Here is a 137,786-nt window from a genome sequence, read left to right on the forward strand (position 1 = left end):
GTTTCAGCGCCCACAAGCTCATCGCTGGACTTGGTATTCCAACGCTGGCGGTGTGGCAAAGGAGATTGACCATGTCCTCATTGACGGTCGTTGGAGGATGATCCAGAACTGCAGGGTCTACCGGAGTGCTCAGTTCCTCAATACTGTCCACAGGCTTGTTGTAGCAACTCTAAAGCTGCACCTTAAATCCTGGAGAATGGTACCATCCCAGCCTAGGCTGGATGTTGCCAAGCTCAGGGATGAGAGAGTAGCCTAGGAGTTTGCGAACAGGCTGAGTGGACACTTGGGGGGTCTGGGTGCTTTGGGGGGTCCTGAAGAGTTGTGGAGCGCCTTCAAGACCACCGTCCTTGATGTTGCCGGTGGATGTCTTGGAACTCACCGCAGGGCAAAGAAGAATTTTGTCTCTCAAGGGACACTGGATACCATTGACCAGAGTCGCAGGGCCAGGCTGAATGACAGAGCTGAGCTGTTCAGGGAGCTGAGGCATGAAACTGTACGTGCACTGAGGGTGGACAAGGAGGCCTATGTGCGAGGAATCTGTGAAGGGGTAGAGCATCACCTGTGGACAGGTGATTCTCGTCCCGCTTACAGGGGAATTCGCGCATTACGTTCATCCAAGCCCATCCCTCGGAGCACTGCAGTCCGATCAGAGAGTGGTAGGCTCTTGACAGAGGTGTCTGAAGTGAAGGCCCGCTGGGCCGGTTACTTTGAGCGGTTGTACCAGGCTGATCCCCCAGCTGTCGAGTTGGACGTCAAGGGTGTTACAATCCCTGTTGCTGACCCACGAATCAACTGTGGTCCACCTTCGCTTGTGGAAACACGGGCTGCGGTGAACCAGTTGAAACGGGGCAAAGCTCCAGGGATTTGTGGCATCCATGCCGAACTTCTCAAGGCTGGTGGAAATGCTGCACTCGTGTCATTGCATGCAGTTTTGTGCTCTGCCTGGAACACAGGCATCATCCCAACTGACTGGAAGAGGGGCCTTGTTGTCCCTCTCTGGAAAGGGAAGGGTGATCGCCAAGACTGCAACAACTACCGAGGGGTGACGCTGCTCTCAGTGCCGGGCAAGGTCTTTGCTCGGATAATTCTTGATAGGGTTCGCCACCATCTGCTTGAGCACCAGCGTCCAGAGCAGTCACGCTTTACACCAAAGAGGTCAACGATTGACCGTATCCTTGCCCTTCGTGTCCTCACCGAACGCAGACGAGAGTTTCGGCAGGGGCTGCTTGCAGCCTATGTTGATCTCTGTAAAGCGTTCGATTCAGTGAATCGGGATGTCCTCTGGAGGATTCTTGGTCTTCGTGGGGTGCCACCAAAACTGAACGATCTGATGTCTGAACTCTACTCTGGTTCTGAGAGTGCTGTGAAGTGTGGTGGTACCACCTCTGACTTATTTCCAGTTGTTACTGGAGTTCGTCAGGGATGTGTACTTGCCCCCACACTTTTCAGCACTTGTATGGACTGGATTTTAGGGAGGATGTCGTGTCGAAGAGATCAAGTTGCGGTGCATCGTTTGGGAATGTCAAGATCTCGGACCTTGATTTTGCAGACGATGCAGTCATCTTTGCGGAGACTTTAGACATCCTTTTGGAGGCCCTCGAAGTGCTGAATGAGGAGTCGGAGCCGCTGGGATTACGGGTTTCTTGGGTCAAAACTAAGATCCAGGCTTTCGGTGACATCTTGGATGCTGCTGTCCTGTCTGTGTCTGTTTGTGGTGAGGATGTTGAGGTCGTGGAGAGATTCACTTACCTTGGCAGTGATATTCATGTCTCTGCTGGCTGCGAGTCAGAGGTCAATAGACGTCTGGGTCGGGCCTGGGGAGTCATGGATTCACTGGATCATGGGGTGTGGCGCTGCCGGTACCTGTGCGGGAGGATTAAAGTCCGAGTCTTCGGGTCCTTGGTACTTCCAGTCTTGCTCTATGGGTGCGAGACTTGGACTCTGACCAAGGATCTGAGACGGAGACTTAATTCCTTTGGTACCAGGTCTCTTCGAAGAATCCTTGGCTATCGCTGGTCGGATTTTGTGTCCAACGAGCGGTTGCTGAGAGAGACTCGGACGAGATTTGTTACCTGCATCGTCCGTGAGCGTCAGCTGCGGCTGTATGGACATGTGGCTCGTTTTCCTGATGCTGATCCTGCTCACCAGATTCTCTCAGCGAGGGAGTCTCATGAGTGGAGGAGGCCAGTGGGCCGACCACGTGCCTCATGGTTGCAGCAGGTTGACCATCATCTCAAGGAGATGGGGATGGGCCTGGCATCTGCCTGGGGGATGGCCAGACTGAGGCCCCTGGAGTACCGGCGGAAAGTGGACGCAGCGACGCGCTGTTCTGGCACATGCTCCCATACCTGACCTGACCTGTCCATCAGGGACGGTCTTTCTCTTCGTTTCCCACTTACCTGGTAAGACTTCCTTATAGTCCAGACTCCTGGACGCACTTGCAGGTGCGACGGAAACATATCCTCTTGAAATTCTTTGAAAAAACTCAAGAGCACAACAAGGTACGACCACATCGTAGCAGCGAATGTGGCAGAATGGTCGAAATGTTCAAAAAGGTGAACACACAATGCATCCCACCGATTGTCTTTGTGACGCTGCAAGCATTGTTGTCATGGTCACCCCATTCGGTTCCAAACGAACCCATTTCGGCTTTCATTGTATCATCATCCCATGTATAATATGTAATGATATCATGGTTTGTAATATTTGTGTACAGGTTGGCCTGAAAGTCGTTTTACCCCTCACCAGTAAAGCATTCATTCTTAAACTCTTAAAATACAGGTTTATTGTTCTGTTCTGTACAAACAATATAAAATAATCACTTATTGTATTTGTATGTGCTCCATCACTATTGAGATGATCAACATCAATATCTTGAATGCATCCACATTATAATGTTCAGCACTGTTTGCAATCTCAATCAAATGCTGTCCAATAGCAGATGCACACGATGTTGGAATTGATGCTGGGACCTTTCTACAAGTAGGGACCGGCTGTATTCGTGTACCAATAGTGTATTTCCTGATGGACAAAGGGACGTGCTGTTTGATTTTCTCAGTCAGAGTCTGTGCAGTTCTGCCAACATAGCGAGCATCACACCAGCACTAGGAACTCACAGGGAGAAAAAGAGGGGGGAAGATGGAGAGAGGGTGGAGGAGAGAGAGAAGGAGAGAGAGAGAGAAAAAGAGAGAGAGGAAAGAGAGGAGGGATGAGAGTGAGGAGGGATTGGGAAGGGAAGACAGTGTGAGGTGAGAGGAAGGAAAGGCAGACGTGCGGTGGAGCAATAATTATCACCCAGAAGCGTCCATAGAAAAACTCCAGATATTTCTGGAGCCGAGCTGATAGAGACAAACACTGCTTGGACATGAATGGAGACATACACTGCCCAGACACTTCCGGATACAAACACCCCCCCCCCCCCACACACACGTCCGGAGACAAACAACGCTTGAACACATCCGGAGAAAACCCCTCCAGACAAAACCACCATCCAGATATGTCCAGAGACAGACAGAAAGTGAGAGAAGGAAGGGGGAGAGTGAGAGAGATGTGGGAGGAGGTTAGGGTGCAGCACTGTATTGGGAGGGATTCGAGCAATTACGGGACAGAGAAAGAGAGAGAGAGAGAGAGCGATGCTTTATGAAGAAACACACACACACACACACACACACACACACACACACACACACACACACGCACGCACGCACGCACGCACACACACACTCACACACACACACACACACACACACACACACACACACACACACACACACACACACACACACACACACACACACACTCACGGCTGATTTTGGCAACATCACAAAAACCTCGAGAAGCTTTCACCGAAAAACAATGTTGCATTTATATGAACTTCATATAGATGTTTCAGGGATATGTTCACAAACATTAATCTCTTGAAATAGCGGCGTGTTACATGTGGAAAAAAACTTGGCTCGTTAATTTGGAAAACAGGTCAATACGGAAAACGGCTCGGAAATCGGGTGTTATTTCACAACTCGCTCAGGGTTACGGTGCACGAACCACTCAATTATGGTGTCAGAGCAGGAACCACTCGTTCAGGGCGTCACAGCATGAACCACTCGTTCAGGGCGGCACAGCATGAACCACTCACTCTGAATGACGTGGCGGGAAAAGGTGAAAACAAGAATACTTGCAAAAGCGATGTACACTGTGATTCGTACCTGTGATGAACAGGTATTCGATAATATGAGTGAGGAAAGTGAAAGAAAAATCTTTATCGTAAAGAAATCGTTGCGGGTTGTTCCAAGTCAGGGCATGGTTGAGCAGGCCAAAAAACATGGCGGGTTCAGACCCCAGCGCGGTGAGCCAGGAAACGTCTTGATACCCCAGAGTGAGGTGGCCGAGGATCGCCTGATGAAAGATATCATTTTAAAAGGTCGTTAATTAATTTTCTTCAAAAGGGGTGTTAAAACACACACACACGCACGCACGCACGCACGCACGCATGCACGCACGCACGCACGCACGCACGCACGCACACACACACACACACACGAAAAGTTGCATGAGCATTTAACATTTACTTTGCTGTTCTCACACGAATCTGAATATCTCTCAAAATATTCGTTCGAAGATTGAGTATCTCACCGAGCAGGTAGTTTTCTAAGCCTCATGGGTCGTGCTGGACTTGCAAGCATTTCATTCCTTTCATTTACCCCGCAACAAAAGGCTGAGGAGGTTTTGTTTTCACCTCGTTTTGCTGTTTGTTTTCACCTCTTTCTGTCTGTTTGGTTGTTACGTGCAAAATCAAAGATTTTTCAAGTAATTTGGTTTGTCAATATTTTTATTCTGTCTGTTTTTTGTTTATCGCCAACAGGTCACAATTTGAAGCCAATCTTCAGGAAGCTTCATCACTTGGTAGAGATTGTCATTCAGATGAAGCCCATTGTTTTTGAGGTTAAAAGGTCAAAAGGTAAACATAGGGCAAAGATCAACAACTTTGGTGAGATTTCGAAAATTCGCAATTTTCATCTGATTGACTTCAAACTTGAAGAAGATATATATTTCAGGTCACTGAATTCAAACTGTGAATTATTTTTGAAGTCACCATGAACCAAAAGTTCAGCATAAGCAAAGGTCAACAACTTGGGTGAGATTTCTAAAATCCGCGAACGACCCCCGAAACTCGTTCGTTCCGCGCATGCACGAATGACCCTCGAAACTCGTTCCTTCCGCGCATGCGCGAACGTCCCCCGAAACTCGTTGGTTCCGCGCATGCGTGAACCTCCCCCAAAACTCGTTGGTTCCGCGCATGCACGAACGACCCCCGAAACTCGTTCGTTCCGCGCAGGCGCGAACGACTCAGAAACTTGTTCGTTCCGTGCATGCGCGAACGTCCCCCGAAACTCGTTGGTTCCGCGCATGCGCGAACGTCCCCCAAAACTCGTTGGTTCCGCGCATGCGCGAACGACCCCCGAAACTCGTTCGTTCCGCGCATGCGCGAACGACCCCCGAAACTCGTTGGTTCCGCGCATGCGCGAACGTCCCCCGAAACTCGTTGGTTCCGAGCATGCGCGAACGACCCCCGAAACTCGTTCGTTCCGCGCATGCGCGAACGACCCCCGAAACTCGTTCGTTCCACGCACGCGCAAACGACCCCCGAAACTCGTTCGTTCCGCGCATGCGCGAACGACCCCCGAAACTCGTTCGTTCCGCACATACGCTAACGACCCCGGAAACTCGTTCGTTCCGCGCATGCGCGAACGACCCCCGAAACTCGTTCGTTCCGTGCATGCGCGAACGACCCCCGAAACTCGTTCGTTCCGCGCATGCGCGAACGACCCCCGAAACTCGTTCGTTCCGCGCATGCGCGAACGACCCCCGAAACTCGTTCGTTACACGCATGCGCGAACGACCCCCGAAACTCGTTCTTTCTGCGCATGCGCGAACGACCCCCGAAACTCGTTCGTTCCGCGCATGTGCGAACGAACCAATAAACTCGTTCGTTCCGCGCAGGCGCGAACGTACCCCGAAACTCGTTCGTTCCGCGCATGCGCGAACGTACCCCGAAACTCGTTCGTTCCGCGCATGCGCGAACGACCCCCGAAACTCGTTCGTTCCGCGCATGCGCGAACGACCCCCGAAACTCGTTCGTTCCGCGCATGCGCGAACGACCCCCGAAACTCGTTCGTTCCGCGCATGCGCGAACGACCCCGGAAACTCGTTCGTTCCGCGCATGCGCGAACGACCCCCGAAACTCGTTCGTTCCGCGCATGCGCGAACGACCCCCGAAACTCGTTCGTTCCGCGCATGCGCGAACGACCCCCGGAACTCGTTCTTTCTGCGCATGCGCGAACGACCCCCGAAACTCGTTCGTTCCGCGCATGTGCGAACGAACCAATAAACTCGTTCGTTCCGCTCATGCGCGAACGTACCCCGAAACTCGTTGGTTCCGCGCATGCGCGAACGTCCCCCGAAACTCGTTGGTTCCGAGCATGCGCGAACGACCCCCGAAACTCGTTCGTTCCGCGCATGTGCGAACGAACCAATAAACTCGTTCGTTCCGCTCATGCGCGAACGTACCCCGAAACTCGTTGGTTCCGCGCATGCGCGAACGTCCCCCGAAACTCGTTGGTTCCGAGCATGCGCGAACGACCCCCGAAACTCGTTCGTTCCGCGCATGCGCGAACGACCCCCGAAACTCGTTCATTCCGCGCATGCGCGAACGACCCCCGAAACTCGTTCGTTCCGCGCATGCGCGAACGACCCCCGAAACTCGTTCGTTCCGCGCATGCGAGAACGACCCCCGAAACTCGTTCGTTCCGCGCATGCGCGAACGAACCCCGAAACTTGTTCTTTCTGCGCATGCGCGAACGAGCCCCAAAACTCGTTCGTTCCGCGCATGTGCGAACGAACCAATAAACTCGTTCGTTCCGCGCATGCGCGAACGTACCCCGAAACTCGTTCGTTCCGCGCATGCACGAACGACCCCCGAAACTCGTTCGTTCCGCGCATGCGCGAACGACCCCCGAAACTCGTTCGATCCGCGCATGCGCAAAGGACCCCCGAAACTCGTTCGTTCCGCGCATGCGCGAACGACCCCGTAAACTCGTTCGTTCCGCGCATGCGCGAACGACCCCCGAAACGCGTCCGTTCCGCGCATGCGCGAACGACCCCCAAAACTCTTTCGTTCCACGCATGTGCGAACGAACCAATAAACTCGTTCGTTCCGTGCATGCGCGAACGTACCCCGAAACTCGTTCGTTCCGCACATGCACGAACGACCCCTGAAACGCGTTCGTTCCGCGCATGCGCGAACGACCCCCGAAACTCGTTCGATCCGCGCATGCGCAAAGGACCCCCGAAACTCGTTCGTTCCGCGCATGCGCGAACGACCACCGAAACTCGTTCGTTCCACGCATGTGTGAACGACCCCCGAAACTCGTTCGTTCCGCGCATGCGCGAACGTCCCCCGAAACTCGTTGGTTCCGCGCATGCGCGAACCTCCCCCAAAACTCCTTGGTTCCGCGCATGCACGAACGACCCCCGAAACTCGTTCGTTCCGCGCAGGCGCGAACGACTCAGAAACTTGTTCGTTCCGTGCATGCGCGAACGTCCCCCGAAACTCGTTGGTTCCGCGCATGCGCGAACGTCCCCCAAAACTCGTTGGTTCCGCGCATGCGCGAACGACCCCCGAAACTCGTTCGTTCCGCGCATGCGCGAACGACCCCCGAAACTCGTTCGTTCCGCACATGCGCTAACGACCCCGGAAACTCGTTCGTTCCGCGCATGCGCGAACGACCCCCGAAACTAGTTCGTTCCGTGCATGCGCGAACGACCCCCGAAACTCGTTCGTTCCGCGCATGCGCGAACGACCCCCGAAACTCGTTCGTTCCGCGCATGCGCGAACGACCCCCGAAACTCGTTCGTTCCGCACATGCGCGAACGACCCCCGAAACTCGTTCGTTCCGCGCATGCGCGAACGACCCCCGAAACTCGTTCTTTCTGCGCATGCGCGAACGACCCCCGAAACTCGTTCGTTCCGCGCATGTGCGAACGAACCAATAAACTCGTTCGTTCCGCTCATGCGCGAACGTACCCGGAAACTCGTTGGTTCCGCGCATGCGCGAACGTCCCCCGAAACTCGTTGGTTCCGAGCATGCGCGAACGACCCCCGAAACTCGTTCGTTCCGCGCATGCGCGAACGAACCCCTAAACTCGTTCGTTCCGCGCATGCGCGAACGACCCCGAAACTCGTTGGTTCCGCGCATGCGCGAACGTCCCCCGAAACTCGTTGGTTCCGAGCATGCGCGAACGACCCCCGAAACTCGTTCGTTCCGCGCATGCGCGAACGACCCCCGAAACTCGTTCGTTCCGCGCATGCGCGAACGACCCCCGAAACTCGTTCGTTCCGCGCATGCGCGAACGACCCCCGAAACTCGTTCGTTCCGCGCATGCGCGAACGACCCCCGAAACTCGTTCGTTCCGCGCATGCGCGAACGAACCCCGAAACTTGTTCTTTCTGCGCATGCGCGAACGAGCCCCAAAACTCGTTCGTTCCGTGCATGTGCGAACGAACCAATAAACTCGTTCGTTCCGCGCATGCGCGAACGTACCCCGAAACTCGTTCGTTCCGCGCATGCACGAACGACCCCCGAAACTCGTTCGTTCCGCGCATGCGCGAACGACCCCCGAAACTCGTTCGATCCGCGCATGCGCAAAGGACCCCCGAAACTCGTTCGTTCCGCGCATGCGCGAACGACCCCCGAAACTCGTTCGTTCCGCGCATGCGCGAACGACCCCCGAAACTCGTTCTTTCTGCGCTTGCGCGAACGACCCCCGAAACTCGTTCGTTCCGTGCGTGTGCGAACGAACCAATAAACTCGTTCGTTCCGTGCATGCGCGAACGTACCCCGAAACTCGTTCGTTCCGCGCATGCACGAACGACCCCTGAAACTCGTTCGTTCCGCGCATGCGCGAACGACCCCCGAAACTCGTTCGATCCGCGCATGCGCAAAGGACCCCCGAAACTCGTTCGTTCCGCGCATGCGCGAACGACCACCGAAACTCGTTGGTTCCGCGCATGCACGAACGACCCCTGAAACTCGTTCGTTCCGCGCATGCGCGAACGACCCCCGAAACTCGTTGGTTCCGCGCATGCGCGAACGTCCCCCAAAACTCGTTGGTTCCGCGCATGCACGAACGACCCCTGAAACTCGTTCGTTCCGCGCATGCGCGAACGACTCAGAAACTTGTTCGTTCCGTGCATGCGCGAACGTCCCCCGAAACTCGTTGGTTCCGCGCATGCGCGAACGTCCCCCAAAACTCGTTGGTTCCGCGCATGCGCGAACGACCCCCGAAACTCGTTCGTTCCGCGCATGCGCGAACGACCCCCGAAACTCGTTCGTTCCGCGCATGCGCGAACGACCCCGGAAACTCGTTCGTTCCGCGCATGCGCGAACGACCCCCGAAACTCGTTCGTTCCGTGCATGCGCGAACGACCCCCGAAACTCGTTCGTTCCGCGCATGCGCGAACGACCCCCGAAACTCGTTCGTTCCGCGCATGCGCGAACGACCCCCGAAACTCGTTCGTTCCGCGCATGCGCGAACGACCCCCGAAACTCGTTCGTTCCGCGCATGCGCGAACGACCCCCGAAACTCGTTCTTTCTGCGCATGCGCGAACGACCCCCGAAACTCGTTCGTTCCGCGCATGTGCGAACGAACCAATAAACTCGTTCGTTCCGCGCAGGCGCGAACGTACCCCGAAACTCGTTCGTTCCGCGCATGCGCGAACGACCCCCGAAACTCGTTCGTTCCGCGCATGCGCGAACGACCCCCGGAACTCGTTCGATCCGCGCATGCGCAAAGGACCCCCAAAACTCGTTCGTTCCGCGCATGCGCGAACGACCACCGAAACTCGTTCGTTCCGCGCATGCGCGAACGTCCCTCGAAACTCGTTCGTTCCGCGCATGTGCGAACGACCCCCGAAACTCGTTCGTTCTGCGCATGCGCGAACGACCCCGAAACTCTTTGGTTCCGCGCATGCGCGAACGACCCCCGAAACTCGTTTGTTCCGCGCATGCGCGAACGTCCCCCGAAACTCGTTGGTTCCGCGCATGCGCGAACGTCCCCCGAAACTCGTTGGTTCCGCGCATGCACGAACGACCCCCGAAACTCGTTCGTTCCGCGTATGCGCGAACGACTCAGAAACTCGTTCGTTCCACGCATGCGCGAACGACCACCGAAACTCGTTCGTTCCGCGCATGCGCGAACGTCCCTCGAAACTCGTTCGTTCCGCGCATGCGCGAACGTCCCGCAAAACTCGTTGGTTCCGCGCATGCGCGAACGACCCCCGAAACTCGTTCGTTCCGCACATGCGCGAACGTCCCCCGAAACTCGTTGGTTCCGAGCATGCACGAACGACCCCCGAAACTCGTTCGTTCCGCGCATGCGCGAACGACCCCCGAAACTCGTTGGTTCCGCGCATGCGCGAACGACCCCCGAAACTCGTTGGTTCCGCGCATGCGCGAACGACCCCCGAAACTCGTTCGTTCCGCGCATGTGCGAACGAACCAATAAACTCGTTCGTTCCGCGCATGCGCGAACGACCCCCGAAACTCGTTGGTTCCGCGCATGCGCGAACGTCCCCCGAAACTCGTTGGTTCCGAGCATGCGCGAACGACCCCCGAAACTCGTTCGTTCCGCGCATGCGCGAACGACCCCCGAAACTCGTTCGTTCCGCGCATGCGCGAACGACCCCCGAAACTCGTTCGTTCCGCGCATGCGCGAACGACCCCCGAAACTCGTTCGTTCCGCGCATGCGCGAACGACCCCCGGAACTCGTTCTTTCTGCGCATGCGCGAACGACCCCCGAAACTCGTTCGTTCCGCGCATGTGCGAACGAACCAATAAACTCGTTCGTTCCGCTCATGCGCGAACGTACCCCGAAACTCGTTGGTTCCGCGCATGCGCGAACGTCCCCCGAAACTCGTTGGTTCCGAGCATGCGCGAACGACCCCCGAAACTCGTTCGTTCCGCGCATGTGCGAACGAACCAATAAACTCGTTCGTTCCGCTCATGCGCGAACGTACCCCGAAACTCGTTGGTTCCGCGCATGCGCGAACGTCCCCCGAAACTCGTTGGTTCCGAGCATGCGCGAACGACCCCCGAAACTCGTTCGTTCCGCGCATGCGCGAACGACCCCCGAAACTCGTTCGTTCCGCGCATGCGCGAACGACCCCCGAAACTCGTTCGTTCCGCGCATGCGCGAACGACCCCCGAAACTCGTTCGTTCCGCGCATGCGCGAACGACCCCGTAATCTCGTTCGTTCCGCGCATGCGCGAACGACCCCCGAAACTCGTTCGTTCCGCGCATGCAGGAACGACCCCCGAAACTCGTTCGTTCCGCGCATGCGCGAACGACCCCCGAAACTCGTTCTTTCTGCGCATGCGCGAACGAGCCCCGAAACTCGTTCGTTCCACGCATGTGCGAACGAACCAATAAACTCGTTCGTTCCGCGCATGCGCGAACGTCCCCCGAAACTCGTTGGTTCCGAGCATGCGCGAACGACCCCCGAAACTCGTTCGTTCCGCGCATGCGCGAACGACCCCTGAAACTCATTCATTCCGCGCATGCGAGAACGACCCCCGAAACTCGTTGGTTCCGCGCATGCGCGAACGACCCCCGAAACTCGTTCGTTCCGCGCATGCGCGAACGACCCCGTAATCTCGTTCGTTCCGCGCATGCGCGAACGACCCCCGAAACTCGTTCGTTCCGCGCATGCGCGAACGACCCCCGAAACTCGTTCGTTCCGCGCATGCGCGAACGACCCCCGAAACTCGTTCTTTCTGCGCATGCGCGAACGAGCCCCGAAACTCGTTCGTTCCACGCATGTGCGAACGAACCAATAAACTCGTTCGTTCCGCGCATGCGCGAACGTACCCCGAAACTCGTTCGTTCCGCGCATGCACGAACGACCCCCGAAACTCGTTCGTTCCGCGCATGCGCGAACGACCCCCGGAACTCGTTCGATCCGCGCATGCGCAAAGGACCCCCAAAACTCGTTCGTTCCGCGCATGCGCGAACGACCACCGAAACTCGTTCGTTCCGCGCATGCGCGAACGTCCCTCGAAACTCGTTCGTTCCGCGCATGTGCGAACGACCCCCGAAACTCGTTCGTTCTGCGCATGCGCGAACGACCCCGAAACTCTTTGGTTCCGCGCATGCGCGAACGACCCCCGAAACTCGTTTGTTCCGCGCATGCGCGAACGTCCCCCGAAACTCGTTGGTTCCGCGCATGCGCGAACGTCCCCCGAAACTCGTTGGTTCCGCGCATGCACGAACGACCCCCGAAACTCGTTCGTTCCGCGTATGCGCGAACGACTCAGAAACTCGTTCGTTCCACGCATGCGCGAACGACCACCGAAACTCGTTCGTTCCGCGCATGCGCGAACGTCCCTCGAAACTCGTTCGTTCCGCGCATGCGCGAACGTCCCGCAAAACTCGTTGGTTCCGCGCATGCGCGAACGACCCCCGAAACTCGTTCGTTCCGCGCATGCGCGGACGTCCCCCGAAACTCGTTGGTTCCGAGCATGCACGAACGACCCCCGAAACTCGTTCGTTCCGCGCATGCGCGAACGACCCCCGAAACTCGTTGGTTCCGCGCATGCGCGAACGACCCCCGAAACTCGTTGGTTCCGCGCATGCGCGAACGTCCCCCGAAACTCGTTGGTTCCGAGCATGCGCGAACGACCCCCGAAACTCGTTCGTTCCGCGCATGCGCGAACGTCCCCCGAAACTCGTTCGTTCCGCGCATGCGCAAACGACCCCCGAAACTCGTTCGTTCCGCGCATGCGCGAACGACCCCCGAAACTCGTTCGTTCCGCGCATGCGCGAACGACCCCCGAAACTCGTTGGTTCCGCGCATGCGCGAACGACCCCCGAAACTCGTTCGTTCCGCGCATGTGCGAACGAACCAATAAACTCGTTCGTTCCGCTCATGCGCGAACGTACCCCGAAACTCGTTGGTTCCGCGCATGCGCGAACGTCCCCCGAAACTCGTTGGTTCCGAGCATGCGCGAACGACCCCCGAAACTCGTTCGTTCCGCGCATGCGCGAACGACCCCCGAAACTCGTTCGTTCCGCGCATGCGCAAACGACCCCCGAAACTCGTTCGTTCCGCGCATGCGCGAACGACCCCCGAAACTCGTTCGTTCCGCGCATGCGCGAACGACCCCCGAAACTCGTTCGTTCCGCGCATGCGCGAACGACCCCCGAAACGCGTTCGTTCCGCGCATGTGCGAACGAACCAATAAACTCGTTCGTTCCGCGCATGCGCGAACGTACCCCGAAACTCGTTCGTTCCACGCATGCGCGAACGACCCCCGAAACTCGTTCGTTCCGCGCATGCGCGAACGACCCCCGAAACTCGTTCGTTCCGCGCATGTGCGAACGAACCAATAAACTCGTTCGTTCCGCTCATGCGCGAACGTACCCCGAAACTCGTTGGTTCCGCGCATGCGCGAACGTCCCCCGAAACTCGTTGGTTCCGAGCATGCGCGAACGACCCCCGAAACTCGTTCGTTCCGCGCATGCGCGAACGACCCCCGAAACTCGTTCGTTCCGCGCATGCGCGAACGACCCCCGAAACTCGTTCGTTCCGCGCATGCGCGAACGACCCCGTAATCTCGTTCGTTCCGCGCATGCGCGAACGACCCCGTAATCTCGTTCGTTCCGCGCATGCGCGAACGACCCCCGAAACTCGTTCGTTCCGCGCATGCAGGAACGACCCCCGAAACTCGTTCGTTCCGCGCATGCGCGAACGACCCCCGAAACTCGTTCTTTCTGCGCATGCGCGAACGAGCCCCGAAACTCGTTCGTTCCACGCATGTGCGAACGAACCAATAAACTCGTTCGTTCCGCGCATGCGCGAACGTCCCCCGAAACTCGTTGGTTCCGAGCATGCGCGAACGACCCCCGAAACTCGTTCGTTCCGCGCATGCGCGAACGACCCCCGAAACTCGTTCGTTCCGCGCATGCGCGAACGACCCCCGAAACTCGTTCGTTCCGCGCATGCGCGAACGACCCCCGAAACTCGTTCGTTCCGCGCATGCGCGAACGACCCCCGAAACTCGTTCGTTCTTGCATGCGCGAACGACCCCCGAAACTCGTTCGTTCCGCGCATGCGCGAACGACCCCCGAAACTCGTTCGTTCCGCGCATGCGCGAACGACCCCCGAAACTCGTTCTTTCTGCGCATGCGCGAACGAGCCCCGAAACTCGTTCGTTCCGCGCATGTGCGAACGAACCAATAAACTCGTTCGTTCCGCGCATGCGCGAACGACCCCCGAAACTCGTTCGTTCCGCGAATGCGCGAACGACCCCCGAAACTCGTTGGTTCTGCGCATGCGCGAACGACCCCGGAACTCGTTCGATCCGCGCATGCGCAAAGGACCCCCAAAACTCGTTCGTTCCGCGCATGCGCGAACGACCACCGAAACTCGTTCGTTCCGTGCATGCGCGAACGTCCCCGAAACTCGTTCGTTCCGCGCATGCGCGAACGACCCCGAAACTCGTTCGTTCTGCGCATGCGAACGACCCCGAAACTCGTTGGTTCCGCGCATGCGCGAACGACCCCGAAACTTCGTTCGTTCCGCGCATGCGCGAACGTCCCCGAAACTCGTTGGTTCCGCGCATGCGCGAACGTCCCCGAAACTTCGTTGGTTCCGCGCATGCGCGAACGACCCCGAAACTCGTTCGTTCCGCGCGTATGCGCGAACGACTCCGAAACTCGTTCGTTCCGCGCATGCGCGAACGACCCCGAAACTCGTTCGTTCCGCGCATGCGCGAACGTCCCTCGAAACTCGTTCGTTCCGCGCATGCGCGAACGTCCCGCAAAACTTCGTTGGTTCGCGCATGCGCGAACGACCCCGAAACTTCGTTCGTTCCGCGCATGCGCGGACGTCCCCCGAAACTCGTTGGTTCCGAGCATGCACGAACGACCCCCGAAACTCGTTCGTTCCGCGCATGCGCGAACGACCCCCGAAACTCGTTGGTTCCGCGCATGCGCGAACGACCCCCGAAACTCGTTGGTTCCGCGCATGCGCGAACGTCCCCCGAAACTCGTTGGTTCCGAGCATGCGCGAACGACCCCGAAACTTCGTTCGTTCCGCGCATGCGCGAACGACCCCGAAACTTCGTTCGTTCCGCGCATGCGCGAACGACCCCGAAACTTCGTTCGTTCCGCGCATGCGCGAACGACCCCGAAGCTCGTTCGTTCCGCGCATGCGCGAACGACCTCCGAAACTCGTTCGTTCCGCGCATGCGCGAACGACCCCGAAACTCGTTCGTTCCGGCGCATGCGCGAACGACCCCGAAACTCGTTCGTTCCGCGCATGCGCGAAGCGACCCCGAAACTCGTTCGTTCCGCGCATGCGGCGACCCCGAAACTCGTTCGTTCCGCGCATGCGCGCGAACGACCCCGAAAACTCGTTCGTTCCGCGCATGCGCGAGCGACCCCGAAAACTTCGTTCGTTCCGCGCATGCGCGAGCGACCCCGAAACTCGTTCTTTCTGCGCGTAAGCGAACGACCCCGAAACTCGTTCGTTCCGGCGCGCATGTGCGAGCGAACCCCAATAAACTCGTTCGTTCCGCGCATGCGCGCGAACGTACCCCGAAACTCGTTCGTTCCGCGCATGCGCGAACGACCCCGAAACTTCGTTCGTTCCGGCATGCGCGAACGACCCCAGAAACTCGTTCGTTCCGCGCATGCGCGAACGACCACCGAAACTCGTTCGTTCCGCGCATGCGCGAACGACCACCGAAACTCGTTCGTTCCGCGCATGCGCGAACGTCCCTCGAAACTCGTTCGTTCCGCGCATGTGCGAACGACCCCCGAAACTCGGTCGTTCCGCGAATGCGCGAACGACCCCCGAAACTCGTTGGTTCTGCGCATGCGCGAACGACCCCGAAACTCTTTGGTTCCGCGCATGCGCGAACGACCCCCGAAACTCGTTCGTTCCGTGCATGCGCGAACGTCCCCCGAAACTCGTTGGTTCCGCGCATGCGCGAACGTCCCCCGAAACTTGTTGGTTCCGCGCATGCGCGAACGACTCAGAAACTTGTTCGTTCCGTGCATGCGCGAACGACCCCCGTAACTCATTCGTTCCGCGCATGCGCGAACGACCCCCGTAACTCATTCGTTCCGCGCATGCGCGAACGTCCCCCGAAACTCGTTGGTTCCGCGCATGCGCGAACGACCCCCGAAACTCGTTCGTTCCGCGCATGCGCGAACGACCCCCGAAACTCGTTCGTTCCGCGCATGCGCGAACGACCCCGGAAACTCGTTCGTTCCGCGCATGCGCGAACGACCCCCGAAACTCGTTCGTTCCGCGCATGCGCGAACGACCCCCGAAACTTGTTCGTCCCGCGCATGCGCGAACGACCCCCGAAACTCGTTCTTTCTGCGCATGCGCGAACGACCCCCGAAACTCGTTCTTTCTGCGCATGCGCGAACGACCCCCGAAACTCGTTCGTTCCGCGCATGTGCGAACGAACCAATAAACTCGTTCGTTCCGCGCATGCGCGAACGTACCCCGAAACTCGTTCGTTCCGCGCATGCACGAACGACCCCCGAAACTCGTTCGTTCCGCGCATGCGCGAACGACCCACGAAACACGTTCGATCCGCGCATGCGCAAAGGACCCCCGAAACTCGTTCGTTCCGCGCATGCGCGAACGTCCCCCGAAACTCGTTGGTTCCGCGCATGCGCGAACGACCCCCGAAACTCGTTCGTTCCGCGCATGCGCGAACGACCCCCGAAACTCGTTCGTTCCGCGCATGCGCGAACGACCCCCGAAACTCGTTCGTTCCGCGCATGCGCGAACGACCCCCGAAACTCGTTCGTTCCGCGCATGCGCGAACGACCCCCGAAACTTGTTCGTCCCGCGCATGCGCGAACGACCCCCGAAACTCGTTCTTTCTGCGCATGCGCGAACGACCCCCGAAACTCGTTCGTTCCGCGCATGCGCGAACGACCCCCGAAACTCGTTCGTTCCGCGCATGCGCGAACGACCCCCGAAACTCGTTCTTTCTGCGCATGCGCAAACGAGCCCCGAAACTCGTTCGTTCCGCGCATGTGCGAACGAACCAATAAACTCGTTCGTTCCGCGCATGCGCGAACGTACCCCGAAACTCGTTCGTTCCGCGCATGCACGAACGACCCCCGAAACTCGTTCGTTCCGCGCATGCACGAACGACCCCCGAAACTCGTTCGTTCCGCGCATGCGCGAACGACCCCCGAAACTCGTTCGATCCGCGCATGCGCAAAGGACCCCCGAAACTCGTTCGTTCCGCGCATGCGCGAACGACCACCGAAACTCGTTCGTTCCGCGCATGCGCGAACGTCCCTCGAAACTCGTTCGTTCCGCGCATGTGCGAACGACCCCCGAAACTCGGTCGTTCCGCGAATGCGCGAACGACCCCCGAAACTCGTTGGTTCTGCGCATGCGCGAACGACCCCGAAACTCTTTGGTTCCGCGCATGCGCGAACGACCCCCGAAACTCGTTCGTTCCGCGCATGCGCGAACGTCCCCCGAAACTCGTTGGTTCCGCGCATGCGCGAACGTCCCCCGAAACTCGTTGGTTCCGCGCATGCGCGAACGACCCCCGAAACTCGTTGGTTCCGCGCATTCACGAACGACCCCCGAAACTCATTCGTTCCGCGCATGCGCGAACGACTCAGAAACTTGTTCGTTCCGTGCATGCGCGAACGACCCCCGTAACTCATTCGTTCCGCGCATGCGTGAACGACCCCCGAAACTCGTGCGTTCCGCGCATGCGCGAACGTCCCCCGAAACTCGTTGGTTCCGAGAATGCGCGAGCGACCCCCGAAACTCGTTCGTTCCGCGTATGCACGAACGACCCCCGAAACTCGTTGGTTCCGCGCATGCGCGAACGTCCCCCGAAACTCGTTGGTTCCGAGCATGCGCGAACGACCCCCGAAACTCGTTCGTTCCGCGCATGCGCGAACGACCCCCGAAACTCGTTCGTTCCGCGCATGCGCGAACGACCCCCGAAACTCGTTCGTTCCGCGCATGCGCGAACGACCCCCGAAACTCGTTCGTTCCGCGCATGCGCGAACGACCCCCGAAACTCGTTCGTTCCGCGCATGCGCGAACGACCCCGAAAACTCGTTCGTTCCGCGCATGCGCGAACGACCCCCGAAACTCGTTCGTTCCGCGCATGCGCGAACGACCCCCGAAACTCGTTCGTTCCGCGCATGCGCGAACGACCCCCGAAACTCGTTCTTTCTGCGCATGCGCGAACGACCCCCGAAACTCGTTCGTTCCGCGCATGTGCGAACGACCCCCGAAACTCGTTCGTTCCGCGCGCATGCGCCGAACGACCCCGAAAACTCGTTCGTTCCAGCGCATGCGCCGAACGACCCCGGAACTCGTTCGTTCCGCATGCGCGGTGAACGACCCCGAAAACTTCGTTCGTTCGCGCATGCGCGAATGACCCCGAAACTCCGTTCGTTCCGCGCATGCGCGAACGACCCCGAAACTTCGTTCGTTCCGCGCATGCGCCGAACGACCCCGAAACTCGTTACGTTCAGCGCGCGCGCGAACGACCCCGAAACTCGTTCTGGTTCTGCGCATGCGCGAACGTCCCCAGCTTCGTTGGTTCCGCGCATGCGCGAACGACCCCGAAACTTCGTTCGTTCCGCGCATGCGCGGAACGACCCGAAAGCTTCGTTCCGCGGCGCGTAAACGCGTCCCTCGAAAGCTTCGTTACGTTCACGCGCATGTCGCGGCGACCCCTGAAACTCGTTGCGTTCTGCGAATGCCGAACGACCCCGAAACTCGTTGGTTCTGCGCGTCTCGACCCGAAACTCTTGGTTCGGCATGCGCGAGCGAACCCCGAACTACTCGTTCTGTTCAGCGCGCATCGCGACGGACCCCGAAACTCGTTGGTTCCGGCGCATGCGCGAAGCGTCCCCAGCTTCGTTGGTTCTGCGCCAGACGAACGACTCAAACTCGTTCGTTCCGCGCATGCGCGACGACCCCGAAACTCGTTCGTTCCGGCATCGCGCGAGCGACCCCGTAACCGTTCGTTAGCATGCGCGAAGCGTCCCGAAACTCGTTCGTTCCGGCGCGTAGCGAACGACCCCGAAACTCGTTTCGTTCACTTCGCGCATGACGACCCAACGTTCGTTCGCGCATCGCGAGCGTCCCCGAAACTCGTTCGTTCGCGCGCTGCGCGAGCGACCCCGAAACTCGTTCGTTCCGCGCATGCGCGACGACCCCGAACTCGTTCGTTCGCGCATGCGCGAACGACCCCGAAACTCGTTCGTTCGCGCATGCGCGAGCGACCCCGAAAAGCTTCGTTAGATCCGCGCATGCGCGAACGACCCCGAAACTCGTTCTTTCTGCGCATGCGCGCTGACCCCGAAACTCGTTCGTTCCGCGCACATGCGCGAACGACCCCGAAACTCGTTCTTTCCGCGCATGCGCGAACGACCCCACTCGTTCGTTCCGGCGCGAACGTCGAACCACTTCGTTGGTTCCGCGCATCTTGCGCCGGAACGTACCCCGAAACTCGTTCGTTCCGCGCATGCGCGAACGAACCCCAAACTCGTTCGTTCGGCGCTGCGCAGCGAGCGACCCCGAAACTCGTTCGTTCGGCGCATGCGCGAATGACCCCGAAACTCGTTCGTTCGCGCATGCGCGAACGACCCCGAAAACTCGTTCGTTCCGCGTAGCGGCGACCCCGAACTTCGTTCGTTCGTTCGCATGCGCGAAGCGAACCCGAAACTCGTTCGTTCCGCGCATGCGCGAACGACCCAGCTTCGTTCGTTCGCGCATGCGCGAAGCGACCCCGAAACTCGTCCCTCGCGCCGCATGCCGAATCCACCCCCGAAACTCGTTCGTTCCGCGCATCGCGAACCCCCGAAACTCGTTGGTTCCGCGCATGCGCGAGCGACCCCGAAACTCGTTCGTTCGGCGCGCATGCGCGAACAGCCCCGAAACTCGTTCGTTCCGCGCATGCGCGAACGACCCCGAAACTCGTTCGTTCGCGCATCGCGAACGACCCCAGCTTCGTTGGTTCCGCGCATGCGCGAACGTCCCCTGAAACTCGTTCGTTCCGCGCATGCGCGAACGACCCCCAAAACTCGTTCGTTCGTTCCGCGCATGCGCGAACGAACCCCTAAACTCGTTCGTTCCGCGCATGCGCGAACGACCCCGAAACTCGTTGGTTCCGCGCATGCGCGAACGTCCCTCGAAACTCGTTCGTTCCGCGCATGTGCGAACGACCCCCGAAACTCGTTCGTTCCGCGCATGCGCGAACGACCCCCGAAACTCGTTCTTTCTGCGCATGCGCGAACGACCCCCGAAACTCGTTCGTTCCGCGCATGCGCGAACGACCCCCGAAACTCGTTCGTTCCGCGCATGCGCGAACGACCCCCGAAACTCGTTCTTTCTGCGCATGCGCGAACGACCCCCGAAACTCGTTCGTTCCGCGCATGTGCGAACGAACCAATAAACTCGTTCGTTCCGCGCATGCGCGAACGTACCCCGAAACTCGTTCGTTCCGCGCATGCGCGAACGACCCCCGAAACTCGTTCGTTCCGCGCATGCGCGAACGACCCCCGAAACTCGTTCGTTCCGCGCATGCGCGAACGACCCCCGAAACTCGTTCGATCCGCGCATGCGCAAAGGACCCCCGAAACTCGTTCGTTCCGCGCATGCGCGAACGACCACCGAAACTCGTTCGTTCCGCGCATGCGCGAACGTCCCCCGAAACTCGTTGGTTCCGCGCATGCGCGAACGACCCCCGAAACTCGTTCGTTCCGCGCATGCGCGAACGTCCCCCGAAACTCGTTGGTTCCGCGCATGCGCGAACGACCCCCGAAACTCGTTCGTTTCGCGCATGCGCGAACGAACCCCTGAACTCGTTCGTTCCGCGCATGCGCGAACGACCCCGAAACGCGTTGGTTCCGCGCATGCGCGAACGTCCCCCGAAACTCGTTGGTTCCGCGCATGCGCGAACGACCCCCGAAACTCGTTCGTTCCGCGCATGCGCGAACGACCCCCGAAACTCGTTCGTTCCGCGCATGCGCGAACGAGCCCTGAAACTCGTTCGTTCCGTGCATGCGCGAACGACCCCCGAAACTCGTTCGTTCCGCGCATGCGCGAATGACCCCCGAAACTCGTTCGTTCCGCGCATGCGCGAAAGACCCCCGAAACACGTTCGTTCCGCGCATGCGCGAAAGATCCCCGAAACTCGTTTGTTCTGCGCATGCGCGAACGACCCCCGAAACTCGTTCGTTCCGCGCATGCGCGAACGACCCAATAAACTCGTTCGTTCCGCGCATGCGCGAAAGACCCCCGAAACACGTTCGTTCCGCGCATGCGCGAAAGATCCCCGAAACTCGTTTGTTCCGCGCATGCGCGAACGACCCTCAAAACTCGTTCGTTCCGCGCATGCGCGAACGACCCCCGAAACTCGTTCGTTCCGCGCATGCGCGAACGACCCCGAAACTCGTTGGTTCCGCGCATGCGCGAACGTCCCCCGAAACTCGTTGGTTCCGAGCATGCGCGAACGACCCCCGAAACTCGTTCGTTCCGAGCATGCGCGAACCAATAAACTCGTTCGTTCGCGCATGCGTGAACGACCCCGAAACTCGTTGGTTCCGCGCATGCGCGAACGTCCCCCGAAACTCGTTGGTTCCGCGCATGCGCGAACGACCCCCGAAACTCGTTCGTTCCGCGCATGCGCGAACGACCCCCGAAACTCGTTCATTCCGCGCATGCGTAAACGACCCCAGAAACTCGTTCGTTCCGCGCATGCACGAACGATCCGCGAAACACGTTCGTTCCGCGCATGCGCGAAAGACCCCCAAAACTCGTTCGTTCCGCGCATGCGCGCGCGAACGACCCCGAAACTCGTTCGTTCCGCGCATGCGCGAACGACCCCGAAACTCGTTCGTTCCGCGCATGATCGAACGACCCCGAAACTTCGTTCGTTCCGCGCATGCGCGAACGACCCGAAACTCGTTCGTTCCGCGCATGCGCGAACGACCCCGAAACTTCGTTCGTTCGCGCATGCGCGAACGACCCCCGGAACTCGTTCGTTCCGCGCATGCGCGAACGACCCCTGAAACTCGTTCGTTCCGCGCATGCGCGAACGACCCACGAAACACGTTCGATCCGCGCATGCGCAAAGGACCCCCGAAACTCGTTCGTTCCGCGCATGCGCGAACGAGCCCTGAAACTCGTTCGTTCCGCGCATGCGTGAACGACCCCGAAACTCGTTGGTTCCGCGCATGCGCGAACGTCCCCCGAAACTCGTTGGTTCCGCGCATGCGCGAACGACCCCCGAAACTCGTTCGTTCCGCGCATGCGCGAACGACCCCCGAAACTCGTTCGTTCCGCGCATGCGCGAACGACCCCGGAAACTCGTTCGTACCGCACCTGCGCGGACGACCCCGAAACTCGTTCGTTCCGCGCATGCGCGAACGACCCCCGAAACTCGTTCGTTCCGCGCATGCGCGAACGACCCCCGAAACTCGTTCGTTCCGCGCATGCGCGAACGACCCCCGAAACTCGTTCGTTCCGCGCATGCGCGAACGACCCCCGAAACTCGTTCGTTCCGCGCATGCGCGAACGACCCCCGAAACTCGTTCTTTCTGCGCATGCGCGAACGACCCCCGAAACTCGTTCGTTCCGCGCATGTGCGAACGAACCAATAAACTCGTTCGTTCCGCGCATGCGCGAACGTACCCCGAAACTCGTTCGTTCCGCGCATGCGCGAACGTACCCCGAAACTCGTTCGTTCCGCGCATGCGCGAACGACCCCCGAAACTCGTTCGTTCCGCGCATGCGCGAACGACCCCCGAAACTCGTTCGTTCCGCGCATGCGCGAACGACCCCCGAAACTCGTTCGTTCCGCGCATGCGCGAACGACCACCGAAACTCGTTCGTTCCGCGCATGCGCGAACGTTCCTCGAAACTCGTTGGTTCTGCGCATGCGCGAACGACCCCCGAAACTCGTTCGTTCCGCGCATGCGCGAACGACCCCCGAAACTCGTTGGTTCTGCGCATGCGCGAACGACCCCGAAACTCTTTGGTTCCGCGCATGCGCGAACGACCCCCGAAACTCGTTCGTTCCGCGCATGCGCGAACGTCCCCCGAAACTCGTTGGTTCCGCGCATGCGCGAACGTCCCCCGAAACTCGTTGGTTCCGCGCATGCGCGAACGACCCCCGTAACTCATTCGTTCCGCGCATGCGCGAACGACCCCCGAAACTCGTTCGTTACGCGCAATGCGCGAACGACCCCGAAACTCGTTCGTTCCGCGCAAGCGCGAACGACCCCGAAACTCATTCGTTCCGCGCAAGCGCGAACGACCCCCGAAACTTGTTCGTTCTGCGCATGCGCGAACGACCCACGAAACACGTTCGATCCGCGCATGCGCAAAGGACCCCCGAAACTCGTTCGTTCCGCGCATGCGCGAACGAGCCCTGAAACTCGTTCGTTCCGTGCATGCGCGAACGACCCCCAAAACTCGTTCGTTCCGCGCATGCGCGAACGAACCCCTGAACTCGTTCGTTCCGCGCATGCGTGAACGACCCCGAAACTCGTTGGTTCCGCGCATGCGCGAACGTCCCCCGAAACTCGTTGGTTCCGCGCATGCGCGAACGACCCCCGAAACTCGTTCGTTCCGCGCATGCGCGAACGACCCCCGAAACTCGTTCGTTCCGCGCATGCGCGAACGACCCCGGAAACTCGTTCGTTCCGCGCATGCGCGAACGACCCCCGAAACTCGTTCGTTCCGCGCATGCGCGAACGACCCCCGAAACTCGTTCGTTCCGCGCATGCGCGAACGACCCCGAAACTCGTTCGTTCCGCGCATGCGCGAACAATCCCCGAAACTCGTTCGTTCCGCGCATGCGCGAACGACCCCCGAAACTCGTTCGTTCCGCGCATGCGCGAACGACCCCCATACTCGTTCGTTCCGCGCATGCGCGAACGTACCCCGAAACTCGTTCGTTCCGCGCATGCGCGAACGACCCCCGAAACTCGTTCGTTCCGCGCATGCGCGAACGACCCCGGAAACTCGTTCGTTCCGCGCATGCGCGAACGACCCCCGAAACTCGTTCGTTCCGCGCATGCGCGAACGACCCCCGAAACTCGTTCGTTCCGCGCATGCGCGAACGACCCCCGAAACTCGTTCGTTCCGCGCATGCGCGAACGACCCCCGAAACTCGTTCGTTCCGCGCATGCGCGAACGACCCCCGAAACTCGTTCTTTCTGCGCTTGCGCGAACGACCCCCGAAACTCGTTCGTTCCGCGCATGTGCGAACGAACCAATAAACTCGTTCGTTCCGTGCATGCGCGAACGTACCCCGAAACTCGTTCGTTCCGCGCATGCGCGAACGACCCCCGAAACTCGTTCGATCCGCGCATGCGCAAAGGACCCCCGAAACTCGTTCGTTCCGCGCATGCGCGAACGACCACCGAAACTCGTTCGTTCCGCGCATGCGCGAACGTCCCTCGAAACTCGTTCGTTCCGCGCATGTGCGAACGACCCCCGAAACTCGTTCGTTCTGCGCATGCGCGAACGACCCCCGAAACTCGTTGGTTCTGCGCATGCGCGAACGACCCCGAAACTCTTTGGTTCCGCGCATGCACGAACGACCCCCGAAACTCGTTCGTTCCGCGCATGCGCGAACGTCCCCCGAAACTCGTTGGTTCCGCGCATGCGCGAACGTCCCCCGAAACTCGTTGGTTCCGCGCATGCGCGAACGTCCCCCGAAACTCGTTGGTTCCGCGCATGCGCGAACGTCCCCCAAAACTCGTTCGTTGCGCGCATGCGCGAACGACTCAGAAACTTGTTCGTTCCGTGCATGCGCGAACGACCCCCGTTACTCATTCGTTCCGCGCATGCGTGAACGACCCCCGTAACTCATTCGTTCCGCGCATGCGCGAACGTCCCCCGAAACTCGTTGGTTCCGCGCATGCGCGAACGACCCCCGAAACTCGTTCGTTTCGCGCATGCGCGAACGACCCCCGAAACTCGTTCGTTCCGCGCATGCGCGAACGACCCCCGAAACTCGTTCGTTCCGCGCATGCGCGAACGACCCCCGAAACTCGTTCGTTCCGCGCATGCGCGAACGACCCCCGAAACTCGTTCGTTCCGCGCATGCGCGAACGACCCCGGAAACTCGTTCGTTCCGCGCATGCGCGAACGACCCCCGAAACTCGTTCGTTCCGCGCATGCGCGAACGACCCCCGAAACTTGTTCGTCCCGCGCATGCGCGAACGACCCCCGAAACTCGTTCTTTCTGCGCATGCGCGAACGACCCCCGAAACTCGTTCGTTCCGCGCATGTGCGAACGAACCAATAAACTCGTTCGTTCCGCGCATGCGCGAACGTACCCCGAAACTCGTTCGTTCCGCGCATGCACGAACGACCCCCGAAACTCGTTCGTTCCGCGCATGCGCGAACGACCCCCGAAACTCGTTCGTTCCGCGCATGCGCGAACGACCCCCGAAACTCGTTCGTTCTGTGCATGCGTGAACGACCCCCGAAACTCATTCGTTCCGCGCATGCGCGAACGACCCCCGACACTCGTTCGTTCCGCGCATGCGCGAACGACCCCCGAAACTCGTTCGTTCCGCGCATGCGCGAACGACCCCCGAAACTCGTTCGTTCCGCGCATGCGCGAACGACCCCCGAAACTCGTTCGTTCCGCGCATGCGCGAACGACCCCCGAATCTCAGTTTTCCTTCCAGGCTGAGGGAGCTGGTTCCACAGGTGAAAGAAAGGAGGAAGAAATGTGTCGGTCAGCAGTGGCTCTGGAACTTCATCATGAAAACAAAAGAATGATAAGATATGACATGCAAAAATAAGGAATATGATGAGAAAACTGGGGAAACTTTCATCATTCTCTTCACCTTCAATATAACTGTGACAAAATAAATGCTGTGTGCCTTTTTATGTAATAAATTATTGTTTCAATAAAATCAATAAAACAAAGTAATTCTGTGCAAATATATATTTTAAAATGGAAGAATAAAAATCGCAAGCCTGAACTATTAAATAAAGTACACAAGAATAATACACAATGCAAACTCGCCGCCACATCTTGAGAAGAATTGTAACGTTATTTACAAAATAAGGAGCCAAAGTCCCAGTGATTTCATACAACGAGAACAACACATTTAATGTCCATACATGTGGTAAAACCTTTGACCCGCACACCACACTTTCACTCATTTTCAGAGCTCTGCTGGAATAAACTAACACAATTTGAGCACAATCAAATGGATAACATATGTATATATATATATATATATATATATATATATATATATATATATATATATATATATATATATATATATATATATATATACATATATATATATATATATATACATATACAGTTGTTCTTCTTTCGGCTGCTCCCGTGAGGGGTCGCCACAGCGGTTCATCCGTTATGATCCGCATACTGATTTGGCACAAGTTTTATGCCGGATGCCCTTCCTGACGCAACCCTGGTCGCCTCTGACGACACAGGGATAAGGATTGGGTTTCGCCATGATTCCGGGCTGCCACCCACCCTCTCATATATATATATATATATATATATATATATATATATATATATATATATATATATATATATATATATATATATATATATATATATATATATATATATATATATATATATATATATATATATATATATATATATATATATATATGTATATATATATATATATATATATATATATATATGTATATATATATATCTATATATATATATATATATATATATATATATATATATATGTATATATATATATATGTATATATATATATATATATATATATATATATATATATATATATATATATATATATATATATATATATATATATATATATATATATATATATATATATATATATATATATATATATATATATATATATATATATATATATATATATATATATATGTATATATATATGTATATATATATATATATATATATATATATATATGTATATATATATATATATATATATATATATATATGTATATATATATATATATATATATATATATATATATATATATATATATATATATATATATATATATATATATATATATATATATATATATATATATATATATATATATATATATATATATATATATATATATATATATATATATATATATACAGTGGGGAGAACAAGTATTTGATACACTGCAGATTTTGCAGGTTTTCCCACTTACAAAGCACATATAGGTCTGTAATTTTTATCATCGGTACACTTCAACTGTGAAAGACGGAATCTAAAAGAAAAATCCTGAAAATCACATTGTATGATTTTTAAATAATTAATTCGCATTTTATTGCATGAAATAAGTATTTGAACACCTCCCAACCAGTAAGAATTCCGGCTCTCACAGACCTGTTAGTTTTGTCTTTAAGAAGCCCTCCCATTCTCCACTCATTACCTGTATTAACTGCACCTGTTTGAACTCATTATCTGCATAAAAGTCAGCTGTCCACACTCAATCAATCAGACTCCAACCTCTCCACAATGGGCAAGACCAGAGAGCTATCTTCGGACATCAGGGACAAAATTGTAGACTTGCACAAGGCTGGGATGGGCTACAGGACAATAGGCAAGCAGCTTAGTGAGAAGGCAACAACTGTTGGCACAATTATTAGAAAATGGAAGAAGTTCAAGATAACAGTCAATCTCCCTCGGTCTGGGGCTCCATGCAAGATCTCACCTCGTGGAGCCTCAATGATCATGAGAAAGGTGAGGGATCAGCGCAGAACTACACGGCAGGACCTGGTCAATGACCTGAAGAGAGTTGGGACCACAGTATCAAAGAAAACCATAAGTAACACACTACGCCGTCATGGATTAAAATCCTGCAGCACATGCAAGGTCCCTCTGTTCAAGCCAGCGCATGTCCAGGCCCGTCTGAAGTTTGCCAATGACCATCTGGATGATCCAGAGGAGGAATGGGAGAAGGTCATGTGGTCTGATGAGACCAAAATAGAGCTGTTTGGTTTAAACTCCACTCGCCGTGTTTGGAGGAAGAAGAAGGATGAGTACAACCCCAAGAACACCATCCCAACCGTGAAGCATAGAGGTGGAAACATCATTCTTTGGGGATGCTTTTCTGCAAAGGGGACAGGACGACTGCACCGTATTGAGGGGACGATGGATGGGGCCATGTATCGTGAGATCTTGGCCAACAACCTCCTTCCCTCAACAAGAGCATTGAAGATGAGGCGTGGCTGGGTCTTCCAGCATGACAACGACCCGAAACACACAGCCAGGGCAACTAAGGAGTGGCTCCGTAAGAAGCATCTCAAGGTCCTGGAGTGGCCTAGCCAGTCTCCAGACCTGAACCCAATAGAAAATCTTTGGAGGGAGCTGAAAGTCTGCATTGCCCAGCAACAGCCCCGAAACCTGAAGGATCTGGAGAAGATCTGTATGGAGGAGTGGGCCAAAATCCCTGCTGCAGTCTGTGCAAACCTGGTTAAGAACTATAGGAAACATCTGATCTCTGTAATTGCAAACAAAGGTTTCTGTACCAAATATTAAGTTCTGTTTTTCTGATGTATCAAATACTTATTTCATGCAATAAAATGCAAATTAATTATTTAAAAATCATACAATGTAATTTTCAGGATTTTTGTTTCACATTCTGTCTTTCACAGTTGAAGTGTACCTATGATAAAAATTACAGACCTCTATGTGCTTTGTAAGTGAGAAAACCTGCAAAATCGGCAGTGTATCAAATACTTGTTCTCCCCACTGTATATATATATATATATATATATATATATATATATATATATATATATATATATATATATATATATATATATATATATATATATATATATATACATACATATATATATACAGATATTTATATATATTAGTATCTGGGAGCATGTCCTTTGGTATCACAGAGTGCTTGAACCCATGAAGGCATCAAATCAACTTCGCTGAGGTCGGCCTTGCCGCAGCTCCCACTCCATGTATTCCCAGACATGATCGATAATGTTCAACTCAGAACTCTGTGGTGCCCAGACAAGAAGTGACAGGCTATTCCCAAATGTTTTCACAAAGTCTCTTTGACAGGATGTTATGAGGCATGGCGAAATGGACATTTGCAGGCATGATGGTTAACTTGATGTGAACTCGTCTGTTGGACATTCTTCTTCTCTTCCTGCACCTGAGTGCGCAGCAATGATTGAATCTTTATTTCAATCAATTCCAGGTCGAGTTGCAAGTTCTAGAAACAAGTGAAACAAAAGTCAAAACAAGCTCTGAATTCGAAAGCATGAAAGTGAACAAGCAAGTTGCTGAAATGAATCAAATCTTTAGAAACCACAACCACAACTGGGGAAACTTATCGATGAAAGAGAGAGGAAACAAAAACTCCTGCATACTTATGAATTCAATGTTGATATTAACTTTGCATTCGAGAGAATCAAACATAAATAGGAGTTTGATTTAACATCATTTTGCAAGGTATTCTCCTGATATTGACAGCGAAGAGGTCGGACATTTTATTTTTTTGTGCACAGGGTAGAACACAGAACATTCCAGACATGAACAGAATGAACAAGAAGGGCAGTTGTTGGAGTGCCTAACTCCGCCATGCACTGCCTGATCCACAAGAACATTTCCAGCCCAATGCATTTTTCAAATATCTTACATATAGTTTTTGGCCCGATCTCTCAATGGTGAAGAATCACTTTATAAATTAAATAATTATTGTGTCCGGATCCAGATTGGGATCTTCACCAAAATGAAAGAAATTTGTCCTTGTGACACCCCCAACATGTCCACCAAGTTTCGTTCGAATCCGTCCACAACTTTTTGAGATATCATGGTATATATCGATTAAATCCGATCTCTCAATGATGAAGAATCACTAACAATTATTATCAGATCCAGATGCGAATTCAGATCTTCACCAAAATGGAATAAATAAAGAAAAGTTGGAGGTCAATCTTTGACTGCTTCTTTACCGGTCTTGCATGCTCTGCCCTTTCCATGCTCTTCCCTCCCCCTTCGCACTCCAGGTTTCTGTGCATCACAGGTGGTCTGCCGGTATCCCATTTGTGGTGAAACTCACAACATCCAGATTCATTGCTCATCTCCACTCGTTTTTTCAAATCTTATCTCACCTGTGGAACCACTTCCTTTGTCTGTTCCATTGAGTTCTTCCCTCCAGTACTTTGAGACAGATGTTCACCACCATCTCAGGTCATCACTTATGTGGCATTCACATACATTTTTGATGTGACCTCAATTGGAAAGGTCATGAACTAATGAGACATTTTAACCCTGTGAACCCTCATGGCAATTTTACCAGCCACTTCAAACTTCCATATTCCAGGGAGGGCCAGGGTGGGGGAACAAAGTCCAAGAAGATCAAGGTTCAAATGGTTAACATTTTTCACCATCACTCGACTCAGTCTTGTCTGATCAGAATGAAATTGGCCTCCCTGGATAGCTGAGAGAAAGCCATATTTACTCCTTGATTGACATCATTCCCCTCCAAGTTGAAGGTCAAAGTTTTACACCACTTGGACTCCCAAACTACCATTTTGGTTTTTCTCCCATTTTTCTGTGAATGTGTGAGCTGTGTCTTGGATTCAGCTGTGACTTTTGGAATGAAATTTAGCATTGATAATGGGAGTAAAAAGTATGTAGGGTTGACATTGTTTTTGACCTTTGACTAATTTTAAGGTCATGATCTAATTATAGGCATTTTCACATTTTCCCACCAGAACTCATCTTTGGTTTGTCTGATCAACACAAACGTGCCCTCTCCAGATAGCCTGGAGTAAGCTGCATTTCCGCTTAATTTAAATCATACCCCTTCGAGTTTCATGTCAAGGTCAAATGGTGGTCTGAAAATAATGCTTTCTTTGTCATTGCTCAATCTTGCCAATGTGGAATCTCAAATAATGTTTGTCTCACATCATCGTAGAGGATCTGCATCGACGTTTTGCACCTGATATTGATGAGTGTTCTTCACCGACATTTTTCCGATTGTGACGTGATTCACAAATAACACATTTTTGATCAGAACTTGAATAATTTTCCTCTGATTTTCATGATGTTGAGTTTTTTTTTTTTTGATAGATTCGAGATGGAGACACATTTTCTTAATTTACACTCTATCCAGAAATGTTGACGGTGAAGGTCACGTGGTGGTCCGAAAAGAATATTACATCATTGGATTGCAGGTGCCGGGTCAAGGCTTTCCCTTGGTGATGGCTTTGTTGTTGCAGATATCTTGTTCTTTCTGCCCTCATTAACCCTCTCCAAGTTCACCACTCTCCGTGTTTCCAGGTTCTAAGATTTTCCCCTCTCCCTCTCCCTCGCCCTCCTTCTTTTTAAAAAATTTGTTTGTTTCATGATTGCTTCCACAGTTTTCCTGTCCACTTTGAGAGTTTGCATGCATAACCACCTTGATCACCCCATGCATCCCCCCCCCCACCCACGTCCTTAATCTCATTCTTCCCACATCTCCTTTATTATTACCACCACCAAAGGTGAAGAAGGTTATGTTTTCACCCCTTTCTGTCTGTTTGTCTGTGTGCAGGATATCTCAAAAAGTTGTGGACGGATCCGGATGAAATTTTGTGGACAGATTCGGTGTGTGAAAGGAAGAAATATTTCGATTTTGGTGAAGATCCAGATCCGGATCCGGCGACTAGAATTTTTTAAATGATTCGTCACCATTGAGAAACCGTGCCAATAATGATAGAAAGCATATCTCAAAAAGTTTTGGACGAATTCGGACGAAACTTTGTGGACTTGTTGGGTGTGTGGCGAGGAAGAATTTATTCCATTTTGGTGAAGATCTGAATTGGCATCCGGATCTGATAATAATTGTTACTGATTCTTCATCATTGAGAGATCGTATTTAATCGATATATACCACGATATCTCAAAAAGTTGTGGACGGATTCGAACGAAACTTGGTGGACAGGTTGGGGGTGTCACAAGGACAATTTTTTTTTTTGATTTTGGTGAAGATCCGAATCTGGATCTGGGCACAATAATTATTTAATTTATAAAGTGATTCTTCACCATTGAGAGATCGGGCCAAAAACTATATGTAAGATATTTGAAAAATGCATTGGGCTGGAAATGTTCTTGTGGATCAGGCAGTGCATGGCGGAGTTATGCGCTCCAACAAGTGCGCTTCTTGTTCATTCTGTTCATGTCTGGACTGTTCTGTGTTCTACCATGTCCATGAGTCTCCACCCTGTACACAAAAAAATAAAATGTACGACCTCTTCGCTGTCAATATCAGGAGAATACCTTGCAAAATGATGTTAAATCAAACTCCTATTAATGTTTGATTCTCTCGAATGCAAAGTTAATATCAACATTGAATTACCTTCATAAGTATGCAGGAGTTTTTGTTTCCTCTGTCTTTCATCGATAAGTTTCCCCAGTTGTAGTTGTCGTTTCTAAAGAGTGGATTCATTTCAGCAACTTGCTTGTTCACTTTAATGCTTTCGAATTAAGAGTTTGTTTTTGACTTTTGTTTCACTTGTTTCTCGAACTTGCAACTCAACCTGGAATTGATTGAAATAAAGATTCAATCATTGCTGCACACTCAGGTGCAGGAAGAGAAGAAGAATGTCCAACCGACGAGTTCACATCAAGTTAACCATCATGCCTGCAAATGTCCATTTCGCCAGACATTTCAATGCCAGACATTAGATCAGAACCATCTCCCAAGACATATCGCGTGCTATCGATACGGTCTGGCACGCCGCCCTGCTCACCACTCTTCCTATGGTATCCAAGACAATCTTCACTCTTGGCTCGCAGACTTCCTCTCCTGTCGCAGTCAGCATGTGGCCCTAAATAGAATTCTCTCATCCCCTCTTCCTGTCCAGGCTGGAGTTCCTCAAGGCAGTGTTATGGGTCCAGTGCTTTTTCTCGTTTTCATCAATGATCTCTCTGACTCTCTGGAAACTCCTTTTATCTCTTTGCTGATGACTCCACTCTTTGCCATACCATCTGTCATCCCTCAGATCAGCAAGCAGCAACCTCTTCACTCTCTGCAAATCTGAGTACAATCACATGCTGGTCCAACACGTGGAACATGTCTTTCAATCCTGACAAATCCCACTCTCTCACTATGTCTCCACAAAAAGGTGATCAGGAACACCCCCCCCACCCCTCCCGCCCCCAATCTACTTTTCAACAATCCTCTTCAAGAAGTCCTCTCATTCAATCTTTTGGACCTCACTATCTGCCATGATCTTTCCTGGGAAAGCCACATTTCCAAGCTGGCCTCCAAAGCCAGTCGCCAATTTGGCGTCCTCCATCGCGCAAAGTCCTTCCTTGGCACACCTGAACTCCTGACCACATACAAAGCTTTCATCCACAGCTTGATGAAGTACTGCTCTCCCCTCTGGATTGGTGCTTTCCCCTCTCACGTTTCTTGGCTTCATGCTGTGGAAACCAAGGCATTTAAGATCATTGGTAGCTCATATGATGAGGCTGAGTCTTTGGGACTCTCACTCTCTCACCGCAGGCAGGTCAGTGGTCTTTCTGTCTTCTACCGTCTCCTCTACAGCCTCCCCACCCCCCCCCCTCTCTGTCTGCTATCTGTCCCTCTCATATTTCCGCAGGGCGCTCAAGGTCAGCCAGCAACCCCCTTCTGGTTAAACTACCAAAACAAAGAATCACTACTCACCTTCATTCATTCATTCCTCCCCCCCCCCCTTTGGAACAAACTCGCACTTGCTCTTCAATTCCACTCTTCCCTCCAGGTCTTCAAAACAGCTGTTCACCACCATCTCTTATCTTCCCCCTTCCAAAATCATGATCTTTTCTACCCCTGTTACTCCACCCCAAACCCACCTCCTTCAAATTCCCTGCTTCCCTTCGTGAAATTCCCTGTGATGTCCATCTTGTAAACTCCGTGTTCCCTGCCCCATTTCTTTCCCTTCCACAGATCTCCTAATGTCTCTGTTCCCCACTGTCTTGTCCTTCCCTCTCCCGCCACTCTTGTCTCATGCCCCCCTTGCTGTGTTGTGTGTTAGCTCTCATACGAGCCTCGACAATGTATTTAAGAAAATAAATAAAGGAACACCTTTTTTTTAGCAGTCAGAGCTGCTGCAAAGGTCAAGTCCGCAGTTTAAATTTTGAAATTTGGCTCAGGTGAAGAGATTCTCAAGCTTATCACATGTTGTTGTTGTTCGTCTTTCGGCTGCTCCCGTTAGGGGTCGCCACAGCGGATCATCCGTTATGATCCGCATACTGATTTGGCACAGGTTTTACGCTGGATGCCCTTCCTGACGCAACCCTGGTCGCCTCTTACGACACAGGGATAAGGATTGGGTTTCGCCATGATTCCGGTCTGCCCTACACCCTCTCATAACGCAGCCCAGCGCAGAGCTCCCATCCTCAAGCGATCCTCCAACCCAAGCCTCCAAGTAGCCGGATTACAGGCGCACGCCACTACGCCCGGTCAAGCTTATCACATGTGTGGAAGAAAAATAAAAGCACAAACAGAGACACTCAGAGTGTAAAACAATGTCCAAATTGGAGAAATTTACACTTTGTTTTAGCAGTCAAATGCTGCTTAGGTCAATTCCGCAGTTTAAATTTTGAAATTCGGCTGTGGTAAAGAGATTCTAGAACTTTCTCACATGTGCGGAAATGAAATAAAGCCATGAACAATGGTGTCTGTGGAAATTCATAAGCACCATGAGGTACACAGCGATTTGTAGGTATGAAGATCAGGCATTCAATGATATGAGTGGGGAAATTGAAAAGAAAACAAAATTTGAATACTTTATTGTTAAGAAAGTATTGCGGCCTGTTCCAAGGCAAGGCATTGGTGAGCAGGCCAAAAGAAATGGCAAATGAAGACCACAGTGAGCACAGAGGACTGACAAAGGGGTTGACCAAGGATGAAGCCTTCATAAAGGATAAGTAAATATAGCTGTTAATTATCTTCAAAGTGGGTGTTTAAGTTAACCCAAACACTCATGGCCCACTCGCTCAGGGTGACGGAGCACGAACCACTCGCTCAGGGTGATGGAGCATGAACCATTCGGTCACGGTGACGGAGCATGGACCACTCGTTAAGGATGACGGAGTACGAACCACTCGCTCAGGGTGATGGAGCATGAACCACTCGCTCAGGGTGATGGAGCACGAACCACTCACTCATGGTAATGGGGCATGAACCACTCGCTCAGGGTGATGTTGCGCGAACCACTCGCTCAGGGTGACGGAGCACGAACCACTCACTCAGTGTGATGGAGCACAAACCACTCACTCAGGGTGACGAAGCACAAGCCACTCGCTCTGAATGACCACATCCCCCCCAACCCTAACCCTCCCCCAACCACCCACCTTTATATCTCCTTTATTCTTTTCTTGTAATTCAAAATCAGATAATTATAAGGAAAGCATATATAATAAAACAAGATTACAAACATTGAACAAAATCTTCTTTCGCAGCAGTCTGATGGTTTGTGATTTTGAAACTCAGTCAACATATTTTATTCAAAACAAAGAGGGAAGAGCAATTAGAGTATATAGAGATGATTATATTATGATATTAATAAAATAATAAATATAACATTTACCTCCAGAAGATTGAGTGTCATGTCAGATTCCTCCAGAAGATTAAGTTGTGTGTTTGGTTCATCCAGACAGGTGTTTAAACTGAAAATAATAACAATAATAATAATAATAATAATGAGTCAACACTCAAGAGAGATATTGACAGAGACATAGAAACAGAGGGAGAGAGAGACAGAGAGAGACAAAGACAGAGACAGAGACACACACAGACACAGAGACACACACATACAAACACAAACACACACGCACACACACATACACATATAAACACACATATACACACAAATACACACGCATACACACACAAACACACATGTGCACACACATACACACACATGCAAGCACACAGACACACACACACACAGAGACAGAGGGATAATTTCTCATCTTCAACTCAACTCATTCAAGGTCAGAAGACGTGAGAGAACTTCTTTCCAGCCAACAACAAGATCAAATGAGCTAAGATCCTCATCCTCTTAATGATGACGTCATAAAAACGAATATGCCGTCATTGTGATGTATCAGGTTTGTGATAAATTATCTGTGCTAATGCCCGGCTTGATTCCCGCAAACAAAATTCAAACAGCTTGTCTAGTTTCGGAGATAATGGTATAGGCGATTTCCATTAGCGGCGATATTATGACATCAACTTTTTTTCGAGGAAGAATTTCCAAAATCAGAGATGGTTACTACCTGTGCGTGGGCTTTCTGCATACACCTGGCAAGGTTCACGAAGATCCGATGAAAACTCTGGGTTGTGAAACAAAAAAATTTCAAAAAATAGGAATGACGTCAAAAAAAAATGATATGACGTCATAGTGATGTATCCCGTGTGCAGTAATTCATCTCTGCTAATGCCCTGTTCGATTCCCGTAAACAGAATTCAAAAATCTTGCCTGGTTTCGGAGATAATTTTTTAGGTGATTTCCATTAGCGGAGATATTTTGACGTCATAACTTTTTTTCTAGGAGGAATTTTCAAAATCGGAGATGGTTACTGTCTGCGCAGGGTATTTTTACATATATATTCCAAGTTTCAGGAAGTTTTGATGAAAACTGTAGGCTGTGAAACAAAAAAGTCCACAAGAAGAAGATAAAGAACAACAACGTGAGTAAGACTTAGAGATCCTCCACAAGGATCTAAATATGTCATTCGATTCTCTTCTGAACGATTGAATGTCTTTAAGGAAGTCATTCATTTTTTGCCACTCGTCGTGATATGCAAACGCCTCGTGTTCCAGATCAGTTATCAATGATGTTCTTATTGGGAACAACCGATTAGAAAAAGACATACAATAAGTATTGGTTGTGTCGTGATTTAATTCTGTATAAAACAACAAATAATGAATATATAAAATTCAATATAAAACAAGGATCTCACCTTTCATCTTGTGAAAACGATTGATCTGCAAGGTTGTAGTAATAATCTGAACACTCCATATTCGAAATAAAACACACTCGGCAAGTTGGTTTCAATAGACAAGTTGATGACGTCAATGAAATAGGAAAACAATGGGGTTTTTTTTGGGGTGTGTCTCACATAGGAAATGAGTCGCATTTTTGCTTCGGGCGAGGGAACTTGGCTGACTCCAGACTGACTCAAATTAAAACAGCTTGCTTTGAATGATTTTGAGCATTTCTGCAAAACAAAGACACTTGAACCAAGTTCCAAGTTATTCTTTGTGAATATACTCGATGAAAATGAATGTTATAAGAAAATTAAGTTATTCCTTAAGGTCGAACATGGACAAATATTCGTTGGTTCGCTCTTTGAGTGGAATGAAAATAATAAAGGAAAGAAGTGCTTTAATCAGTAAGCCTCAATCTTTCATTGCCTCAATTTTACATTTGCTTGTTTGGGAGGGTGAGGAAAGGAGTCTCAATTTTACATTTGCTTGTATGGGAGGGAAGGGGATAGGTGGAGCGAAAATGAGTCTCCTATTTTGGGCTTTTGGGGCTTCGATCAGAAGGTTTTTCCCTTTTCCCCATTCATTTGAATGGGCATCCCAGAAACCCCATTTATCATCTATTCACGTTTTGAGACAAAGAAATAAATCAATACATAATAGTATAAACAAAAAGTGTAATCCTTTTCACTTTATTTTAAATAAAATGAAATAGCACTTGGGAATAAAAATACATCCAAGAACACCAAAACCCATGGAAACAATAGCAAAAATCTCCGTAGCAACAGCAAACATCCCTTGAGTGCTACTGTAAGCAGGAACAAAAGCCATGCCAACCAGAAAGCAAAATAAAAGGCTGTAAGAGATGAACTTGAGCTCCTCATTTTGTGTTTGTTTTTGGGCTTTGATAGCCAGGACAAGGGAAATGATTGCTAAAAGTATCAGATAAACAATTGCACATACTGCCCATGCTCTTGATTGCGCAATGCATTCCCAAACAATGACTCCAATTCGAACCTCAAAATTCTTATTCACCCGAATATTTCCCAAAACTGCCCAAGCCACACAGAAAGCAAATTGTGGCACAGGTGAAAGGGCAATCAAGGTGTGCAAAGTTTTCATCCATGCTGTTGTAAATCTGTATTGTAATCCATCTGTGGTGCAAGAAACCTTCATAGTAGTGATTTTTCTTTATAAACAAGCAGTTAATAATAAATACTGAACTTGCTGCTACATTGCAGTTTTGATTTATGAAGTTGGAAATAAATAATGTAGACTACAAAACTTTAAAATTTGCACACAACATTCCTTCAAAATTAATTACATGTTAATAAAACTTTATCTACAAATGGTGCATGAAAGGATAACACTGAACAACAAAAATTTTTTACTGGAGATGTGTAAAGTGATTTAGACTAATTTGGGTACGCTGATTTCAAAAATCATAACCGTTTTGCTGTATCACGTCAGGATTTTCAGTAACAGAAATATTCCCATTGCCGAGAAGTCAGGATTTCAATGAAATTTACAAAAATTCATTTATTCATTTATTTCATCATGAATGCTTCAAAATTATAGAAATTACAGAAAAACTCCACTAGAATGTAATTAAAAATGCTTTAGGCATTTGGCTTTGCGTTTGTGCTGCTCTGTGTCAGTTTCACGATGCAGGAACCAGCAGAAATCGCCCATCATGTTCGGGTTGTGCCGCCCTTGGTAACGCGTCTCCATGAGTGAAATTGCTCGCCGTGCTCGTCCGAGACTGCTCCCAAGTTGTCAGGGAAGAAGTTCAGGTGCTGGTGTAGGAAATGGATTTTCAGGGACATCCTGGAGCCAAGTTTCCTGAAGGACTCCAGCAGCTGCTGCACTATTTCTTCATAGTTGTCCGCGCGCTCGTTCCCCAAGAACTTGTCCGTCACAGATTTGAAGCTCCTCCACGCTGCCAGCTCTTTGGGGTTTAGAGTTGTTGGAAAAGTTTCGTCCTTCATAATCTGTCGGATTTGCGGTCCAACAAAGACACCAGCCTTGATCTTGGCCTCCGACAAGGTGTTGCCAAACTTTTCCTTGAGGTATAAAAACCCACGCCCATTCAGATCCATTGCCCGTACAAAACTTTTCATCAAGCCGAGCTTTATGTGGAGTGGTGGAAGGAAAACCTTGGCTGGGTCGACAAGGGCGACATGCTTCACGTTGTGTCGACCAGGTACATGCTCTTTTTGCTCTTCCCAATCTTTCTTCGTCCAGTGATTCTTGTCGTCTCTGCTATCCCAGAGACAAAGGAAGCACATGTATTTCATGTAGCCTGACTGCAGCCCTAACAACAGCGCCACCACTTTCAAGTCTCCGCAGATGTGCCAGTTGAAGTCATTGTACTTGATGGAATCAAGCAGCTGCCGCATAGTCTCATAGGTCTCTGTCATGCCGAACGCGTGAGCCAGTGGGACTGATGGTTTCTCGTTGCCATTGTGGAGCAAAACAGCCTTCAAGCTGTTCTTCCCCGAGTCGATGAAGAGGCGCCAGTCTGCAGGATCGTGATCACACCCAAGTTCTTTCAACAGACCGTTGATGTCACTGCAGAATGTCATCGTGTCTTCCATCTCAAAGAACTCAGCCATGTCTCTGTGACGTGCTCTGAACAAGGATATCTTGGTGTTAGGATCAAGTAGATTCCACTGCTGCAGCCTTGATCCAAGCAGCTCTGCCTTCGCCTTTGACAGCGAGAGATCTCTTACAAGATCATTTAAGTCTCCCTGGTTCAGAAGGTGTGATTCTTGAGTGTCGGGTTCAAAAGGTTCATCATCACCATCCTCTTCACCACTGCTTACAGCTATGTTCTGATCAGCTGGAGGTGTTGGAACGGGCTTCTCGTCATCATGAGGCACAGGTTTACGAGCAGAGACGCAGTCAGCGTACTTGATGTGACCTTTAGTCTTCTTGTTGAAGCCGGCGATGCTTGTGCAGCAGAAATAACAATCATCATGATGATTCTGCGGCTCACGCCATATCATGGGCACCGCAAATGGCATGCTCGCGCGCTTGCCCACCAACCACTGAGTCAAGGTTGTGTGACAGCTTGTGCAGCAGATGTGTGGTGCCCAGCTCTGTTCTTGGTCCCCCACCTTACACCCGAAGTAGTGAAAGTAGGCGGCCTTCATTTTCACTGCTGTAGATATACTTCGCTGTTGATCTTTTTTGGTATACCGACCACAGACATAACAGAAGTTGTCAGGATGATTGGTACAGGAACGCCTACACATCTTTATCTGAAAGAAAGAAATATAACACAAGTTAACAACAATTGTACGAAATAGACATGTTAAAGACATATGTAAATTTCATTGAAATCCTGACTTCTAGGCAATGGGAATATTTCTGTTCCTGAAAATCCTGACGTGATACAGCAAAACGGTTATGATTTTTGAAATCAGCGTCCCCAAATTAGTCTTAATCACTTTACACATCTCCAGTAAAAAAATTTTTTTGAAATTTGTTGTTCAGTGTAATTCATCAAGTTTACAGTGCCTTCAGAAAGTATTGACACCCCTCAACTTTTGTCACATTTTGTCTGAATTTACCTGAATTCTGAAGCCTGAATTTACAATGGATTAAATTTAAATTGTTACCAATCTACGCAAAATATCCCAGAATGACAGAGAAAAGATATTTTTAGAATTTTTTACAAATTAATTAAATACGAAAATCTGACATGCCTTGTGTCAATAAGTATTTAACCCCCTGAGTCAATACTTTGAAGAAGCACCTTTGGCAGCAATTACAGCTTCAAGTCTTCTTGGATATGTCTGTATCAGCTTTGCACATCTGGATTTGAGGATTTTCTCCCATTCTTCCTTGCAGATTTCCTCAAGCTCTGTCAAGTTGGATAGGGATCGTCAGTGAACAGCAATCTTCAAGTCTTTCCACAGATTCTCAATTGGATTCAAGTCTGGGCTTTGACTGAGCCACTCAAGGACTTTCACATTCTTGTTCTGAAGGCATTCCAGTGTTGCTTTGGTTGTATGGTTGGGTTATTGTCGTTTTGGAACATAAATCTTTGCCGCAGTCTGAGGTCTTTTGCACTCTGAAGCAGGTTCTCCTCAAGGATTTGTCTGAATTTGGCTCCATTTATTGTTCCCTCTTCTATCCTTACAAGTCTCCCTATCCCTGCTGCTGAAAATCATCCCCTTAGCATGATGCTGCCCACCACCATGCTTCAGGGGTAGGGTCTTTAGGAAAACAGCTTCAGGAAGATTCTGGGTAGTTCCATATTCTTTCCATTTCCTTGTGATGGAGCTCACTGTGCTCTTGGGAACTTCCAACACTCTAGAAATTTTTAATACCCTTCCCCAGATCTATGCCTCCTCACAATTCGATCTCAAAATTCTACGGACAGTTAAGTGGACTTCATGGTCAAGCTTCTGCTGTGGCATACACTGTAAACTGTGGCCCTTTTATAGAAAGGTGTGTTTCTTTCTAAATCATCTCCAATCAATTGAATGGGCCACAGGTTGACTCCAATGAAGTTGTAGAGACATCTCAAGGATGACAAAAGAAAATTGGATGCACCTGAGCTCAATTTTGAGTGTCATAGCAAAGGGGTTGAATACTTATTGACATAAGACATATCAGCTTTTCATTTTTCATGATTTTTTAATAATTTCCAAAAACATGTTTTCACTTTGTCATTATGGGGTATTTCATGTAGATCAGTGACAAAAATGTTTTAATCCATCTTAAATTCAGGCTGCAACACAACAAAATATGATAAAAGTCAAGGGGTGTGAATACATTCTCAAGGCACTGTATAATCCATACAGTTCAATCAAATTTTTGGGATGCAACATAAATGCCATCTTTCAAAATACATCTTTCAACCTGATTTTCCAACTTGTTGAAAACATTCTACCGTTGCTGCCGAGTAATTTCATGAATTGCATTTGTAATTGGAGCCATAAGTTCATCCAAAGAATGTGGTTTTGAGAAATAAACAACAGTTTTACATACCACCATAAAAATGTAGTCCAATGGGGACCGGTGAGGTGAACAAGTTGGCCAAACAATTAGTCCACATCTACTCACCCACTTCTCCGGGAGGACATCATTCAAGAACATAGTGAGTTGTGTCAAAAGGGAGGGTTTGACGCAGTAATGTGTCCCATTTCTCAAAGTTGCAATATTCACTCGCTTAAGCAAACTCATGTTTCTCCTTTTCAAACTGGAACACATTACTTTGTCAAACACCTCCCTTTAGACCCTACTACCCTGTGGACTTTTGACACAACTAACCTGCCTCCGAGATGGAGACACAGAATTTACCCAATGTTTCAACGTTCTTTGAAGATTTACATGAAAGGTACTATAAATAATAAAATACTGTTACGGGCCGGTGCGTCGGCCGCCAACCGACTGCGCTGAATGGAGCCACCAGTCGAGTCGGCCCAACCGATCGCCCGAAATATAGATCGCCGCCCGGAAAACTCCGAGCGACGGGTCCTTGTACAAGAACCGAAATACGCCAATTGGCAGATCACGTGGGGTAGGGTCGATTGCCAATCTTCAATGTACCTAAATACCCACATGATCCAACTACCGGGGTATTCCACACTCGACAGATCTCGGACGGAACAAACCGCCGAGGCGAGCATGTCCCATGCGCGATTCCGAATGGCTTAATCGCCGAGAACCGTCGGTCCAAATGTCCCCTTTTTACGGCAAATTAACGGCTAACTCCCAACACACAAAATGCTCAGTCAATGAAAGAATCGACGCGACGAGCTGAAAACATTTAACAATTGGGGTATTTATTAATAATAATGGGGAACTAGGGAAGCACGTAAGAGCAGAACTATTCCGACTATACAAAATGCAATGCAAACATTGCATTACACGAAGCACTTAACAATTTCCTTCTTATTAGACGGGCCCACAGACACACGCATGCACACACACACCCAAGAAATGGTGGCTGAGGCCTTTAATAACGAGCTCCAGCTCGGAGGACAGGTGAGCTGAAACCCAGAACCTATCTTGAACCTCTCCACCTCGTGTGGGCTTCAAGTTGTTCGGACCCGGGCTCCAGCGAGAGCGAGCTGGATCCAATCGCCGTGAGCCGTGATCCTTCCCGAGCTCCCGCGAATCCTCCCGTGCTTCTCAACACGTGCTGGTGAGACGAGGCACCGATCCTTCCCATCGATGCGTCACTTCCCCAAGGAACCACCTCCAAGAAGAGGTCGATGAGTCGCACCAAGCCGGGAACCAAAATGGACAACAAAGAGCTCCACGAACCAAGAAGAAGAAGAAGAAGAAGAAGAAGAAGAAGAAGAAGAAGAAGAAGAAGAAGAAGAAGAAGAAGAAGAAGAAGAAGAAGAAGAAGAAGAAGAAGAAGAAGAAGAAGAAGAAGAAGAAGAAGAAGAAGAAGAAGAAGAAGAAGAAGAAGAAGAAGAAGAAGAAGAAGAAGAAGAAGAAGAAGAAGAAGAAGAAGAAGAAGAAGAAGAAGCCACTCACAGCTCGAGTCAAGCGACCAGCTCAACTCTCTTCCAATCAAAGCAGCTCGAAGCAAAAAGCTCTCCCGAGCCAAGAAGAAGCCGAAGCTCACTGAACCACCAAAGCAAAAAGCCTCCAAAAAGCCTCCTCCCGAGCCAGGCCTCAGCCGAAGCTCACTGAGCCAGCCGAAGCAAAAAGCTTCTGAAGGCCTCAACCCTAACCCAAGCCAAACAGGACCCGAAGGTCTGCTGAACGACTACCCTCGACTCCCTTTTCCAACTCTGCACACGAACCAAGAAAGGATCTGCTCTTATCCTTCTCCCGCCCTTCCCCCGCTGCCGGTGTGACTCATGACTTTTGCCCTCATGCTCCATCCCCCTCTCAACCACGGGTGGGAGGGACTTGTTGACATCATGAATCACGGGATGGCAGGGTTCTTCTTCCTCTTCGCAGAAGAGGAAGGGACGTCTCCATTGTTTCATTCCCTAACTATTAAATCGATCCACAGCACATAAAATCGATTTCTAAACATTTAACCAATGGAAGGTGAGCTATCTAGGGAACAAGCACTTATCGACATAGCTGACTAAAGGAACCTGTATGTTGTGTGCAATCGAATTCCAAATTCGTAACAATACGATGATGTCAAATGAGACTGCCTGTTCTCATAAATACAGTATTTTCTTGAGCTGTGTGCATCTTGCTTTTACAGTATCAATCAGGAAGAAAGCGCAAATATGTTGCGTCTTGTTCCACCCAATGTTTCAACGATCTTTGAAGATTTATATGAAAGGTATTATACATAATAAAATACGATGCTGTTAAATGAGACTGCCTGTTCTCTGAAACACACTGTTTATTCTCTTGAAATGTGTGTTTGGTGCTTTTACAGTGTCAATCATGAAGAAAATGCAGATATGTTGCCTCTTGTTCCAAACAGTCATCAGAGATGACCCCAACTAATTAATTATTTTTCTCTCTGACTGAAACAAACAGATAAGAGTTAGGATTTATTTATTAAATGACAATACTATAAACTCCGGTACCTCCTTAGGTATTCACACGTCTGTTATATTATATGAATAATTGTGGGTGGATGTGTGTTTTAACAGGAAAGAAGCATTCAGATGATTCAAGACCCCTCACTCTCTCACTCAAACAAACATTGTATTATAAGATATGTTGTATATATTTTAATGGGGAATATATTGTATGTTTTTTGAAGGATAAATTATATTTGTCTTGCTTATAATTATTTAATTTTAAACAAGTCTGAAGACGACAATGGTTCGCGAGAGGTATTTGACGATGTAGATTGTTTCAGACGTCAAGGATGCGACAATGTGATAATTTTGACCAAGTTATAAAAATGATAAACATGATGTGGTGCGAGTGACAGGAGTAGGGTGAATATACTGATTCTGGCTCACTTTTCCCCATGTAAGTGAATGGGGGATTTTCAGCGATTCATATTTTTTCCCCTAAAAAGTAAACCCCCTTTTTATCCCAAGGTATATTTATTTGTCTCCCCTTTTAACCACGGGGCACTCTATTCAAATAACCAATGCAACAAGATAAAGATTTGTTCAAGTAGAAAAGTAGTAATGTGAGTTGTTAAAGGTGATTCTGAAGAAATATCTGAAACATGTAAGCCGAGGGACACTCTTTTTCAAATAACCAATGCATATTGTTGAGCTCACTCATTGAACCTATAAAGATTTGTTCATTCTCAAATTCTTTCAATAGTTTCATTTTTTTTGCACAATAATCCCCATCTAAAATATTTAAAAACAAAACATTTGAATCTTTATATTTTTTAAGATACCCCTTTTGTGCCATTATGAAATGATATACTTCTCTTAATGATCTCATCTGACCACTTCCTGCGCCTCAGATTATTTTTGCATAAGCCACGCCCACTTTTCATAAGCCCCGCCCACTTTTTCTAAGCCCCGCTCACTTTTCACGAGATATTTTAATAAGCCACGCCCACTTTTCCTAAGCCCCGCCCACTTTTACTAAGCCCCGCCTGCTCTTACATCATTTCCAGTTTATCCCTGACTCAAAGAAATCACGAGAAAATTCTACAATGTTATGGTTTTGAAAAATTTCCGAACGAAGGCTTGCCTGGGCTTGCCCAGGGAATTTCCAAAGGAAACCACCCCCACCGGTCTTTCTCTCTAAAAGTTTCAATCCAGACTCTATTTTTTTTTAAAATTTTGACAATGGAGTGCTGTACTGTTCTTGAGTGGGATGAGCTTGCTTGCAGATTGACTATTTGTATGGAAATAAACCTTCAAGTTGAGGAACTGGATTCAAACCTCTTATCTGTTGAGGTAAGATTTTTATTTTCCTATTTTCAGTTCCTTTTAAGCAGACTCATTTAATAATTAAATAACTTAATTAATACATTATTATTTTCTCTCACAGGAAATTGTATCTGAAATACAATATGAAAATACCGATTTTGCCACAACTTGGGGCGAAATTGTTGGCTTGGTTGAAGACCTTATGAGCGACCAAGACCCACAGAACGAGCTCGTCCTTGATGACCCAACCAACGAGTTATACCTTGGAGACCTTATGAGTGACCAAGACCCACAGAACGAGCTAGGCCTTGAGTGGGATGAGCTTGCTTGCAGATCGACTATTTGTATGGAACTAAACCTTCAAGTTGATGAACTGGATTCAAACCTCTTATCTGTTGAGGTAAGATTTTTATTTTCCTATTTTCAGTTCCTTTTAGACATCGACTCATTTAATAATTAAATAACTTAATCAATACATTATTATTTTCTCTCACAGGAAATTGTATCTGAAATACAATATGAAAATACCGATTTTGCCACAACTTGGGGCGAAATTGTTGGCTTGGTTGAAGACCTTATGAGCGACCAAGACCCACAGAACGAGTTCGTCCTTGATGACCCAACCAAAGAGTTATTTTACCTTGGAGACCAGCAAAATCCTGAAAAAGAGTTTTACAGCAATAGTAATCATTGCGAGTTATCAAGACAATACCCACTGAACGAGTTATAACTTGATGAGCCAGAATATAAGTTTTACCTTGGAGACTCACAAATTTTGAAAAAAAAACAGTAAATGAGTTCTGCCTTGATGGTTTAAATAACTACCTTGGAGACTCAGGAAAAGGGTTCTGCAAAGATGGTTCTAAATATGGGGCCAACCTTGGAGACTCACAAATTTTGAAAAATTAGTAAATGAGTTATCCTTGGTGGTTTTAAAGATGAAACCGATCTTGGTGACCTCACAAATTTTGAAAAAATCAGTAAATGAGTTCTGCCTTGATGGTTTAAATAACTACCTTGGAGACTCAGGAAAAGGGTTCTGCCAAGAAGGTTCTAAATATGGGACCAACCTTGGAGACTCACAAATTTTGAAAAAAATCAGCAAATGAGTTATCCCTTAGAGACTTTGTAAGTTGGTTTTATTTTGGAGACTTGAAATGTGGGTTCTGGCTTGATAACTCACAATGTGACACATATCTTGGAAACTCAACAGGAATGTGGTTATACCTTGAAGACTTGGAAAGTTGGGTTTATTTTAGAGACTTAAAATGCTATCACTCTTTGCGATCTAAACCTATCGATGTAGTTCTTTGTTGGATGGTGCTTGATGGGAGCAAGATCAAGAAAGTTCTGGGAAGAAAGTGCAGGCTTACTCCCCCTTTCTACGTCATCAAACCTGAAAGCTTTAAAAGACAGAATTGGAAGAAGAGAAAAAAACATAAAAAATATATTGTTAGTTCTGGGAAGAAAGTACAGGCTTACTCCCCCTTTCTACATTATCAAACCTGAAAGCCTTAAAAGACAGAATTGGAAGAAGAGAAAAAAAATGTAAAAAATATATACAGGTGGAAATCTCATTTTGAAAAAGACATTGTGTTGGGCGAGGATTGAGTTGGGGTTGAGATTTTGAATGTGAGGGTTGGGGTGGGGGGTTGAGATTTTGAATGTGAAGGTTGGGGTTGAAATTTTGAATGTGAGGGTTGGGGTGAAGATTTTGAATGTGAGGGTTGGAGTTGAGATTTTGAATGTGAAGGTTGGGGTTGAAATTTTGAATGTGAGGGTTGGGGTGAAGATTTTGAATGTGAGGGTTGGAGTTGAGATTTTGAATGTGAGGGTTGGGGAACACACACACATGCACACGCACACACACACACACACACACACACACACACACACACACACACACACACATGCACACACACATCAACAAACAAAAGTTAAGCCTTGACGATTCAGTTGAGGATTTCGTGTTTGGGGTTCACAGATCTAAGAACGTCCCCCTTGATACATTATATACTGTTATACACCTCAGACTTGGCCCTCGAGTGTCCACAACGGTGTATAGTAGGAGAGAGTGAAGCGCCAACCCATTACTCCCATTGCACACACACACACACACACGCACACACGCACACGCACACACACACACACACACACACACACACACACACACACACACACACACACACACACACACGCACACACATCAACAAACAAAATTTAAGCCTTGACTATTCAGTTGAGGATTCTGTGTTTGGGGTTCACAGATCTAAGAACGCCCCCCCTTGACACACATTATACAGTAAGTCCTCGCTAACCGGAAGTTCGCATATCGTAGTTTCGATTTTTCGTAATTTAGTTTTAATGACGAATTTTTCAATTATCGTAAACATTTTATGCCTATCGTAATGTCATTGCAAGGAAAAACGCAAAAAAAAGTTTCAAACTGCCTGTAAAAAACAACAATCACACAGGATGGGCATAAACACACTTTCACCTTACTGCGCATGTACTGTATGCTGTACTGTACATATTCTCTTCACGCTCGCCTGCATACCTTCCAGTATGAATCCCAAGCGACCCGCAAGTCTTTAGCCGAGCACACCTCGTTTCAAGATACAACGAAAGGCTGTCACATTGAAGGTGAAATTGGATATAATTAAAAGACATGAACGAGGTGAAGGTTAGGGTTCACCTCGTTCACCTCGTTCACCTCGCGCGCAGCAATCGCTGCATTGACTGTATATTCGATCGTTCAACGTTCGGCAAAGATAAAGAAAATATCACAGATTGCGACCAGTTCGAGTGCAACGACGCTAACGAGAATGAGAGATGGTGCCATGCACAACATGAAGCGTTTATTATGTGTGTGGATAGAAGATCAAACTAAACGTCGCATGCCTTTACCTCTTGCTGTGATACAAGAAAAAGCGCGTCGTTTGTTAGGGCATTGACCCACGATTACGTGATCAATTACTTCTCCAATCATGTTGAGAAGTATCTCCAAGGAGAACAACATTGACAACAAATCTTTGCTGCTTGTAGACAATGCTCCTGCCCATCCTCAGCACATGGAAGACTGGTGTGAAAACGTGCAGGTAGTATTTTTACCACCAAATACTACCTCACTTTTACAGCCTATGGATCAGGGAGTTATTGCTGCTTTTAAAGCCTATTATGTTAAGCATACCATGCTGCAGCTTATCAAAAAAAACTGATAAGGACAAGCTATCAATCAAGGAGTTTTGGCGAACATACAACATAAAAATGGCTTTGGAAAACATTGAGGATTCATGGGCGGAGGCGAGTGCCTCCACAATGAACGCTGTGTGAAAGAAAGTGTGGCCCGAGTGTGTCCAAAATTTCACGGGGTTTGCTGATGTTCCGTTGATTACAAGTCAAATTGTAGACCTGGTGCAGGAGGTTGGTTTGAAGAGGTTGACGAAGAGGACGTGGATGATTTACTGGAGTCTCATGCAGAACCCTTAAGCAATGAAGATCTTATGGAGTTGGAACAGCAGTGGGCTCTTGAGGAAGAAGAAGATGCTGTGACACCTTCATCCGAGCATCTCACCATGAAAAACCTCAGCCAAATCCTCAGCTCGTTTGAATGTGCCACAGAATTTGTTATCGAGCAAGATCCAAATCTTGAAAGGAGCACTGATTTTAGCTGTGTTGTTTATGATGCCCTTTGTTGCTACAAGGAACGTTATGCAGCAAAGAAAAAGAAAGCCATCCAGCCCACTCTCCATGCATTTTTCAAGCCAAAAGATGCAGCACCAACTCCATACACCATCCAGGATGCTCCTTCAACCAGCTGCCAAGAGACCGTTCCTGCTGGTGAAGAAAGTGACAGCACAGTGTCAAGTGAAGAGGGGGACAATTCTGCCACTCCGCAAGTGTGACTTGTCCACCGCAATCAACTCCGTTCCTCCAGCCTCGGGGTAAGTCTCCACGACTTGAGGAGTGTGTTTTGTTTATTTGTGTTTATGTCCAAAAAATTCCGAGCCAAAAACACATCCACCCTTTAACACATTGGTTTATATGGGAAAATATGTTTTGTTTAACACAGTTTCGCTTATCATAAGGTTTTCCAGGAACGCAACCCTTGCGAAAAGCGAGGACTTACTGTATACTGTTATATACCTCGGACTTGGCCATCTAGTGTCCACAAAGGTGTATAGTAGGAGGGAGTGAAGGGACAACCCATTGCTCACATGGGTATTATCTGCTTAGTTTTGTCTTTTGTAATTCCTGTGAATAAAATGAACCTAAAATCTCTTCCCCTTCTAAATCATATATCTTATAAGTCCAAGGAACCGAATCGATTACATAAACAATTTTAAAAAGTTCGTTCGTCCATCGGTAATATTACCTTTTTCAAAATGAGATTTCCACCTATATATTCTTATGATATCACCAACTTTGAACTTAGGTTTTCTGACATTAATCTCTTTTTCATATTTTAATTTTGTAAAAGTTTCTGATGGTTTCATATTCGTTGACATGTGGATCGTGTCATTATACTTATCCACAATATCCTGAATAAAAGATGACCATTGTTGTGAACCGAGTTGTGTGACTTTTTTATATAGTCTCTCTTTTAAGGTACGATCAAAACATTCAACAACAACGGCCTTCCCTTCATTAAAGGTACTGTATAATGTAATACTGTTATTTTTTGGAAAATTCATAAATGTCTTGTTATAAAACTCTCCACCCTCATCAGTCCATAATTTTTTAGGTTTTCTCTTACTTTTATTAAATATCTGGTGAAAGGCTAACATAAGAGTATAACCTGTTTTGTTTTTTAATGGGACAACCCATGCGTATCTAATCCTCAAATCAATAACGGTGAAAGCATTCTTGTACCCCTTATCATTATTGAGTTCAATCAAATCAGCGGAGCAGATATAATCTACTTCTTTGGAATAAACCTTCCTTCTCTGAAACTTTGTGAATATTGGTTTTTGTAATTCATCAGCTAATTGCTCTTCAATCTCAATGACATCATTAGAGCCTATAAGTTTTTTGAATTTCCAAGTCCAAGTTTCAATATAGCACTGATCATCTTCTTCACGATGAACCTATCAACTTTTTCTCTCAAGGTTGGATTTTGTATCAGAGACAAATTATACAACATTTCTCTATCGGCTTCATGCTTTTCTTCCAAAGTTGTGGTATTCCCATAATCAATATCGTGTCTCATGCACACTTCATCAACTCTATTGATGGGCTCACTCCAGGATTTAGGATTGTCTGCCTGATCTAATCTTTTATCCAAGTTTGTGCCTGGATCACAGAAAGAATACCCTGGTAGATGTAATTCCCCTGGTATTCCAGTAGTTGTAAATTTACTTCCTGATAAAAACTTTTGTATATCTCCTCCGAGTTTGTGTTTGGAGATAAATTGATTTTTTTTTTTGAACCACACACCGAACAAAGACCTTTTTGTATAACACTGTTACTATTACTTTTAAAATATGAAATATTTTTAATAATCGTTTTCTTTTTACATTTGAGACAATAACTCATTTATTTATGAGAAAAATTCCGACAGAGAGCGAAAACATTTTTAGTATCCAACATGCACATTTGAATCTTAATTTTTAAAACATAAAGAATCCTTATAATTTTTAAGAAATGCCTTCACTCTCTCCTCAATTTATTAAAGAAAAAATAAAAAACTTTAAATAACATCTATATCCTCTCCATGAAAATGATGTCAATGGTCTTGTCGAAAATACTTCTAATAGACTTGTCAATTCTTTGTTTTTCTACTCGGTGGGTTGAGTTATTTTCTGTAATACCACCAATCTTTTTTTAATCTCACTGATTTCCACATTTTCATATTTATTCACTCGCTCTCTCTTTTTTTTTTTTTTTTTTTTTTCTCTCTCTCTCTCTCTCTCTCTCTCTCTCTCTCTCTCTCTCTCTCTCTCTCTCTCTCTCTCTCTCTCTCTCTCTCTCTCTCTCTCTCTCTCTCTCTCTCTCTCTCTCTCTCTCTCTCTCTCTCTCTCTCTCTCTCTCTCTCTCTCTCTCTCTCTCTCTCTCTCTCTCTCTCTCTCTCTCTCTCTCTCTCTCTCTCTCTCTCTCTCTCTCTCTCTCTCTCTCTCTCTCTCTCTCTCTCTCTCTCTCTCTCTCTCTCTCTCTCTCTCTCTCTCTCTCTCTCTCTCTCTCCTCCCTCTCCTCCTTCTCTCTCTTCTCTCTCTTCTCTCTCTCCTTCTCTCTCTTCTCTCTCTCCTCCTTATCTTTCTTCTCCCTTTCCTCTTTCTCTTTCTTCTCTCTCTTCAACTTCCTCGTCCCTTACTATCCTTGAATCGCTTACACCGCATAAAATATCATACATATATTCATCAGGATTTCTTGTTATTCCTGAATCCAAAATAATTTTTTTACAACAGGAAACCAATAAAATTTCTTTTGAATTTCCAAAAGAGCCTCATGTTTTCTTATCTTTATAATTTTTTCATTATTTAACATTCTAATTAAATCAAAAGTTGTCGGTTTATCAACATCAGCATAATGCCAATCTTTCACTGAAAATACCTCATTCTTATGTTGTAGAACATACTTATTAAAATACCGAATACCCTTTTCTTGAAGGTATGCTTTGACACAGAAATGATAATTTTGTTGAAGCCTTCTTGCTGTCATTTATGTATTAGAAATATATGTTAGAATAATATTATGACACGAAACAACTCCCCATCTTCCCATAGTTAAATCATTTTGTATTTCCTTACTTATTATATATAATCCTGTTTTTTCTATTTTCATGATATAAATGAAGGCAAAACCATTTTTATATTTACCCTTATTAAATTCTTTTATTTGTTGTTTATGAAACGTGGCTCCACAAAACTCATTCTCCATACCAAGTGGATAATATTCTTCCTTACGAGACTGATTTAATTGTTCCAGGTCTTCAAGGTCAATTTTAAATGACCAATTATACCCTGTCATTCATATCATACCCCCATTGTTCTATTCTCATGCAAACGATACGCCCTTCTTTTTAAAAATTTATTTTAATTCGAACTGTGAATTCTGTATGACGTGGAGATAAAATCAACACTTCTCTATCTTTGGAATACAAGGCCGTTTTATTTAAGGATATATATTGTGATAAATCGCTTAATCTCACCAAGTCATTCGCGTCAGTCGGGCTTGGATAATTTTTTAATTTATAAGCATTTTTCATATTAATATTTTTGGTTATATTATATTTATGACGTTCAGCCTGTGCCTTTGTGGAATAATTTGAGAAATCAATATCCAGTTCTTGGGATACACCAAAGATAGAACCATCTTTACCAACATAAGTCATTTATATTAGATTAAAAATAATGTCATAAAAAAAATTTTTTGTTGAGTTGAAATAACACATACAGACATAATTGACCACAACACTTGAAATTTAATTATTGGACTTGAAATGTTTGATAAACACCATTCTGTAAGAATTTTATGACTTCAGCAGGTGGTGGAAGACCAAAACTATCAAAATAATATTTGTCTTGATTATAAAAATACAAACCCAATGAGAACCGTTCCCATTATTATCTTCGAAGTTCATCATAATATTCTTTGTATGTTTAGGCACGTTTGTTAATTCATCTCTCATACAAATAACCACATAATTAATTTTTTATTTCTTTCAATATTTGACAAGTTGTAAATTTGATGTTGTATTCTTTCCAAATTCTTTAAATCACTCATCAATGCTCATTTATTTATTAGAAAGATATAATCCATAACCCCTATAATTTAATTTTACACCTGCTTGTGCGATAGAACAAAGCATATCTCCAACTCACAATCTCACTTTATCAGGCAGACCTTCAAGTTTTTCAGCAAAATCTACAATTACACCACTTCCACTAATTTGTTTCTCCAACTCTTTGTTATGTCTTTCCAATTCTTTTTGAGCCCGGAGTTGAGCCTTCCTTTCGTTGGCAGTTTTCACCGCTGTTGAAATACCACCCGTCAATGCTCCAACCGCACTGAAACCAGCAAATAAAGGAATTAGAAATGGGAGAAATCCTCCACTCATCTGTCTTATTGAATATTTTTTCAACAATGGTTTTGTCATTTTAATTTTAAGTGAGCCAGTATCATTCAAGATTTTAACCGGTTCTCTTGTGAGCAAAACATCAATTCTTACTGCTCCGTTTCTCTGAATTGTATCAACGTTAATCGTACAAGGCTTTTGATTTTGAAAACAAGATGATAGTTTATGAAGATTGACTTGATTAACATATACCGGTACTTTGCCACTCATTTATTTAACAAAAAATTATGTTAAACTAATCATAACACCATTATCTGTATTAATCTGCAATTCTGTTTCTTCCAAAAGCAAACAATATGTATCAACTTCTTCACTCTCTCCTCTTTCAATATATAGGGAAGTATCCACTCGATTAGACTTTATCGTTTCCTTTTGAGCACTCAGGTCAAACGCATAGATTGCATACAAACTTTTAAATGCTGTCATATCCAAAATAGGTTCTTTATTTCCATTACTTTCACACACCTTTTGGTAAGACTTGTATGCTTCAGCATAATCATTTTTTCCCAATTAATTTCCAATCTATCTCGTGGATAAAATGTTCCATCTGGAGAAACACGAAGTTGTTTCACCATAGCATTATCACTCAATGCACTCTTCTTATCAGTAGCAGTATCGCCATCTGGTTTTTTTTAAATGATCCACAGCTATCGTGGTTTTGCTTCCAGAACACCCAAACTCCACGTGTCAGTGGTTTGGTTAAGTTTAACGTGTTGACATCTTCTTTTGAGGTATGATACACTGAGTGGTTTCTTTGAGTTAAGTCTTCTATTCAACATCTATTCTCTTTTAAGATTCGGAGTATATTCACTAATATACCAACTCATTTCCTCAATTACAAATTTATTCTGATCACCAAAAGCATCAGCAACACCAAAAAGTAATCTATTTTCATTATCATTCCTTTGCAGTTGAAATCTAATTTTAAGACCATACAGAACTTTATCATGATCACAAAATCAAAATATACCTTTAAGAGGAACTGCCACAGTAAAACTATTAACTGCTTTTGTATCATCAGTATACGTTCCTTTCCTTTGAGTATATCAAGGGTATGTGGTTGTTCCCATTGACATATCAGGAATAAAACCTTTGACAGCCCCCTTTCCCATTCTATCAATGAATGTATATAGTGTAAATTTCATTCTTTCAGATACAGCGGAGACATAATCAACCGCTTCAACTTCTTGTGTTCCAATGTACAAACGAACACTATGAAACATTTTCCAGAAGAAATCATATACGTGTAGCGTTTGTGTTATTCCCAGCCTTTGTGAATTTAAATTTACACAACTAGAAACTTTTGGAAAGATTCAAATAGGTTTCTTGATGGTTTATTTCAAAACTTTTTGTACCATTTGCATTCCAGTCTGTTCCATTTATTGCATTTACCTTGAAGTAATCTTCTTTTTTAGTGGAGTTTGAGATGATAATGGTATCATCCAAATCAAAGATACTATCAATTGCTTCCATACTTGTATTTATTTGGGAAAAAAGATGTTAAAACTTTTGAAACCCTGATCCAAGTATTCAAATTATTTTCTGTCATACTTGGGGAGACAACTGAGTTTTGCCTTTTTTAATTTCTTTTATTGCTTGTAATTTATGAGATTCCTTTTGGGCATCTTTTATACTCTTTATAGCACCTGCTACATTTCCCACAGCAGAAGCAGTTGAATCAATTAGGTCTTTATGTTTAAGAATAGTTGAACCGATACCCATTAGAGTATCAATTATCCCATCTCCTGTAAATTGATGTCCGACACCCATTTGTCTCTTTGGTTTATAGTATCCTCTACCAAGATACATACCTTCACCCTTGTAGTATGGGGAAAGGAACATCCCATCCCCTGTCATTATTTTATATTTTCCCAACTCATCTTTCCTCACAATAACCATTCGTATTTATTTATTTGAAAACTTCACGTAGGTGAATTCCAATGGATATAACTTCCCCATTAAAAGAAATCATACGATTATCTTGGTCTGTGGTGTAGCCTGCGGGCATGCAGGGTGGGGCATGATGATGATGCATGATGGGAGGAGGGGTCGGCGTGGTCATCGGGTCTGCAAGGGATATAAGGTGTGCGCGCCGCCTGAGGCATTGTAGTAATGCTGGAGTCGCCCGGCTCGTGAGTGTGCTGGATACGGAATAAAGGAGAGCCACGGGCAAAGTACGCCCGCGCTCGCGCTTGTGCAACACAGCCCGGCTTGACTGTCCTCCCGCTCGTGTCTGCCTGCTAAGCATCTTCTATTCAGTACATCACAGTTGGCTGACGAGGATCTTCGGATCGGCGTGTGCAGGGCGGCAATACCCCGTGCGGTTCCAGGCTACGGAGCCAAGGGTCTCGCCAGCACGAGCATGGCAGAAGGTCGGTGCACGGCGCACGAACGCGTGCCCGCCTTCGTCGGAATCGACTTCAGCCACGTCGAGTGGGCAACGGCCGCGCTCACTGTTCGTTTTATTGAGGCACGTCAGATCGGGGGAATGATTTCTGCAGAGCCACGGCTAAAGAACGAGGACACGCGGTTCGGCTCGAATGCGGCGTTGGACGTCGCACAAGTTCTGAAGAATGTCCGGGGTCTCGATGGTCAGGGCACAGCAGATGGTCCGGGGGTCAGCGCGATTGGCCAGGCACGCACGGCCACGCGCACGGTCTGCGGCGCGGGTCGTGGGCGAGCGTTGCAATGCAATCACTCGGGCGGCGGTCTGAGCACTCGAGGTCGTCTACGGTGTGTGGGGCGAGGGTCATCGCCCATGCTGCCCATGTTGAACCTGGTTTCAGTTGGTCCTACGGTGACAGGACCGATGCCAGTGAATGTCGAGGTGATCGGGGCACTGATCGGGTGTCGAATTGAGTCCACTCGTGCTGCCCGCGCATCGCGCACGTACATCGGCGAAGCGGTTGCGCCGCTTGCAGCGCCCGGCGTCTCGGTGCTTTACCGGGGGCGAAGCGCCCTACTCTCGGTGTTCGTGGGGCGAGGGGAGGGGCCCGTCCTTTTGGATCGGGACTGGCTGGCGCACCTCGGGCTGGATCTCCAGTTCGTACCTCCAGGTGTGCCGGTGCTCTCTTCGATGCTTTCGTCGAGTACCGAGGGCGAGGTTCTGGCGGCGGGAGCCGCGTTGATGCAACGGGAGCGGCCGTTTGTTGCTGCCTGCAGCGGCGGTGTGCGGTTCGGGAGCAGCAGGGGCCGTGCCAGCTCTCGCGATGGGCTCTCGCGCGTCGGCTGCGTGCATGGTGCGAGGTGCGGTGTTGTTCGAGCAGCTTCAACAGGCTGCGGTGAGCCCGTGGTGTTAAAGGAAGTCGCGAGTCACGACATCGAGTCAACAATCAAGAATCGGACTCGTGATGAGGGTTATGGGTTGCTGTTCATTGCATATTTGTTTTTCCTTGCTCTAGTGATGCAGTTTAACGTTGTTGAAATAAATGCCAGCAGTTCCTGTGTGAGAGTGGGTTTGGCGGAGATCAATCGATGGGTTTTGCGGTATGGTCAATGTGATGTGGTGGCTTTGGGAGCGGTGGTGGCGAATAAAAAGGTTTGGTTGGCCTTCCATTGCCCCGAGCCACGGCTAGTTGTTTTATCAGGTGCTGGGATTTTATCAAAAGTACGCGCTGTACGGAAAAATGAGTTTGCAATGATTCCAGTGGTGTTCCTATTGGTTTATGACAGGCCTGCACTTAAAGTGTGGTTTAAATGGAATTGCTACCGTCTAGCTGCCGTGTGGGTCTCGGAGATCGACTCGGAGCCAAGACTGGTGCGCTGGTCGGCGTTACCCCCACCTCTGGTTGCGAGCGCAGCTCTCTGTGTTCGCTCAAGGCCGTTTAGACGGGCGTTGGTGTCTCAACTGATTGTGGTGCGTGGGTTGTTTTGGAGCATTAAGTGCGTACAGCCAGCGGCGCTGTTCAGCGCCCCCAGCCAAGGTCGATCAAGGCTGGCGCTGGCGCCACGGCTTCCAGACAGCGGGCTTCCGGCCTCGGAATGTTGATCTACGTCGGGTCTGCCTGGGGGGAGTGGGCCGGAGGCGTTTGATGGTGCCGGGGGAGGTTTGCTCGGGAGATCGCCACGGCCTCGCCGAGGACCATGTCAGCATGAGCCGCCTGGGGGCATTTCCGCTGTGTAGGGCTGCTGTGCTTTTCGCCTTGCTGCTTCATAGCGGTAAGTGGTAACTTCATAGCGGCCAGAGTTTGGGAGGTGCTGTGTCTTCGGAATCTGGCCGTGGCAGCTCCATTAGCTCGCTTTCACGCATTATATGATGTGGTGTGCTGTTATACTTCGCTGTTTTCATTTTTTGTGCCTTGTCGACTATTATACCGGAGTCCTTCGTGTTGGTTATGCTTATTATGATGGTGATCATTTAATAATCATAGTTTTAGGAGGGAGGAGTGTGGTGTAGCCTGCGGGCATGCAGGGCGGGGCATGATGATGATGCATGATGGGAGGAGTGGTCATCGGGTCTGCAAGGGATATAAGGTGTGCGCGCCGCCTGAGGCGTTGTAGTAATGCTGGAGTCGCCCGGCTCGTGAGTGTGCTGGATACGGAATAAAGGAGAGCCACGGGCAAAGTACGCCCGCGCTCGCGCTTGTGCAACACAGCCCGGCTCGACTGTCCTCCCGCTCGTGTCTGCCTGCTAAGCATCTTCTATTCAGTACATCACAGGTGATCCTAAAATTTACTCTGTGTATGTTTTTTCCTGACACAGGGAGATAAACCAAATTTTTGGGTTCCATATTGAATTTATAACCAATTGGGGTTGAGTATGGACTGAATGAAAATATTGGATTTGTTTTATTCCATCATTATAAGCACCATCAATCAAATCACAGTGAATTAATACCGAATTTATTCCTGAGGATATTTGAATGACATTATCACTGTAAAATGTCCGATTTGTTTCAATCTTTTTTGAGGAGAAACCCAATAACTCTCTAAATGAATTATCAATTGTGAAATCAACCTTGTAGTTATTTTTAAGTTTAATCGTTGATTTTGACGTCTGTTTTTGAATGTCTATAACAATATTTTTGGTTCATCACCCTGTTCTTTCATAAGACGAGCAATTTCGAAAGACATTTGAGAAATCTCATGTCCTCCGGGTGAGACTGTTATCGTTTTGTATCCACTTCACGGATTATAACTAAACTTGTCATTTTTATCAGTTGTATTAAATAAGGTATTATAAGTTTCCATGGACAATAAAGATGCCTCATATTCTTTTGTTGGGTCAAGTTGTAGTGGGTATGGGAATGAAGATGTGTGGTCACTTGTTGTGAAATTAAAACTCAGGATTGTGCTTCTCATCTTATTTAATATGAGATAAAATGTCTTTATATTGAGATTTATTAATTATTTTCATGTTCATCAACTGGTCTAAAATGGCTGATGCTTCATGAAAACAATTATTTCCAGCTTTCTTACAACCTAACAACAATAACAGTCTATTAACTAATTGCGATGGGTCATTTGGAAGAAAACTAATACCTGAACCAAGAATACTTAAAGCCTGAATAAGGTGTTTCTCCTTCTCATTTTTCCTACTTTTACCAGAAATACTAACCCTATAATTTAGAGTGTTCAGCAGATCAATATATACTCTATCATCATTATTTTTCATATCCAATGGTTTATCAATATACTTTGATTCATCCCTCACAGTTGAACCTTGTCTTCCATCTTTTGTGAGAAGAAACATTAATCTCAGAGTGAGTTTGACAGGGGGTTGAGCAGAACCCAAAAACTTTAATTCATCATTAAATATCAATACCTTTTCTTCAACAAGATGAAATATTGCTGGTTGTTCTGTTGGAAATCAGTCCTGCTTTGGTTTTTGAATCCGCTGAATATTCATTGTTTTGAAGAGCATTCACAATATAATCAGGGGGTCGATTAATCTTCTTCCAGTTGTTGAAATAAACCTTCATCATCATATTCTATTTCTCCTCAATGCTCTAATTCTTCCTCAGTCATTTGATCACAATCTTTTAACATTTGAAGTTTTTTGGAGTATATTCTACTGTGGGAACTGTGTAAACATCTTTAATTTTTTCTTGGGAAGTTTTTAAAAGTGGTTTAAAAAATTTCTCTTGTTTCCTTTCAAATGCTTCTTTGCCCGTTCATTTCTGTCTGCATTTCTTATTTATGTCTTCCTCTTGTTTTACAACTTTTGAAACCAACTCTTGATGTTCCTTAAATCTTCTTGCTCTTTCTTTCACATCCATTTATTTATTGGCAAATATCATTTAATATCTCATCTTGTTTCACAACAATATATTTATATTTTTCAGTCGTGTGCTTCATGTAATCCCCAAATTCCTTTTTAGTGCATAATGTAGAACAATTGCTCTCCAAAAATTGTTTACATCTATTGAATTTAACTTGAATAAAATAAAAGTATTAGCATTGTTTCTGATGGAACGACGAGGAAGTTGAAAGTACGATTAACTAAGATAAATACAATTACAAGACGAATGTCTCCCTCTTGTGTAGTAGCTGTCCATTACCGTTTGGTTTCTCTCATTAACACAATCATCAAAGAACGAGGTTCTTTTTAGATTCATGCAAATCTTGGGGAGACAGAATATCATCCGTATTATCACTAATAATTCAAGTAATCGGTTTTGATTTCTTTTTTGTATCTTTTTTTTTGTATATTTTTTTTGTATATTTTTTTTGTATATTTTGTATATTTTTTGTATTTTTTGTATACACATCTCTGTGTATCACAAAATAGTTGAATTGTATCTTCAATGTGATAATCATTTTGTTTTTTTTGAAGTTTAAATAAACCGATTATATCTTCTTTTTGAAGACCAGCATTAAAACCTTGTGAGAGTAGTTGATACTCTGGTTGAAAACACGACTTTGTGAAAATTATTAAATTATCATAATCTAAAAAGTTGGGAGTCAGGAGCATCTTCAAAAGTCAGCAGGTTTCTCCACATTCACTTGAACCAACTATGAGGCATCTTAATGAATTTGGGAGATGTTTATGGTTGTTCAATTTTATCTTATTTTCCTAAATGGGTAAAAAATCATTCATTAAAATATTTGGAAAACAGGTTATTTAATTTATTATTGGCTTTTTTAGAAACTCTATATTTTATCCTAAGTTCAGGTTTAATTTCAAGATAATCCATTATTTTATTGATGCAATATATTGAGTTGATATTTCCCTGAAAATCACATCCATGAATAATATATAACAACAATACTTCGAACATTTCTCTAATACGTTCAGTTTCTTCCCTTGTAAGGAAAGCTGTTATCACCCTCATACTTTACATTCATTTCTCGAATCAATCTTGTAAAGTAATTCATTTTTGGTGTAAATCTAAAAGAATTATTTACCTTTTTATATTTTTAATTATCATTAATTAGAAGATAATCACAGAATATACATTGTTTATAGGCCTTTGACTCTGTGTTTAATCCCCGTCTTTCACACGCAGGACAATTCTCAAATTTGTCATATGGAGAATCAGGGATTCAAGAGGCTCAAAATCGCGTAAACTATTCATATTTATAAAGTAAAACTTTACTTAAACTAAAATTCATCTTCGATATCATCTTCGATACTTTCAGAATCATCTATACTTTCATTAATATCATTTGAACACAAACTCTCGGTATCATAACTATCGTTTGAATGCAAACTCTCGGTATTATATTCACTCTCATAATCTTCAAAATCTTCAGTTGAATATTGACTCATATTTAATTAGTAGAAAAAAAAAACTTTACCATCGATATCTATATACTTTTTTCATTAAGAGATTCAACTGCAACATTTTTTATATCAAAGGTAATTTTAAAATGATCCTTCACTACAATTGAACGAAATGTCATTTCACCTGATATATTAACATCCTTTATTTCATCAGGATTTATATCTTTTGGGTTGTTGAAAAAAATACAAATTTCTCCTTGCATATTACAGATGGTTCTTATCTTTTCTTTTTAAAGCTTCATCCATAAGGTTTTTATTTTTTGATACTTTTTCTTGTTTCATTGCTTTTTCTAGTTTTGAATATATTGCCAGAAGGAGAGGAGAAACTTTTGTTAGTGATACTTTAATTGATGTTCTTCCAGGTATACCAAAAGCCCTTACACTAAAGGAAATTGAAGAACTCATATTATTTACCATAGTTGTTTTTATCCAATAGTTGTTATATTTATCTTTGTTCAATTTTACATCCTTGACATATTTCTCAGTATCTTTTACAAATGAAGAGATTGATTGAAACTTGTCTTTTGTGTCTTGAAACATTGTATTTATTAAGTGAAAAAGTTGGAGGATAAAGTTGTTTTCAGCACAGATTCACCTGTAAAATAAACGAAATTTTCATCAAGAAAATTTTAGTTTCAGTAAAGTTTTATTATATAAATATGGTGAATACAACGTACTGCGATGTTTATAATCACGAATATAAACATAATAGAAAACACCTCCGAACCAACAAACACACATTTAATCTATTTCATCAAATATCTCCTCTTGAGTTGGAAAGAAAACATTGTGATATCTGCTCAAAGGATGTTTTGAAGAGTAGTTATAATAGACATCTTCAATCACAAAAACACAAGAAAAATGTGTTTAAAGTAAAGGGAGACTATTATATTGAAAACACTGATGGGGCATTTAAAGGGCATATAAAAATAAGGATTTTTCAATTTGGAGAACCGGGTCCATCAACAATAGCTGAATCAATTGAAATCGTGAAACCTGATGTTGAAAAAGTTATTAAAAAGATATTAAAAGAAATGAAAACTTTAAAGTTTTATATGGGAGTGAAAATGAATATGAAAAGACAAGATGAAGAACAAACTCCTGATATGAGAACAGATCTTCATTTTATAACATCATTTCAAGATTTTTTGAATAGTGGGGTTTATGAAGAACTATCAAGACAAGAGGAGGATGTTGATAATACAGTGGTAGGAAGTGGATTTAATATTTTAAAAATCATCTTTTTAGATATACACATTCTAAAATCAAACCCTCTTAAAGCTTCTTCTTATATTGAACTAGCAGGGATACCCGTGCTCCGCACAGGAATCCTGTGGATGACGGCGGGTCTGAAGGAGTATATGTCACAGTTAATTGTAAAATTGTAGAAGCTGCCACCATTATTATTTTTTTCATCACCACTATAATATTATATTTTCCCCGCCATGTTTTATATGCAGAAGACTCGAGTTCAAAGATGTTAAGATTTATTGCCACGTCAGATAAAAAACCATAATGCCTCAACAATGTGAGGCTGGTTTCATGTCATCATTTGCGACTTAATTTATACGTCGGGCATAACCCAGCCTGGCCCAGCGTATTTGATTTATTTACGTCTGTTATCCTGATAAAAAAAATTATGTTATATTATGTATACGAAGTTACAAAGTACCTACGCCCATAACCATTCTATAAAATATCTACATAGCCCATAACCATTTAATTATAAAATTATAAAATGATGATGTCATAATTCCGAAACCGGAAGTCAGTAGTACAATTCTTTTACATCGGGACACTCCGGGGTACATGTTCTTACAGAATGTAAAGTTTGGTGAGGATCAGTCCAGTACTTTTCGCGTGCATAGGTCACAGAGAAACACACACACAGACACACAGACAGACACACTTTCAACTTTTATATATAGATTACCAAAAGAAATAAAACTAAATAAGGCAGTTGTTAATATTAAGAACAATGATAATAAATGTTTTCTCTGGTCTGTTATTGCTCACTTACATCCACCAAAATGTAATTCAGAAAGAGTAAAACAATATATGAAATCTGAGAATACCTTGGACATTAAAGATTTTAAATTCCCAATGCCACGAACAGATATTCCTAAATTTGAGAAAAAGAATAATTTTCTATAAATGCATATGGATTAACGGATACAAACAAAGTTCGAATATTAAAAATTTGAAACAACTATAAAAATGAAGAAACACACATTGATCTTTTATATTTTAGTGTTGGAAAGAATTCACATTACACATTCATCAATAATTTATCAAGATTAATCTCTTCTCAGGTATTCAGAACAGCAAACAAAATATATCCTTGTAAGCGATGTCTTAATTCATTTCATACAAAAGAACAAAAAGAACAACATTCAAAATATTGTAGTAATCATAAATCAGCTCTAATTACAATGCCTAAACCTGGTGAAAAGATTTCTTTTGAAGATTATAATAAATCTATCATGCACCCATTTGTGATATATGCTGAATTTGAATGTATCCTAAAAAAGATAAATACTGCTTCTCCTAATCCAAAAGAATCACATACAAATAAATAACAAAAACATATTCCTTGTGGTTTCTGTTATTACATCAAATCATCTGTTGGAGAAAAGTAGAATAAACTTGAGCATTATAGTGGAAAAAAAGCTTCATAAGAGTTTGTAAAACGATTAGAAAAGGATTGCATAAGACTAACTAAATTAATGAAAGAAACAAATGAACCGATGAAATTAACCGAAGAAGAAAAATTAGAATTTAGAAAGAACAATATCTGTCATATTTGTGAGGAGGAATTTGAGGAGTCTAAAGTTAGGGATCATTGTCATCTTACTGGTAAATATAGAGGTCCCACTCATTCCTGTTGTATTCTAAATTATAAATTTCCTTCTTTTATTCCAGTCTTTCTTCACAACAGTGCCAACTATGATACACATCTATTTATAAATGAACTTTCAAAAACACCAAGGAATATTTCTGCCATAACAAACACAAGTCAAAAGTATATTTCATTTCAAAAATGATATTCACAAAACGTTTAACTCATATTAGGTTTCTAGATTCTTGCAAGTTTATGGGAACACCACGAGCCGACCTACCATCAAATCTAAAGGCCCGGTCACACCTTGACGTTTTAGCCAACGTATGCCGATTTTTGAAATTTTTTTCTAAAACGCTGGCACACGTGGAATACGTTATGGGTAAGTTTTGATAACATTGAGAGCACGCTGAAAAACACTGCCATACGTCGTTGTACGTTGGCTTTAAATGTTGTACTTTTTGGTTGTCCTCAAATTTTTTCATGCTTGAAATTTCACGACGTATGCCGGCGTATGACTCACACGTTCCGCTACGCTGGCCACAAGTTGTATGCACGGTCTGCGATCGTTGACAGACGTCAACACATGCTACTTGTAAGTTAATCATAAGTTGAGACACGCCGAGGTAATGTTTAGCGTACCCGAAACTTATTTCTAACCAATGATTAACGTGTTGTTGGCACGTTATGCGATCGTTGCCACACATCGACAGACGTTACTTTTAAGTTACTCATAGGCTGAAAGACGTCGGTATAATGGATCGTCCTTGCGTCAGCGTCCACGGCCACGGCCAGGACACTTATTTGCAGCATTCTTCAAACTTTTCTTCGGCATGACGAGGATGTTCACACTTCGATGTCGAGCTTGGCTATGATTCCAATTGTCCATCGGCAACGTCTATTTAAAATAGTCGAGTTTGAGCATTTTAACACGTTCAGAAGAAACGCTTCAAATTTCAAAATCCCAGCGTCAAAAAACAAAGGCGAGTGACAGCAATTTAAATCGTTCATTGTAAACAATGAAAATATCTGAGTGGTACCGTTTAAAAGTCGTTGAGTGTAAAAAAAATCCAATTGTTGAGCGCAAGCGTCTACTTTCAATAGTGGAGATGCAGCCATTTAAATCATTGAGTTTATCATTTAAATCGTTAAATCGTTAAACGCAAGGACGATCCATCATAACTCACACCCTCCCCCTCACACTCACCTACTACTGCCAACATGAACAAACTACTACTAATACTAATGCTAATACTAATACAGTAAGTCCTCGCTTTTCGCAAGGGTTCCGTTCCTGGAAAACCTTATGATAAGCGAAACTGTGTTAAACAAAACATATTTTCCCATAGAAACCAATATGTTAAAGGGGGGATGTGTTTTTGGCTCGAAATTTTTTGGACATAAACACAAATAAACAAAACACACTCCTCGAGTAGTGGCGACTTACCCCGAGGCTGGAGGAACGGAGTTGATTGCAGTGGACAAGTCGCACTTGCGGAGTGGCAGAATCGTCCCCCTCTTCACTTGACACTGTGCTGTCACTTTCTTCACCAGTGGGAACGGTCTCTTGGCAGCTGGTTGAAGGAGCATCCTGGATGGTGGATGGAGTTGGTGCTGCATCTTTTGGCTTGAAAAATGCATGGAGAGTGGGCTGGATGGCTTTCTTTTTCTTTGCTGCATAAAGTTCCTTGTAGCAACAAAGGGCATCATTAACAACACGGCTAAAATCAGTGCTCCTTTTAAGATTTGTTTCTTGCTCGATAACAAATTCTATGGCATTTTCAAACGAGCTGAGGATTTGGCTGAGGTTTTTCATGGTGAGATGCTTGGATGAAGGTGTCACAGCATCTTCTTCTTCCTCAAGAGCCCACTGCTGTTCCAACTCCATAAGATCTTCATTGCTTAAGGGTTCTGCATGAGACTCCAGTAAGTCATCCACATCCTCTTCGTCAACCTCTTCAAAACCAGCCTCCTGCGCCAGGTCTACAATTTGACTTGTAATCAACGGAACATCAGCAAACCCCGTGAAATTGTGGACACACTCAGGCCACACTTTCTTCCACACAGCGTTCATTGTGGAGGCACTCACCTCCGCCCATGAATCCTTAATGTTTTCCAAAGCCATTTTTATGTTGTATGTTCACCAAAACTCCTTGATTGATAGCTTGTCCTTATCAGTTTTTTTGATAAGCTGCGGCATGGTATGCTTAACATAATAGGCTTTAAAAGCAGCAATAACTCCCTGATCCATAGGCTGTAAAAGTGAGGTAGTATTTGGTGGTAAAAATACTACCTGCACGTTTTCACACCAGTCTTCCATTTGCTGAGGATGGGCAGGAGCATTGTCTACAAGCAGCAAAGATTTGTTGTCAATGTTGTTCTCCTTGGAGTACTTCTCAACATGATTGGAGTAGTAATTGATCACGTAATCATGGATCAATGCCCCAGTCATCCAAGCCTTTGTATTTGACCGCCATATTACGGGAAGTTGTGGCTTGAGGCAACCCTTTAGCGCTCGTGGGTTTTCAGAAACGTAAACAAGAAGAGGCTTGAGTTTTACATCCCCTTCTGCATTTCCACCGAGTAATAAGGTCAGCCTGTCCTTTGCTGCTTTAAACCCTGGAGCAGTCTTTTCTTCTCATGCGATGTATGTACGGGAGGGCATTCTTTTCCAAAACAATCCGGTTTCGTCAATATTGTAGACTTGCTTCGGTGAGTAACCCCCCTCCTCAATCATCTTCTTCAACTTTGCTGGAAACTCTGATGCGGCAGCATGGTCCGCACTTGCTGCCTCACCGCTACACTTCAGGTTGTGGAGGTTGGCGCGATGACAAAACCTCATGAACCAGCCTCGGCTAGCTGTGAAGGTCTCTGCGCCTTCACCCTTTCCTTCAGCTTCCTGTTTCTTCTTTAAATCGTTCCACAAGCTATGCGCTTTTTCTTGTATCACAGCAAGAGATAAAGGCATGCGACGTTTAGTTTGATCTTCTATCCACACACATAATAAACGCTTCATGTTGTGCATGGCACCATCTCTCATTCTCGTTAGTGTCGTTGCACTCAAACTGGTCGCAATCTGTGATATTTTCTTTATCTTTGCCGAACTTTGAACGATCGAATGTACAGTCGATGCAGCGATTGCATGCGCGCGGCCGATTTCCGTTGTCCCTTCACCTCGTTCATGTCTTTTAATTATATCCAATTTCACCTTCAATGTGACAGCCTTTCGTTGTCTCTTGAAACGAGGTGTGCTCGGCAAAAGACTTGCGGGTCGCTTGGGATTCATACTGGAAGGTATGCAGGCGAGCGTGAAGAGAATACGTACAGTACAGCATACAGTACATGCGCAGTAAAGTGAAAGTATGTTTATGCGCATCCTGTGTGATTGTTGTTTTTTGCAGGCAGTTTGAAACTTTTTTTTGCTATTTTCCTTGCAATGACATTACGATAGGCATAAAATGTTTGCGATAATTGAAAAATTAGTCATTAAAACTAAATTACGAATAATTGAAACTACGATATGCGAACTTCCGGTTAGCGAGGACTTACTGTACTGGTACTGATACTGATACTGATACTGATACTGATACTGATACTGATACTGTTACTGCTGACATGGACATCGACTCAAAAAGGACTCGAAAACACTGTTGGGTTCCCCTTTTATGAACAGCATTTTTATATACCAATTCCCAAAACCGCTGGGAACACGTCTTTATATAGTAGTTGTAAATTAGAAACACGTTAATTTATTTTTTTTTGTCGACCGGAAGACGTCATTGGAATACGTCTACATACGTCGATGTGTGTTGGGACTACGTAAAGAATTGGTTCAAAGCACGTCAAACATAAGTTAGAAATAAGTTTCGCGTAAAAAAGACATTACCGCGACGTGTTTCGACTTATGAGTAGCTTATAAGTAGCCTTTGTGGACGTGTGTAAGCGTCCACATATCGTGTGTAAAACTTATCCCCATCGCATGCGGAACGTGTCATACGCAGAGTACGTCGTAAAATTTTGAACATGTTTAAAATTTCTTGACGTACTCTACTTACTTCGACGTATGATAGCGTACTTTAGCGTTGTACTCACGTACACCAAACTTACTCATACCGTATTTGATGTGCCCCAACGTTTTAGACACATTTTTCTTAGGTCGGCATATGCTGGCAAGATCGCCAAGGTGTGACCGCGATGTTGACACTTCCATTTCTACGGCAGTTATGATTCGAATCGTTGTGCGTCCGACTTTTAATAGGCTACGTCACGACATCGTCGGCAATGCGTGCAACGTGCTATGCCTAAGTTAGACTATCATTGGGCATCGGTTGTGTAGGCCGACAACAGGTTCAGCATTCGTTGGTATAAGTTATCTATAACACAACGAAACGTTCTGTGTCTGTTACCAATGCGTTATACATAAGACCAAGTCGCTATGAATACGTCCGAATCTTTAAAAAAAAAAACATCAAAAGTTCAACATAAGCCAGCGTTTTAGATACATTTTAATACGTTGCCATCGCTGGCTAAAACGTCAAGTTGTGACCGGGCATTTAGCTCCACAGGCTCTTTTCCAAATCTCAATTCATTCTTTCCAAAAGAGGAAATTCGAACTAAAGAGGAAATTCAGATTAAAGAGAGAATTAAAAGTAAAGAAGAAATTCTTATTAATGAGGAAATTAATGAAGAAATTCTAACTGAAGATGCAATTCTAATTATAAAGAAAATTCAAACAATGAATAAAATTCAAATGAAAGAGGAAATTCTGATTAAGATGAAATTCTGATTAAAGAGGGAATTCTAACTGGAGAGGAAATTCAAACAAGGAATAAAATTCAAAGTAAAGAGAAAATTCTTACAAGTAAGGGAATTTATCCTAATGATTATATGGATTCATTTATGAGATTTAAAGTAGCATGACTTCCTTCAAAAGAAAGTTTCTATAATAACCTTTATGAAAAGGACATAAGTGATAAGGAATATAAACACACACAAAAAAATTTGGAAAATATTTAAGATAAAGAACCTTGGAGAATATCATGATTTGTCTCTACAAACAGATGTTTTATTGTAAGCTGATGTGTTTGAAGCTTTTAGATCACTCTGTCATTATAAAAATTGTTATGGATTATATCCTACCCACTATTTCACAGCTCCTGGTTTAGCTTGGAGTGCAATGTTGAAAATGGCAAAACAAGATATAGATTTAATCAGTGATGTCGATATGCTTTTGATGATTGAGAAGTCTAAAAGAGGTGGAATATCACAAGTATGTTCAAAAAGATATGCTAAAGCAAATAATAAATATCTTCCAAATTATGATAGTGAAAAAGATAGTAATTATTTGATGTATTTTGATGCTAATAATTTGTATGGATGGGCAATGTCTCAATCGCTGCCTTATGATAAATTAGAGTGGGTGGAAGAAAAGGATTATGAAAAGGCTTTGATAAATATTGTTATTTCTTCTCAAAAGGAATTGAATGAGGAAGAAGAAGGTTATTATTTTGAAGTTGATTTGAGGTACCCGAGTGATCTTCATAATAAGCATAAAGACCTTCCTTTTGCATGTGAGAAAGAAACTCCAAAGAAAGAATGGTTAAGTGATTATCATAAAAGTTTTAGTATTAAAGGTAAATCAACAGAAAAGTTATTAACAACATTCTATGATAAAGAGGGATATGTTGTGCATCAAAGGAACTTGAGACAATATTTATCTGCTGGGTTGAGAGTAGCTAAAATTCATAGAGTTTTAAAATTTAAACAGAGTCCTTGGATGGAAAAGTATATTAAATTCAATACAGATAAAAGAGCAAATACAAAAGTAAAATTTGAAGGGGACTTTTATAAATTAATGAATAATGCTGTATTTGGAAAGACTGGAAAATGTTAGAAACAGACAAAACATTAAATTCGCAACAACTTGGAAAGAAGCTTTCAGATTGATAAATAAACCAAGTTTTGAGAGAGAAGAGGTTTCTTCAGAGAACTTTTCTGCTATTCATCTGAAAAAGGAAAGTATTGTCATGGATAAACCAATTCATATTGGAACAGCAGTTCTTGATTTATCAAAGATATTGATATATGATTATTTGTAAAATGACTTAAAGAAAGAGTATGGTGAAAATGTTTCATTGTTGTATATGGACACTGATAGTTTTATTCTAGATATAAAAACTGATGATGCTTATAATGATATGAAGAAAAATATTGGAATATATGATTCACGTAATTTTAGTAAGAAGAGCGAGTTATTTTCAAAAAAGAATGAAAAGGTTATTGGTAAGTTTAAGGATGAGTTGAGTAGAAAAGTAATGAGTGAGTTTATTGGATTGAGAGCAAAGGCATATGCTTATAAGTATGGTGATCACATTGATAAAAGGTTAAAGGGAATAAAGAAATATGTAATAAAGAAATCAATAACTTTTAGAAATTATTATAATTGTTTGATGAATAGGAAAGAAGAATATAGGAAAATGAATACAATAAGAAGTTATAAACATAAGATATATAGTGAACAAGTGAATAAAAAGGCATTAGGAGCCTTTGATGATAAGAGATTTATTTTAGATAATGGAATAGATTGTGTTCCATATGGATATTGTATGATAGAGTGAATATTTAATCATAGAGTATATAGAATACAATATGGGTTAGTGTTTTTAAGGGCGACCGGTGTCTTTTTCACAATATATAAATGGTCGAACCAAGTATTAATCAAACTAAAGAGAGGAGAAAATCTCAGTCTTGGTATATAAATGGAAAACATAATGAATGTGAAAAATATCAAATGAGTCTGATTGAAAAAATAACGAAAACAATGGTAAATAAAACAAATAAGCGAATCAATTTAAAAACCAATAAATTAGAGGATGTAAAGAAAATAATAAATATCCTTGAATGGACTGAAAAATTTGATGGTTATCAATTGAACAATGGAAAAATAATTTACTACAATCTCGAAATAATATGCAACTCAGGAGGTGGTCAGATGAGATCATTAAGAGAAGTTTATCATTTCGTAATGGCACAAAAGGGGTATCTTGAAAAATATAAAGATTCAATTGTTTTATTTTTAAATATTTTAGATGGGGATTATTGTGCAAAGAAAATGAAACTATTGAAGGAATTTAAGAATGAAAAAATCTTTATAGGTTCAATGAGTGAGCTAAACAATATGCATTGGTTATTTGAAAAAGAGTGTCCCAAGGCTTACATGTTTCAGATATTTCTTCAGAAGCACCTTTAACAAATCACATTACGACTTTGCTACTTGAACAAATCTTTATCTTGTTGCATTGGTTTTTTTTTTTTTGTATACCTTGTCGAGGCTCGTATGAGAGCTAACACACAACTCACAACAAGGGGGCATGAGACAAGAGGGGCGGGAGTGGAAGGGACAAAACAGTGGGGAACAGACACATTAGGTGAACTGTGGAAGGGAGAGGGATGGGGATGGAACGGGGAACATGGCAAAGAGAAGATGGACATTACAGGGACTTTCAGGAAGGAAAGCAGGGGAATTGAAGGAAGTGGGCTTGGGTGGATTATCGGGGGTAGAAAAGATCGAGAATTTGGATGGGGGAAGATAAGAGGTGGTGGTAAACAGCTGTTTTGAATGCCTGGAGGGAAGAATGGGAAAGAATAGAGTGAGGAAGTTTATTCCAAAGGCGGGAAAAAAGAGGAATGAAAGAGTGAAGATGAGCAGTGATTCGTGATTTTGGTAGTTTTACCAGAAGGGGGTTGTTGGCGGACCTTGAGCGCCCTGTGGAAATGTGGTGGGGACAAATCGCAGAGAGAGCAGGGGGGGGGGCAAGGCTGGAGAGGAGTCAGTAGAAGACAGAAAGACCACCGACCAACCTGCGGTGATTGAGTGAGAGGCCCAAAGACTCAGCTTCATTGCGGGAGATGCCGATGATCTTAAATGCCCTGGTTTCGACAGCGTGAAGCCGAGAAAGGTGGGAGGCAGGAGCACCAGCCCAGAGGGGAGAGCAGTACTCCATCAGGCTATGGACAAAAGCTTTGTAAGTGGTCAAGAGCTCAAGAGGGCCGAGGAAGGACTTTGCACGATGCAGGATTCCCAGTCGGCGACTGGCTTTTGAGGCGAGGTTGGAAATGTGACTTTCCCAGGAAAGGTCATGGCAGATAGTGAGACCCAGAAGCTTGAAAGAAAAGACTTCTTCCAGAGGATTGTTGAGAAAGTGGATGGGGGGGTTTTCTAAACGGTCCTTTCAAAGAGACATAGTGAGAGTGTGAGATTTGTCTGGATTGAAAGACATGTTCCACGTGTTGGACCAGTTTGTGATTTTATCCAGATCTGCAGTGAGCGAAGAAGCTGCTGCTTGCTGGTCTGAGGGATGACAGATGGTATGGCAGAGGGTGGAGTCGTCGGCAAAGAGAAATAGAGGATTTTCCAGAGAGTCGGAGAGATCATTGATGAAAACCAGAAAAAGAACAGGGCCCAGAATGCTACCTTGAGGAACTCCAGCCTGCACAGGAAGAGGGGATGAAAGAACTCCATTTAGGGCCACACGTTGACTGTGACAGGAGGGGAAGTCTGCGAGCCATGAGTGGAGATGGCCTTGAATACAATGGGAAGAGAGTTTGGTGAGTAGTGCAGGGTGCCAGACTGTGTAAATTTGAATAGAGTGCCCCTTGGTGTATTTGGTTATTTGAATAAATTTGTAAATTTATTTTGAAATTTTATTATTTTGAAATATAAACCCTGTGTAAATTTGGTTATTTGAATAGAGTGCCCCTAGGTTAAAAGGGTAGTCAAATAAATATACCTTGGGATAAAAAGGGGGTTTACTTTTTAGGGAAAAAATATGAATCGCTGAAAATCCCCATTCACTTTCATGGGGAAAAGTGAGCCAGAATCAGTATATTCACCCTACTGACAGGTTATTCGCTGCAAAATATTGAAAACCCAGTTTCGTTCAACAACTTTCAAAATTTGACCTTTGCATAACCTTTAAAGGTCACAAAACAATGTTGTGGAAATTAAAATAAGGAAACAGGATATGTGCTATAGCTTATTGGAGTTAGTTCATCGAAGAAGGTCGAAAACCCGGTTTGATTCCCACAACTTTGAAAATGTGACCTTTGTGGCCTTTAAAGGTCAAAGGTCAAGGATTATGATGTTTGGTGCAAAACTTCCTCTGGAACATTCCAGGAAAAATATAACGTCATATAGGTTGTATAGCATTTCGCACTCCAAGGATTATCCATACTTTGATGAAATAAGCATTAAAAACAAACTTGAAGGGGGTGCCATGGGCAAGGTGTTCGAGATAGAGCAAATGCTTTTGCGAGATAGAGCAAATGCTTTCAAGACTTTAGGTGGGGAATGACCTCAAGATTATGGATAAAAATTATTTTCATCCTAGCTCTCAAAATTTGGGCGGTCGTATGATTTTTATGTCAAAATTCGCAATTTTCTAAGTTTTTTTTATCATTTTCTAACTTTGCGTCGTCTCCCAAAAAACTCCCCGGAATTGTATGCCGTCGCTCGGATAACTCCGCCAGCCGGCGGATTGTTTAACCGACCATGGTCGCCAATTCTCAACCGCGTAGAGAAGGGTCTATTTGTCTATAACCAATTTACCTAATTAACTTCGAGATTTCGACTACTGGGGAAACCACGCCCTCGGCACGTCTTGCTCGAACCAGGTCACTCTTCCGACGGCGGTGGAGTTCCAACTACCGACTACCAACTCCGGTTCGGGAACAGCCAAGCGGAAACTGCCAAAGCCCTGCCGGCTGGAATGAATGGATTATCGGGTATAAAAACCCGGCTAAACTCAGATCCGAACCATGCTGGACCAATGCAAGAAGGGACGGAAACGAACTGGGGGCATTTCTAGCAAGTATTATTTACAGTAAATGAAGACACAAAGCAAGACTTAACGCGAATAAGTAATAAGTATTTACAATGATCCAAAAACACTTATTCAGTTCTACTTAATGACGGGCCCATACACAGACACACACACACACACACACACACACACACACACACACACACACACACACACACACACACAAAATGAAAAGAAACCCAGAGTCTTTATTGAACCATCGCAGCCGTGGACAGAGACAAGCTGGGGGACCAGAGTTCGGTGGTTTACCTGACCGTCGGAGGAAGGGCATGCTCCGCTATGCGGCACCTCACAATGGTCGCTGGTTTGGTCCCCAGTCGCACGTCTGGGACTCGAGGTTCATTGTGGCGCTCGGATGATGAATGGCCGGGGTCCACGGAGGGGGGTCGGGGTCGCTCTTTCCTTCCTCGTAAAGGGCCAGCAGAGACACGTTCGCCGCCTCGACGCCCACCAAAAACTCTTCAAAAGAAATTTTAAAAGACTCTCCAAGACTTCTAAAAGACCACCCAAGACCTCAAAAAGAACACCTGCCTCAGAGAGTGCTCGGGAATTTATCGACCTCCCTCAGCGGGCAGGGACCTTGGTGAACACACCTCGCTGTCCGCCTCTGATTGGACAGGTCCTACGGCCCACCTTTCCGGGGCGGGGCCTTGGCCCCTGCCGGGAAACCCCAGCCACTCCTCCATGCGGACCCACACTCGACAAGTAACAGTATCAACGCTGCAACGGCCCCTGCCTGGAAACCCCAGCCAGTCTTCCACGCGGATTCATACTTGACGAGTTACAGTATCAATGTTGCACAGGCCGTTGTGCAAGAGTTACAACGCTTGTGGCAGGAACGTTGGTGGAAGCGGCAAGGAACGGCTGCAACACCCTGCCTTGGCAAGTCAGAGTGCTTGTTAACAGTGGGTGGATAGTGGATCATGATGGGGAATGGAATGGTTGTTGGTTGTTTGTTGAAGGGTTCTTTGGATGTAAAGATTTAATAACCCAACTAAAAAGAAATTGCAACGCACACCTTTGATTGTCCCACTCGACAAAAGGAAAGGGATCTGACGACACACATACTTAATGACAGAACTGACTTTTGGGACATCTGTATGTTGAATGCAAATGGTTTCCAGATCCGTAACAATACATATATATATATATATATATGTATATATATATATATATATATATATATATATATATATATATATATATATATATATATATATATATATACATATACATACACACACACACACACACACACACACAGGTTTTGTTGGTCTTACATTCTGTGTCAAACTAAAGCTACCCGGCTCGCTTTAATATCTCTTTCTTGCAAGCAAACAACACACACTTTTCTTACTCACTCATTTTAACTCCTCACTTTCCATTCCCTCTTTTATTTCTCTTTATTTCAGGCCTGACCTCGATGAGGACCATTTAGTCTGTGACTGGACCCTTCAACAACAACAAAAAAATACATATGGAGGGAGATCGATGCAGGGTGGGGGAGCGAGAAAGGAGGATGGAGCAAGGAAGGAGGGGGGAAAGGGAAGGCAATATGAGGGGAGGGCAAGGGAAGGCAGCATGTGGGAAGCGCAAGGTAAGGCGGTGTGAGGGGAGGGTCCATCCGGACATAACCACTGTCCATATACGTCAAGGGTAGGCAGTGTGAGGGGACTGGGGAGGGCAAGAAAAGGCAGGCTAAGGTGAGGGTCCGACAGACATAATCACGGTTGGGATACATCCGGAGATAACCACCATCCAAACGATGGGTATAATAAGGTGGGGGGGGAGAAAAAGAGGGGAAGAGAGAGGAGTGGAGGAGCGAGGAGGTAGAGACCAAGGAGGGATGTGGGAGTGAGGATGGGTACGGGAGTAAGGAGAGATGTGGGGAGGGAAGGCAGCATGAGGGGATGGCAAGGGAAGACAGAGTGAGGGGAGGTACCATCTGGACATAACCACCATCTGGATAGGTACGGAGATGGAAATAAACCACCAGCATCCAGACATGTATGGAGATAGCCACCATCAGGACATATCCACCGTCCAGTTACATTTGGAGACAGAAAGAGAGAGAGGTGTGGGAGGATGCTGCACTGTATTCGGAGGGGGTGGAGCAAGGATGGGACAAACTGAGAGAGGGGTGGGGGTAGTTGAGTTTGGGGAGTTAGCAGAGAATATGTTATGCTTTATGAGCAAAACACACACACACACACACACACACACACACACACACACACACACACACACACACACACACACACACACACACACACAACACATCATGTGACAGGTGGAAAAAAAAATTGGCTCTGTCATTGAGAAAACAGGTTAATGCGCTTAACGACTTGAAAGTCTGACAGTATCAAATGGATTTTGCTTTGAAACTCACAAAGAGAAACCATATAACCTTTGTAAAGCAGTGCACTAAGTCATATAAAATAACCAATAGCTTTAGAAACATTCACGAAGACAAAGGAAAACGTGATCGCTCATATGCTGCTGAGGTTAAAAATTAAAACCTCCAAGATACGGAATGAAACTTTGCCACCAAGGCACCCACCTAACCAAGCATGCTGGAATATTCACACACCCATGGAATGTCCCTAAATTACAGTTCCATATATACCCATATATGTACCTCTACGTTTTAGCAGCCGTCGACTGTACATCCCGATCAGGACACGACCTTTTCGGCCATTTACTGTAGGGCGCTCAGCAATGGCTTAAGCACTCAAAGAAGAACTCAATTCAAATGGTTGGCAAGCAAGAGCTACAGTATGTCCAAATGTGCAAACTATGTCCGAATTACACAAATTAACACTTTAACAACAGTCAGAACTACTCCTAAGTTCAATTCTGGAGCTTAAATTTTGCAATTTGGCTTAGTTTAAGAGATCCTTGAGGCTATGGCATATGCAGAAATTAAACAAAGCCATGAACGCTGGTGTCTCTGTGCGTTTATATGCATTGCAATGTATCCAGTGATTCATAACTATGATGATATCAAATATGTCCAAATTAAACAAATGAACACTTTTTTAGCAGTCAGAACTGCTGCTACGCTGAAATCTGGAGCTTACATTTTGTAATTCGGCTTAGTTTAAGAGATTCTCGAGGATATTGCATGTGCAGAAATGAAATAAAACCAGGAATGCTGGCGTATCTGGACGTTTATAAGCATTGCAATGTATCCAGTGATTTGTAGGTATTGATAATATGAGTGAGGAGAGTTTTTTTTTTTAACTATCGTTGAGAAATAATTATGGCCTTTTCCAAGTAATGGTATGGTTGAGCAGGCCAAAAAAAATGACAGCTTCAGACCCCAGCTCGGTAACCCAGGATACGCCTTCAGACCCCAGAGAGTGAGGTGGCCAAGGATGTGCCTAATAAAGGATATAATTAAATGAGGCCATTAACTGTCTTCAAAAGGGGTGTTTTCATTACCCCAAACACCCAATTTTCACTCTTGCACTTCCTTGGAGTTTCCTTAGTCAGCATGCAAAGTATTGGGCCACTAGATTTCATAGTTTTGGAGTTATGGAAGATACGCGTGCGCACACACGCACGCACGCACGCACGCACGCACACACACACACATTTCTCACCTTGGGCAAAAGAGTATATTCTGAACATTGCAGAAAGCACACACACAAAAGTGAGTGTAAAACAAAAAATAGTTGCTGTTTCCCGGAGTTTGCAGATCAATTCTGTTGGTTTTAGAATGTACAATATACTCAATGTGAAGCATCCCAAAAGTGTTATCAAGAGAAATATATCTGATGCATGCATTTTTTTCTTCATATCAGGTAGGTTCCGAGACTGCAGTATTATTACGGTAACTACAATAGTCATAACCAAACCAACTAAAATCAAAATAATCAAAACAATTGCCAGAGGATCAGTCATAGTAAGAACCTCGTTGGCTTTCGGCACACAAGCATTTTGCTTCTCATTCGGCCACAGGTCTTTTGAACAGTCATAACAATAGGGAGATCCTTTTAAAATATAAAAGGAAAAGATAACTAGAATGTAAGTTTGAAAATTCATGTTGGGTGCATGTAAACTTCGAGGATTGGTGGATATATATATATTTCGATATACTTGTACTCACAAACCTGTTGTGTTTGAGAATTCCCCAGCAGTGCAGGCGAAACAGTCGAAGCAACAGACCGGTTCTCCTTTCTGAAGAACTTTACGAAAACCAGGTTGACACTGCACACTGCATGCCGATGTAGGAACCTGAAATAAAGCACTGACATAAACCACTAAAATTTCATGTTTTTCACGACCTTAGTGTAGACACTTATAATCTTACTAAAATATGCATTTTGGTGTCTGTCTGTCTGACTGACTGTTTTTTGACTGCAATACATAGTCATTACTTATCCAATCGCAACCAAACGTTACAGGACAAAGGGTCACATGACAGAGGTTGTAGCGATTTCACTTGCCCTCTTCCCCAAGGGGGATTTGTGCCTTAGGTGAAGTCCATGTTGAGGTGTATAATACGTTATCGTGGCTTTCATGGGGCACACCTTCTGGACATAAACATTATTATGACCAGAAACAATCGAGTCAATTCTGTCCAACGTACAGTTACATTTATAAACAGTTCCTACTGAACTGGAAGAAGTTTGGAGGAAACGCAATGTGCTTAAGGCATTCTACACTTATTGTGTCTCCCTCAGATGAACAGATCAGAGCCATCTCAACTCGCTCGGCCTCAAGGTAAGTGGCAACGATATTTACTTAACAAAGCTGCTTGCACGAGTCTTTATGCATGAATGATGAATCCCATTGCTTGTCCAATTTTTCTAGCCAAGCTGTTAGATTGTTTATAAAATTGATTATAAAATATATTGGGGCCTCTCTCGGCCATGCTTTCATGTGTGGTATTGCCACTGACACCCATGCGGCACAATTGTGACCTTTATTTTATGCATAACCATATTCCTAAGGTTCGTTAGCATCGTTTAATACTCACCAGTGGGAAATTTAGAGAAAAGTTGACATACTTGTGCATGGGCTGTCTATTGGCTAACAGTTGCTGATCCACACACCTTTCGGTACTACCGTAACCAGTTATCCAGTTGTTAAGTCGTGGCTGATTTCTGGTGACATTCATGATAAGATGTCTCCAAATATCACTTTCCTGCACTGCTTTCCAAAGCTCTGGCAGAGACAGCTTGGTTGCAGCCTTCACACAATCTATTGGGGATGTGTTCCTCTACCAATCAGCTTGCTGTCGCTTGCCAAGCCAGCCGTTCCTTGTAAACAGTTTTGATAGAGTGCTTGCTTAAGTGCTTAAAATCAAGCAAGCCATTTGGCGAGCACTCCACAAGCTGATTGGTAATGGAACACACCCCTTCTGAACACGTTGATCTTCTCAGCTGACAAGATTTTAATATTTTGAGTTTTAAATAAAGACCAGCCTTTCACTTTCCTTCTTCACTGTCTGCAGCAATTTCATCAAGTACTCTGTACTTTCTGCCAACAGAGTGGTACCATCAGCTTACCTCAGGTTGTTGATACATCTTTCTCCAATCCTGACTCGAGCATCTATGTCATCTAAGTTATATTTTTCATCAAAATTTTTCTAATCACAAATTAATCGGTAAATTCCGTCCAATAATGGCATAATAATAATATTAACACGGGGGCTGGCAGGATGGCTTTGAACTATGCACACTCTCCTCTAAGCTGTCAAACTTGGCTTCAAATCCCGAACCAGCTGTCATCCAGGTATTTCACAGGCAGAGTGATTCATCAATGGGTGCCATTTCTCGGATGTATGTTTAACTGGCGTCCGATCTGCCAGCATTATTTTGTAGACTTTAAAGATCCCACGGTGTCCTTCATGAAGAGTATGTGAGCTCTATAGTGGAACCTTGAACAAATTATACATTCTGCCTCAACCTTATTTGAACATCAAGCTTGACCAGCCAGTTCATGAAAGACTTGGGCCAAGATTTCCCCCAGGCAACCCCAAATATCGTGAGAATAATTGTGGCCATTAAATAATAAATTGTAATAAATTGTAAAATGTAAATTAAATAATAAATTGCATTAAATAATGCGGGTGTTTCTACTTCATTAAATTCACTTAATTGTGGTCTGTTCTTTATGCTGCATGTCTGAAAGTTAGTCCAATAAATTTTAGAAAGACCAAGATATCCTCATGAATCTTGTTGAACTAATTGTTCTTAATTTGTCAAACAACACAAAGCAGCTCAATAATACAAAAGCAAAGTTCATTTGTCAAATACCTTCCAGTAACATTTCAAAAAAGCTAAGTTTTGGGCAGATCACATTCAAATGAGCAACAATGAGTGATGTCAGCTGAAATACCTGGTCGTCATAGTGTATGATGAGGTCAACAACTCCTCGCAGCTATGGAGACACATGCTTGAAGGAATTTTATGTTCCGAGTGAATAACGTCACAAAGCTATCTTTTCACAATCAAATTTTTGTTTTAATAAGTTTGAGGTGAACTTCCATTCCTCACTTGTTTTTTTAAACGCTTCATGTGAAATTTTTAAAAATGTATAAACCCATTAACTTGTATAGAAAATTAAAAGTGTTTGTTGCAGAATATCATAATAACATGATTATCAAAAAAAGCTCCTTTCCAAAGACAGTGATAACAATAAGCATGAGCATGTGAACGCTGTTCAAAAGTTTGTAGACTCGTGTGATTTTTGATTTTCGCCACTTAACAGGGAGATTATGACCATGATCCATTGATTATTCATGACCATAGTATAGAACATGTTTCTGAGAATAAGTATATGGGCAGAGTGATGATGACAATTCGAAATGTAGCAAGAATTCCCCAAGTGTTGGCTAGTAAAGCATACCAAAGTTTGTATATTTTTTCAGGAAAGTCAAACAGTTTCATGACGATATTAGAATTTTGATTATTTTGTCTCAGTTTTTGATCCAAAGTGTTCTTATTTTCAGTTTGTTATATACATTTGGTGATTTGTCAAAGGAGAATGTAAATAAATTCGAAAGACCGAGCAAATAACAAGGAAGATTGCACAGTGAGTAATATTGACAAACCTTCCCTCAATTTGTACCTTCTATTTATAAGAGAAGCCGTACATGCGTGTGAGTTTCACCCATTACTTGCACTGTTCGCCTGACTTCACCCCCCCCCCCCACGCCCAAATTTCTATACTATGGCCACCAATTTAGGAATCCTTTAAACTGTAAAGTTCACCCTTTATAACTTTCAAATTTATCCTTTAGAACTCTTTAGCATTTCACTTTAGAACCCTTTCTTTCAAGCAGCACTTTTTCTGCGGATATTAGGCAGGTCCTTGCAATTATTTCTGACTATTTTCTCTTAAAATTGAGAGTTGAATAGCGACTGACAGGTTTCTGTGAAGTTGGTAATTGCATGATAGGAGAGTAGAAAGCATTAAATATTCGACTGTTTTGACATGGGAATGCCCGTTTCCTTTCATGAGCGGGAGGTAGGTGAGAGTAAAGATGGGACAGCTTTTGAAGGGGGAGGGGTTGAGGACTTTCAGTGTAGAACGGGGGAGTTTGAAGGTTTGAGTGTGGGGAGGGGATTTATGCCTGAGAGTTGGTAGGAAGGGTGAGGACTTGGGGATTGGGAGGGGGTGAGAGCAAAGATGAGACAGAGTTGGGAAGGGGAGGTTGAGGCTTTTTGGTGTGTGTGTGTGTGTGTGTGTGTGTGTGTGTGTGTGTGTGTGTGTGTGTGTGTGTGTGTGTGTGTGTGTGTGTGTGTGTGTGTGTGTGTGTGTGTGTGTGTGTGTGTGTGTGTGTGTGTGTGTGTGTGTGTGTGTGTGTGTGTGTGTGTGTGTGTGTGTGTGTGTGTCTGGAGGGGGGGTAACGCAATCACCCAACAGCAAAATGTGAAATATGCTAGTGTATGAGAAACCTGTTGTCGTGAAAATTCAAAAGTTCGCACAGATCAAGACCCATCACACCCACTTTTTAATTATTTTAGATTTAATCATTCAAGCATTAGCCTTTCCCCTTACTTTCTGCTGTTGTTTTAGACAATCATTGTGCCAAATGTAATTCATATATTCAATGTCAATGCAAATGAGTTTAATGCAATGCAAACACTCCCTTTCCATTATAATCATTTCCAAGCTTTGATTTTGAATTGCCAGTGGAGGTAAAATTTACATGTTTTTTCACAAGAACAAGAAGTTAATAAATTAATGAAATTAAAAAAAATTTAAGTATAAAAATGTTTACATTTTGCTTACATTAAAAAACAAGGACAAATGTGTCCAAGAGCAGCGTCCTAAAGGTTTTGTCGGCTAAAAAAATTTTTTTTTTAAAATTTAAAAAACAACAACTTCCGATATTTTGTCACGTGCCTTGATTAAGTCAATAGCCAAACCCGTCATAATGTATTTAGTATTTACGATATATCGTGTATTTACGAAATAAATAATGTATTTACAAAATTACAATACGATAAATGGAATAATCTTTAAATAGTAACGTGAACTTTTCAAAACTTTAAAGCAAATGTCCGAATATTTTTAAAACTTCATGAAAGACGCTCTCAAAAGGCACCGTCTCTGTGAGGATGTGTACATGTGCTCACTATTTAAAGAGATCTAGATCTTGTATCTATAAGAGCCGAGTCCTGGAGATTAAGGTTTTGTCTTCGGAAGAAGAAGAAGAAAAGGAACAAGTGAAAGAAGAAGAAGAAGAAGAAGAAGAAGAAGAAGAAGAAGAAGAAAAAGAAGAAGAACGCCGAGCTCTCTATGAGCAGCGTTCACTACGCGAGACGCTGCTAAAAATGTTTTCACCTTTCTGGCAATGTAACATTTTGCCTGATAATCACAGGAAATGTTAATTACTGTGATGGATCATAACAGTCATAGTTCACATTATTTTCAGTAGAATATGTCATCGATATCCAACAATGTACTTTACTTTTGAAAATTTTAAAATTCCATGAATAAGTATAATTGTATTTTTTATATAGAAAGGCAATGTTATTAATGAGGAAGAATAACTCTCACCTTATTTTTTCCACTTTTCCAAGCAATAGCACTTTCATTGAGATAAAAAGTTTTTCCATGAGAAGGAGACATTTCAAAGAAGCCAAAGGAATGAAGCTGTGGTTCTTCATTGTCAGCCATCTTCCAGTTGAGAAACTCATAGGTTACAGGTGGATCTCCATTTTCATCAAAGCTAAAGAGTTTCCCCATGCTGGTGACAAAACTAACATTCCTCAAATAAAGTAGCAACTGAAAAAACACAAGGGTATATTGTCATATGTACTAATGCGTGTGTGTGTGTGTGTGTGTGTGTGTGTGTGTGTGTGTGTGTGTGTGTGTGTGTGTGTGTGTGTGTGTGTGTGTGTGTGTGTGTGTGTGTGCCCTCCACAACTCCAAAACCATGAAACCGAGCAGCCTGAAACTTTGCATGCATAATAAGTTAACTCCAAGGAAGTGCATGAGTGAAAATTTGGTGTTTGGGTGAATTAAAAGACCCCTTTTAAAGATAATTAACAACCTTATTTAATTATCCTTTATCAAGGCTCAACCTTGGTCAGCCCTCTGTCAGCTTGCATGCGTCTTAATTCGCCATTTTGCTCGGCCGATTCAAACATGCCTTGATTTGGAAATATGAACTACTCTCACAGACCAATTGAAGTCGCTAATTAAAATATTATATCTGATCTGAGAATTTGATCTGGTGGACAAAATAATTGTCAAAATCTGCAGTAAAATCTGAAAATTTTCAGAAATTAGCGATTTTTATAATGAAGTTTATTTATTTAAGCAAAGCATTAAACTTAATTTTTACCCTCGCTGAATCCGCTGTCACACCTTGACGTTTTAGCCAGTGTATGGCAACGTATCAAAATGTATGTAATACGCTGAACTATTAATGTTTTTTTTTAATTTTGGATGTACAATAACGTGTTGGACGTATGCATAACGTATAAGTAACGTACACAAAGTTTTAATAACATATAGATAACTTATACCAACGAATGCTGAGCGTGCTGTCGGCGTTCACAATGTATGCCCAACGATAGTCTAACTTATGCATAGCGCGCGGCAGCGTATCACCGACGATCACGTGGCAGAGGCTATTCATAAGCTGCGGCTCGAGGATTCAAATAATAACCGCACTAGACATCGAAGTGTGAAGCCGGTGTCACAACGTGACGTTTTAGCCAGGGTATGCCGACAAATGAAAAATTTGCCGAACCAAGCTGGCACACGTCGAATACGTTAAGCGCATGCTGGCATACATCATAGTACACTGGCATACGTCATTATACGCCGAGTATGTCGAGAAATTTTCAACATGTTGAAAATTTCTCGACGTACTCAACGTGTGACACACATTCCGCATACGCTGGCATAAGTTGTAGGCATGCTACGCGATCGTTGACACACGTCGACATACGTTACTTGTACGTTACTCATAAGTCGAAACACATCAAGGTAATGGTTAGCTTCAGTGTTCCAGACTCCCTGGTTTTTTATTGGGGGGGGGGGGTTTCTTCGGTATTACGGTTATGGTTTAAATCGTTGAGCGGCAGCCTTTTAATTATATCATATTATAACCGCACTAGAAATCGAAGTGTCAACATCACCGTCATTCCGAAGAAAAAAAAAAAACCATGGAGTCTGGAACACTGACGGGTTCCTCCCGTGTGAACCCCATTATTATATACCAATTCCCCGAAACGCTGCCAATACGCCATTATATGGTAATTGTAAGTTAGAAACACGTTCATTTAGTTCTTTGGTCGTCCGGAAGACGTCAATCAAATACGTCTAAATACGTCAATGTGCGTTGGAAATACGTAAGGAATTGGTTCAAACCACGTTACTCATAAGTTAGAAATAACTTTCGGGTACGCTAGAGATTAGCGCGACGTGTTTCGACTTATGGGTAGCTTACAAGTAACTTGTCGACGTGTGCCAACGTTTGCATATCATGCGTACAACTTATTCCCATAGCATGCGGAACTTGTGAGGCATACGGCAAGTACATCGGAAAATTTTTACCACGTTTAAAATTACAAGACGTACTCCACTTACTACGATGTATGATAGCTCGGTGTTTGCATCTACTTCCAGTTTAAAATCTACTCAGACTCCCGGTTCAAAATTACAAGACGTACTCCACTTACTACGACGTATGATAGCAGACTTTAGCAGTCTATTCAGGAATACCAAACTTACCCATACCGTATTCGACGTGCGCCAGCATTTTAGACGCATTTTTCAGAGGTCGGCATACGCTGGCAAGATCGCCAAGGTGTGACTGCGATTTTGTCACTTCCATTTATCCGGCGGTTATGATTTGAATCATTGTGCAGCAGCCTTTTAATAGGCTACGCCAAGTGATCGTCGGCGATACTTTCAGCGCGCTATGCCTAAGTTAGACTATCGTTGGGCATAGGTTGTGAACGCCGACAACAGGCTAAGCATTTGTTGGTGTAAGTTATCTATAAGACAACGAAACGTTCTGTGTCTGTTACTAATATGTTATGCATCCGACCAACTCGTTATGAATACGTCCGAATCTTTAAAAAAAAACATCAAAAGTTCAACGTAAGCCAGCGTTTTACATACATTTTGATACTTTGTCATTGCTGGCTGAAACGTCAAGGTGTGACTGGGCCTTTAGGAAGGGTGATATGCGACGAGCTGTGCGTTTCCATCCTTCCCGTGCTCATTTAACTCAGAGTGAACGAGATGTTAATGTTAATGTCCATTGTCAGAGTTGGACAATGCATGTAATGGCAAACTTCCTCATTTATCTTTGTATGTTTGTTTGAAATACAAGTTTCAAAAACATTATGCAGTTGATGTGGTCATTGTAACGCCATTCAGAAGTCACAGACACCAACTGACAAAGATCCTATTTGAGTGGGAGCTGACCTGTACATTCATCGAGACTCGTCAAGCTAATAACTTGGTTGTCGTCGTTCGAGGACATCCCAAGTCCAGCACCACAAACCACATACGTACACCAAAGGGAAGGAAACCCCGAAGGTGTGCGCGTATCCCACCACTCCTGATACCTCCGATCAAACGCACGTCAAGAACACCCAATTAATCTCCCAAATACCCCACTCTCTCCTCCATCCTCCTATCTCCTTCCTCTATTCCTCCCCTCCCTTCTCTCTCCCTCATCACCCTCTTTCTTCACCCCACCCCCCCCCCCACCCCCTTAATTACCCCCATCAGCTAGTGTAACTAATAAATGCATGCACATTAAAACTAATAAATTGTAAAATCATTGAAATGTATAAACAGGTCTGTTTGAATAATTATTGGCCTGACAAAGAAAAAAAGAAGAACATAAAGTCCTTCAGTTTCAAGGTTATAATATAAAAACTTGATTTATAGAAAAAAATTGGATAAAAAGATGTCAACTATTTCCAGACAGTATTTTAATGCTTATTATGTTTCACACATCCTTCACATGCAGCAGGAACACAATTATTTTGCAATACCTGCCAGGACTCAAGTTCATTTTTTCTGACACAAGAGCTATTTTTAAAAGGACCATGTCCAGGAACACAACCATAAAGATTAAGCAGAGCATGTGACAGAGAATATACAGAAAGATATGTGATGTATGACATGCGGAACTCAGGTTCCTCCAGCAATACGCTTTGTATTGGATCAACACTTTCTGATAGGCTGCAGCTTTGGATAAACTCTCCATTGTTGTTTGTAGTGCAGTTATAACTTTCTCCCAAAGAACTGTGCAGTAATGTATCAGATGAGCAATGACCAATTGATAAAGGAGTTGCTTCTTTGACACCCATAGTGTCAAGGGAAACATTGTTCATGTCACATGACAACTCAGAGCATGTCTTGTTCATGCCCATCCAAGATTCATTCCACAATTTTTGAAATGGATCTGAAATTTGATGTCAGAAGTGAAATTGCAAAACCATATGTATTACATCACGAGCAAATACAACCAGTCGCTTCGCTGATGGGTGGGGGTGGGGTGGGGAGGGGCAGAAAGAGGGAGAGAGAGAGAAGGCAGGTGTAGGTTGAGAGGGGGAGGGGAGGCAGAGAGAATGAAGAAGGCAGAGTGAAGGGGAGGTGGGGAGAGCGACACCTCACCAAACATTGCTATTCACTGCAAGAGGGAGGGGTGCATGAGAAGGATGGGTGAGAGAGAGAGAGAGAGAGAGAGAGAGAGAGAGAGAGAGAGAGAGAGAGAGAGAGAGAGAGAGAGAGAGAGAGAGAGAGAGAGAGACATACACACGCAGAGAGAGTGACAGAGGTGTGGGAGGAGAGTGCTGTATTTTATTAGGAGGGGGAAGCGAGAAGGAGGCAGAGTGAGAGAGAAGGAAAATAAAAAAGAGACAGGTGAGGGGTGGACGTGGGGTTAGCAAAGAGAATATGTGACGTTTAATGACCGAACAGGAAAAAAGAAAAAAAACATGTCAGAACAGCTGTACACATGACAACAGAGTTTGTATAGTAATCTGCTGGCACATCTGCAAAAACTTTCATATTCCAGTTCCAGAAAATTTGTGGGAAAAATTAACCAAAAGCAATCACTGAAAACATCAAAGTACTGCTTATGTACGACCTAATGATCCCATCGAGGGTGAACATCGAAAACAAAGCATTGCGACCAGATATCATACTTCGGTACAAAAAAAAGAGAAGAAGGTATTGCGAATTGAAGTGTTAATACCAGGGATTTTGGACTAACGATGCAGGAAATTAAGAAAATTACCAAATACCAAGAGCACAAGCATGAAGTGAAAATATCCTGGAAGCCGAAGAATGCCAAAGTTGAACCAGTGATGATGAAGAACGTCACAGAGAGATTAAAAAACATCCCTGGGATGTTACCCTTTATGGAGATAAAAAAAAAACCAATAACACACACACACACACACACACACACACACACACACACACACACACACACACACACCAATTTCGTTATGGTAATACAGTTTATATGTACACACACATAAAATACATACAAACACAAAGATTTACCTTTAAACAGAGTTCTGTGAAAGAGGAATTAAAGTGGGAAATTCACAAAATTCAATTGAAAAATATATCAAGGACCAGAATCCAGATCATGGCTTGACCGAGTCTTCTTCTTCTGTTTTGAATTTTAATGGAGCTTTCAGAGCCAGCAAGCTCTTTACATGCCACACACCTAAACGTGATCAAAATCGTTTATTAGCCCATCGAGTGTAAAGATATTTAAATGGATTTCCCACACTCCTGGAATTTTAGTACCATCTTGCAGAGTTGAGGGTGCTTCTGGTTCATCAGCCTCAACCCTCCCGGTAGATCCAACACCTTGATCCCCATTACTCCTACATTCTGCACAAGATGCCGCCTGGGGCCCTCATAAAGAGGGCAATTTAGGAATAAATGATTCAGATCTTTGGGTTTCCTGCACGTCTCACAAAACCCCACAGGGTGGCACTCAATTTTATACAGATATTAATTTAGGCGACTGTGCCTGAGTCTTAGCTTACCGAGAGCTACCTGGTCTTTCCAGGAAAGCATGGCAAGTTTAAGTAGAGGTACCACATCCGGATGCACCACGTGACAGAATCTTCCCTTCGTGCTGGAGTCCCACTGAAATTGCCATTGTTTCTCAATCTGGCCTTTGGCCAGACTAATGATATCCGATGGTCCCAGGGGTATTTGGATGACATTTTCAAGTTTAAGGACATGCTTCGCCACTACATCACAGGCCTCAGTTCCACCAACGCCGACATGAGCAAGGATCCAGAGCAGGTCGACCACCACCCCCCCCCCCTGCCCACTTCGCAATATTAACCAAATGCCAAACTTCCAGCATCAAGTCATTCCTACAACCATCCTGTAAGGATTCCAACACCTTTAACTCTGAAAGTGAATCTGAGAGGATAACCACATTGAGAGGATTAAGCTCAATTATCCATTCCAGAGACAGAACTATGGCAAATAGTTTGATCGAGAAGACCTATAGATGATTCGTTAGCCGAAATGTCCCAACCACCCTCAAATGAGGGATGCATATTGCAGCAGCTGTCCTTCCAAGAGAAGGTTCTTTGGAGCCACCTCTATATACATGCAATGATTGACTCCAATTTGAATTGATAAACTCAAAAGCCTGATTGCATGTCACCACAGGATTAACCGTCCGATTTTCCCCAGAGATCCACATGGAGGCGAGGGGATTTGAGGGTCCAGGGGGCGAAATGTAAATTTCATGATGGGGGTTGACGGTAATGGAATCCAACCCCATTTCCTTAGCAGTCATTTTACGTGCAAGGCCGAAAAGCAGGGAAGTGAAGTTCTTGTCAAGCTTTAGATATTCCCAGCAATTTGAAAACAAGGCTTTATCAGAATGGTTATCCCCAGATGATGTGGTTCTAGCCCAATATTTCATTGTCAAAAAATTTCCAACGGAGACACAAGGGTGTCTCGCCTGTTTCCACCAGAAGAGCAGAAACAGGAGTGCTTGTAAAAGCACCTAAACAGACATGGATGACTTTAGAAAACACCTGGACAGATGGACCTTATTGTGTTTATATATGTATCAATGTCGAAGTGAGGGGTGGATTATATTAAAAGGAGATCACACAAAAAGGTAAAACAAAACGATGTCCTGTAAAAATAAAATTGCACATTTTCAGTGGATGAGACACTTGCTGAGGCACTAACTGCATGGCACCGCACATCCCAACACAGGCGGAAACGTAATCTATCTAATGGATGTTCCATTGAGCGCACAGGTACTTTAACCGAAATGAACAACCAAGCAGCTTGGACTGCTCACCAAGTGGCTAAAGCACTCAAGCAAGCACTCCAACTTAACAGTTGATAAGAAACGGCTTATTTGGCACACAATTAAGGCCCAGTCACACCTTGACGTTTTAGCCAGCTTATGCCGATTTTTGGAAAATTTGTCTAAAACGCTGGTACACGTTGAATACGTTATGGGTAAGTTACGCTGAAAAACACTGCCATACGTCGTTGTACGCTTGCTTTAAACGTTGTACTTTTCGGTTGTCCTCAAATTTTCCATGCTTGAAATTTTAAGACTTATGCCAGCGTATGACTCACACGTTCCGCATAATGCTGGCCATATTTTGTAGGCACGTCACGCGATCGTTGACACACGTCGACACACGTTACTTGTAAGTTACTCATAAGTCGAAACACGTTGAGGTAATGTTTAGCGTACCCGAAACTTATTTATAACCAATGAGTAACGTGTTGTACTCACGTTACGCGACCGGTGACACACATCGACACACGTTACTTGTAAGGTGCTCATAAGTCGAAACACATCAAGGTAATGGTTAGCGTCAGTGTTCCAGACTTCCTGGTTTTTTTTTCTTTTCTTTTCTTCCTTCCTTCGGTATGATGGTGATTTTGACACTTCGATTTCTAGTGCGGTTATAATATAATATAATTAATAGGCTGCCGCTCAACGATTTAAATCATAACCGCACTGTACACTGAACACCGTCATACCGAAGAAAAAAAAAACCGGGAGTCTGGAACACTGACGCTAACCATTACCTTGACGTGTTTCGACTTATGAGCACCTTACAAGTAACGTGTGTCGACGTGTGTCAACGATCGCATATCGTGCGTACAACTTATTCCCATCACATGCGGAGCGTGTGTCATACGGCAAGTACGTCATAAAATTTTCAACATGTTTAAAATTACAAGACGTACTCCACTTACTACGACGTATGATAGCGTACTTTAGCGTTCTATTCACGCATACCATACTTACGCATACCGTATTCGACGTGCACCAGCGTTTTAGACGCATTTTTCAGAGGTCGGCATACGCTGGCAAGATCGCCAAGGTGTGACTGCAATGTTGACACTTCCATTTCTGCAGCGGTTATGATTTGAATCGTTGTGTGGCAGCCTTTCCATAACCTACGCCACGTCATCGTCAGTGATGCGTGCAGCGCGCTATGCCTAAGGTAGACTATCGTTGGGCATAGCATGTGAAGGCCAACAAGAGGTTCAGCATTCGTTGGTACAAGTTATCTATAACACAACGAAACGTTCTGTGTCTGTTTCTAATACGTTATGCATAAGACCAAGTCGTTATGAATACGTCCGAATCTTTAAAAAAAAACATCAAAAGTTCAACGTAAGCCAGCATTTTACATACATTTAATACGTTGCCATTGCTGGCTAAAACGTCAAGGTGTGACTGGGCCTTTAGCAACACATTAAAACATACACCCCCCAGAGACACCCGAAGTGTCAAATATGTCCGAAATGGACAAATTAACACTTTTGTCGGAGTCGGAACTGCTTGTAATTTCAATTCTGGCACTTAAATTTTTTAATTCTCCTTAGTTTAAGAGATACTCGTGGTGATCACATGTGCAGAAATGACATAAGCAAGGAACGCTGATGTCTCGATGCGTTTCTAAGCATTGCAATGTACCCAGAGATTTGTAGCTATGATAAACAGCATTTGATAAAATGAGTGAGGGCCCTATCACACCTTGACGTTTTAGCCAGCGTATGGCAACGTATCAAAATGTATGAAAAACGCTGGCGTACGCTGAACTATTGATCTTTTTTTCAGTTTTGGGCATATTCATAATGAGTTGGACGTATGCATAACGTATTAGTAATGTACACAGAACTTTTCGATAACTTATAGATAACTTATACCAACGAATGCTTAGCGTGTTGTCGGCATTCACAACCTATGCCCAACGGTAGTCTAACTTATGCATAGCGCGGCAGCGTATCGCCGACGATCATGTGGCGTAGCCTATTAATAGGCTGCCGCTCAACGATTCAAAGGCCCTGTCATACCTTGACGATTTAGCCAGCGTATGCCGATGTATGAAAAATTTGTCTAAAACGCTGGCACACGTCGAAGACATTATGGGTAAGTTTTGTATACGTTAAGATCATGCTAAAGCACGCTGGCATACGTCATAGTACGCCGAGCTTGTCGACAAATTTTAAGCATGCTCAAAAATTTTCGACGTATGCCAGCGTATGACTCACACACTCCGCATACGCTGGCCATAAGTTGTAGGCACGTTATGCGATCGTTGACACACATTACTTGTAAGTTACTCATAAGTCGAAACATGTCGAGGTAATGTTTAGCTTACCCGAAACTTATTTCTAACCTATGAGTAACGTGCTTTGAACCTATGAGTAACGTGCTTTGAACCTATGAGTAACGTATCTCCAACGCATATTGACGTATGTAGACGTATTTGACATCTTCCAGACGACCACAGAACTTACTGAATGTGTTTCTAACTTACAGCTACCGTATAATGGCGTATTGGCAGCGTTTAGGGGAATTGGTATATAAAAATGGGCTTCACAGGAGGAACCCGTCAATGTTCCAGACTCCATGGTTTTTTTTTAGGGAGGGTTTTTTTTCTCTTCGGCATGATGGTGATATTGACACTTCGATTTCGAGTGATAACATCTTTCTAGATGTTCTAGTGAACAACAATAACAGTCTATTAACTAATTGTGATGGGTCATTTGGAAGAAAACTAACACCTGAACCAAGGATACGTAAAGCCTGAATAATGTTTTTCTCCTTCTCATTCTTCCTACTTTTACCAGAAAGAATACCCCTATAATGAACAGAGTTCAGCAGATCAATATATACTTTATCATCATTATTTTTCATAGCGAATGGTTTATCAATATACTTTGATTCATCCCTCACAGTTGAACCTTGTCTTCCATCTTTTGTGAGAAGAAACATTAATCTCGGAGTTAGTTTGACAGGAGGTTGAGCAGAATTCAAGAACCTTAATTCATCATTAAATATCAATACCTTTTCTTGAACAAGATGAAATATTGCTGGTTGTTCTGTTGGAATGAGTCCTGCTTTGGTTTTTGAATCCGCTGAATATTCATTGTTTTGAAGAGCATTCACAATATAATCAGGGGGTCAATTCATCTCTTCCAGTTGTTGAAATAATCCTTCATCATCATATTCTCATTCTCCTATATGCTCTAATTCTTCCTTTGTCATTTGACTGAAATCTTTTAACATTTGGAGCTTTCTTGGAGTATATTTTATTGTGGGAACTGTGGAAACATCTATATTTTTTTTCTTGGGAAGTTTTTAAAAGTGGTTTAAAAAATTTCTCTTGTTTTCTTTCAAATGCTTCTTCACCCGTGAGTTTTTGTCTGCGTTTCTTCTTTATGTCTTCCTGTTGTTTTACAACTTTTGAAACCAACTCTTGATGTTCCCGAAATCTTCTTGCTCTTTCTTTCGCATCCATTTATTTATTGGAAAATATCATTTAATGTCTCATCTTGTTTCACAACAATATATTAATATTTTTCAGTCGTGTGTTTCTTGTAATCCCCAAATTCCTTTTTACTGCATAATGTAGAACAATTGTCTCTCCAAAAATTGTTTATATCTATTGAATTTAACTTGAATAAAATAAAAGTATTAGCATTGTTTCTGATGGAACGACGAGGAAGTTGAAAGTACGATTGACTAAGATAAATACAATTACCGTATTTTCACGACCAAAAGGCGCACCGTGCCAAAAGGCGCAGTCTCAGTTGTGTGTGCCGTTCCTGTATTTGACACACACATAAGGCGCTCCTCACGATAGGGCGCGGGTTTTTTTTTTTTTTTTTTTTTTTTTTTTTTTTTTGTATACCTTGGTCGAGGCTCGTATGAGAGCTAACACACAACTCACAGCAAGGAGGCATGAGACAAGAGGGGCGGGAGTGGAAGGGACAAAACAGTGGGGAACAGACACATTAGGTGAACTGTGGAAGGGAGTGGGATGGGGATGGGACGGGGAACATGGCGAGGGGAAGATGGACATTAAAGGGACTTTCAGGAAGGAAAGCAGGAGAATTGAAGGAAGTGGGCTTGGGTGGATTATCGGGGTAGAAAAGATCGAGGATTTGGATGGGGGAAGATAAGAGGTGGTGGTGAACAGCTGTTTTGAAAGCCTGAAGGGAAGAATGGGAAAGAATAGAGTGAGGAAGTTTATTCCAAAGGCGGGAAAAAAGAGGAATGAAAGAGTGAAGATGAGCAGTGATTCGTGATTTTGGTAGTTTTACCAGAAGGGGGTTGTTGGCGGACCTTGAGCGCCCTGTGGAAATGTGGTTGGGACAAATCGCAGAGAGAGCAGGGGGGCAAGGCTGGAGAGGAGTCGGTAGAAGACAGAAAGACCACCGACCAACCTGCGGTGATTGAGTGAGAGGCCCAAAGACTCAGCTTCATTGCGGGAGATGCCAATGATCTTAAAAGCCCTGGTTTCGACAGCGTGAAGTCGAGAAAGGTGGGAGGCAGGAGCACCAGCCCAGAGGGGAGAGCAGTACTCCATCAGGCTACGGACAAAAGCTTTGTAAGTGGTCAGGAGCTCAAGAGGGCCGAGGAAGGACTTTGCACGACGGAGGATTCCCAGTCGGCGACTGGCTTTTGAGGCAAGGTTGGAAATGTGACTTTCCCAGGAAAGGTCATGGCAGATAGTGAGACCCAGAAGCTTGAAAGAAAAGACTTCTTCCAGAGGATTGTTGAGAAAGTGGATGGGGGGTTTTGTAAACGGTCCTTTCGAAGAGACATAGTGAGAGTGTGAGATTTGTCTGGATTGAAAGACATGTTCCACGTGTTGGACCAGTTTGTGATTTTATCCAGATCTGCAGTGAGCGAAGAAGCTGCTGCTTGCCGGTCTGAGGGATGACAGATGGTACGGCAGAGGGTTGAGTCATCGGCAAAGAGAAATAGAGGATTTTCCAGAGAGTCCGAGAGATCATTGATGAAAACCAGAAAAGAACAGGGCCCAGAACGCTACCTTGAGGAACTCCAGCCTGCACAGGAAGAGGGGATGAAAGAACTCCATTTAGGGCCACACGTTGACTGCGACAGGAGAGGAAGTCTGCGAGCCATGAGTGGAGATGGCCTTGAATACCATGGGCAGAGAGTTTGGTGAGTAGGGCAGGGTGCCAGTAGGGCAGGTTTTATATGAATATCCTCTACTACGTACGTCCGCCGTACAACAACACACTCACACAAGCACACAAGTGTGCGTATTTAAAAAAAGATCGAGAGCAAAATTGAGTTTCGTCGTGCTGTATTAAAGTATGAGTTCAAAAAGTACTAAAACAATCAAATACCGGTAATAGTCTTTAATCAAATCCATCGAAATCCTCATCCTCTGTTTCGGAATCGAACTGCGCTAAACCCAACCTAGCAGGTCCACCTTCCTCGCCGTCAGAGTCACTTTCTGCACCGTGCGGCTCCTCCGAAATGATGCCGGCTTTAGCGAAAGCTCGGACAACAGTGCCAGCAGACACGTTAGCCCAGGCATCAACAATCCAGTGGCAAACTGTGGCGTAACTCGCCGGCACTGCCTTCCACCCTTTGTGAAGCTGTGCTCTCCTTCGGTCATCCACCGCTCCCACGCCGCTCGCAGCCTCACTTTGAACGGCCGGTTCACGCCGATGGCTCGGCTGGATCCGTTTGTCGCAGATGTGCTTGCTGCAGTAGGAGCGGAAGTTTTCCATCATTTCTTGATAATCCGCCGGACGTTGCTGCGCTATCGTAGTCCTGGTCCGGATGGAAAAATGGCACCGTTTCATGAAGCGAAAGCACCAAGACGGACCTCCGTGGAAATGTTCGATTTTCATTTCCTCCGCTATCGATACTGCCTTCAGTCGGATCGTGACCGTCGAAACGCTCCTCCCACTTGCTCTTTGCTCAACGATCCACTGCTCAAGTCTTTCCTCCAACTCTGGCCACCTCGCCTTGTTTCCACGGAAACTCAGCTGCGTCTTCTTCACCTGTCGCAGCTCGTTTTCCAGCTTCCTCCACTTTCGAACCATCGACTCGTTGATCTGGAAATTCCTCGCCGCGGCTCGATTCCCATGTTCCTCCGCATAGCTGATCGCCTTCAGTTTAAACTGAGCTTCATAAGCGTGTCTCTTTGCCATTTTCGGGGTTGTTAAAACAGCAATGTTCTGCATACCGCACATACCTGTTCTTTTATACACACAAAGGGCGCACTGCACTATAGGGCGCGTCGCACATTTTGACAAAAATCTAAGACGTTTATATGCGCCTTATAGTCGTGAAAATACGGTACAAGAAGAATGTCTCCCTCTTGTGTAGTAGCTGTCCATTACCGTTTGGTTTCTCTCATTAACACAATCATCAAAGATAATGAGGTTCTTTTTCGATTTATCCAAATCTTGGGGAGACGGTATATCATCCGTATTATCACTAAGAATACAAGTTATCGGTTTTGATTTCTTTTTACATCTCTGTGTATCACAAAATAGTTGTATTATATCTTCAATGTTATAATCATTTAGGTTTTTTTGAAGTTTAAATAAACCGATTATATCTTCTTTTTGAAGACCAGCATTAAAACCTTGTGAGAGTAGTTGATACTCTGGTTAAAAACTCGACTTTGTGAAAATTATTAAATTATCATAATCTAAAAAGTTGGGAGAAAGGAGCATCTTTAAAAGTAAGCAGGTTTTTCCACATCCACTTGAACCAACCATGAGGCATCTTAATGAATTTGGGAGATTTTTATGGTTGTTAAATTTTCTTATTTTCCCAAATGGGTAAAAAAATCATTCATTTATATGTTTGGAAAACAGGTTATTTAATTTATTTTTGGCTTTTTTAGAAACTATATTTTATCGTAAGTTCAGGTTTAATTTCAAGATAATCCATTATTTTATTTATGCAATATCTTGTGTTGTTAAGTCCCGGAAAATCACATCCATGAATAATATATAACAACAATCCTTTGAACATTTCTCTAATACGTTCAGTTTCTTCACTTGTAAGGAATGGTGTGTTATCACCCTCATACTTTACATTCATTTCTCTAATCAATCTTGTAAAGTAATTCATTTTTGGTGTAAATCTAAAATAATTATTTTCCTTTTTATATTTTTTATTACCATTAATTAGAAGATAATCACAGAATATGCATTGTTTATAGGCTTTTGACTCTGTGTTTAATCCCCGTCTTTCACACGCAGGACAATTCTCAAATTTGTCATATGGAGAATCAGGGAATTCAAGAGGCTCAAAATCGAATAAACTATTCATATTTATAAAGTAAAGCTTTACTGAAACTGAAATTCATCTTCGATATCATCTTCGATACTTTCAGAATCATCTATACTTTCATAACTATAGTTTGAACACAAACTCTCAGTATCATAACTATCGTTTTAATGCAAACTCTTGGTATCATAATCACTCTCATAATCTTCAAAATCTTCAGTTAAATATTGACTCGTATTTAATTCGTAGAAAAAAACATTACCATCGATATATATATATATATATATATATATATATATATATATATATATATATATATATATATATATATACATTTTTTTCATTAACAGATTCAACTGCGACATTTTTTATATTAAAGGTAACTTTAAAATGATCCTTAACCATAACAATTGAACGAAATGTCATTTCTCCTGATATATTAACATCCTTTATTTCATCAGGATTTATATCTTTAGGGTTGTTGAAAAAAATACAAATTTCTCCTTGCATATTACAGATGTTCTTATATTTTCTTTCTAAAGCTTCATCCATAAGGTTTTTATTTTTTGATACTTTTTCTTGTTTCATTGCTTTTTCTAGTTTTGAATATATTGCCAGAAGGAGAGGAGAAACTTTTGTTAGAGATACCTTAATTGATGTTCTTCCAGGTATACCAAAAGCCCTTCCACTGAAGGAAATTGAAGAACTCATATTATTCGCCATAATTGTTTTTATCCAATAGTTGTTATATTTATCTTTGTTCAATTTTACATCCTTGACATATTTCTCAGTATCTTTAACAAATGAGGAGATTGATTGAAACTTGTCTTTTGTGTCTTGAAACATTGTATTTATTAAGTGAAAAAGTTGGAGGATAAAATGGTTTTAAGCACAGATTCACCTATAAATTAAACAAAATTTTCATCAAGAAAATTTTAGTTTCAGTAAAGTTTTATTATATAAATATGGTGAATACAACGTACTGCGATGTTTGTAATCACGAATATAAATATTATAAAAAAACACCTTCAAACCAACAAACACACATTCAATCTTTTCAAACAAATATCTCCTCTTGAGTTGGAAAGAAAACATTGTGATATCTGCTCAAAGGATGTTTTGAAGAGTAGTTAGAAGAATCACCTTCAATCATGAAAACACAAGAAAAATGAGTTTAAAGTAAAGGGAGACTATTATATTGAAAACACTGATGGGGCATTTAAAGGGCATATAAAAATAAGGATTTTTCAATTTGGAGAACCCGGTCCATCATCAATAGCTGAATCAATTTAAATAGTGAAACCTGATGTTGAAAAGGTTATTAAAAAGACATTAAAAGAAATGAAAACTTTAAAGTTGTATATGGGAGTGAAAATGAATATGAAAAGACAAGATGAAGAAGAAACTCCTTATATGAGAACAGATCTTCATTTTATAACATCATTTCAAGATTTTTTGAATAGTGGGGTTTATGAAGAACTATCAAGACAAGAGGAGGATGTTGATAATACAGTGGGAGGAAGTGGATTTAATATTTTAAAAACATCTTTTTAGAAATACACATTCTAAAATCAAACCCTCTTAAAGCTTCTTCTTATATTGAATTACCAAAAGAAATAAAACTAAAGAAGGCAGTTGATAATATTAAGAACAATGATAATAAATGTTTTCTCTGGTCTGTTCTTGCTCACTTACATCCACCAAAATGTAATTCAGAAAGAGTAAAACAATATATGAAATCTGAGAATACCTTGGACATTAAAGATTTTAAATTCCCAATGCCACCAACAGATATTCCTAAATTTCAGAAAAAGAAGAATCTTTCTATTAATGTATATGAAGACCACAAGGGGAAAACCAGAGATGTCACTTTTTATAAATTTCAGGGTTATTGCACCTGCCAATAGTTGGCAACAATATTACTTTAACAAATAACCAGGGGTGTCACATAATTTAGTTTGGTATAAAGTTTAGCCGTGCAATGAAAAAACAAGTGTTGTCAAAGCTGAACAAGTAGAAACCCAGAGTTGTCAGTACTTTACTCCTGGTTATCTCCCTTTCATTCATGTTAACTGTTCCACCATAATATTCAGAGTTGAGAAACGAAAAAATGAAAGGTTGTAAAACTTTCAGAGCATAAACTCTGAGCACTACAATGGCCTATTTGGTTATATCATGGGCTCCGTAGTTGGTGCATATCGTGGATCAAGCCTGGTCAAACCCTTATTGTGACTTTTATGGGACCCACGCCATGGCTTAATGGTTAGCGAGTCTGAGTACCCATCCTCATTCGATGTACCCACCACCCAATCAACCTGCTTAGGTATATGAGGGAGTCACATGAGGTGACTTCGGCTATCGCGGGGGTGGTTTATCCTTGGTTTCCTCCTGGTTTTCCATCATATTAAGTAGTACGGAGTAAGAAATGGAGAATCCGTCGTCATATAAGCGAAATACCCTTGAGTATGACGTTGAACACCAATCAAACAAAAAAACAATGACCGTTTAATGTTGAAAAAAATAATCTGTGATCACCAAAGTCATGTAATGTATGCTAATAACCAACAAGCATGAATTTGCTACACATCCTGGGTTAAAATTGCATGGCAATTATTAAACAAGGGAATAACCAGTGATGTCAGTTTGCAACATTGATTCGTTCTTTGCTCTTAAATTAAATAACACAGAAGCTTGGCAAATGCTACATGCTTAATTTGATCGGCCAATGATCACTCTTCCTTTTACTGGAAAAGAAATCTATATGACAGTTATTAAACAGTCCACCAAAGTCTTGAAACTTTGTTTTTCAGTTTCTTCAAAATTGACTTATCCTGACATCTCTGGTTTTCCCCTTGTGGTCTTCATATGGATTAATGGATACAAACAAAGTTCAAATATTAAAAATTTCAAACAACTATAATAAACCAATGTCACCCTGCTTGCCATAAGGTGACCACGTGTGACTTTTTTAAGGTCACACTAAGGTGAACAGAGCTGCTATCCACCAGGAGCGACTCCTTGAGGAATATCTGCCTACGAGAGATTCCGATGAGAATCGTTCTACAGAGTAACCATGAAAAATATGCGTTTGCCTCATAACATCACAAGCTTGATTTATCTAGAAAGCACTCATCGAGGTGTTCGATTTGAGGTGCTACACGATATGGTTCCTAAAACTTGAAAATTTGATCTTGGGGTAAAATATGTTTGACCTCAGGCGCTAACCATGAAGGTCAAGGCCAATCGCCACCAAAAACTAAGCAGCTGAGCGCCAGACCATATACTACATTCCCATAAAGTTTGGAGATGATTCGATTAAAATTACTCAAAAAATAAGGGTTTTGTCGACCTCCATGATTTACCACAAAGTGACCTTGACCTTTGACCTTGACCTTGACCTTCATGTGTGCTGAAGGGTATTGTAATAATACGACGATATGTGTACCCACAAGAGTTTCCGATGAGAATTGTGCTCCACAGACTGATATAAAGGTGAAAAATCCAATGATTACAGACAAACAAACAAAAAAACTTTCGAAGCAACAGATCTTGCAAAAACTTCGTTTTGGTAAGATAAAAATGAAGAATCACACATTGATCTTTTATATTTTAGTGTTGGAAAGAATTCACATGACACATACATCAATAATTTATCTACATTAATCTCTTCTCAGGTATTCAGAACAGCAAACAAAATATATCCTTGTAAAGGCCCGGTCACACCTTGACGTTTTAGCCAGCGATGGCAACGTATTAAAATGCATGTAAAACGCTGGCTGACGTTGAACTTTTGATGTTTTTTTTTTAAGATTCGGACGTATTCATAACGAGTTGGTCGTATGCATAACATATTAGTAATGGACACAGAACGTTTCGTTGTGTTATAGATAACTTATACCAACGAATGCTGAACCTGTTGTCGGCCTACACAATCGATGCCGAACGATAGTCTAACTTAGGCATCGTGCGTTGCACGCATCGCCGACGATGTCGTGACGTAGCCTATTAAAAGGCTGACGCACAACGATTCGAATCATAACTGCCGTAGAAATGGAAGTGTCAACATCGCGGTCACACCTTGGCGATCTTGCCAGCGTGTGCCGACCTAAGAAAAATGTGTCTAAAACGTTGGGGCACGTCAAATATGGTATGAGTAAGTTTGGTATACGTGAGTACAACGCTAAAGTACGCGATCATACATCGTAGTAAGTAGAGTACGTCAAGAAATTTTAAACGTTCAAAATTTTACGACGTACTCGGCGTATGACACACATTCCGCATGCGATGGGGATAAGTTTTACACACGATATGTGGACGCTTACACACGTCCACAAACGCTACTTATAAGCTACTCATAAGTCGAAACACGTCGCGGTAATGTCTTTTTTACATGAAACTTATTTCTAACTTGTGTTTGACGTGCTTTGAACCAATTCTTTACATAGTCCCAACACACATCGACGTATGTAGACGTATTCCAATGACGTCTTCCGGTCGACAAAAAAAAATAAATGAACGTGTTTCTAGGTTACAACTGCCATATAAAGACGTGTTCCCAGCAGTTTTGGGAATTGGTATATAAAAATGCTGCTCATAAAAGGGAACCCAACAGTGTTTTCGAGTTCCTTTTTGAGTCAATGTCCATGTCAGCAGTATCAGTATCAGTATCAGTATCAGTATCAGTATTAGTATTAGTATTAGTATTAGTATTAGTAGTAGTTTGTTCATGTTGGCAGTAGTAGGTGAGTGTGAGGGGGAGGGTGTGGGTTATGATGGATCCTCCTTGCGTCCGCGTGTCCACGGGTAGGTTCATAGGCTGCCACTCAACGATTTAAATGGCTGCATCTCCACTATTGAAAGTAGACGCTTGCGCTCAACAATTGGATTTTTTTTACACTCAACGACTTTTAAACGGTACCACTCAGCCATTTTCATTGTTTACAATGAACGATTTAAATTGCTGTCACTCGCCTTTGTTTTTTGACGCTGGCGCTCGGAAATTTTAATCGTTTCTATTGAACGTGCTAAATCGCTCAAACCCCACTATTGAAAGTAGACGCTTGCGCTCAACAATTGGATTTTTTTTCACTCAACAACTTTTAAACGGTACCACTCTGCTATTTTCATTGTTTACAATGAACGATTTAAATTGCTGTCACTCGCCTTTGTTTTTTGACGCTGAGGTTTTGAAAATTGAAGCGTTTCCTCTGAACGTGCTAAAACGCTCAAACTCGACTATTTTAAATAGACGCTGCCGATGGACAATTGGAATCATAGCCAAGCTAGACATCGAAGTGTGAACATCCTCGTCATGCCGAAGAAAAGTTTGAAGAATGCTGCAAATAAGTGTCCTGGCCGTGGCCGTGGACGCTGACGCAAGGACGATCCATTATACCGACATCTTTCAGCCTATGAGTAACTTAAAAGTAACGTCTGTCGATGTGTGGCAATGATCGCGTAACGTGCCAACAACACGTTAATCATAGGTTAGAAATAAGTTTCGGGTACGCTAAACATTACCTCGGCGTGTCTCAACTTATGATTAACTTACAAGTAGCATGTGTTGACGTCTGTCAACGATCGCAGACCGTGCATACAACTTGTGGCCAGCGTAGCGGAACGTGTGAGTCATACGCCGGCATACGTCGTGAAATTTCAAGCATGAAAAAATTTGAGGACAACCGAAAAGTACAACGTTTAAAGCCAGCGTACAACGACGTATGGCAGTGTTTTTCAGCGTGCTCTCAATGTTATCAAAACTTACCCGTAACGTATTCAACGTGTGCCAGCGTTTTAGAAAAAAAATTCAAAAATCGGCATACGTTGGCTAAAACGTCAAGATGTGACCGGGCCTTAAGCGATGTCTTAATTTATTTCATAAAAAAGAACGATTATAACATTCAAAATATTGTAGTAATCATAAATCAGCTGTAATTACAATGCCTAAACCTGGTGAAAAGATTTCTTTTGAAGATTATAATAAATCTATCATGCACCCATTTGTGATATACGCTGATTTTGAATGTATCCTAAAAAAGATAAATACTGCTTTTCCTAATCCAAAAGAATCACATACAAATAAATATCAAAAACATATTCCTTGTGGTTTCTGTTATTAGATCAAATCATCTGTTGGAGAAAAGTAGAATAAACTTGAACAATAGTGAAAAATAAGCTTCACAAGAGTTTGTAAAACGATTAGAAAAGGATTGTACAAGACTAACTAAATTAATAAAAGAAACAAATGAACTGATGAAATTAACCGAAGAAGAAAAATTCGAATTTAGAAAGAACAATACCTGTCATATTTGTGAGGAGGAAATTGAGGAGTCTAAAGTTAGGGATCATTGTCATCTTACTGGTAAATATAGAGGTCCCGCTCATTCCTGTTGTAATCTTAATTATAAATTTCCTTCTTTTATTCCAGTCTTTCTTCACAACAGCGCCAACTATGATACACATCTATTTATAAATGAACTTTCAAAAGCACCAGGGAATATTTCTGCCATAACAAACACAAGTCAAAAGTATATTTCATTCACAAAAATGATATTCACAAAACCTTTAACTCAAATTAGGTTTCTAGATTCTTACAAGTTTATGGGAACACCACTAGCCAACCTAGCATCAAATCTAAGCTCTACGGGCTCTTTTCCAAATCGTAATTAATTCTTTCCAAAAGAGGAAATTCTAACTAAAGAGGAAATTCAGATTAAAGAGAGAATTCAAAGTAAAGAGGAAATTCTAATTAATGAGGAAATTAATGAAGAAATTCTAACTGAAGATGAAATTCTAATTATAAAGAAAATTCAAACAGTGAATGAAATTCTAACTAAAGAGGAAATTCTGATTAAAGAAGAAATTCTGATTAAAGAGGGAATTCTAACGAGAGAGGAAATTCAAACAAGGAATAAAATCAAAGTAAAGAGAAAATTCTTACAAGTAAGGGAATTTATCCTTATGATTATATGGATTCATTGATGAGATTTAAAGAAACACGACTTCCTTCAAAAGAAAGTTTCTATAATAACCATTATGAAGAGGACATAAGTGATAAGGAATATAAACACACACAAAAAATTTGGAAAATATTTAAGATAAAGAACCTTGGAGAATATCATGATTTGTATCTAAAAACATGTTTTATTGTAAGCTGATGTGTTTGAAGCTTTTAAATCACTCTGTCATAATAAAAATTGTTATGGATTAGATCCTGCCCGCTATTTCACAGCTCCTGGTTTAGCTTGGAGTGCAATGTTGAAAATGACAAAACAATTTATAGATTTAATCAGTGATGTAGATATGCTTTTGATGATTGAGAAGTCTAAGAGAGGTGGAATATCACAAGTATGTTCAAAAAGATATGCTAAATCAAATAATAAATATCTTCCAAATTATGAGAGTGAAAAAGGTAGTAATTATTTGATGTATTTTGATGCTAATAATTTGTATGGATGGGCAATGTCTCAATCTCTGCCTTATGGTAAATTAGAGTCGGTTGAAGAAAAGGATTATGAAAAGGCTTTGATGAATATTGTTATTTCTTCTCAAGAGGAATTGAATGAGGAAGAAAAAGGTTATTATTTTGAAGTTGATTTGAGGTACCCGAGTGATCTTCATAATAAGCATAAAGACCTTCCTTTTGCATGTGAGAAAGAAACCCCAAAGAAAGAATGGTTAAGTTATTATCATAAAAGTTTTAATATGAAAGGTAAATCAACAGAAAAGTTATTAACAACATTCTATGATAAAGAGGGATATGTTTTACATCAAAGGAACTTGAGACAATATTTATCTGCTGGGTTGAGAGTCGCTAAAATTCATGGAGTTTTAAAATTTAAACAAAGTCTTTGGATGGAAAAGTATATTAAATTCAATACAGATAAATTAGCAAATACAAAAGTAAAATTTGAAGGCAACTTTTATAAATTAATGAATAATGCTGTATTTGGAAAGACTATGGAAAAATGTTATAAACAGACAAAACATTAGATTCGCAACATCTTCGAAAGAAGCTTCTGGATTGATAAATAAACCAAGTTTTGAGAGAGAAGAGGTTTTTTCAGAGAACTTTTCTGCTATTCATTTGAAAAAGGAAAGTATTGTCATGGACAAACCAATTTATATTGGAACAGCAGTTCTTGATTTATCAAAGATATTGATATATGATTATTTGTATCATGATTTAAAGAAAGAGTATGGTGAAAATATTTCATTGTTGTATATGGACACTGATAGTTTTATTCTAGATATAAAAACTGATGATGTTTTAAAGATATGAAGAAAAATATTGGAGTATATGATACAAGTAATTTTAGTAAGAAGAGCAAGTTATTTTCAAAAAAGAATGAAAAGGTTATTGGTAAGTTTAAGGATGAGTTGGGTGGAAAAGTAATGAGTGAGTTTATTGGATTGAGACCAAAGGCATATGCTTATAAGTATGGTGATCAGATTGATAAAAGGTTAAAGGGAAGAAAGAAATATGTAATAAAGAAATCAATAACTTTTAGAAATTATTATAATTGTTTGATGAATAAGAAAGAAGAATATAGGAAAATGAATACAATAAGAAGTAATAAACATAAGATATATTGTGAAGAAGTGAGTAAAAAGGCATTTGGAGCCTTTGATGATGAGATTTATTTTAGATAATGGAATAGATTGTGTTCCATATGGATATTGTATGATAGAGTGAATAGAATAGATTGTGTTCCATATGGACACAAGTTTTAATTATGGGAAGATGGGTTGGGGTTTTTAAGGGCTACCGCTGCGTTTTTCACAATATATAAATGGTCGAACTAAGTATTAATCAAACTAAAGAGTGGAGAAAAGATCAGTCTTGGTATATAAATGGAAAACATAAAGAATGTGAAAAATATCAAATAAGTCTTATTGAAAAAATAACTAAAACAAAGGTAAATAAAACAAATAAGTGAATCAATTTAAAAACCAATAAGTTAGAAGATGTAAAGAAAATAATAAATATCCTTGAATGGACTGAAAAATTTGATAGTTATCAATTGAATAATGGAAAAATAATTTACTACAATCTCAAAATGATATGCAACTCAGGGGGTGGTCAGATCAGATCAATGAGAGAAGTATATCATTTCATAATGACACAAAAGGGGTATCTTGAAAAATATAAAGATTCAAATGTTTTTTTTTTTTCAATATTTTAGATGGGGATTATTGTGCAAAGAAAATTAAACTATTGAAGGAATTTGAGAATGAACAAATCTTTATAGGTTCAATGAGTGAGCTCAACAATATGCATTGGTTATTTGAAAAAGAGTGTCCCTCGGCTTACATGTTTCAGATATTTCTTCAGAATCACCTTTAACAAATCACATAACTACTTTGCTACTTGAACAAATCTTTATCTTGTTGCATTGGTTATTTGAATAGAGTGCCTCTAGGTTAAAAGGGGAGACAAATAAATATACCTTGGGATAAAAAGGAGGTTTACTTTTTAGGGAAAAAAAAATATGAATCGCTGAAAATCCCCCATTCACTTACATGGGGAAAAGTGAGCCAGAATCAGTATATTCACCCTACTCCCATGTTATATACCTGGCAAAGGCTTGCCTGCATTTACGTATGCATGTTCGCACATGCATCAACCTTTGCACCCCTCTGGTCAGCTCACTCCAAATATGATTCATACATGCTACACTCTGGGGAAGCTGTTTTAAATTCAAAACTAAACCATCAGTCCTCAACAGTCCCCTTAATAGAGGGGTGAGGGATGAGGGGGAGGTGTGGGAGAGAGAGGAGGGGGTAGGGAGGGGAAAGGGTAACAGGGAGAGGGGTGGGAAGATAATAATAAATTTTATTGTTTGAAAATTACCCTGTGCATTTACAAGCACCTTCCTATTGGTGTTTAAAAGCACCCAAACCAGATATGGTGTCTCCCTCTGGGAAGGCAAGTCTGCCTGAATGTTGGGAATGATGGTATCAACTGGTCAATTGTGGATGTCCATTAAATAAATGACCAAGCCTGCCATGTTCACATGAGGTAATCCTGCAAGGTTCAAAGACAACTCTCCGACAGGGATGATAGGAGAGGTTGTGTAGAACGCACCATCCACAGGCATTGCACCGCCACATATCATTGGGAGGTTTTGCAGTACAGGCTGCAAGATATCAACTTTTTGGGTGAGTTCATCAGAAAGTTCTCCAATTTTTTGTTGTGCAGATGCACACCCTTTTAGGCACTTCTCCAAGTATTTTCAACTTATTTTAGAAGCTTTATGAGCCATTGTAGGTTACAATCCTTGTCTGTCATGCACAATGTACATTCCCTGCTCTGATGACCAATGTTGATAGGGGTTTCTGCGCATGCGCACTGAGAATTCTGTGGTAGATTAAATCATTTTGAAGTCATGTATCACTGAAGCATCAAAATAAGGCAAATGCCTAAATGATTTCAGTTACCAAAGAAAATATGTGCTATTTTCCATTGGAGACCAGCAATTTAGTGTTCTGACCATGATAAATGATCAAAAATAATTATGTCTAAATACTTATCACAGTGAACAGTCTCAACATCACAATTGTTGATGACGACTAGGGATAAATGACGTTTGGATTTCCTGGAGTCAAAAATCATCTGAGGTTTAGTAACTGAGGTTTAGCCTTTTAATTGTTCAACTTTAGAAAATTATTACTGCACCATGTAACAAAATTATAAATAGTACTTTAATAATGCAGTTCACTCACTTTAAGAAAATGGAATGACATTATCCTGTAAGGAATTACTATATACAGTATTTATAGGTCAGGTTGGTCAGGTATGGAAGCATGTGCTGGAGCAGTGCATCAGAGCGTCCGCTTTCCGTCAGTACTCCAGGGACTTCCGTTTGGTCATCCCCCAGGCAGATGCCTGTCCCATCCACCTCTCCTTGAGATACTGATCAACCTGTTGCTACCACGAGGCATGTGGTCAGCCCGTTGGCCTCAAAATTTTAGATTAAATTTTGTTCAACAAAACGATTCCATGATTTCTTTTTTATCTGCAATTGTTTATTTGTTCTATGCTTTAATTTCAGACGACATTGAAGCATTAAACTGCTGAAATTTCAGTAAAAACTGGAAAAATGGGAGCGTTATAAAACTTTTGACTGGTGGAGTATGTATATATATATATATATATATATATATATATATATATATATATATATATATATATATATATATATATATATATATATATATATATGTCAGAGTTAAGATATACACGTGTTAAGATATGCAGAAGAAAAATTGGGTTGGGGGATTTTAATGTGCCAATGCCACCTTTTACTGGTATATAAATGATCAAATCAAGTAATACCCAAACTAAAGAGTGGAGAAAATCACAGCCTTGGTATTTAAATGGAAAACATAATGAATGTGAGGAATATCAAATTAGCCTTATTGAAGAAATAACCAAAAAAAGTTAACAAAACAAATTAGCGAATAAATATTTTGAGGATGTAAAGTAAACAAATAAGTTTAAGGATGTAAAGAAAATAAACATCCTTGAATGGACAGAAAAATTTGATGGTTGTCAGGAAATCAATGGAGAAATAATCTCCTACAATCTCAGAATGATATGTAGCTCAGGAGGTACTTGGACAAGAGCATTAAGAGAGGTTTGTCATTTTATCTCTGCTCAACAAAGATACCTAAACTGAGAACCAAGTTCAGCTATATTGTGTGTTAATATATTTGACAGTGATGAGTGTTCGAAGAAAATGAAATTATTCCCTAAAATAGAACATGAACAAATATTTGTTGGTTCACTGTGAGTATCGTGAAAATATGATGATTTTGATGAAAAATGAGGATGATTAGAAATGGTGAAAAGTGGGATTTTGGTGAAAATATGGTGAAAAGTGGAGGAAGATTTTGCGAAATTTTGGGGAAAAAAAAAAGTGTTGAAAGTGGGGTCTAAAGGAAGTAAAACAAGGGAAATTGGGAGGATTTTGTTGTCAGTCAATAAGTTTTCATAATTTTTCCACTCACTTACCTGTAAATTTTTGGGGTGGCCCAGAAGCCCCAAAGTCCTGCTACTCATGTCACAAGTAAGAATCTCTGAGACGAGTTTATGTGGAACCCAAATGATTATCCCTTGTTGGTTATAATCCCTGTAGTTTTACTCAAAAAAAAGAGAATGAGGCTCAGCTCGGAGCCAACATATTTGTCTTTATTTTATAAATTTTCGTTTTGAATGCCAAGGTTGTGATATTCAAGCAGAAGGGAATTTTCAATACCCCAACCAGCCTATGTCATGCTGAATTTTTGTGTGTGCTTGATGAAATATACACTTAAGCAGAGGTCGCTGGGATGTATTTGTGTAAACATCGAATTGCTATTACGCTCAGTCATCATGGAAGAGTGGTGTGGCTAAGTGAATACAATTAATGCTCTTGGAAAATTTTTGCATGGTATGCTCCAAGAAGTAGCACTTTTCTCCAGATTGAATTTTTTTTGTCATTTTTCTCAAATCAGATTAGTGACAGCATTAAATCGAGGAAATGGATACATAATGTTAGTGGGATGCTATAATCATGATAGTGCACCTGAAAATATGTGGCTACTGTCGAATCAACTTACTTGGTCAAAATAATTTCTGCTTGCAGATCAAAAATGTAAGATTCAGCCAGGTGTCAGTTGACAGGGTTTGAAAATTATGTTTGTGGTTTTGTTACTTGTGCTGTCACACTTTATAGAATGTAAATAGTTTGATATTCATATGACTATCGATTTCCTTTCAAAGAAAAAAGCATGTTGCACACCCTAAACTGTGTCCCCTTGATGCCATTTTCCCATTAAATTGGGGTCAAATTATGGCTCATAGTGTGTGTGCTCCAAACTCAAGTCTTTTATGAACCAGCTGGCCAGACCTGACATGTCTTTCGCCATCAGAAATTTTAACTTGGCCAACTAACTTACCTACTCTTCACGAAATTCACTGTAGAATATTTAGCATCCACCAACTAATGTTAGCCTCTGGGTCTCCAACTTAACGTCCATCTAAGGGATGGCACATATTTGTTGAAACGCCCTGGACATGAAGCACCAATATGCCACTTTATCATCGAGCCAAGATTTAAACTAAGAATATAAAGCTCAAAAGAAAGTGTGCTTCCTCTGTGCAATGCTCCCATTAATAAATTAGACTCACCTGATATTGTAAAAAAAGCTGTGTAATGCAGTGATTAATATATTATTCCTTTTGTAAAACTTTTGTTTTTATTTTCGAAACCATTCAGAACGAGAGATTATAGAGCACGATATCCCATGCAGAGTTACTTCATTTTTAACAAAATAATTTTTTTCATGATAGTTAAAACAAAATCCATAGGTTTAGTGATATGTAAGTATTCCAGGAGGAGTCCCAAACACCACGATTACACACCACCCCATTGAACCTCTGTTTTTTAGCCCCTGTTGGACTTTGTCTGAAACGGGATCTTATGGATTTGGTCTCAATTTTCAAGTCCGTGCATGCATGCGTGCATCCACAATCATATGTCGGACACGTATGAACTGATTTTCTTCATACTTGGCACAAAGACAACATATGATCGTATGTATATATATATTTGCACGTCATTTTTTTCTGACATCAGATCCAAAATGGTCCACTGGCGGCCATTTAAGTTGTAAAACAAACAACCAGTGACAAACATGTCCTCAATCATTTCTCTGACATGCATTTACCGGTCTTATTCAAACTTGGCACACAGATAAGGAATGAGGCTTACATAAGCACGTCATTCGTTTTTTTTGAGATCATGTCCAAAATGGCTGAGTGGTGGACATTTTGTTACTCAAATGTGTCCCCAATCATTTCTCAGACATTCATGGTCAGATTTTGTTCAAACTTGACACAAGCATAGTACATACTGGCATACACGTGCCCCTCTCCTTATTTTGGGATCTCATCAAAGATGGCTGACTGGTAGATTGGCGGCCATTTCAGTTGTGCATAAATATGGGCTAGCCCTTTAACTCCACATTGCAAAATTACTAAAACAATGGGGGATACGACATTTTATGTCTTTTTTACTTGCTTTAAATTGAATTACTGCAAAACCGGAGGTTCTTGGAAGTGTTTTGACAGGCGATTTGTGTTCTGCAGTCTTCAAACATATAATTCAATTTCAATAAAATAAAGATTGTAAAAGTCATAACTAAATTAATTCCGGTTTTACTACCATTTTCCCTCAGTGTCGATTACATCACCTTATCTAACATGATACATTCTTATTTGTGCCTGTTGTTTGGGTCCCTTATGATGTCCTTAAAAACAGTAAGTTTCCTGTTTGGAATTATTTTTAATTTTCTTTGACTGCCAGTTAGACAACCAGAGCAAATATATGAGCTCATTCCTCTCTGCACATGTGTGATCTGGACGAATTCTGAGCCAAGTTACAGTGAAATGCAAGACTTGTCTTCCCATTCACGTTCAAAATATAACATTCAATTTGAATCCGTTGTTCCTTGATCATAAACTGATGATCATAAACTGATAAGACAGACAGGACGTACATGAACCAATTGCTTAACCCCGTTTTTTGCTTCACATGCGTGGGGTAATTACCTTTTGGAGTCTTCTGATTGACATTGCACATTGATCCGAACACTTTTGCTCTGTCACTGTAGTATTTCAAAATCTCTGTCACTTGTCGTGAAATATAATCCTGCAAGCCAGGCACTATGCCCTGTTCCAATTCTAAACCAATGATTCCATCAAATATACGTGCATAACGTGGACTTTTCATTATTGGTGAGGTCATCCAAGCAACGCCTGCCAGCAAATGTTTTTCAGTAATGTTGTATGACAAAAAGAGTTCACCAATGCTCATTGCATCTTTGTTATGAACGATTATAAGAATAACTTGTGCAGTTGAATCAGAAATTACTTGGCCTGTGGATGAGTAGCATAAACAGAATAAACAATTTTATGACCATTTGTTTACATTGATGCACCTATTTACTGTATCTTCTTCTTCTTCTTTTGGCGAGCTCCCGTTAGGGGTCGCCACAGCGGATCAACCGTCTCCATTTCGCTCTATCCTCCACATCTTCCATTGACACTCCAACGACCCACATGTCTGCCTTCACCGTATCCATGAACCTCTTCTTTGGCCTTCCTCTTCTCCTCCTACCTGGCGGCTCCATCTTCAACATCCTTCTCCCGGTATACTCCGCTTCCCTCCTGTGCACATGTCAAACATCTCAATCTTGCCTCTCTCACTTTGTCTCCAAACCGTCCTACCTGCACTGTCCCTCTAATATACTCATTTCTTATCCTATCCATCCTCGTCACTCCCAACGAGAATCGCAGCATCTTTAACTCTGCCACCTCCAGCTCTGCTTCCTGTCTTTTTGTTAGTGCCACCGCCTCCAAACCATACGACATAGCTGGTCTCACTACCGTCTTATATACTTTCCCCTTCACTCTTGCAGCTACCTTTCTGTCACAAATCACTCCTGCAACTCTTCTCCAACCACTCCATCCTGCCTGCACCCTCTTTTTCACTTCTCTCCCACTCTCTCCGTTACTTTGGACAGTTGATCCCAAGTATTTAAACCCATCCACCTTCCCCACCTCAACTCCTTGCAACCGCACCATACCAGCATGCTCACTCTCATTTACGCACATGTACTCCGTCTTACTCCGACTGACTATCATTCCCCTTCTCTCCAGTGTGTACCTCCACCTCTTGAGGCTCGCGTCAGCCTGCTCCCTACTCTCCCTACAGATGATGATGTCATCCTCGAACATCATAGTCCATGGGGACTCCAGTCTGATCTCGTCCGTCAACCTGTCCATCACCATTGCAAACAGGAAAGGGCTCAGAGTCGATCGTTGGTGCAATCCCACTTTTACCTTAAACCGGTCCGTCATTCCTACCGCACACCTCACCGCTGTCACACTGTCCTCATACATATCCTACACGATCCTCACATACTTCTCCACCACTCCCGACTTCCTCGTACAATGCCACAACTCCTCTCTTGGCACCCTATCATAAGCTTTCTCTAAATCCACAAACACACAATGTAACTCCTTCTGGCCTTCCCTATACTTCTCCATCAACATTCTCAAAGCTAACATCGCATCAGTGGTGCTCTTTCCTGGCATAAACCCATATTGCTGCTCACAGATCGTCACCTCTCCTCTCAACCGAGCTTCCACTACTCTTTCCCACAACTTCATGGTGTGGCTTAACAACTTTATCCCTCTGTAATTTCCACAGCTCTGCACGTCACCCTTATTCTTGAAAATCGGAACCAGTACACTTAATCTCCACTCCTCCGGCATCCTCTCACTTTCCAAGACTTTATTAAACAATATGGTTAACAACCCCACTGCCATCTCTCCGAAGCACTTCCATGCCTCCACTGGTATATCATCTGGGCCAACCGCCTTTCCACTTTTCATCTTCTTCATAGCAGTCCTCACTTCATCCTTACTGATCCACCCCACTTCCAGATTCACTATCTCCACCTCTTCCAACCTTCTCTCTCTCTCTCATTTTCTTCATTCATCAGCTCCTCAAAGTACTCCATCCACCTTCTCAACACACTCTCCTCACTCGTCAGCACATTCCCATTTGCGTCCTTTATCACCCGAACCTGCAGCACATCCTTCCCAGCTCGGTCCCTCTGTCTTGCCAATCGGTACAAATCCTTTTCCCCTTCTTTTGTATCCAACTTCTCATACAGCTCGTCAGATGCCTTTTCCTTGGCCTGTACCACCTCTCTTTTTGCATTTTGCCACCACTCCTTGTACTCCTGCCTACTTTCTTCATCTCTCTGACTATCCCACTTCCTTTTCGCCAACCCCTTCTTCCTTATACTTTCCTGTACTTCCTCGTTCCACCACCAAGTCTCCTTATCTTCCTTCCTCTGTCCAGATGTCACACCAAGTACCTACCTCGCTATCTCCCTCACCACTTCTGCTGTAGTTGCACAATCATCCCACCCATCTTTACCACCATCCAATGCCTGTCTCACCTCCTCCCTAAATTTCATGCAACAGTCTTCCTCCTTCAGCTTCCACCATCTGGTCCTTGGTTCAGCCCCCACTCTCTTCCTCAACCTCACCTCTAAAGTCATCCTACAGACCACCAATCGATGCTGTCGAGCTACACTGTCCCCTGCCACCAGCTTACAGTCACTAATCCCTTTCAGGTTGCATCTTCTCCTTAAGATGTAATCCACCTGTGTGCACTTTCCTCCACTCTTGTATGTCACCCTGTGTTCCTCCTTCTTCTTGAAATACGTATTTACCACTGCCATTTCCATTCTTTTTGCAAACTCGACCACCATTTGCCCTTCCACATTTCTCTTGTTGAGACCGTACCTACCCATCACCTGCTCATCCTCTTTATTCCTTCCCCAACATGCCCATTGAAATCTGCTCCAATCACCACTCTTTCATCCTTGGATACACTCTCCACCACTTCATCTAACACTCCAGAAATCGTCTGTGTACTGCATCTCACACCCCATATGTGAGGCATATGCACTAATGACATTCATCATCACCCCTTCAATTTCCAACTTCACACTCATCACTCGGTCAGACACTCTCCTCACCTCAAATACCCTCTTGACATGATCTTCCTTCAGGATTACCCCGACACCATTTCTCCTCCCATCCACACCATGGTAGAACAGTTTGAAACCACCTCCAATGCTCCTAGCCTTACTCCCCATCCACTTGGTCTCTTGTACACACAGTTTGTCCACCTTTCTTCTCTCCATCATATCAGCCAACTCTCGCCCTTTGCCAGTCATCGTCCCAACATTCAGAGTTCCAACTCTCACCTGTACACTTCTACCCTTCCCCCTCTCCCACTGCCTCCGGACTCGCCTTCCCCGTCTCCTTCTCCTCCTTCGCCCAGCAGTATCACAATTTCCACTGGTACCCTGCTGACCACCGGTACCGGTGGCCGTCGTTGGTAACCCGGGCCTCGACCGATCCGGTATGGAAATTCGTTTTGTTGTCCGCATAATGATTTGGCATAGGTTTTTACGCCGGATGCCCTTCCTGACGCAACCCTGGTCGCCTCTTACGACACACAGGGATATGGTACACCTATTCTAACCGGGGCATACACCGGGCCCAGTACAACTGGTAGTCATTTCGCTGACCTTGGAAGGATGGCAGGCTGAGTCAACCCCCTGGTGTTTTCGACTTGGTTTATATCTACATATATATATATATATATATATATATATATATATATATATATATATATATATATATATATATATACATTTATACATATATATATATATATATATATATATACATTTATACAATATACATACATATATTAATTCAGTATCCCAACAGGGCTTGAATTCAGGACCTTTTGGGTCCCAAGCCACTGCTCTAACCACTGGGCCAACACCAGGCTATCCTATTTACTGTATATACATTGTAATTGTCGTAATTTCTGGCTACTATTGAATTCCAACATGGCATTCTGTGAGCAATGACTGAAGGAAGCAAGCAAGTCTGTGAGGACTGCAAATGTATGCCGAAGGCCTTGTCAGGAAGATGGCATGATGGTAAGCCTTTCCGGGAGAAAAGGTGAAAGCCTTGGGTGAACACAAACAGTGTGAGAGAGAAAGAGAGAAAAAGAGAGAGAGAGAGAGAGAGAAAAAGAGAGAGAGAGAGAGAGAAAAAGAGAGAGAGAGAGAGAGAGAGAGAGAGAGAGAAAAGAGAGAGAGAGAGAGAGAGAAAAGAGAGAGAGAGAGAGAGAAAAAAGAGAGAGAGAGAGAGAAAAAGAGAGAGAGAGAGAGAAAAGAGAGAGAGAGAGAGAGAGAGAGAGAGAGAGAGAGAGAGAGAGAGAGAGAGAGAGAGAGAGAGAGAGAGAGAGAGAGAGAGAGAGAGAGAGAGAGAGAGAGAGAGAGAGAGAGAGAGAGAGAGAGAGTAAATACTCCACTATAAAAGTAACACAAGTGCACAGAAAATAGGTGTAGAAATGCTAAACACGAGGGAGCTCACGGTAGGAGAAATGAAATAAAGCCATGAACGCTGACCTCTATGGGAATTTATAAGCATTGTGATATATCCAGAGATTCGTAGATGTGATAATCAGGCATTCAATGACAAGAATGAGGAAAGTGAAAAAAACAACTTCATCATCAAGACCCCGTCGTGGCCTGTTCAAAGTCAAGGCATTGTTGAGCGGACCAAAAAATGGCGAATTAAGACCCAAGCAAGGGACAGCAAGGTGACCAAGGATGGGTCTTGATAAAGGATAATTAAATAAGGCCATTCATTATCTTCAAAAGGGGTGTTTACATTAACGCTAACACCCAGTTTTTACTCATGCACTTTCTTGGAGTTCACTTCGTATGCATGTAAAGTTTCAAGCTGCTGGGTTTCATAGTTTTAGAGTTATGGAGGAGACACACACACTGACTGACACACTGACATTTATTATTACAAGAAAAAAAAAACATGAAAAAAATGTAAAAACATAGAGGGATGAAATCTCAAAACACCAACTAAAGTGGGAATGACACCACATTCCGATGCCACAATACAACACCACACTCCTCTTCTGGTTGGGCATCATGATGTCTTTTGAAATTTTACTTTTGTTGTAGGATTGTGATGGAACAACGTCAAAATATATTGTGCTGCTTAACCAGAAGAGGATTGTGGTATCATTCTAATTATTCTTCTTCATTATTATTCTTTTTCTTCATCCATCACAATCCCACAACAAAAGTAAAATGTCAAAAGATGACGTGATGGTATTCCATTATTGTGGTGTCTCATTAAGGCATCGTAAAATGGCGTCATTCCTACCTTGTTTGGTTGTTTTTTTGAAATTTTCATCCATTTTTTATATTTTTATAAATGTCTTCTTTTTTCCTTGTTTCTGCAATTTTTAAAGTAATAAATGCTTCATGTTATATATATATATATATATATATATATATATATATATATATATATATATATATATATATATATATATATATATATATATATATATATCTTCTTCTTTCGGCTGCTCCCGTTAGGGGTCGCCACAGCGGATCATCCGTATTATCCGCATCGTGATTTGGCACATGTTTTACGCCGGATGCCCTTCCTGACGCAACCCTGGTCGCCTCTTACGACACAGGGATATGGTACAGCTATTTTAACCAGGGTATACACTGGCCCAGTACACTGGTACTCATTTCGCCGACCTCGGAAGGATGACAGGCTGAGTCAACCCCCTGCTGTATTAATTCAGTGGCCCAACGGGGCTTGAACTCAGGACCTTTTGGATCCCAAGCCGCTGCCCTAACCACTGCGCCAACACCAGGCTATATATATATATATATATATATATATATATATATATATATATATATATATATACATATATATATATATATATATATATATATATATATATATATATATATATATATATATATATATATATATATATATATATATATATATATATATATATATATATATGTATATTGGTATGGATTAAATCCATCCATGTTATTAAATTAGGCTTATGGTACATTCTACCCTTCTCCCCCCAACCCTTCCCCTCAATCCTGGCTTTTGGTTTAGTCCACAATGTGGATTGCCACATCTGCAAAACGATGTGATTATCGTTTTTAAAAAAGAATAAAATGCTGAATGTTTTAGATATTTTGTTATTTTGGTATGGATTAAATCCATCTCTTGGTGTAGTAGATAGTAGAAAAATCGTGCAAATTATGATACAAGCATCAAATTTTGCATTTCTGTTCTGCAGGGCTTTCTGATCAAATCTGCCCGATTGGCCATTTGAAAATCCAAATTTTGAAAAATTTGAAGAAAAAAAAAAACCAAAAGAATTTGAAGTCACAGCTGGCTGAAATTCTTGAAGTGCAAGCAAGTGAACATCCCAGACTGAGAACCAAGGGGAGATGCTGTCATCATTGATGGCTCAGCACTTATCAATGCCCTACCTCCATGCACTTCAAAGATATTTGATGACTATGCTAAAGAAGACATCATCCCAAAGGTGGAATCCTATGGTACCACGTACAAGAAGGTGGACGTCGTGTTCGATGTGTACAAGAAGTCAAGTCTGAAGTCCGAGGCAAGGTCGAAAAGGGGGCAAGGAATCAGAAGAACAGTGACAGGAACCAGTAAGACCCCAAGTAACTGGAGAAGCTTTCTTCGAGATGACAGCAACAAGACTGAGCTGTTTCACTTCCTTGCGGAAAAGATGTGTGAAGCACACACGACAAGCACAGTCATTGTCACAACAGGAGAAGATGCCATTAGCAGCACAAGGAAGTCACTGGATGCTGTGTCTCCATGTTGTCATGAAGATTCTGACACTCGAATATTTGTACATGCCAGGGATGCAACGACGGATGGTAGCAAGTCCATTATCATTAAGGCGAATGACACGGACGTACGAGTCATAGCAATATCTGTACTGACATCTTTACAGGAACTAGGTCTTGAGAACATGTGGATTGCCTTTGGCCAAGGAGCCAAGGCGCGATGGATTCCAGTCCATGAGGTAGTTTCTTCAATGGCGCCTGAGAAAGCTAGAGGGATCCCATACTTCCATGCGTTCACTGGATGTGACGTCGTGTCTGCCTTCCGCGGTAAAGGGAAGAAAACTGCATGGCAGACTTGGAACGTCTTTGATGATGTTTCTGCAACATTCACCAATCTCAGCCAGCATCCAACAGTGATTCGTGATCTTGACTTTTTTGAAGTTTTTTTTTTTTCTTTCAAATTTTTCAAAATTTGAATTTTCAAATGGCCAATCAGGCAGATTTGATTAGAATCTCATGGAGAACAAATATGCCAAATCTGATGCTTGTATCATCATTTGCACGATTCCTCTCAAAAATTGCTGTTATCTGCCCCACGATCTGTTATTAAATTGTTTTAATACCTGTATCAGAGGAAGAAATATAAATTGGCATTTTAGCGATATCTCAATGTGGTGATTTAGTGGTGTGTTCTGGTGTCTTTTTAAGTCTGGTAGTTCAGAAAACTCTCGAGAATAAAAGGTATGGCTTTTAAATGCTTATGACTTCACTCTACAGTCATTTTTCAGCCGATCATTGAATGGACATTTGAATGGGCAGCCATCTTTTTCCTGCATCATCCCTCCATATGGAGTATGACCATACTCCATGATAGATTTATCTGATTTTCTTGAAAAACAACTTTATGTATTGCTTATGACTGTACCCTGTGCGGAATGGTACATCACACTTGTAAAAGGCCTGAATCATTTTCATCAGACCTGGATAAGACAAGACACTGGTCAACTACTTTGAAGAGGATGTTCAATATTAAAAAGTCATTCGCCTTACACCGTTTCATCACAAGGATCAGTATTCAAACTATCCAAACAATTTTTCTGAACAGTCACTGGAAGAGTTGCAGTGCTGCTAACTCCTTGGCCTAACTATCTGCCATATATTTTTGATGGAGAATCATATGTCCAACCTGGCATCAAAGGCTTGTCACCATGTCAGGATTCTCTCTAATTCTAGAGCTAAGCAATTGCTGAGTCCCACTGAGCTCATCAAGGTGCATAAGGCTTTCATAAAAGCTCCATGTTGTTTGGCTCTCCACTTCAGGTGTACTACATGGGTGGGACTCTGTAAAGCTGGTGCTCCTGCTTCCCACATTGCTCCTCTTGACATGGTTGAAAACAAGACCTTCCGCATCATTGGCAACTCAAGACTGGAGTTGGATTCTCAGGGACTATCACTCTCCAAGCTAGTTGGTGGACTCAATTTTATACAAGCTTACATCTCACCTTGCTCCTCCCCTCCCCCATCTCTGCCATCTCCTATCCTATCCTATCCAAGCCAGGTTGCAAGTGTCCCTCAAGAACCCCTCACCTACATACCCTACCAAAATCGATGCTGGTTGCCTTCCACCTGCAGTAATTTGTCTCCCAATTGTTGATTGTGGAATTGTGTCTCTGTCTTCATTGGAATTGTCTTCCTTCTCAATTCATCGTTCAAATTGGTTTCCCAGTATGCACCTCATGCACATCAATGATCTCTTCAACATTTGCTGATTCTTTCACATTATTTTTTCTCTCTGCTCCATTGTTTCTTATTTTAGTGTTATTTACTGGCCAAAATCAAAAGAATGTTTATTGAGGTATGTTTACCTCCATGGGAAGGAGAATCGACATCTTTGGCTAGAAAGTTCAAACCTTCTGAAATGTCAGCTTCTCCTTGCTTCCCATGGCGGTGAGCATACTTCAATCAATGTCCTGTTGCTTTTATCCACTGTTCAACCTGCGTGTTGATACAGGTCAACACAAGACTTCACCTACAACATTACTTCTTTAATCTACATGTAAGTCTGCTACCATGAATTGTCATTTAGTTCCTTCATGAGACAAGACCCTTGTATGGAATAAAATAGCTTTTGGTCTAAAAAAAACGCCTGGCCAATGAATAAATGGTTTTCAACGATACAATTTGTCTGAGTGTAGTAACACAAAATGGTGTGTCATCATCATTTATTTTCGTAATGGAATAGGTTTAGGGATGTATACATTCTTTCACCTTTCCTGATTTCTTACCAACATGTTCCTTCAGCATTGCTTTCTCATTTTGTATGAAGGATTCTCGGAAAGCAATACAGACCCCTTCTTTTTCTACCTCGTTTATGAATTGTGCAATCACGTTTCTACCATATTCATCATCCACACCAAGGGTGCCAAGATATGTCCACCCAAAGTGTTTTACCAAGCTGGAAAGAGCATTTGCTTGGTTACTGTCACTCGGATAAGTGCGCATGAAGTTTGGAAATTCCTTCTTGTTCGAAAAGCACTTGCAGGAAGAGCCATAAGCCACCTTAAACAGAAACGGTAAATCCAAGATTAAGGAAGTGTTTCCAAAAATAAATTTTGCCATTCAATCTTCCCAATGCCTTTAAAAATTCAAATTGTATTTTAAAAGCAAAAATGTACCTGTGGGATGGAAAAAATGTTGAAAAAAGGACTCATAAACTTTGCAACTTCTGAAGCAAATGGTCCAATTATTATATTGGGTGAACATGGATTCTTTGAAGCTTCACATGACATGAGATTTTTTTCCAAAAACTTAAAGCTATTCTCTAAAACCTTTGCTGTTGCAAAGCAGGTGTCAAATACGTCATAACCTAGTGTGATATTGTTAAAGAGTGTGACATCTTTAGAGAACATTGTACTTTACGGTAATTCTACATATCGACGGTTCCCTGTGCCAGTGCGCATGCGCAGCCTGACCCGGAGCCAGGGATGTTGTGGGTGTTTCAACCTGTTCAATACTTGTTTGATTATTGTCGTTCCACGCTAATAAAGTGGTCGAACAAATTGAACTCTGTTCTTATTTATAATCAAACAACTTGATGCAGTCGAGTAAAGATCGTCGGTGCTGAGGAGGACGCGACTGGGTGAAAACGGACCACGAGAACGTCGACAGTGAGTTTGGATTTCTCGGGTTCTGTACCCAATCTTCGCCCCCAGGACACTGTACACACGTGTGCATCACCGAACATAGAACGTTTACTCCAGAATAACTGTTCCTATGGCGCCGGTGGAAGCAGAGTGCCCGATCGAGGGTTGTGACTATATGGCTACACACGCAGAGGCGGCAGTGGTGGCCGCCATGTTGAGTATACACGCCACTGTGCACGTCGCCGCCCCCAGGGCGGCAGCTCAATGCCAAGATGGAGAAACTCAGCGTCCTCCATAGCACTGGCCGGGCACGGGCGAGGCCTGGTCGTACTTCATAACCCGCTGGGGGCGATACAAAACAGGTACTAAGCTTGTCGGACCCGACATAGTCGCGCAGCTACTGGAGTGCTGTGAGGAGGAGCTGAGAAAGGACCTCACTCGCGCGGCGGGTAGGAGCCTCGTGGGCAGCGATGAAGAAGACGTCCTCGCCGCCATGAAGGCGCTCGCCGTCCGGACGGAGAACACGATGGTAGCTCGAGTGGCCCTGTCTAACATGCGGCAGGGACACGAGGAGCCCGTCCGGTCGTTCCACGCCCGCATCAAGGGGCAGGCGGACACGTGCAAGTATGAAATGAAGTGCACCAAGGCGGGGTGCGATCAGGTCAACGACTTCACGGAAGAGATATTGCGCAACGTGGTTGCCCGTGGCATCGCGGACCAAGCAATACAACTTGACCTACTCGGTGAGAAGAACCAGGACATGCCATTAAAGGACATGATAGAGTATATCGAGGCCAAAGAGTCTGGAAAACGCTCGGCATCGCGCCTGCTTGACACTCAGAGCACGGACGCGATCAGTAGTTCGTATCGGCGGGGAAAGCGACAGGACGTCCACGCCAGAGTAGGAGCCAGGCCGGAAAAACGGAAGGCCAAGCCCGAAGGAGTATGCATCTACTGCGGCGAGGTGGGCCACGGCAAAACGCCTCAATGGCGCGCCAGACGCGCCGAGTGCCCCCGGATACGGTAAAAGTGCCGGAAGTGTGACCGCCAGAATCACCTCGACAAGGCGTGCCTGGGCGGCCGATCGGCAAGACCCCCATCTAAGGAGACCGACGGGATGTACGACGAGCAGACGGCAGCCTTCGTCGAGCTATGCACGGTCACCATGGCCAGCACAGAGGACGAAATGCGCACGCTTCCCCTTGCTCACCACCTGTACGATGATATGTGCGATAAGTGGATGAAACGCATATCCGACCCGCAGCCATACGTCAACCTCACTCTCACCAACAAGCGCGAGGATTACAAAGCGCTGGGTTTTAACCTCCTGAAACACACCCGCGCGGTAACCCTACCCGCTATGGCAGACACGGGGTGCCAGAGCTGCCTGATCGGCATTAAAGTCGTCCAACAAATGGGCCTGAGTACCGAGGACCTCATACCTGTATCCATGACCATGAAGGCCGCAAACAACAGAGGAATTCGTATCCTCGGAGCCGTGGTAGTCAGATTCGCCGGTAACAGTGACGACGCTCGGAGGTGGAGACGCGCCAAATCGCGTATGTGGCGGACTCTTCAGACCGCATATTCCTCTCCCGCGCGGCCTGCATGGACCTGGGAATGATCTCGGCCAGATTCCCGACCCTGGGAGAGGTGAATCTGACGAACTCGGATGTGTGCGGCTGCCCGCGACGCGCGGAGCCGCCGACCAAGCCGACCGCACTCCCCATGCCAGCGACCGAGGCCAACAGAGAGGCACTACAGTCACATTTACTCAGGATGTATGCTCAGAGCACATTCAACACGTGCCCACACCAGCCACTACTGAGAATGACCGGCCCGCCACTACGTCTTATGCTCAGTGAGAACGCGACACCGGTTGCCCATCACACTCCCATCTCCGTGGCCATACATTGGCAAGATGAGGTAAAAGCAGGCCTCGACCAGGACGTTCGGCTCGGCGTGTTGGAGGAAGTACCCGTCGGCACGCCGGTGACATGGTGTCACCGCATGGTAATTTGCGCGAAAAGAATGGCAAGCCGCGACGCACCGTCGACTTTCAGGCCTTGAACAAGCATGCGTTCCGCGAGACCCACCACACCCAATCCCGTTCCACCAGGCGAGACGCGTACCTAACGGGAAGCGCAAGACAGTATTCGACGCATGGAACGGTTACCATAGCGTCCGCCTACACGAGGACGACCGCCACAAGACGACCTTCATCACTCCATGGGGCGCTACCGGTACCTATCTGCCCCACAAGGGTATATGGCATCGGGGACGGTTACTCACGACGATACGATGAGATCGTCGCGGACGTGGTAACAAGACCAAGTGCGTAGATGACACGCTCCTATGGTCAGACACGATTGAGGGAGCTACTTCCAGGCGGTCCAATGGCTGGATATATGCGGCCGGAATGGAATCATCCTCAACCCGGAGAAGTTTGTCTTCAGCGCACCCACGGTGGACTTCGCGGGCTTCACCATCACCATGACCGACGTGCGACCGTGCAGCCGCTACCTGGAAGCAATCCACGATTTCCCACAACCGCGTAACATCACCGACGTCAGATCGTGGTTCGGGCTTGTCAACCAGGTGGCATACGCCTTTAGTATGGCCGAGCGAATGCAGCCATTCCGGAAGCTCCTGAAAAGTGGAGAACGCTTCCAGTGGACCATGGAGTTAGAGGACATATTCCGCGAGTCGAAGACGTGATCGTACAAGAAATCGAACACGGTGTCCGCATATTTGACAAAACTAAGCCAACATGCATCGCCACGGACTGGTCGAAGGAGGGAATCGGATTCTGGTTGCTTCCAAAAGCACTGCCGATGCGTGCCAGTTAGACCATTCTGCTGCACTGATGGATGGAAAATAACCCTGGTCGGCAGCAGATTTACACACGCGGCAGAATCCAGATACGCGCCCATAGAGGCGAGGCTCTCGCAGTCGCGGACGCCTTGGACAAAGCGCGCTGCCGTACTGGGCTGCGAGAACCTGATCGTTGCGGTAGACCACAAACCACTGCTGAAACTCCTTTCGGACAGAGCACTTGACGACATACCCAACCCCCGCCTCAGGAACCTCAAGGAGAAGACCCTGCGTTATCGCTTCCGCATCATACATATCCCGGGAATGAAGAACAAGGCGGCAGATGCCATGTCGCGCAGGCCAGTTGGCACCACGCGACCTCACTCATGAACCTTCCAGATGACAATGCCACCATAGCGACCCACCTCCAACCAAGCACGCACACCGACGTCCTGTCCCTCCCTACGCCAAACTGAGCCGGAGTATGACGACGACGTCGAGGACAACCTGGCATGGTGTGCCGCGGGCCTCGAATCATTGCGATCAGTAACATGGGATCGCGTCAGGGAAGCCACCAGCAGCGATGGCGATATGCACATATTGGAGGGAATGACAATGAACGGCATCCCCGACTCAAAAATCGAGATGCCAGAGACAATTCGCGACTATCACCAGTACCGCGAGAACATTACATCGACAGATGGGTGATCCTATACAAGGACCGAGTAGTCATACCACCCTCACTCCGCGGCGATGTGCTGAGCGCCCTACACGCTGCCCACCAGGGCGTATCAATGATGACCGCCCGCGCAGAATCCTCTGTATTCTGGCCAGGCATGTCGGCCGACATCAGCGCCACTCGGAAAAACTGCGAACACTGCCACCGGATGGCACCATCACAGCCTGGAGCGCCACCAACTCCACCTATTCCGGTCGTTTACCCCTTTCAGGCAGTGTGCTCGGACTTCTTTGTACACAGGGGTGCACACTACCTTGTGACAGTGGACAGATACTCGAACTGGCCGATCATCTCAAAGTCGACGGGTGGCGCCGCCGGACTCATAAACCACTTACGTCGCGCCTTCGTGACGTACGGGACACCAGAAGAGCTCGCGTCGGATGGGGACCGGAGTTCACCTCCACCGAGACCAGGTCATTCCTGCACAGATGGGGCGTACACCACCGCTTGTCATCGGTGGCCTTCCCTCACAGCAACTGTCGCGCGGAGATTGGAGTTAAGACAATGAAACGACTTATCACGGACAACACCAGCCCGCAGGGAGAACTTGACACTGACGCTGTGCAGAGAGCGATACTACAATATCGTAACACGCCTGACCACTGACACGAAGATCTCCCCGGCAATGTGTGTCTTCGGCCGCCCGTCACGCAGCGATTTCATCCCAATTATCCCCGGGAAGTACAGACCGCACGACACTTGGCATGAGACCCTGAAAGCGAGGGAGGAGGCCCTCCGCAAACGTCATATCCGCACAGCCGACACCTGGGCAGAACACACCAAACGCCTTCTGCCACTTGCTGTAGGGGACCAAGTCCGCGTACAGAATCAGACAGGATTCCACCCAAAAAAATGGGACAAGACAGGCAGTATCGTGGAGGTACGCCAACACGACCAATACGTGATCAAGATCGATGGCTCGGGCAGAGTCACACTTCGGAACAGGAAATTCCTGCGCAAGTTTAGCCCAGTTCGCAATGACCAGCTGCCACCCCGGTCTATCTATGATGATCTAGCAACCCGAATCACTGTACCTGCACCCGTTGTAACACCGCAACTGCCTGACCTCGACAGCGAACCCGTGACATCTGCGACGCCAACGGGGCCCACGCCGGCACTGACGTCAGTATGCACACCCGGCGCAACACGTCACCCGGTTTAGACACGCCAGCAGCACCAGGACGAGGCACACCGAGGCGCGCGATCCTTCAGACGCCACCATCGGCCCCTGAAACCCCGAGAGCCCCATCCCCACTGGGGCCCGATGTGACACCACCAGCACCAGCGATAGGTCAACGCCGATCCACCAGAGCGACCAGCGTGCCTGCCTGGCACAAGGACTACTCCATGGAATAGTCACACGATGGGCGATATAAACTTTTGTTCATTCATTAAACTTAATATTTTCTCAGCCTTTATCTATTAACATAATAAAGACTCGGAGGGAGATAGAGAACATTGTACTTTACGGTAATTCTACATATCGACGGTTCCCTGTGCCAGTGCGCATGCGCAGCCTGACCCGGAGCCAGGGATGTTGTGGGTGTTTCAACCTGTTCAATACTTGTTTGATTATTGTCGTTCCACGCTAATAAAGTGGTCGAACAAATTGAACTCTGTTCTTATTTAATCTTTATTAATTTCCTGAACGGCAAACATCATTGCCAAAACCAACTGCATAACTTGTGAATTCATCCTGAATGAAGGTTGGAAAACTCAAAAATGTTTAGTGTTGCATCAAACTATCACAATTCAACATTATATTTTAATCAGAATTTTGAATCAAAAATCAGTTACCAAAAAAGTTTTAAAATGTGTCAGTTATAATGCCTTAAAAATGTGGGAAAGAGGTAGGAATACTATTTTTTTCCAAGTTTGTCTTAAGAATAACTTTTTGAGAGTATTGTTTTTTTCTGTTTCTTTGCAGGAGCACAGCTAATGGGAGAGCAAAGGAGAACGGCTAGTGGGTAAACATAAAGGGAATTAATGAACAGGAAAAGGTGATGGAAGAGGGGAGGAAACACTAAAGCTTTTGTTTGTGTATTTTATGCTTTATTTAGAGGGCTCAGGAGTTGTTCTATGTTAATCCATTTCAACTTTCATTATTAAATGCTTGTAAAGCATAATCAGTTTGCATTCCAATTTGCTGAGGCAAATACATACATGCTGCTGTAAATACTTGAAGCCCATGGTCATGCTACGACAGGCAGGTGCGATAAAGACCAACCAATGTCACCAAGACCACCTTTATATAAAGCACATGCAGATAAGTTTATCACTAGTTATGCCTTAGTATTCTGTTTTCTGATTAAGAATACATGATTTTCATGAGGATAGACATGCATTGTAAATGTGGGTTAGAATAAGTTTGTTCTTTCCTTTCTGCACATCCTCAACTCAAACTATTTCTTGCAACACATGCACACACAACAAATTATTGCATCCATCTCAGCAGAGAATTTGTTGCACTGCTCCCAAAACCCATGCCTCGCTAACCTTCCATCCGAGCTAAAGCAATCCCTCACCCTTGACAGGTAGGTGGTGAGTTCTCGCACCACCCCGCCCACTGGATAGAACCACAGCAAAAGTCCCCCACCACCCCCCCCCCTCCGACTGAAAGAAACTGCGTTGCAAGGCAGAAAGCGAAGACCCAGCCAATCATCATCAAAGGGGGGCCCTGACCGCCTCCACCAGCCCGAACCAAGGGGGACCTGAAAGCCACGAGATGAGGTGGGGGGGTCAAATTAAAGGGTGAGACACAGCAGATTTAAATGGTTCAGGGGAGATCAGAGACAGCAGTTGAGGGGAGATCTCACACATGAAGCTTGGGGGAGATTGGAATGAGATTACAGAATCGTTCCTTCACTCGCTCTCTTTCTTTCCCGCCTTTCTCCAGACTTTCCTTTCCAACTTTCGTCTTCTTAATTATTATTTACCTGTTCTATCTTTGTTCTTCCTCAACTCATTGTTTCATCCTTTCTGCAGCTTTTTGCACTTCATTCATGGAAGCACAATCGAGCTTGATGTGATGCATCTCACCCTGACTGTTGCCACACCAACACTGAACTGCCGTCGCCTCACAAGACAGGATGAGATTTCCACTCAGCTAAGCAGTACATCATAGTCAGCCCAAGAACATCCATGGTCCCCACACAACCGGGGCGCTAATGAAGTGGAGGAAGGAATCTGAGAGGGAGTGTGCGGGAGGCGACCCCGAACCGACAACCATTGTGGTGACCACAATCATAGCCAGGGTTGTGGAAGGTGCATCACAGCATGTGGAAGACCCCTCACTACCCCTTTCTCACCACTGTTTCTGACCCCTCTTCCTGCACTTTCACATTTATTTAGGTGTCTGGATCAATTTGAGTTGAGGAGCTAAGTAATTATTTTAAGGATCCAATGGTGGATATATCACATAGGGGATAATGGGAATGTATATGTGCTTGTACATTTTATGAATATTACGTACCTTGCCTTTCCTGATTTCTCCCACCATTTCAAGTTTGAATTTCCCCACCAGTTCTTCAATTTTTTTCAATCAACGGATTGAAAAATCCGGTTCCAGGTTTGAGGCAATGGCTGCTTCTCTCAAGGGTCTCTGCCAACTTTCTCAAAGTTAAGTTTCCGGTCATTATATGTCATGATTTAACTGTTTATTTTATCACCTACATGTTTACTGTGTGGTCCGAGTTCATTTTTTTTTTCAAAAAATCGTGCTATTTTGTGACTTTTCGTCGACCTTCTTTTATCGGGTTCCTTGAGGCCTACCTGTCCTTCCCCTCTTGGTGTATGATCGTTTTTATTTGTATTCTCTTGCTATTACCATCAATTCCTATTTTCTCCACTTTTCCCACTGCCCCCCATCTATCCCTCCCAACTATACTCTCTGGTTCTTGTCTTTAATTTTTTTTTAAATCACAAAAAACAACAACCCTTTCACCCTCCATACCCATGAGTACGGATCCTTCCTCTTCCTCTTCTTCTTCTTCCTCCTCCTCCTCCTCCTCCTTATGCCGGCACACCATCTTCTTTCTATTTGAGCTGACCAACTCTCACCATTACCTTCACGATTTCTTCCTCCAACCTTCCATTCCCTAATCTTACCTAATCTTCAAAATTCCATCAAAAAATAATAATTTTCCTTGTTTCCTTTCGAACTATACACCTCCTGTAACCAGGTGTCTCTCAACCACGTACTTTTCATCGAATCATCAGCTTCACTCTGCGTTTACCGATCCAAACTGACCATACACCTCCACAATTTCACTTCAACCTTTCCTTTTCTGAATCTTATGCAATCCTTTTTTTTTTTAACTTATAACGATACACCTCCTATAACCACGTGCATCTGCTGGATCTGTTCTACCCTCAGCATTTACGATCCAAATTCACCATTCACCTCACAATTTTTTCTTCAACCTTTCTTTTACCTAATGTTATGCAATCTTGATACAATCTTTATCAAAAAATAATAATAATAATAACAATAATAATCATAATAATAAAAACGGTCTCTTATAATGCTTCATCCTCCTCTTTAACACGTGTGGTTCCCATTACTGTATCATAATTCACGACTCTTTTTCTATTTCAACAGACTGCTCTCAATTTGACCTTTCCTCCATACCTTGTCTAAGAAGTCCAACTGTTGCAACACTTCTTCTATCCATTCTCTCAATTCACCTTCATTGCATCCCACAAGAAATGTCTTTAGTTACATTTCTGAACTAATAAAAATTAAAACCCCAGTTTGGTATGCATGTTTCCTTTCCATCAATCATCCTATTTTTTCCAACTTTAGTGGCAATTCACCCCTCTCAACCCTCCCTATCAAAGCAACCATCACACTTTTCTCCCTCCAAGCTTCCCTCTCACCTTTCTCAAAAACTCCACCCTCACCTTTCTGCCTCAACACTCCCCACTCACCCTTCTCCCTCAACACTCCCCACTCACCCTTCTCCCTCCATTCACCTCCCTCACTCACCCTTCTCAATGCCGCCCCCCACCTCACATTCACAAAGCTGCCTCCTTCCCCTGCCCTCTCTCTTCCATCTCATCACTCCACCTAGTGCCGTACCTTCACGACAAAAGGACGAGGATCGTTACACGGTGGACAAAAGTGTCATTTTTGCACCAGAGCTGCGCATGGGACTTATGATTAAAAAAAAGTCATGCTCCAAAGAAATGGACAATGGGAAGGATGCTTTATGATGTCATAATGATGTAATCACCTATTATTTACCATATAAAGCTAAGTCAATACCAAATTGCACCATAAAATGTTATGATGTGATATTTAAGACATTTTCCTCCATCACCATTGCAAAAAAGTAAATAAAGCTACTGCAATGAATTTTTTACAAAGAAAAAAAACAGTTATAAAGTGTTTCCTGAGCAGACCACACAGTTATACATTAGTCACATATTAATGTATCCTAATGGTAGTACCAGACTTCCAGTGTGAGGTGTAATAGATATTGTAATAGCACACTTTTATTATTTGTCTCATCTGTTTCACGAGAATATTGCATTGTATCACCAAGATTTTTCATACAGAGATGATGATGATGTCATAATCACATCATAGCACCTAATTGGTCAGTTTTGATTACAAGCAATGATTAACAGCATATTCCTTGACCTGGAGAACATACCTGTAGCAACAAAAAACCTAACCATAGCATTCTGTGATCATATTTTCTGAACGTGTTTGTATTATTATGTAATTAAACATAATGACGTCATAAAAGACCCTTCCGGCAAGCTGTTTTTTTTTGGAGCATGACTTTTTCTTAATTCGTAAGTTGATGCAGTTCTTTGGTGAAAAAATGGTGCTTTTGTCCGCCGTGTACACTTTTTTTCACGAAGGTACCTCACTATATATATAACTGCTGGCAGTGATGACTGGGTACCAAGACGTCACACTTTGATGCAACCCCGCTTTGAATGGACACCTGACCCTGACCCATGATGTTATTTAAAAATTATTGTTCAATTGAATTTTTAATGGGATTTACAAGAATTCAATTAATATCAAATGGAAGATCAAACAGGTACAGTCCTGCATTGGAGTAATCAGAAGGAAACAAAACAAGCAAAAATCAAAGATTAGTTAATCAGGAGGAGCCTGGATAGGATTCACATTTCAGCTGCTACCCCTCCACCCTCAAAACCATCCAGGCACAACCATGTGAACCTTATTCAAAAAAAATAATAATAATAATTATTATTATAATAAAAAAGAACATAGATCAAGTATATTAAATAACTCTGGCTGCCAGACCATGTGTCTCATTAGGCTGAAATTTAAAATATGTACTGTATTCTCCATCACTTCCTTTTGTGCTGGAGTCCCACTGAAATTGCCATTTTTTCTCAATCTGGTCCTTGGCCAGACGAATAATTTCTGATGGTCCCACATTTTCCAGTTTAAGGGCATGCTTCCCCGCTAGATCACAGGCCTCATTTCCACCAATGCTGACATAAGCAGGGATCCATGACAGGTCGACCAGCAGACCGCTCCACTTCGCAATATTAACCAAATGCTAAACTTCAAGCACCAAGTCATTCCTACAACCATCCTGTAAGGATTGCAATGCCTTTAACACTGAAAGTGAATCTAAGGGGATAACCACACTGAGGGGATTAAACTCAATTATCCATTCCAGAGCCACAACTATGGCAAATAGTTGGAGAATAGTTTAATGGCAGAACATTCGAGAAGACCGAGAGATGATTAGTTAGCCGAAATTCCCGAACCACCCTGAAATCAGGGATGCATATTGCTGCAGCTGTCTTTCCAAGAGAAGGTTCTTTGGAGCTATCTGCATGTACATGGTATGATTGACTCCAATTTGAATTGATAAACTCAATAGCCTGATTGCATGTCACTGCAGAAATAACCATGTCTGATTTTCCTCAGAGATCCACATGGAGGCGAGGGGATTCAAGGGTCCAGGGGGCCAAAATATAAATTTTATGGTGGGGGTTGACCAGAAGGGAATCCAACCCCATTTCCTCAGCATTCATTTTACATGCAAGGCCAAAAGGTGAGAAAGTGGAGTTCCCGTCAAGCTTTAGATCAGTGTTTCTCAAGGTAGGGTGCATGCCCCACCGGTGGGGCGTGGAAATATTTTGGTGGGGTATGAGGATTCAGAATTAATGAATCAATATATGATCACTTTCACAGCTTTGCTATAAGTTCCCTTCTTGGTTAACTCAGCCATTTCTGGTGGATTTATCTGAAGTACCAGAGCAATACCAAGAGGAGTTATGTGAGTTGCAACAAGATGAGTCTGTGAAAACTCTTTTTAAGATAAAAGGAACCATGATGTGGCTGTCTGAGGAGAGTGAAAAGAAATACCCAAACTCGACTGCTTGGGCAAGGGAAGTATTGATTAATTTTTCCTTCATATTATTTAGTCGAATGTGGATTTAGTGTTGTAACCGATTTGCTGCAAGCTAAGAGAAATCGACTGGAAATAACGAAACATGGTGATTTAAGGCTGAAACTGACAAAATTGGTTCCTCGAATCAAACAAATCTGAAGCCAGCGTCAAGGGCAGGGCTCCCATTGAAGTGAGTCGCAATTGAATAAAATTTGCAATAAAGTTTTAATAAAGCCTTTTGAATACATATGTAGTATATACTGTAGTGTCTCCAATCATGGTGGGGCATACGATTCTTTTGAAAATTAAAGTGGGGCGTGGGACAAAAAAGGTTGAGAAACACTGCTTTAGATATTTTAGATATTATATTATAAACACCTGGTGTTGGCTTAATAGTTAGGGTGGTGGGCTTTGGATCCCAGAGTCCTGAGTTCAAATCCTACTCAGGTGTTGAATTAATACCAGGTGGGGTTAACTCGAGCTGTCATCCTTCCGAGGTCGGCAAATTGAGTGCCAGCATGCCGGTATACTGTGTCGGAGTGGCGACTCATCCAGGATTGTGCCCAATAGCCAAAGAAACTGTTTAAGCAGCACCAACGCTCTGCACAGAGTATGGTCTCAATCTCCAATCTCTCTTTAGATATTCCCAGCAGTTTGCAAATAAGGCTTTACCAGGATGGTTATCCCCAGATGAGGTAGTTCCAGCCTAATATTTCATTTTCAAAAATTCCCAACGGAGAGACAAGGGCATTTCGCCCGCTTCCACCAGAAGGGCAGAAACAGGAGTGCTGGTAAAAGCACCTAAACAGATACGGATGACTTTAGACTGGACAATCTCCAGTTTTTTTCGATTGCTCGTGGACATATCCCCAAGGACCAGGCCACCATAATCCAGATAAGAATGAATCATAGCTTTTCATTCATTCAAGTGGAGTTCCCGTCAAGTTTTAGATGTTTAGGTAGTAGATTGGAGACAGCAACCGCCCAGGGTGGTACTACCGTACCGAATTAAGAGCGTTGAAGTGGTGTCCGGAACCATCTTACACTCTCCGTGTCAGGATTGCTGGTCTTACTTTCTGTCTCACTCAAACTACAGCTACCAGCTATCAAACTTTAATCTCTCTTTCTTGCAAACAAACATCATATACTTTTTATCATTCATTTTCCTTACTCATTTTCCCTCCTCACTTTATTCATGCAGTTCTTTTATTGAAGGCTTGGCCTCAATGAGGACTATTCAGTCCGTGCCAGTAGCCTTCAACATGAAAACATTTAAAAATAACAGAAGACTGTCACGATGTGCTCACTACTCAGTACCAGAAAGACAATGTAATAAATTAATGCTTTAAGCACATTTACCAGTCAGCTTCTTAACATGGGGAGTCCAGGTTAATTCCTTATCAAAGATGACGCCTAAGAATGACACTTCAGAAGATGGTTTGAGGGAAGTGCCATTAACTACCATCACTATGTCCTCAATCCTTTTCTTGTGAGAAAATATGATGAACTTTGACTTGTTGCCTGATCGCTTAAATCCCCAGTCTAAGGCCCATTGCTCGAAAAGACGGATATTGTTCTGGAGTTTTTTTTTACCCGAAAGGACTAAACTCTTACAACAGATCCACATGGCAATGTCATCAGCGAACAAAAATATCTTGCTGTGGATCTTGGAATGGGAAGCGACATCATTAATCACAATATTAAAGAGAGTTGGGCTTCGGCTGCTACCTTGGAGAATGCCCTTATTTGTATGAAAAATGGAAGAGAGGTTCTGATCCACCCTCAACTGAAAGGATCTATTAGATCAAAGTCCCTAATCCACTCAACCATTCCTTCATTAATCACGAGGTTGATTATCTTATTAAGGAGGTCATCTTTCCAAACTGAATCATATGTCTTATGGATATCAAGGAACACTCCCAGAAGAGATTCCTGATTATTTAGGGATTTCCGAGTCTCATTTGCCAGTGCTGCAATGTGGTCCATAATGGACCTTCCCTTTCTGGACCCACTCTGGAATTTATACAGGAGATTGTTCTTTTCCAGGAAGTAAACCAAGCGATTGTTCACCATCTTCTCCATTAATTTGCAGACAACTGAAATGAGAGAAATTGTACGATATGAAGATGCGGCTGTGCTATGTTTCCCATCTTTTAGGATAGGGATTACAATTGAATGTTCCCAATCATAAGGAAGTTTCCCTAAAGCCCAAACATTATTGAAGAATCTAAGGATCACACCCAACACCCTATCATCCAAGTGCTTGAACATGAGAAACTATAACAGATCTTGGCCTGGGACACTATTCCTCGCCTTCTGGATTACCTGTTTAAACTCCAGAAGAGTGTAGTTAAGATTAAGTGAAGAATTTAGAGACTGAACTGCGTTGGTAGTCACCAGGAATTGATTTCCTAATTGGGGAGTACGAGCTTCCAACTCATCATACTTTATGATTTTGGCCCCACTTCCAGCAAAGAATTGGCCCAGGTCCTCTGCATTGTCGATATTTGAACAAAAGGTTTTGTTCTGGAAAATAATTGCCGGAATAGACTTCCATCCAGATTTCACACCCTGCATACTTTTAATTATTTTTCCATATGGTTTTAAGTGGGGTGTCCAGATTAATTGAAGAACAGAATAATTTCCAAGAGGCAGTCTTTGCTTGTTTAAAAGTCCTTTGAGCATGCGCCCTTTTCCTTTTATACTGAACAAAAATATAAACGCACCAACCTAAATATCTAAGTCAAGATTGCCATTATGGGAAAATGGTCAAACCGATGATATGTTTGAGCAATGGTTCCTTTGTTTTGCTCAAGACAGATGTTCCCATTGAAATTGACCACTCTGAGTGTGTGGACTCACACGTTGAGTAATCCTTCCCATGAGCACCATGGGGCTTGACAGAGTGATGGTCAGTGAGCGTGACCAGGACACAAACACTCCCTATAACTTGCCCTATAAAAGGCCTCCCCAAAATGTGGACTGGTGCCAAATGTCAACATGCCACAGATGTCACAAATCTTGAGGGAGCGCGCCATTGGCATGCTGAATGCTGGGACGTCAGTACGGGCCACTGCAGCACACTTCAATGTCCACCACTCCACCATTAGCCGCCTGAGAACGCACCTCAGAGAGACTGGAAGCACCGTGAACCGCCCACATGCTCGGCGACCACGTGTGACCACCGCCGGTCAGGATCGTCACATGAGGCTGCAACATCTCCGGGATCGACTCCGACCGGCCACGAGGACTGCCGATGAGACTGTCGGGCTGCATAACAGGCGCATTTCAGCCCAGACGGTGCGTAACTGCTTGAGGGAGGCCAACCTCCGAGCCCGCTGACCACACCGGGGACTCGACCTCACTGCAGTCCGGCGTCAGACCCGACTGAACTGGGCCAATGTTCACTTGCGCTGGACCCTCGCACGATGGAGGAGAGTGCTGTTCACCGATGAGTCGCGGTTCCAGCTGTATCAGGCTGATGGCGGACTCCGCGTCTGGCGTCGGGCTGGGGAACGCTACACTGATGCCAATGTCCTTCGTCGGGTGTCACACGGTGGTGCCAGTGTTATGGTGTGGGCAGGCATATGCAATGGAGAGCGCACTCGGCTTCATTTCATTGAAGGAAACTTGAACGCGCAGCGGTACAGGGACGAGATACTCAGACCCATCGTCGTGCCGTTTGTGCGCCTTCACCATGTGACGTTTCAGCACGACAATGCTCGCCCCCATGTTGCCAGGATCTGCATGGACTTCCTCGGTGAGGAGGACATTGATGTCCTCGACTGGCCTCCATATTCTCCCGACACGTCGCCCTTCGAGCACCTTTGGGACGTTCTTGATCGACGCGTACGACAACGTTACGCAGTCCCAGAGAACGTCCGCCAGCTCTGTGTGGCTCTCCAGGAGGAATGGGAAAACATCCCTCAGGCCACCATCGATAATCTGGTGATGTCCATGCGCTGGAGATGCACCGCTCTGCGCGACGCCAACGGTGGACACACCCGCTACTGACTGTGTGAACTCTGACAGTGACACCTCGGTTGTGTCGGCTGTTGTAGCGCAAAGACTGTCGCGAGAATTCTCAAGGAACTCTTTGAAATTTAATGCTCAATTGTCATGGATTCTATAACCAAATTGTTGTGAAGATTTAGTATTAATGAGTTCGAGGTAAAATAGTAACAATCGCTTGGTGCGTTTATATTTTTGTTCAGTATATATTCTACGACATTCTACAACCTAAGGGTTCTCCTTTATCTTTTAAGAGCTGCCCTTCTTTCCTGGATCGCTTGTTTGCAACCTTCATCCCACCAAGGGACTTCGATTTTCTTACCCACTGAACTTCTGGAAGTTGGGATTGTATCCCCACCTATGTTATTCATAATTAGGCCAGGAAAACATAATTAGGTATCCCATAATTCATAATTAGGTCATAATTAGGCCAAAAACGAAATATAGCTATCGACAATGCCTTCCTTTACTTCATTGGAACATCAACATGAGAAAAGACCCCAGTCTGCCTTGGAAAAGTTCCAATACAACAAGCCAGTCCTTGTGTGTCCTCAGGATCTCTTTCTAATTTAAAATTTGTGATCACTGGAAAGTGATCACCTCCGAGATTGTCGTCATGGACCTTCCAATGACATCTTACTGCTTCACTTGATGAAATGAGAGTGAGATCCAGAAGGGACATCTTCCCTGTAGACGGATTAATACATGTGCCCGTTCCATCATTTAATACAACCATATCAAATTCATCAATCAAATCCTAAATACATTCACCATTTCTATCCGTGATTTTAGAGCCCCAAATAATGTTATGACTGTTGAAATCCCCACAAACAAGGACCCCCCCCCCCACCTTCTAAAAGCCTCCTGGAGCCTCTTGGGTACCAATGGTTGGCAGGGACTGTAGAAATTTATAATAGAAAC

At 43.9% G+C, this 137,786-nt stretch overlaps 1 protein-coding gene and 1 long non-coding RNA gene across 2 annotated transcripts in view; both read right to left on the reverse strand.

Annotated features, from left to right (window-relative positions):
* Positions 1-37,780: 37,780 nt before the first annotated feature.
* On the reverse strand, positions 37,781-121,676 carry LOC147035219 (extracellular calcium-sensing receptor-like). The gene is made up of 8 exons (XM_085864343.1): positions 121,443-121,676; positions 121,053-121,326; positions 112,043-112,369; positions 86,888-87,300; positions 83,421-83,648; positions 78,518-78,641; positions 78,008-78,397; positions 37,781-38,247 (listed from the first exon to the last, which is right to left on the reverse strand). The coding sequence occupies exons 1-8, from the start codon at positions 121,674-121,676 to the stop codon at positions 37,781-37,783; spliced, it is 2,457 nt and encodes an 818-aa protein (XP_085720469.1).
* Positions 121,677-127,094: 5,418 nt separating this feature from the next.
* Positions 127,095-137,786, reverse strand: part of LOC147035220 (uncharacterized) — a 30,081-nt gene continuing 19,389 nt past the window's right edge. Inside the window, exon 3 of the long non-coding RNA XR_015061771.1 lies at positions 127,095-127,159. This is a non-coding gene — a long non-coding RNA (uncharacterized LOC147035220). The remainder of the gene's footprint in view (positions 127,160-137,786) is intronic.

This window comes from Eptatretus burgeri, chromosome 1 (assembly GCF_056783735.1).
Source record: "Eptatretus burgeri isolate ZD-2024b chromosome 1, Ebu_testis_v1, whole genome shotgun sequence".
NCBI lineage: Eukaryota > Metazoa > Chordata > Myxini > Myxiniformes > Myxinidae > Eptatretus > Eptatretus burgeri.

What these genes read in the sequence shown, in the direction of transcription:
- LOC147035219 (XM_085864343.1), bottom strand. Translation starts at nt 121,676, where the DNA reads ATGTTCTCTAAAGATGTCACACTCTTTAACAATATCACACTAGGTTAT. An exon ending in CAATCAGAAGACTCCAAAAG is followed by an intron (nt 87,301 to 112,042) that starts GTAATTACCCCA and finishes ATCAAATTTCAG; the next exon opens with ATCCATTTCAAAAATTGTGG. An exon ending in GGAAAAGTGGAAAAAATAAG is followed by an intron (nt 78,642 to 83,420) that starts GTGAGAGTTATT and finishes GCTTTATTTCAG; the next exon opens with GTTCCTACATCGGCATGCAG.